This window comes from Rhineura floridana, chromosome 7 (assembly GCF_030035675.1).
Source record: "Rhineura floridana isolate rRhiFlo1 chromosome 7, rRhiFlo1.hap2, whole genome shotgun sequence".
NCBI classification, from domain to species: Eukaryota; Metazoa; Chordata; class Lepidosauria; order Squamata; family Rhineuridae; genus Rhineura; species Rhineura floridana.
The window spans coordinates 152,797,800-152,941,978 of record NC_084486.1 but is presented as its reverse complement, the minus strand read 5'-3'; the positions used below and the strand labels follow the sequence as shown (position 1 = coordinate 152,941,978).

Here is a 144,179-nt window from a genome sequence, read left to right as displayed (position 1 = left end):
TTTGAGAGGATTTTTCCCAATGTATGGGGCAGCTAAAACATATCAGGAACTCGTAGAACTTTCCCAAGCCTTTGAACGTTTTATGAATGATTCGGCCATTTCCTTTTCAGATCTCACAAATGAGCAGGGGCAAATTAGAACTGTAGTTTTGCAGAACCGGTTAGCCTTGGACTTTTTATTAAGCTCCCACGGGGGGGTCTGTTCGTTAATAGGGAGTGAATGTTGTACCCACATTACGGACAGCAAAGCCAATGTCATTAAACACATTAATGATATCGGGAAGATATACCACGAGGTAGAACGCATTGGAAATTTCTCCTTGTTCTCTGGGTTTTCTGATTGGTTTTCGGCATGGCCAGATTGGCACAAAATTATATTCTATGTTATTTTGGTGATTGTCATATTGATCTCTGTCTGTTGCTGTCTGCAATGCATTCCAAATCTGATGCAACTGGCATCAGCCTGCTTGAACAGACTAACGCTGTCATTCTCTCGAAAACCACAACCAACCGTTATGGAAATGGCTTTAAGACCGCTCTGGCAACCCAAGCAAGGTAATACAGCTACCTGAGAGAATAGTTATTCTCTCAGGGCTGAAAGGGGGGACTGTTAGGTTAGGATTTGAAGCCCAGTTGCCTACAGAACTATAATTCTCTTACTTCATTTAAAATAGCTTGGGCATCAGGGGAAACTGAACCAAAGTGGCCTTTACTTGACTTTTGATATAAAATGTCGGTTTATTTCCTGGTGACCTGACCCTTACCTACATTCCAGTGGCTCGCATAATAAAGCCGGTTTAAGCTGGAACCTTCACTATTATGTGCTTCTTGTATCACATCTATGCCTATAGCCTTGCTTATTGTTACAAATGTGCCTTGCATAGAAATGTTAAACACTGTTCCGCTGCCCCACAAACCTTGACTTGTAAAACCCTTTGATATGCAAGTACAGTAATTTCATGTCTGTCTCCAACTTATGGGGCACCCGGTTGCAGCTGGGCCTCCCCCTCTGACCCTCTCTTTGTCTGTTCCTGCAAAGTGCTTATCTCAAGGACATGCGAAATATGCAGACATAGAGTCTGAAAGATAGTCTCAATGTTTCCACTTATGCCCTTCCTCTGTACCCCTTTACCTCCTTGTTCATCTCTTAAGGGTATAATAGCTAGCAATTGCTTCTTCTATGTTTATGACGTTACCCCCGATATTGTAAACTTCGGGGAGAAACTATACATACCCTGAGCTGTCAATAAACGAGGTTCCCATGCTGCCCTGCCTTGGCTCGTGAGTATTGGGTCCCCTTTGCAAAGGAATTGTCTTGTGTTTACTTGATCTCTGATAGTGGGTTCATTTGCACTCAGCTCCGCACTTTTCTCGGGTGTAAGCGAGTTGGGGTTGACAGGACAACTCGCGTGTTGGGTTTGGACCTAACAAATGCTAGCGATAATTAGGAAAGGTATTGAAAATAAAACAGCCGATATCATAATGCCGTCGTATAAATCTATGGTGCGGCCGCATTTGGAATACTGTGTACAGTTCTGGTCGCCTCATCTCAAAAAGGATATTATAGAGTTGGAAAAGGTTCAGAAGAGGGCAACCAGAATGATCAAGGGGATGGAGCGACTCCCTTACGAGGAAAGGTTGCAGCATTTGGGGCTTTTTAGTTTAGAGAAAAGGCGGGTCAGAGGAGACATGATAGAAGTGTATAAAATTATGCATGGCATTGAGAAAGTGGACAGAGAAAAGTTCTTCTCCCTCTCTCATAATACTAGAACTCGTGGACATTCAAAGAAGCTGAATGTTGGAAGATTCAGGACAGACAAAAGGAAGTACTTCTTTACTCAGCGCATAGTTAAACTATGGAATTTGCTCCCACAAGATGCAGTAATGGCCACCAGCTTGGATGGCTTTAAAAGAAGATTAGACAAATTCATGGAGGACAGGGCTATCAATGGCTACTAGCCATGATGGCTGTGCTCTGCCACCCTAGTCAGAGGCAGCATGCTTCTGAAAACCAGTTGCCGGAAGCCTCAGGAGGGGAGAGTGTTCTTGCACTCGGGTCCTGCTTGCGGGCTTCCCCCAGACACCTGGTTGGCCACTGTGAGAACAGGATGCTGGACTAGATGGGCCACTGGCCTGATCCAGCAGGCTCTTCTTATGTTCTTATGACTCCTAGAGCCATGTTCTGGGTTCTGGTTGCCCAGTTCCACTATGAAATCACCTGCTGAATTGCTGTTCTGGTCTCTGGGTCTTGGTCACCCGCTGTACCTGAAATCACCTTGTGGAAGATAACTAAGTACTCCCCCTCTCATGAAGTATTCTTGAGAAAAAGTTATCAGGAGATGCCCGAAGGTAAATTTTTTAAGGGAACTGTCTCAAGGAAATGAGGGTGATAAAAGAAAAGCTGACTCGGTGATAAGGAACTTCCTGCTTAATCCAGTCAAGCTGATCCTGGAATGTGAAGGACCCCCCAAACGTCTTGCTTAACTTGATTACTTTTGTGTATAAGTATAAGCCGCCTTGTAATGTCATCATCGCACTCTTTGCCTACTGATCCTGTGGTGGGATGAGTAAGTGTGATCCTGCTGCAGCAGACAATAAACGTGCAAGTATTGCTTTCTTTTAACAACTGAGTCTCTGTACCTTTTTTCCACCTGGGAGAACTCTATTTCTTAGGCAGACTGGAATGTGCTATGTGAGGAAATATTTCCTTTTGTTTGTCCTAAGTCTTATAATAAGTTTACTGGAAAGTTGCTCTGCAAGGTGTCAAAGCCAAAATGTTTCTCTGTCCAGCTCCCCTCAGATCCTCTTAAATGGAGGTATGGGTGGGAATTTGCAAACTTCTGTAGGTCAGGCAGGAGCTCTTGCCATGAATGTGTTGCTCCTCCTCATGTCGTAGGTGTTATTCGGCAACTTGGACACAAGGATCCCAAGTTTCCCACTGGCCTCAAATGTGGCATTCAGAATGAAGGGGCCTGAGAGGGGATTGCAGTCTGTGAATCTGGTTCCTTTTATCAGCAGACAGAACTCTGGTATTTCCTTGTTAGCTCCACTCTGAAAAGGCCCATTAGGGTTACCACTCAGCCATTCAATTCAAAATTACCAGAGTATATGAGAAGTAGTTCAGAAAACCCCACTCTCTGCGTTGAGTGTTTGTAGGCAGTAATTTAGTTCTGCCTAGGGGTACACAGATAATCAAGAGCAGACTCAAGCTGCTGTTATAATACAGATAGTTTTAATGGAATTCTCCATTGCCACCCACCCCTTGGTTTTTTACCATTTAACAGCTGCAGCAAAGCTACTTGCCATTATTGCATCTTCAATTAAAAACACACAGCAGAGGGATTTCATGCAAAACATTTACCTAGAAGGAAAAAGTTCTAAGCAGCTGAGGACAGGCACAGTCAATCAACTCAGGACTGCCAAGTTTGGATCATACAGAAAGCGGGATTGGACCAAGATGAAGGAGGTGTGGAAATTGGAGGGATACCATACTCTTAGCAGAAACCAGTAATGATTTGAAACGAATGCTGATGAAAGTTCAAGAGGAAAGCACAAAAGCAGGACTACAGCTGAACGTCAAGAAGACTAAAGTAATGACAACAGAAGATTTATGTAACTTTAAAGTTGACAACGAGAACATTGAACTTGTCAAGGATTATCATTAATCCAAGCACAGTCATTACCCAAAATGGAGACAATAGTCAAGAAATCAGAAGAAGGCTAGGCCTGGGGAGGGCAGCTATGAGATAACTAGAAAAGGTCCTCAAATGCAAAGATGTATCACTGAACACCAAAGTCAGGATCATTCAGACCATGGTATTCCCAATCTCTTATGTATGGATGTGAAAGTTGGACAGTGAAAAAAGTGGATAAGAGAAAAATCAACTCATTTGAAATGTGGTGTTGGAGGAGAGCTTTGCGCATACCATGGACTGCGAAAAAGACCAATAATTGGGTGTTAGAACAAATTAAACCAGAACTGTCACTAGAAGCTAAAATGATGAAACTGAGGTTATCATACTTTGGACACATCATGAGAAGACATGATTCATTAGAAAAGACAATAATGCTGGGGAAAACAGAAGGGAGTAGAAAAAAAGGAAGGTGAAACAAGAGATGGATTGATTCCATAAAGGAAGCCATAGACCTGAACTTACAAGATCTGAACAGGGTGGTTCACGACAGATGCTCTTGGTGGTCACTGATTCATAGGGTTGCCATAAGTCATAATCGACTTGAAAGCACATAAACAAAAGCCAAGTTTGGAAGAGGAAGAGTAGAAGGAGACTTCAAAGGAGAAAACATCAGATGTTTTTGTTTGGGAGGGGTCATGTTGCTAGCCCATAAGGACAGCCCATAAGGGTGTTGTTGGTTTTCTTTGGGGGGGGGGTTCCTCCCCATAAAATGGCAAGGAGAACATCACCTCCCTCCCCCTTGACCTCCCCTGCCTGCCAGACTCCTGTTAGCTCTTCCTGTTCTGTCATTCTCTGAGAGCTGGCTCATTTGTATATCCTCTGGACCAGCTGAGACAGCTCCCTCTGCTCAGCTCTGCACAGCTAAATATCCACCCAGGCGGTGAATGATAGAATGGCAACAAATTGCCACCAGGGGATCTCCCAACCACTGCTGTCAAGGAATGTGAGATATTTTATACTTATTTATATAAGACTCAGCAGTAAACACTATTAGATGCTTATCTTTTGATGCTCTTAACTGTTTAACCTGAATTAATGAACTGCCTCTAACCAATGAATTGGCAGTCACCCTGAAGCAGGAGTAGTTACCCTGTGACAGAGCTCACCATTGAAAGAACAAAGATCCATATTATTTATTATTATTATTTATTGCACTTGTATACCACCCCATAGCCAAAGCTTATTTGTTTAACTAGATTTATATTCCGCTTGACTGGAAAAAACCTAAGCAGTTTACAAAATATGACCTATACAACAAATGTGATGAGAAAGAAAAACAAAATTAAGCATAGTGGGCAAATAGAACAATGCTGAAATCCAGCTCAACCAGTTATATACTTACATTTAAAATGCCATAATACAAGTTTCAGTTTTTATCAAAACCTATTACCCATAACAAATAAGCCACAGAGATAAAAATAACTGAAACAAGCAAGGGTTCTCCATTAACATGTTTTAAATTTGACTTTTTAAAAATTGTTTTTTTCTGGGCTAATATTAAGAATGTAGCAATACTCTTCAGAATCTTGATATCCTTTTTCTCTATTAGTTATGCCAAGAAACAATTAAACAGATGAAACAGATATGTGTTGCTGGAAAATAAGACAGATAGCTGGAAAGGTTTCTAGGGGAGGAGGAGGAAGAGAAGGGAAACAGGACACAGCAGCATCTTGAAAGACAGCCAAGATCCCCAGTGCAGAAACCTCTTATCAATATGCTCCAAGCATGCCTTCACCTCACAAAATCTTCTGATCCCTTCTCCCACCAGATAAGCAGAGATGAAGATGTTTAACTAAAATAAAGTTGGGAACGCATTTGCAAATCTTGCCAGATCCTTCTTTGGGTTGAAGATTATTTGGATAAGGGGGGACAGGAAGAGGGGTGTCTCCCTGTGAAAGGGGCTGTGGACTTTTTATAACTATCTTGCTCTTCTCCAAGGCCAAGGATGATTTGAGGCAAAGTTGAGGGAGGTAGGGGAGAAGAGCAAAAATTTTAGAATAGAGAAGGGAAAGGACTTCAAAACCAACACATAATTCACCTACAGAATTTGCTGCCACAAGACATGGCAATGGCCACTGGCCAGAAGATTTTACAAAGGGGATTAGATAAAAATTTGTTGGCAAGCAAAAGCTCTATGCATGCTGATTAGCCATGATGGCCAAATGTAGCCACCATATCCAGAGGCAGTATATCTCCAGTTACCTGTTGAGGGGGGCAGCAGAAGAGGGCATGATTGCTTTTTCATACCCTGCCAGAAGGTATCCCCAAAGTATCTGGCCAGCTAATGTTGGTCAGCTGGGCTCTTCAATTTTCAAACATGTCCTAGAAGGGCCTTGAGAGGCTGAGGAGAGGACTCACATCTGCTGGAGCAGATCCCCTTCCTTTCCACCACCAGCATGGGGGGCGCCTCTTTTCCAGTGACTCCAGAAGGCGTAAAATCAGGCATAACTGAAGCATAGGTTTGCTACTCTTCCATGTTGCCCTTTCCTTGGAGAGTAGGGAAGATAACTTTAGGGGGTGCAAAGGGCAGGACTGCCATTGGCTGAGGCATGCAAACACAAGAAGAGGGAGTTGGTAGTCCCTGAAACCATGGATGTGATCTACAGCAAAAACAATGGTTTGACTGTGGATACCAGCAGGATGGCACCACATTCACAAAAAGAAGTGTTGTGGCCATGATGGGGAATTTAGGGGTCCACTGGACTGAGGGTCCTGAAGAAATTGAGGACACAGGCTTGCAGCAAAAAGGTAGGCCTTTATTTAGTAAGGAAACGTACATGAGATCAGTTTCCCATTATGTTCAATGCACTGATGTCTACATTTTTATACCCTCCAAGACAAAGAAATTAGCATCTTCCAATCCAAAAGTTACACATAAGTATTACCTAGACATTATGCTGCTTATATTAAAATCTAGCCAACCAGATAATAGCCAGAAATTCTACCACCAGCCCATCACTTCTATGACCTAATACATTCCAAAGCTGACCCTTCCTGACCCTTTGGAGACACCGAGGCTGCTGTACCAGGGTCTTGCTCCCTTTATCTTATCTCCTGGACCTTGCTGCCCCAACATACTGAACATTCCAAGAAGGGACCCCCAAAAACAGCATGAAGCACAGAGAGAGATTTTTAGCTTTGGTTTACCTATTAAGATATTAGAACCTCATTATTCCTAAAGAACATATTGTTTATTTGTTTATTATAAGAATTCCATATCAGCCAAAGAGGGAACCATCTAGTGTTTAGCTAGAGATGTAGTTTAAATGGCTTTTAATGGCTGGTGCCTGCTAGCTATGACATCCCACCTATTTGGGGGGGGGGGGAGAAAACTTGGGAGTTGGAACATAGCCAGTGGAGACAAAGTCTGGGGTTTATAGCAGATTGAGTATGCTGACTGTTTTTTTGGGAGGAACTGGTATTGCCTTAAAACCCACCTGTACTCTGTCTTCATGACTACCAGCTTCAACTTATTTCTGAGCAAATATGTCACCAGTGATCACTCCTGACTAACCCTGTATTTCTCTTGAAACTCCCATCATCCTTTGGGAGTGAGGAGCATATTCTTGTCCCAATGTGTTCACATTAGTTATTTATTATTATTTATTTATTTTATTTATTTGTTAGATTTTTATACCGCCCCACTAGCATAGCTCTCTGGGCGATGTACAGCAAAAAATACAAATATACACAATAAAAACCCATAATATAATACAACAAGGACACATATAAAAGAATGAAAAATCTAAAATCAGTTATAGCAAGTTTTAAAAACTAAATTAAAATTAAAGTTAGATTAAAATGCCTTAGAAAAGAGGAAAGTTTTAACCTGGCGCCGGAAAGATAACAATGTCGGTGCCAGGCACACCTCATCGGGAAGACTATTTCACAGTTCGGGGGCCACCACTGAGAAGGCCCTAGTTCTTGTTACCACCCTCCGAGCTTCCCTCTGAGTCAGAACTCGGAGGAGGGCCTTCGATGTAGAACGCATTGTACGGGCAGGTTCATATCGGGAGAGGCGTTCCAGCAGGTATTGTGGTCCCGCGCCATATAAGGCTTTATAAGTTAAAACCAACACTTTGAATCTTGCACCAGCAGCTAGGGGTATCCAAAAATCCCAGTGAAATTGCTGAAGTTTGTGTATCCATTGCATGTCTAGAAAGGAAATCAATCCAGCAAATACACATAATCATTCACGTGCTTCCCCCCAGTCTGCAAACAATGCATAATTTATGGTTTCCCCCAACCCATTTAGATTGCATTTCCTTTGCACTGAAATGAAGGATGTAGAAATAATTACAACATTATGTCAAATGTGTAACTTATGCACATAAGAAAATAATGCTCAATAACAAACACAGCAAGACGAACAATGTAAGTTTTGGGTGGAAACCAAACTGCAGCAGAATGGAAGCAGCACCAGTTCAAGAGAGGTCAGAATGGAAATCTCTGCTTTCTGCTGCTATGTAAGTGGAAGCCATTCTCTCTGCAGCTATTCTATCTGTACTAGAGTTATCATTGTAATGAAAGAGAGGCCAAGGGTTTACCAATGCACAGAGACAAAGCTCCCAGTTTGGAACCTCCGATATGTGGGGATGAATGGGCTCAATGACCCTCTTTACTTCACATGTTCAAGGAGTGAGCCTTGATCCAAACAGACCCAGGCACCTTCAATAAAACCAGACCATAGAGCTGCCACTCACACCCTCAAACTACCCAAGAGGTGCGTAGGTTAACAATGTCTTGCAGCTTAATGAAGACCTTCCTGGAGAGCTATGTACCCAACTTCACACCAGCAGATCCTGAGGGTTAATTCTCTTCCCGCATCCCCTGTGAACTTAACATAAGAACATAAGAAGAGCCTGCTGGATCAGGCCAGTGGCCCATCTAGTCCCGCATCCTGTTCTCACAGTGGCCAATCAGGTGCCTGGGGGAAGCCCGCAAGCAGGACCCGAGTGCAAGAACACTCTCCCCTCCTGAGGCTTCCGGCAACTGGTTTTCAGAAGCATGCTGCCTCTGACTAGGGTGGCAGAGCACAGCCATCATGGCTAGTAGCCATTGATAGCCCTGTCCTCCATGAATTTGTCTAATCTTCTTTTAAAGCCATCCAAGCTGGTGGCCATTACTGCATCTTGTGGGAGCAAATTCCATAGTTTAACTATGCGCTGAGTAAAGAAGTACTTCCTTTTGTCTGTCCTGAATCTTCCAACATTCAGCTTCTTTGAATGTCCACGAGTTCTAGTATTATGAGAGAGGGAGAAGAACTTTTCTCTATCCACTTTCTCAATGCCATGCATAATTTTATACACTTCTATCATGTCTCCTCTGACCCGCCTTTTCTCTAAACTAAAAAGCCCCAAATGCTGCAACCTTTCCTCGTAAGGGAGTCGCTCCATCCCCTTGATCATTCTGGTTGCCCTCTTCTGAACCTTTTCCAACTCTATAATATCCTTTCTGAGATGAGGCGACCAGAACTGTACACAGTATTCCAAATGCGGTCGCACCATAGATTTATACAACGGCATTATGATATCGGCTGTTTTATTTTCAATACCTTTCCTAATTATTGCTAGCATGGAATTTGCCTTTTTCACAGCTGCCGCACACTGGGTCGACATTTTCATCGTGCTGTCCACCACAACCCCGAGGTCTCTCTCCTGGTCGGTCACCGCCAGTTCAGACCCCATGAGCGTATATGTGAAATTCAGATTTTTTGCTCCAATATGCATAATTTTACACTTGTTTATATTGAATTGCATTTGCCATTTTTCCGCCCATTCACTCAGTTTGGAGAGGTCTTTTTGGAGCTCTTCGCAATCCCTTTTTGTTTTAACAACCCTGAACAATTTAGTGTCGTCAGCAAACTTGGCCACTTCACTGCTCACTCCTAATTCTAGGTCATTAATGAACAAGTTGAAAAGTACAGGTCCCAATACCGATCCTTGAGGGACTCCACTTTCTACAGCCCTCCACTGGGAGAACTGTCCGTTTATTCCTACTCTCTGCTTTCTGCTTCTTAACCAATTCCTTATCCACAAGAGGACCTCTCCTCTTATTCCATGACTGCTAAGCTTCCTCAGAAGCCTTTGGTGAGGTACCTTGTCAAACGCTTTTTGAAAGTCTAAGTACACTATGTCCACTGGATCACCTCTATCTATATGCTTGTTGACACTCTCAAAGAATTCTAATAGGTTACTGAGACAGGCCTTTCCCTTGCAGAAGCCATGCTGGCTCTGCTTCAGCAAGGCTTGTTCTTCTATGTGCTTAGTTAATCTAGCTTTAATAATACTTTCTACCAGTTTTCCAGGGACAGAAGTTAAGCTAACTGGCCTGTAATTTCCGGGATCCCCTCTGGATCCCTTTTTGAAGATTGGCGTTACATTTGCCACTTTCCAGTCCTCAGGCACGGAGGAGGACCTGAGGGACAAGTTACATATTTTAGTTAGCAGATCAGCAATTTCACCTTTGAGTTCTTTGAGAACTCTCGGGTGGATGCCATCCGGGCCCGGTGATTTGTCAGTTTTTATATTGTCCATTAAGCTTAGAACTTCCTCTCTTGTTACCACTATTTGTCTTAGTTCCTCAGAATCCCTTCCTGCAAATGTTAGTTCACGTTCAGGGATCTGCCCTATATCTTCCACTGTGAAGACAGATGCAAAGAATTCATTTAGCTTCTCTGCAATCTCCTTATCGTTCTTTAGTACACCTTTGACTCCCTTATCATCCAAGGGTCCAATTGTCTCCCTAGATGGTCTCCTGCTTTGAATGTATTTATAGAATTTTTTGTTGTTGGTTTTTATGTTCTTAGCAATGTGCTCCTCAAATTCTTTTTTAGCATCCCTTATTGTCTTCTTGCATTTCTTTTGCCAGAGTTTGTGTTCTTTTTTATTTTCTTCATTTGGACAAGACTTCCATTTTCTGAAGGAAGACTTTTTGCCTCTAACAGCTTCCTTGACTTTGCTCGTTAACCATGCAGGTATCTTCTTGGCCCTGGCGGTACCTTTTCTGATCTGCGGTATGCACTCCAGTTGAGCTTCTAATATAGTGTTTTTAAACAACTTCCAAGCATTTTCGAGTGATGTGACCCTCTGGACTTTGTTTTTCAGCTTTCTTTTTACCAATCCCCTCATTTTTGTGAAGTTTCCTCTTTTGAAGTCAAATGTGACCGTGTTGGATTTTCTTGGCAATTGGCCAGTTACATGTATGTTTAATTTAATAGCACTGTGGTCACTGCTCCCAATCGGTTCAACAACACTTACATCTCGCACCAGGTCCCGGTCTCCACTGAGGATTAAGTCCAGGGTTGCCGTCCCTCTGGTCGGTTCCATGACCAACTGATCTAGGGAATAGTCATTTAGAATATCTAGAAACTTTGCTTCTTTGTCATGACTGGAACTCATACGCAGCCAGTCTATGTCCGGGTAGTTGAAGTCACCCATTACTACCACATTTCCTAGTGTGGATGCTTCCTCAATTTCATATCTCATCTCAAGGTCTCCCTGAGCATTTTGATCAGGGGGACGATAGATCATTCCCAGTATTAAGTCCCTCCTGGGGCATGGTATCACCACCCACAACGATTCTGTGGAGGAGTCTGCCTCTTTTGGGGTTTCGAGCTTGCTGGATTCAATGCCTTCTTTCACGTATAGAGCGACTCCGCCACCAATACGTCCTTCCCTGTCCTTCCAATATAGTTTATATCCAGGGATAACCGTATCCCACTGGTTTTCTCCATTCCACCAGGTCTCCGTTATGCTCACTATATCAATGCTCTTCTCTAAGACCAAGCACTCCAGTTCTCCCATCTTGGTTCGGAGGCTCCTAGCATTAGCGTACAGGCACTTGTAAGCAGTGTCTCTCTTCAAGTGTCTTTGGCACTTGTGGTTAGGCCCGTGGTAATTTTGCTCTTCTGAATTTATATCCTGTGCCCCTGCTCTCATAATGCCTACTTCTAGGCCTACCCCTTTTAAAATTTCGTCATTTCTTTGGTTTTCATCATTTCTTTGGTTTTGGGAGGTTTGATCCCAGGGGGGAGGTTTATTCCGAACCGGACCTTCCTCAGCTCCTGTCGGGTTTCCCCCCTCAGTCAGTTTAAAAGCTGCTCTGCCACCTTTTTAATTTTAAGTGCCAGCAGTCTGGTTCCATTCTGGTTCAAGTGGAGCCCGTCCCTTTTGTAGAGGCCCGGCTTGTCCCAAAATGTTCCCCAGTGCCTAACAAATCCGAACCCTTCCACCCGACACCATCGTCTCATCCACGCATTGAGACTGCGAAGCTGGGCCTGTCTGGCTGGTCCTGCGCGTGGAACTGGTAGCATTTCAGAGAAAGCCACCTTGGAGATCCTGGCTTTCAGCATCCTACCTAGCAACCTAAATTTTGCTTCCAGGACCTCACGGCTGCATTTCCCCATGTCGTTGGTGCCAACGTGCACCACGACCACTGACTCCTTCCCAGCACTGTCTACCAAACTATCTAAACGACGGGCGATATCCGCAACCTTCGCACCAGGCAGGCAAAACACCTTGCAGTCTACACGCCCATCACACACCCCACTGTCTATGTTCCTAATGATCGAATCACCCACTACAAGGATCCCTCCACCCCCTGGAGATATATTCTCGGCACGAGAGGATAGCTGCTCATCCCCCAAGGAATGGGTCCCTTCTAAGGGATCGTTTCCCTCTTCCTCAGCTGGATGCTCTCCTAGGTCTAGCACCTCTCGAGCCAGCAGTAAGTACAGCATTTGTAATGCTAGAATGAATTGCTTTCTAAACAGGTTTTTTCAATAATCCTCTGCAGAACTGGTTCTGAAATGGAATATTCAAGTGTACTGACCAAGGCCAAGAGCAGTCCCTAGTTCTTCTGATGCTTTCTGAATTGCGTGGATAGGGGTCATCAATACTGCTAAGAGCCTTAGTCAGTCAATATACTGGCTGGGAGATCATTTTGCTTCTTCAGAAAGAGCCTCCCAGCTGCCTACAGGACCCGGGCTTCTCAGGTTTTCTGATGCACCACCAAAATCAAAGACCAGATTCTGGGAAGTAGTACAGAGGTTCACAGAATTTAAGTCTCCTTTGTAAGGACATAATGGATGTCTTCTGTTCATGACTCAGGGTCAGCCTGATCAACACATTTTGGGCAGGGAAGAGGTTTGCACAGGCCCAGGGAACTTTTGCAGTTTCTTCCAATGCATGGTAGAATAGAGTGTCTGCATCAGTCATCACAAGAGATGCATGCTCCAGATCTCTCTGCTATTTCGCTGAGGTCAGAAATATGCAATAAATCAATTGTTTGTGTTAGGATGGTGGTAAGGTATTTGGCTGGCAGCCTTGAATCACAAAGGGGAATCGTTGAGGGCATTGTGTGTGTGTGTGTGTGGGTGTCCCTTCTTCTAAAGGAATAGATTTTCCTTCCCACCCACAGTGTGTATACTGCAGTTACTGCTTATTTGGTGAAGGATTATCCCCCAGCCAATCCCTTCCCTTACATGGATGGGGATAGAATATTGCATTAAAGCAGAGCTGAAACTGTGGACCTTTTAAATTTACTGAACAAGTCCTAGGGCACCTAGGATAGCCTGTGGTTTCCTTTTTATCCTGCATTTTCTCCAGGGACCCCAAGGAAGCGTACATGGTCTCCCTTCCCACTTTTAGCATTACAAGCACCCTAAGGAATGATCTTCTTGATGAGGTGCACCTGGTGCCAACACTGCTATCTTTTCAGCGCCAGGTCAAGACTTTCCTCTTCTCCCAGGCTTTTTATAGCATGTCTTTTAAATTGCTTTTCATTTTTTTTAAAAAATGTGCTTTTAAATTGTTTTTGTGTTTTAAAAATTGTATATTTGTTTTTAATGTTTTTAATTGCTGTAAACCACCCAGAGAGCTTCGGCTACTGGGCGGTATATAAATGTAATAAATATATAAGAGGTAGGTAAGGCTCTGTGACTGGCCCCAGATCAGCTCTGAAGCTCTCTGGGTGAGTATTTGAATCTGGGCCTGTCTCAGAATCTAACACTAAACACCAGCACGGTTTTCATACAGTGGGTCACTCCCCTGTTATCAATTGCTCATTTTGAGAAATATTTGGATGAGATAGAAATTTGCTACTTAGTGATTATCTTTGTGCCAGCTGCCTGTGTTTTCTGGTACTTTATGAGAAATGGCCATCCCCAAAAGAAGCAAAACCCTTTAAAAAAGCCAGTTGTGCTCAGCTCTGCACCATTGCTGCCAGTCATGAGTCTCTACAGGCTAAATCTCTCGATGCAGGAGGAGAGCAGGAAGTGCTTATCCAGACTCTTGCTTGCTGTGTTTCAACTGCAGCTAATTAAAAAGAACCATCATATCTATATTGAGACTAAGCATTCCAAAGTTTTAAAGGGTATTGTTACAATCCTTTTAAAAGACCAATATGGAAAGGGCCACACTGAGCCACCTGTCAGGGATCCTAGAGCTTTCTGCCACCTGAACATAAGGCTTAGTGAGGTTAGACAACATGTACCCCCCGCAAAAAAATCCATTGTTATGTGCCTTCAGGTCAATCATGACTTATGGCGACCCTATGAATCAGTGACCTCCAAGAGCATCTATCATGAACCACCCTTCAGATCTTGCAAGTTCAGGTCTGTGGCTTCCTTTATGGAATCAATCCATCTCTTGTTTGGCCTTCCTCTTTTTCTACTCCCTTCTGTTTTTCCTAGCATTAATGTATTTTCTAATGAATCATGTCTTCTCATTATGTGTCCAAAGTATGATAACCTTGGCTAGGCTCCTAGTAGGGTCACCCAAGGCAGAATGGTCAAAGCTGAGACACCAGATTAAGATGCATCCAGACTCAGAGGAAGGCAATGGTAAACCACCTCTGAATATCTTAGCATGAAAACCCTCTGAAAAGAGTATCCAAAATGCAACACGAGATAGTGCTGGAAGATGAGACCCCCATAAGTTGCCTTACAAAAAGCTTAGGTAAGGCAATTTAGCTTCTAGTCAACACTATCTTCTGCTTTGTTAAAACTGCCTTACCAAACACTACTGTGCTCCCTTTATTTCTAGAAATGGGTAGAAGAAGCTGCCAGATGTTGTTTTCAACATGCACAGAACAGCCATTGCACTGTTGTTGCTTTTACCCCACAGCCCCAGGTGAAGCCTCAATTCTGTATTGCAACTAGTAGAAAATGATCAAGTTAAGTTTACACATCCCCACCCACTCTGAAGATGGCTACAAACTGCAACCTTGTAGGCTCCAACACCACACCCTTCCCTCCTCTTCCCTTGTATTTTCTGTTTTGCTTAAAATCTAGCCTGGAGAAATTACTGTTCACACACATCTATACCCTAGGATTTAGAAATGAAAGTTTGCAAGGAAGTTAGTTAATTAGTCTCTGGAACATTCCAAATCTTGCCCTCTGTTTTGTGAGACTGTAGTTGCCCCTAACAAAAAGCATTGCCCTCCAGAGTGGCTTGGAGAGCAAATCTAAGGAACATCTCTAGAGGAAAGTAGCAGAAGGAGAGAATTTGAGCTGAGATATCTAGCAGTAGCAACCTTCCTCAAGAACTCCTCCCCAGTAATTCTAAGTCTCCCTACTACAGGTTACCATTTCCTCCATTCACCTTTGAAGTCAAACCCTAAAGTAACAGTCTTCTAGCACTTATTGATGACTTCCAAACTGAACTACTATCATTTCATCCTTTCCTGTTATCAGTACAGTTGCTCTAGCCAGCCCAGCCCAGCCCACTTTGAAATCTCTCCTCCTCCTTTGCCAAGCTCTTTAAAACCTTACACTTGCAAACCCCGCCTGCTTTCCTTCCTTCTGACCAATTGCACAAAGAAATTCATTATGCTCCCCAATGCATTCCTGCTGTGGATAATTGGCTAGCAATTTAGACAGAGGGACTCTTCTGGTGAGTCATCTGCAGATGTTTAACCTATTCCCTCTCTTTCCCTCTCCCTCGCTCACAGAGATCCCTTGCTGGCATCCTCAAAGGTGTGATGGCTGTTACAAGAATGTAAGAAGAGCCTGGCTGCTGGATCAGGCCAAAGGGGTCAGATCTGGTCCAGCATCCTATGCTCACAGTGACCAGCCAGATATGCCACTGGGAAGCCAGAAAGCACAACCTGAGTGCAACAGCAACTCTGCTCACTTGGTATTCCCAGCAGCTGTTATTCAGAGACATGCTGCCTTTGACAGTGGAGGCAGAACATAGCCACCATAATGTTGTCAGAATAGCCAAAGGACACCTATAAATAGGGGCACTTCCATAGTTCAGTTATAATTAGGGTTTCCAGGTTCCTGGCCTGAGACTGATCCTGTATCTTTCGGAGAAGAGAAAGTCAGCCAAGTACAGGCTGGGCCTGGCAACCAAGAGGTCTTCTGTATCTTTAAAAGTTGTGCAGGGGGTAGGGAGAATTCCACCTTGTGGTTTTTCTCATTACAGGGTTGCAAGAACACCTGCACTTGGCTGACTTTTCTCCTAAAGAGTCAGGATCAGTCTCAGGCCAGGAAGCTGGCAACCCTAGTTTTAATGTAACTCTCATAATTTAAGCACATCTTAATTCTTATATCATAAGAAAAGAAGCCTTGCAGCTGAATCAGACCAAAAGCTCATCTAATCCAACATTCTGTCCCCATAATAGCCTACAACCTTTCTGTTGTTTAGCCTATTAAACAGTAGCAAGATTCCCTGCCGTTTTGATAAAAGGAGACTGAAGAGTCCCTGTAAAGTCCTTGTAAAGGCTCTGGGTACCTGTTTGGAGAAAGGCTGGAGTAGACAATACCTTTCCCCCCCTGTCACGTCCTTTAGACTGTAAGCCTGTGGGCAGGGAGTGTCTTGTTTGTTGTTTTCATTAATATTCGTAAGCTGCCCTGGGAGCCTTTTTGGCTGAAGAGTGGGGTACAAATGGCTTTAAATAAATAAATAAATAAAGTCACAGAGATTATTTCCTTTGTGCTGTGGCTTTCAGGGATTTAATTGCAAAGTGGTTCTTTCTTTGCCCTAGAAGTCTGTAGTCCCCTTTGGTCTTTGTGAGGCTGCAATCCTTATCGTGCTTTCCTGAGAGTAACTCCCACTGAGTTCAATGAACCTTACTTCCAAGTAAATGTGCATAGGCCAGAGGTTCCCAGACTTTCCCCTCCATGGACCACTTGAAAATTGCTTAGGGTCTTGCATGGTGGTCATTCCAAAGGCTTTACAGAAAAGGTAAGGGGTGAGGAGGTAGAATCATAGAGTTATAGAGTTGGAAGGGGCCTATAAGACTATCAAGTCCAACCCCCCGCTCAATGCAGGAATCCAAATTAAAGTATTCCCGAAAGGTGGAGCTCCCTGTCTATGGAATGCTCTCTCCAGGGAGGCCCACCCGGCACCAACTTTGTCATTATTTTGGCACCAGGCAAATACTTCGATTTCCTGGGCCTTTGATTATGTTTTAATATGTTTATGTTTTTTTATTACTGCATAAGCGTTGCAAATTGTTTTGGATCTTTTTGATGTGAGAAGCAATGCATAAATTGCTTGGGAGGTAGTCCTGCAGGCCAGCCCCCCCTTAGCTGGTGCCTTCTACAGCTGAACTGGCTGGGGCGGATGGAAGCTATAGTCCAAAACATCCAGAGGTTGGGGAAGGCTGTTCTAGACAAAGGGGCCAGAAACTAGACGGGGAAAAAACTAGTTTGGTGGAAGGAATCCCCTTTTTGAGAATTTAATCAAGTCTGTCTGTTTAGGATTTTGATAGGATAGGGTGCTCGTTGGAGTAAATTGTTTAAGGCTGAAACAATTGACACCAACTTTTGTGAAGTTTGTGGGATGGGGGAAACAGTTGATTGTGTATTATGGGATTCTCTGGGATGAAAGGGAACCTTTTCTTCCCAAGCTTAATGGCTTGGGCATGAGACATTTGTCTCTGGGGGCTACCTTTCTGGACAAAAATCTTTGGGGTCCAGGGCTGGCAATTTCATGGAAGTTTTTGCAAGATACTAAACATTATGAATGACTGTAACTGAGCAGTAAAAACATCATAGTCAGTAGGTGGCAGTGATAGGGCCTCTCCTATGACCTCACAAAGCCATAACAATCCAGGCAACAGAATTTCAACAGGTGTAGCTTATCATTCAAGCTGAAATCCAACCATTAAAAGGGCAGGGACCCTGTCTTCTTTTCCTACCTGGCCACCCTGTTTATGCCCCATTTCCCCCCACTCAGCAACTGAAACCCGCTGCCAGCTTGATTGATAGTTTCCTCTCTTAAGGCCCTGTCAATTAAATATGTTGGCGGGGGAAGGGATCAGTGCCTGGCAGTTGTAGCAGCCAAGTTTGGACGGCTGCGCCTTTGCCCTGTTGTAGTGGGTACCAGTTTTCTGTAAAACTGTTGTATTCACAATGACTTGGGCTTTTGGACAGCAACATTTAGGGCTGGAGAGGGGAGATACGGGGTGCTCTTGTAATATTATTTAAATATATGCACATGTCTAGCTGTGGTGTTGTGGTGCTTGAGGAGAGCTTTGTGCATTCCATGGACCGCAAAAAAGACAAATAATTGGGTGTTAGAACAAATTAAACCTGAACTGTCACTAGAAGCTAAAATGATGAAACTGAGGTTATCATACTTTGGACACATAATGAGAAGACATGATTCACTAGAAAAGACCGATAATGCTGGGGAAAACAGAAGAGAGTAGAAGAAGAGGAAGGCCAAACAAGAGATGGGTTGATTCCATCAAGGAAGCCACAGACCTGAACTTACAAGATCTGAACAGGGTGGTTAATATCAGATGCTCTTGGAGGTCGCTGATTCATAGGGTCGCCATAAGTCGCAGTCGACTGGAAAGCACATAACAACAAACATGGCTAGCTATGGGGCATCAGGATCACAACGAAGGCAGGCTCCTGCCTCTCCACTGGCTTCACGTGGCATATGGGGCACAGTGTAAGGCAGCGAGGGGAACCTCAGGCCTGGGGTGAAATGTGCCCCCCTGGCCTCTCTGTCTGGCTCTTGGGACTCTCCCCAGGCCATGCCCCTCTGCAGCCCCCTCAACTGCTTTGGACAGCATTGGAGTGTGTCCTTGATCTGGGAATGGATGATGACTTTTGCTGGCCTGGATGGAGAGAGGTGTGGGATACACATGTAGAAACCTTTGACTTTTGTGTGGCTGGAATATAACCCATCATACTTTGGACACATAATGAGAAGACCTGATTCACTAGAAAAGACAATGAAAACAGAAGGGAGTAGAAAAAGAGGAAGGCCAAACAAGAGATGGATTGATTCCATAAAGGAAGCCACAGACATGAACTTACAAGATCTGAACAGGGTGGTTCATGACAGATGCTCTTGGAGGTCGCTGATTCATAGGGTTGCCATAAGTCCTAGTCGACTTGAAGGCACATAACAACAACAAATGCAGAAGTCAGAGTCATAACAGTTGCTCCACACGCTTTTCCCTCTAGTTATTCCTCTGAATTTCGCGATGCAGTTCTCCAGCCAAGTAATGTATATAAAAATGAATATACTAAATGTAAACTGTGCATAAAAATGAGTGTGTTAGTGAAAATAACATATAAAGTTGCATTATATGGGGAGAAATTCCTTGCAAAACTATGCATATTAGTCAAAACGGCCTACAAAAATATGTTTGTTAGGAGAAATTTGCACTAAAATGCTGGAGAATTTTCATGAAGAGTTTTTTTAATGCAAATTCCTGCAGAAATGTGGAGAACTGAATTTAGAATTGGGAAAAGGAGAAACTTGGAGAACCAAAACTGACAGATTTGTCTGTGTCTACCCACCTTCCCCCGCTGCTTCAGCACACACACACACACCCGGCATGTAGACCCTGAAGGGATGTTCATGAGGACATGTGGTCCATGGGCTGAAAAAAGGTTCTCCACCTGATCTAAGGTCTTGGTTACTTTTGAGAATCCCCCCTTCCTGTGTCCCATCATGATGAATGTGAGCTGGAGTGGCTTGGAGTTGCCAGCTGACCAACTCTGACTTGCACATGAGTCTTTTTCATGCAGAAGCTGCAATTGTTGCACCTCACAGCTTGTCCTACATTGAGAAGGTTTGTGGTGGCAATGTCTACTTCCTTTTATCACCTTCTGAGCACCTTCATCTTCAGCCACATCCCAAATTCCTTTATTTATTTAGTGAAATTTGTGTATCACATCTTTGTATAAAACCACGAGCTAGAGGGAGCCCCAGCTGACAAAGCGTCAAGGCGAGTTAAGCAGCAGAGCGAGTTCGGGAGCAGGGCGAGGAGGCCAGGGCCCCCCACTCTGCCCGTCTGTTCCCTAACCTCAACTAAACCGCAGTCTCCAACCCATTGACGTAATAAACCTTAAACAAAACTATGCAGGTAAGAAGCCAGCAGGGGTGTGGGGGCTTTCCAGTGTTTTGCACTGCCTGCAGCATGTACGACTATCTGCCTGTTGGACAGAAGTCGTGGGTGTGCTCTCGGTGCAATGAGCTCCTGGCTCTCCGGGAACAACTTCATTTCCTTGAGGCCAAGGTGGCGGACCTGGAAAAGCTGAGAGAGGCAGAGAGGTGTGTGGAGGAGGCCTTCAGGGATGTTATAGCTGTGTCCCACTCCAACGATGATAGCTCTCCTGCTATCATGGACAACGATGGTCTCGGGGAAGGAGAGCATCCAGCTGAGGAAGAGGGAAACGATCCCTTAGAAGGGACCCATTCCTTGGAGGATGAGCAGCTATCCTCTCGTGCTGAGGATATATCTCCAGGGGGTGGAGGGATCCTTGTAGTGGGTGATTCGATCATTAGGAACATAGACAGTGGGGTGTGTGATGGGCGTGTAGACCGCAAGGTGTTTTGCCTGCCTGGTGCGAAGGTTGCGGATATCGCCCGTCGTTTGGATAGTTTGGTAGACAGTGCTGGGAAGGAGTCAGTGGTCGTGGTGCACGTTGGCACCAACGACATGGGGAAATGCAGCTGTGAGGTCCTGGAAGCAAAATTTAGGTTGCTAGGTAGGATGCTGAAAGCCAGGACCTCCAAGGTGGCTTTCTCTGAAATGCTACCGGTTTCACGCACAGGACCAGCCAGACAGGCCCAGCTTTGCAGTCTCAATGCGTGGATGAGACGATGGTGTTGGGTGGAAGGGTTTGGATTTGTTAGGCACTGGGGAACATTTTGGGACAAGCTTGGCCTGTAAAAAGGGACGGGCTCCACTTGAACCAGAATGGAACCAGACTGCTGGCACTTAAAATTAAAAAGGTGGCAGAGCAGCTTTTAAACTGACTGAGGGGGGAAACCCGACAGGAGCTGAGGAAGGTCCGGTTCAGAATAAACCTCCCCCCTGGGATAAAGACCAAAGAAATGATGAAATTTTAAAAGGGGTAGGCCTAGAAGTAGGCATTATGAGAGCAGGGGCACAGGATATCAATTCAGAAGAGCAAAATTACCACAGGCCAAACCACAAGTGCCAAAGACACTTGAAGAGAGACACTGCTTACAAGTGTCTGTACGCTAATGCTAGGAGCCTCCGAACCAAGATGGGAGAACTGGAGTGCTTGGTCTTAGAGGAGAGCATTGATATAGTGAGCATAACGGAGACCTGGTGGAATGGAGAAAACCAGTGGGATACGGTTATCCCTGGATATAAACTATATCGGAAGGACAGGGAAGGACGTATTGGTGGCGGAGTCGCTCTATACGTGAAAGAAGGCATTGAATCCAGCAAGCTCGAAACCCCAAAAGAGGCAGACTCCTCCACAGAATCGTTGTGGGTGGTGATACCATGCCCCAGGAGGGACTTAATACTGGGAATGATCTATCGTCCCCCTGATCAAAATGCTCAGGGGGACCTTGAGATGAGATATGAAATTGAGGAAGCATCCAAACTAGGAAATGTGGTAGTAATGGGTGACTTCAACTACCCAGACATAGACTGGCCGCATATGTGTTCCAGTCATGACAAAGAAGCAAAATTTCTAGATATTCTAAATGACTATTCCCTAGACCAGTTGGTCATGGAACTGACCAGAGGGACAGCAACCCTGGACTTAGTCCTCAGTGGGGACCGGGACCTGGTGCGAGATGTAAGTGTTGTCGAACCGATTGGGAGCAGTGACCATAGTGCTATTAAATTAAACATACATGTAAATGGCCAATTGCCAAGAAAATCCAACATGGACACATTTGACTTCAAAAGAGGAAATTTCACAAAAATTAGGGGATTGGTAAAAAGATAGCTGAAAAACAAAGTCCAGAGGGTCACATCACTCGAAAATGCTTGGAAGTTGTTTAAAAACACTATATTATGCGCTCTATGTTGGGCTGCCCTTGAAGACAGTTCGGAAACTACAGTTAGTTCAGAATGCAGTGGCCAGATTGTTGACGCGGACCAGAAGGTCCGCTCATATTACACCCGTTCTGGCTCATCTGCACTGGCTTCCTATTTGTTTCCGGGCTAAATTCAAAGTGCTGGTTTTGACCTATAAAGCCTTACACGGCATGGGACCGCAATACCTGGTGGAGCACCTCTCCCAATATGAAACTACCCATATACTGCGCTCAACATCTAAGGCCCTCCTCCGAGTACCATCCCATCGAGAAGCTTGGGGGATGGTGACTAGAAATAGGGCCTTTTCGGTTGTGGCTCCCGAACTATGGAATGGTCCCCCTGATGAGGTGCGCCTGGCGCCGACGCTGCTATCTTTTCGGCACCAGGTGAAAACCATTTTATACTCCCAGGCATTTTAATGCATATTATTATATGTATTGTTGTATTTTGATACTGTTTGATTATTTTTGTTTACCTTTGTTGGTTTGATTCTATTGTATTATTGTATTTATATATTCCTGATTGCTTTATTTTATGTACACCGCCCAGAGAGCCCTTGGGCTTAGGGCGGTATATAAATTAAATTAAATAAATAAATAAAATTAGAAGCTCAACTGGAGTGCATACCGCAGATCAGAAAAGGTACCGCCAGGGCCAAGAAGATACCTGCATGGTTAACAAGGAAAGTCAAGGAAGCTGTTAGAGGCAAAAAGTCTTCCTTCAGAAAATGGAAGTCTTGTCCGAATGAAGAAAATAAAAAAGAACATAAACTCTGGCAAAAGAAATGCAAGAAGACAATAAGGGATGCTAAAAAAGAATTTGAGGAGCACATTGCTAAGAACATAAAAACCAACAACAAAAAATTCTATAAATACATTCAAAGCAGGAGACTATCTAGGGAGGCGATTGGACCCTTGGATGATAAGGGAGTCAAAGGTGTACTAAAGAACGATAAGGAGATTGCAGAGAAGCTAAATGAATTCTTTGCATCTGTCTTCACAGTGGAAGATATAGGGCAGATCCCTGAACCTGAACTAACATTTGCAGGAAGGGATTCTGAGGAACTGAGACAAATAGTGGTAACAAGAGAGGAAGTTCTAGGCTTAATGGACAATATAAAAACTGACAAATCACCGGGCCCGGATGGCATCCACCCGAGAGTTCTCAAAGAACTCAAATGTGAAATGGCTGATCTGCTAACTAAAATATGTAACTTGTCCCTCAGGTCCTCCTCCGTGTCTGAGGACTGGAAAGTGGCAAATGTAACGCCAGTATTCAAAAAGGGATCCAGAGGGGGATCCCGGAAATTACAGGCCAGTTAGCTTAACTTCTGTCCCTGGAAAACTGGTAGAAAGTATTATTAAAGCTAGATTAACTAAGCACATAGAAGAACAAGCCTTGCTGAAGCAGAGCCAGCATGGCTTCTGCAAGGGAAAGTCCTGTCTCAGTAACCTACTAGAATTCTTTGAGAGTGTCAACAAGCATATAGATAGAGGTGATCCAGTGGACATAGTAGATTTTCAAAAAGCGTTTGACAAGGTACCTCACAAAGACTTCTGAGGAAGCTTAGCAGTCATGGAATAAGAGGAGAGGTCCTCTTGTGGATAAGGAATTGGTTAAGAAGCAGAAAGCAGAGAGTAGGAATAAATGGACAGTTCTCCCAGTGGAGGGCTGTAGAAAGTGGAGTCTCTCAAGGATCGGTATTGGGACCTGTACTTTTCAACTTGTTCATTAATGACCTAGAATTAGGAGTGAGCAGTGAAGTGGCCAAGTTTGCTGACGACACTAAATTGTTCAGGGTGGTTAAAACAAAAAGGGATTGCGAAGAGCTCCAAAAAGACCTCTCCAAACTGAGTGAATGGGCGGAAAAATGGCAAATGCAATTCAATATAAACAAGTGTAAAATTATGCGTATTGGAGCAAAAAATCTGAATTTCACATATATGCTCATGGGGTCTGAACTGGCGGTGACCGACCAGGAGAGAGACCTCGGGGTTGTAGTGGACAGCACGATGAAAATGTCGACCCAGTGTGCGGCAGCTGTGAAAAAGGCAAATTCCATGCTAGGGATAATTGGGAAAGGTATTGAAAATAAAACAGCCAATATCATAATGCCGTTGTATAAATCTGTGGTAAGGCCGCATTTGGAATACTGTGTACAGTTCTGGTCACCTCATCTCAAAAAGGATATTATAGAGTTGGAAAAAGTTCAGAAGAGGGCAACCAGAATGATCAAGGGGATGGAGCGACTCCCTTAGGAGGAAAGGTTGCAGCATTTGGGGCTTTTTAGTTTAGAGAAAAGGCGGGTCAGAGGAGACATGATAGAAGTGTATAAAATTATGCATGGCATTGAGAAAGTGCATAGAGAAAAGTTCTTCTCCCTCTCTCATAATACTAGAACTCGTGGACATTCAAAGAAGCTGAAAGTTGGAAGATTCAGGACAGACAAAAGGAAGTACTTCTTTACTCAGCGCATAGTTAAACTATGGAATTTGCTCCCACAAGATGCAGTAATGGCCACCAGCTTGGATGGCTTTAAAAGAAGATTAGACAAATTCATGGAGGACAGGGCTATCAATGGCTACTAGCCATGATGGCTGTGCTCTGCCACCCTAGTCAGAGGCAGCATGCTTCTGAAAACCAGTTGCCGGAAGCCTCAGGAGGGGAGAGTGTTCTTGCACACAGGTCCTGCTTGCGGGCTTCCCCCAGGGACCTGGTTGGCCACTGTGAGAACAGGATGCTGGACTAGATGGGCCACCGGCCTGATTCAGAAGGCTGTTCTTATGTTCTTAACACACAAGGCAGCTTATAAAGAAACCATTTATGGTCATATGTTCCATAAAACAAAGAGTGTAATACCACAATAGCAAAATAATCAAACCAGTCACAAAAATGAAATTCACCAGACCACTCTAAACCAGACAGTAGTCTCTTCCAACTATTAAAGAAGCAGGCCTCTTCTTCTAGCAATGACTAGAAGTTTTTCTTTCTTAAACTGGAAGTGATCTTACACTGTTCTTTAATAATCTTAAAATTACTGAGTGGAGGTTTTGGCAATGTGCAAAGATCCATGTCAATTTAAATGACTTCCTAATCTACTTACTGGTTAAAAGGTAGATGACTCTGAGCAACCAAAAAACCTTTAATTGATACAGACCCAAGAGAGGTGACCTTTCTGGCCTTTCTTAAATCTTCCTGTTCGTGGTCATTCAGATTCATATACCCAGTTGATCACTGCACTCTGCTGGTGAGGGCCTCCTGCAGATACCATCTTATCCGGAGATCTGTTCCATACAACATAGGAAACAGACATTTTAGCGTGGTGGATTATTTAAATTTGTGCTCCAGGGATAAACCCTGTTGAAATGAAGCAGCAAAGTTGGCTCAAGATGCATCAAGAGAAAAGGTTTTATAGAAAGCAGCATCACCTCTCCTGGTGGTGGGAATCCTTGATAAATGCAGAAAAAAGGAACACAAACTGCTAGCAACACAATTTATTTATTGATTTGATTTGATTTGATTTTTATACCGCCCAAAGCCAGAGGCTCTCTGGGCGGTGCACAGCATAGAGTAAATACAATACAATAAATACAATAAAATAACGATAGGACACTAAAAACATACATTTTAAGCATTTAACAGCCTGGTATATATTAACAGCAATAAAATATATTAAAATGCCTGGGAAAATAAAAAGGTTTTAACCTGGCGCTGAAAGGATAGAAGTGTAGGCGCCAGGCGCACCTCGTCGGGAAAACTATTACATAATTTGGGGGCCACCACTGAAAAGGCCCTAGATCTCGTTACAACCCTCCGAGCCTCTCTGTGAGTAGGAACTCAGAGGAGGGCCTTTGATGTTGAACGTAGTGAACAGGTAGGTTCATATCGGGAGAGGCGTTCCGCTAGGTATTGTGGTCCCGCACCGTGTAAGGCTTTATAAGTCAAAACTAGCACTTTGAATAGTATTATGAGGGGGGAGGGGAGAGAGAGAAGCTGCAGGAACTGGATACAGGAAAACATCTAGAGAAACATGATAAATCTCACACCATCCAACACCTCATCATGATCATGGTAGCTCTGCAAATTCAGCTGTCCTGAGCAACTTGTGACTCATGTAGGGGTGAAAAGAAGTGTTTAGTTTCAGTTCTCATGTGTCCAGTTTTAAATTCAGTTCTGCAGCAATTAGCAATGTTTCAGGGGGAAAATCCTCATGAAAATTATTCAGCATTTTAGTGCAAATTTCTCCTTCTAAACACAATTTTGTATGCAGCTTTGACTCACGTACACATTTTGCAAGCAATTTCCCCTAATATAATGCATTTTGGTAAACATCCGTTGGAGAACGGCGTTGCAAAAACTGGATAAGTGTGAATTTCAGACAATGGCCGTGTTTCAGTTCTCAGATTGGTTTGGAAAGTGAGAATTTGACAGATCTGGCTTTAAATGTGAACAAAGTCAAATTTCTCCCCCATTCCTAGACCCACAGATGGGGTCATTGGGTGTAGAATCCCAGTCTTTGGGGCTGTGTCCAAGCAGCAGTAGCTGCTCACTGCAAATTGATGCTCAGTGTAATTTGCTCTGAACCTGCTGATCCACATTGCAACACACATCAGTCCTGCACTTGCCTCCTATAATCTGGGCTAAACCTGAAAGCAAGGTGAAATGTACTCCCTGACCTTCCTCGGGGTATTGCTTCTTTTCTCAGACTTGTGACAAAGGGGTCATCCACCCATGTTTCCATGGGTAGTAGAAAGTACCTACACAAACCTGCTTAACATGAGAGAAGCTGTTACGATGTGTAAAACTGCAGGTTCTGCATGTGTGGAAAGAAGTTACAACCCCATTATAGAAGGTACTTAACCTCTGCCTGTGCAGGTCCTATGAGGTTTATGTGGAATAACATTTGCCAATAGTTAAAGTAAACTTTCTTATATATATCTGGAACTTGGGTTGTGGGACAAATTCAGTTTTGTTCAGATTTTAGTGGAAACCTACCTATTGTTCTAAAATGATATGGAAACCAAAACACAGCTATCCTTTGAAAATTGCATTTCTCCAAAGTTTGTGATGCAGGTCTTCAACCAAATAATGTGTAAATGAGGGGAAAGTGTGCATAATAATGCATATATTAGTGAAAATAACATATAAAATGCATTACATTAGGAGAAATTGCAAAAATGTGTGAGTATTAGAAGGAATGTGAACTAAAATGTTGACAAATTTTCATGATTTTTTCCCCCAATTTGCAAACTGATCCAGAAATTTGGAGAAATTAACTTAAGGCTGGAAAAATGAGAAACTGAGAGGAACCAAAACTGATGTATTTGTCCAAACCTAGTTGGAAATATAATTATATGACCCAAGACAGCAATAATCCACAAAGAGCTCAATACATAAGTAATTGGTTTAACGCATAAACAATGCAACAGACCCTCTGAGTCCAAAAAAGGAGACCAGATCATTCCTGAGTGCAAATGGTCTTGTCATCCTCTCCAGACTTCGATTTAATTGAGCAAGGTTCTGGGTACCTCCAGGAAGATCTTCTCTCTGTAGCAGCACCTAGACTTTGGAATGCCTTGTCTCTTGCGGTCTTTAAATGCCGGACACAGGGCTGGCACAAGACATTGTGCTCTCAAGGTGTGTGGATTGACTACCCTGCCTCTGCTGCCTGACCTTCTGCCGTGGTAGCATCAGTGGACTTAATGCCACATTCTGAGGTCGCCAATGAAATTTAAAGTTACTTGAAGCAATAATTGCCACTGCCGTATCCAAACAGTGGTGGCACAGACATTTCATCCACAGTGCTTTGTTCTAAGGAATGGCCCCTTCCTCCTCCTCCTCCTCATTGTATTTGTATGCCGCCTTTCCACAAAAAATGTGCTCAAGGTGGCCTACAACAAGGTGAACAAATACATCTCAAAAACATTTGCTAATAACAAAAAATAATAAAACAGTAACAGAACAAATATAACAGGAAGCAAAAACAACTTTTCAGTGTTATGATCATGATGAAACCATCTTTAAAAACAAACAAAGAAGTAGCCATTACCTCCCCCCCTCAGCCCCTAAGGAAAACCATCTACTGTATCTCCTACAGAACTTCATTATTCTGAGCGAAGGGTTGTTTGGGGGGCACTGCTCAGCAGCAGCAGCACAGTCTCATTACAAGCAGAGGTGTGGACCCCTCCCCTTCAACACAGGTGTAGGCTTCCAAAGTCACTTTGGGGTAAAAGGGGCAGGGCAGGTGTCCTCCCAGGCTGGCAGAGCTTCTGCAGAGGACTCCTTACCAGGCCACAGAGTGAGATGTGGGGCAGGGACTCCAGAGAATGCCTACATTACTGCTGCTTTGCTGGCTGGAGTGAATAGGCTAATTGGCCAGCAGTCACTTGGTTGAGTGGCCACTTGCAGCCACGGTGGTCCCCAATGGCAGTTTATGTCACAAGAGGCTTTTCCTCCTGCCAGTTCCATCCACCTCTTGCTGACTTTTGGGTCTGCACAGCCTTAAGCTACACTCAGCTGTAAATTAAGTTCATTACAGTGGCAATGCCAAGCAAGAGTGGGATGCTACAGATGAATATTTCTGCATCAGCAGTTTTGACCCATCTCATCTGTCAGAAAGCAATTGCTCAAACAGGATTTGCAATCACATCATTCCAGCTCATTTCAGCAGCTTTAGCTCTTTCCCAAAGAGGGCTGGCATTCACTCAACATCTGGGAGCCAATTCTCAATGGAGAGCCTCTGGCAGTGAGCGGCTTTGCTTTCTTCCACTGGGCCGCCTGGATCAAGCCAACTCAAAGGCTGGTGAGGGGCCAACATGTGCTGGTCAGCCAGCAAAACCTGCATTCTGATGCTCAAGGCTTTTAATTTTCCATCATGGGGAAAAAAAAGATTTCAGAGGGAAAAGCCTTCAGAAAACAAACAAGGGATGGTACGAGAGCTAAGCGTGGTTAGATCTGTTGATTTCGGTTGCTTCCCTAAAATCCCATTCCCCACATTTCTGCTGCTGCTGCTGCTGCTGCTATTATTATTATTATTATTATTAAAAAGTTATGAAAATTCACCAACATTTTAGTGTAAATTTAACTTAATGTACATATTTGCAGTTTTGACAAATATACATATTTATGCAAAACGTTTTCCCTAGAAGTGTTCCACTCTTTTACAATAGTTGCAATCCTATCTCCAGGTTGTTATCAGAGAATAGCATTGGGTGATTGCCTTTTGGCCCCCTGGCAGTTGTGCTGTGGGGTGCCGCAGGGTACCATCTCGTCTCCCATGCTGTTCAACATCTATATGAAGCCCTTGTGAGTGATCATCGGGAGATTTGGGGTGAGATGTCAGCACTAGGCTGATGATACCCAGCCCTATTTCTCTGTAACATCTGGATCAGAAGAAGCTGTGCAAGCCCTAGACCGCTGTCTGGACTTGGTGGTGAGCTGGATGAGGGCCAATAAACTGAGTCTGAATCCCAGCAACACGGAGACACTGTGGTTGGTAGTTCCTGAGTTCAGATAATTGGTCAGTTGCCTGCTTTGGATGGGGTCGTACACCCTCTGAAAGAGCAGGTCTGTAGTCTGGGGGTGCTCCTGGATCCATCTTTGTCGCTAGAGGCCTAGGCGACCTCAGTGGCTAGGAGTTCCTTTTATCAGCTTTGGCTGGTAAGACAGCTCCAGCCATTTCTGGACTGGGATAGCCTGACCACTGTTGTCCAAGCAGTGGCAACCTCCAGGCTGGATTACTGTAATGCGTTCTATGTGGGGCTGCCCTTGAGGTTGGTCCGGAAGCTGCAGCTGGTACAAAATGTGGCGGTGAGACTGCTCATTGGGGCAGGGTATCGCCAACATGTCACCCCGCTGCTGAAAGAATTGCACTGGCTGCCCATTTGCTACCGGGCCAAGTTCAAGGTTCTAGTATTGGTGTACAAAGCCCTTTATAGCTTGGGACCAGGATACCTGAAATACCGTCTTATCCCTTATATACCCAGTTGATCACTTTGCAAGTGAGGGCCTCTTGCAGATACATTCTTATCAGGAAGTCCATTCTGCACAACATAGGAAGCAGACCTTTAGTGTAGTGGCACCTTCCCTTTGGAATTCCCTCCCCTTAAATATTTGACAGGTGCCATCTCTGTTACCTTTTCAACATCTACTGAAGACCTTCCTCTTTCAACAAGCCTTTAAGTAGAGACCTTATCCCAGTCTGTGTCGGAATTGCTTTGTTTTTAAAGCTTTTTTTAAAAAAGATTTTTTAAAGATGTTTTGTTCTAATACGGTCTTAAATATGGTCTTATGATGTTTTACAGTGTTTTTAGTGTTTGATTTGTTGCCCTGGACTCTTACTGGTCTTTGAGAATGTCAACAAGCATATTGATAGAGATGATCTTGTTGACATAGTGTACAATATTTGGATTTTCAAAAAGCTTTTGAAACGGTACCTCACCAAAGAGTAAGGTTAGCAGTCATGGAATAAGAGGAGAGGTAAACTGGTGGATCAGGAACTGGCTCGGAAAGAGAAAGCAGTGAGGTGGAATAAATGGAGAGTTTTCCCAGTGGAGGGCTGTAGAAAGTGGAGTCCCCCAAGGAACGTTATTGGGACCTGTGTTCATAAACGCTGTAGAATTAGGGGTGAGCAGTGAGGTGACCAAGTTTGCTGATGACACTAAATTGTTCAGGGTTGTCAAAACAAAAAGGGATTGCAAAGAGCTCAAAAAAGACCTCTTCAAATTGAGTGAATGGGAGTAAAATAGCAAGTGAAATTCAGTGTAAAAACGTGTAATTTTATCCATATAAAGGAAAAAATTGGAGCAAAAAATCTGAATTTCACGTATACACTCATGGGATCTGAACTGGCAGTGACTGACCAGGACTGAGACCTTGGAGACGTAGTGGATACCTCACTGAAGATGCTGACCCAGTGTGCAGCACCTATGAAAAAGGCATATTCTGTGCTAGGGATCATTAGGAAAGGTATTGAAAATGAATCTGTCAATATCATAAATTATAATGCTGTTATATAAATCTATTGTGTGGCCACATTTGGAATACTATGCACAGTTCGGGTCGCCTCACCTCAAAAACAATATTGTAGATTTGAAAAAGGTTCAGAAAAGTGTAACCAAAATGATCAGGGATTTCCCTATGAGGAAAGGTTGCAGCATTTGGGACTTTTTAGTTTAGCAAAAAGACAAGTAAGAGGAGACATGATAGAAGTGTATAAAATTATGCATGGCATTGAGAAAGTGGATAGAGAAAAGTTCTTCTCCCTCTCTTGTAACACTAAAACTCGTGGACATTCAAAGAAGCTGAATGTTGGAAGATTCAGGACAGACAAAAGGAAGTCCTTCTTCACACAGCACATGGCTTAACTATGAAATTCACTCCCAAAGGAGACAGCAAGTTGGGTGGCTTTAAAAGAGGATTTGATAAATTCATGGAGGATAATGCTATCAGTGGCTACTATCCATGTAGCCTCCATAGGCTGAAGCAGGATGCTTCCAAATACCAGTTGTTGGAAACCGCACGAGGGGAGAGTGCTCTTTGCACTCGGGTCCTGCTTGCGGGTTTCCCACAGGCATCTGGTTGGCCACTGTGAGAACAGGGTGCTGGACTAGATGGGCCACTGGCCTGATCCAGCAGGCTCTTCTTATGATTGGAGAGCTGCAATGCAAAATAAGGAAAGGGTGAATTTTGAAAGATAAATGTGGTTTGGTATTGCTTTGAGAAGTGTGAATTATTTTCTTGCTTGAACAGAAACAAAATTGAATTTCTCCCCCTCTCTAACCAAGCCCAGCTCAGAATTTAACCCAGGGACTTGCAATGCCCAGGTCTCAACTGGCAGTGAGCCCTCTCAGCCCTGAACTTCCTCTCCCAAGTGCTCAAAATCCAAGCACAAAAAGAAAGCTTCGTGACCTCTTTACCACCACCACCTCCAGTGATCCCAGCTACCAATCCAAGTGCCAGCACTGTTAGCCCTGGAGTTGAATGTGGCAGAAGCTCAACTACAGCAGGATCCCTGCTGGAGGAGCACTCTTGACCCTGGGTACAATCACACTGAGACTCTGGCTTTAAGAAAGTAATAAACTGCCATTTCTTAAATGCATATTTGATAGGAAATATCCCTAGTTCTGGCTAACAAAGATGGAGATGCAACAAGGCATGCTTATTTGTGCATCTCACTATGTTGAGAGGTCCAAAAGGTCTCCAAGGGAGGAGTGAAAGAGAGAGAGGAAGTAGGGTCAGCAACCCTAGGAGTAGCAGTCTAGCACTGGAAGGAAGATCAACACAGGTTGGAAGGGAAAGGACAGTCTAGGGAGCATGGAAGCTCCTCTTTCTGCCTCCTCTTTCCCATGTCAGCTTTCAATGCAAGCTGAGTCACACCCCAACACTTCCAACAAACATGTGCTGCATTAGGGTTGCCAGGTTCAGGGCCTGAGACTGATCCTGTATCTTTAGGAGAAAGTCAGCCAAGTGCAGGTGTTCTTGCAACCCTGTAATGGGAAAAACCACAAGGTGGAATTCTCCCTTCCCCTTGCACAACTTTTAAAGATACAGAAGACCTCGGTTGCCAGGCCCGGCCTCCAAGGGGTCTAACCATAACCCTAACCCTTACTAGGAGCCAACATGGATTTATGAAGAACAAATCCTGCCAAACTAATCTCATCTCATTTTTTGATTGGGTAACCTCCCTTGTAGACTGTGGGAATGCTGTGGACATAATATATTTCGACTTCAGCAAAGCTTTTGACAAAGTGCCCCATGATATTCTGATTAGCAAGCTAGCTAAATGTGGGCTGGATGGGACAACTATTAGATGGATCCAGAGTTGGCTCCAGAATCGTGCTCAAAGAGTGCTTATCAATGGTTCCCTCTCAGACTGGGTGGAAGTAACGAGTGGAGTACCAGAGGGCTTGGTCCTGGGCCCAGTGATCTTTAACATTTTTATTAACAACTTGGATGAGGAGGTACAAAGCATGCTTATCAGATTTGCAGATGATACAAAATTGGGGGGCACAGCTAATACCGTGGAAGATTTTTCCCTTTCCTGAGCACTTCCCACCCGCTTCGCCATTGTCCAGCAGCATCAGAAGTGTTGGGCGTAGCTGATTCTGGGAAGGTAATCCATTTAAGGGCTGCAGCAGTTGCTGGTGCTCTTAACCAAAGTACAACTCCCAGAATCCACTGCACAGCCTCATGCTCTTAGCTCCAAGTCATACATGGAATGATTAAGGTGAGCATGGTAATGCCTTTTATTATTTGTTCAGGGACTTGCGTTGTGGATGAAACAAGTGAGCGCACTTCTAGAGATGTGCAAATCTGTCAGTTTCAATTCTCAGTTTCTTGTTTTCCTTGTTTTCTATATTTCAACATCAGTTTGCTACTTTTAAAAAAGATCTCATGAAAATTAATCAGCATTATAGGACAAATTCTTCCTCATATACACATTTTTGCAAAGCATTTTTCCCCATTGTAATACATTTTTTGCTTGTTACTTTCACTAACGTATGGATTTTTATGCACATTTTACCCTAGTATTATTCCTGGACTGAGCAGGGGGTTGGACTCGATGGCCTTACAGACCCCTTCCAACTCTACCATTCTGTGATTCTAGTATATGTATTTTTTTACACATTACATGGGTGGAAAACTGCATTTCGAAATTCAAAGAAGTGCAGATTTGAAGGGATGACTGTGTTTCAGTTCACACACTGTTTCAGGAAAGGCAAATTAGGTGGGTTTGCCTTTAAATGTGAACTGAATGGAATTCCTCCCTTATCCATAGTGTGTGGATCCTCCTATGCAAAGGTGACACTGACAAGATACAGTCAAAGTGCCATCATTCTGTTCCAGTCATCAGAGTCCTCCCATAAGGCTAATCAAACAATAGCACCAGAGGGTGGGGTAGCTAATCTGTCTTCCTATAGATCAGTATGAAGGGCCATTGACCCATGGGAAAAGGCAACTGAGGACCACAGCCAATGGTAGGATTCCCAGGGCCGAGGCTGGAGAGCATCCAGATTGCTGGGCGCTGCTGAGGGCTGCATATAATTAGGCCAAGGGCTGCCTCTTCTTTTGTTTAAACCATTTGGAAATGCAAAGAAATACGGATTCGCCACACATTTAAAAAATCGAGACAGTCATTTTTGGCAAGCAGTTTTGCTTCATCGGATAAAATATTTGCTGTTCACTAACTTTTGAACTATTTTTTGCCAGGTTGAGCAGTTTCTTCCACAAGAGAGACTGTGTTCAACCTGGCAAAAATAGACCAAATGATGAAGGGAAGGATTTGCAGCCTAAGACAGGTATAGAGGTGGCAGAGGAGCAACTAGGCACTCCCCATGAATTCGGGTCTTCAAGGCCTGACAAACTGCATCCTAGGAGACTAAAGGAACATGCAAATATTATCTCTGAGCTCTGCCTATAATTCTGACCGAGCTGGTGAAGTACCATGACACTGGAGAAAAGCAAACGTTGTCCCTGCCTTCCAAAAGTGTGTGTGAGAGAGAGGGGGGGAGAGGGAGGGGGAGGGAGGGGAGGGGAGGGGAGGGGGAGGGGTCCAGGCAGCTTTCTGCCAGGCAGTTTGTTGCCAATGCCTGGGAAGGTTCTAGAATGCATTCCAACATACCGACCTCTTGCAAGACATCAGGGCAGTGTGCAACAACATAAAAGCATTTCAAAGCAATACCAAACAATCATTAAAATGGCTAGCTACTCATTAAGAAGTTGCTGTGTGAGCATTTTGAAAAAAACAAAAAGCCGGATGGGTTTCTCAAGCACAAGTCACGCCAGACTAACCTTACCAGCTTTTCTGATAGACCTACTAGCTCGGGGAAGGAGTCGTAGCTGACTGGGAGAGCGCCTGCCTTGCATGCAGAAGGAACCAGGTTCAGTCCCCAATGGGATCTCCTGGTAGGGTTGGGAGAGACTCCGTGCCTGAAAGCCTGGAGAGCCGCTGCTGCCAGTCAGTGTAGACAATACTGAGCTAGATGGACTGAGCTAGTCTGGCTCAGAGTAAGGCAGTTTCCTATGTTTCTCATCTATGATGCACACCTGGCTTGAGAGAGAGCAGCACCTATGAAAAGGATCTAGGGCAGCAGGGGGGCACTTAGGCCCAAGGGTCCAATAGGAACATACGATTCTAGACTGCGTCAACAGAAGGATCCAGAGCATGAGATATATGGTATCACTCTGTTCTGTTTGGGGCAGAAAACCAAGAGTTCTTAGAACTCAGGAACAACCAGGGGCGTCCCTACCGGGGTGCGGAGGGTGCGGCCTGCATCCGGGTGTCACCATGAGGGGGGTGACACCCAGAGCCACCCTGCCCCGCGCTGTTGCCTGGCAAGGCTGCGCCGACTCCTCCTCGGAGGCGGGCGGGCGGGCGGACAAGAGCAGGAGTGGGAGCAGCGTCGGCGGGGCGAGGGAGGCGCGCTAGCGTTCCCAGGCCTTCTGCGGCTGGGTGCCACTCTGGCGCGCGTCCTCCCAGGGGCATAGACAGGGTGGCTGACATCGAGTGCGCGCGCGCAGGTGTGCACACACAAGCCCAGCCACCTCATCCATGCCCCTGGGAGGGCATGCACCGGAGGTCCCCACCCCTCGCACTCCCGCTAGTGACGCCACTGGGAACAACAGCAGCAAAGAGATGTACAGGAGGTGAAAGAACAGCAGGAAGTTGAAGCAGAAGAGGAGACTGTTGTGGAGAGCAACAACAAAGTGGAGGAAACTCCGTGGAGAAGGGTGACAGGAGCAGAAGAGCTGGAAGACACCCATCACCAGTGGAACTATGGAACTGTTTCCAGGCACTACAGGATGACACTAGAGGACCGTCTGCAGGGGAAGAATTACAGGAGACCCTGTGAGACAGCGAGTGAGAAGCTGAAGCTCAGTCAAGCAAAAGAAATGAAGCCATGGCCCATGACAAGAAGAAGAGAAGAGTAGTAGTGGTGGGAGACTCCCTACTGGGATTGAAACCCAAGTATGCCGAGAAGACCCACGGACTTGCCAGGTATGCTGCCTCCTGGAGGATGGATTAGAGATGTGCCAGAAGGGCTGTTGGCAGGCTGGCTACAAGCCTATCAACCTGAGAGACACTCCACCCCAACATGGCCTATGGGATTTTAAAAATGGCTTCAGTTTGGTTCATTTTACAAAGATGCTGCTTGAGACCTGATGGAAAAAGTAGCCAAAAGAGTTAAGAGAGGATGATCCCAGTCATATGCACAAGACATGACCTTTGGCAATCCAATCAATGCAATTCCAAAAGTAATTGTACATGTTTGGCCCTCGGGAGAGGAGCCCATTGTTCAGATCTTATCAAGCTAGCTAAAAGGTGAATGCCACCAGCTGTCTTCACAAAAGAAACGCCCATCACCCTGACCATATGACTTATAATAGGTATGGAAATTAAGGAAGGACACCTGCCTGATCCAATCAATTCTGTAGTTTCCTTTGAGGCTTTTGTCCAGAAAGGAATAAAAACTGGACTGCTAGAGCTATGTCCGGGGGTCCTGGGTTCTGGTTGCCCAGTTCCACTATGAAATCACCTGCTGAATCACTGTTCTGGTCTCTGGGTCTTGGTCACCCATCCTGCTGAATATCACTGTACCTGAAATCACCTGCTGAATCACTTACCAGCCAGAAACCAGAGATCTAAGAACATAAGAACATAAGAAGAGCCTGCTGGATCAGGCCAGTGGCCCATCTAGTCCAGCATCCTGTTCTCACAGTGGCCAACCAGGTGCCTGGGGGAAGCCCGCAAGCAGGACCCGAGTGCAAGAACACTCTCCCCTCCTGAGGCTTCCAGCAACTGGTTTTCAGAAGCATGCTGCCTCTGACTAGGGTGGCAGAGCACAGCCATCACGGCTAGTAGCCATTGATAGCCCTGTCCTCCATGAATTTGTCTAATCTTCTTTTCAAGCCATCCAAGCTGCTGGCCATTACTGCAGATCTGACTCTCCCCTGCTCTTCCTTCATTATTTCTGGATCCTGGCCTGCTGAAACAGAGGTCCCTGCTTGCTGAAGCTGCTTCCAAAGCTCTTTTCAGGGCTCCACTACTTTTCCTGCTTTGCTCTGGACCTTTGCTAACCAAATCAGAGATCCAAGAAGCCATTTCAGGACCCCTGCCTGCTGCATCTGCTGTTTCCCTGTGTGACCCAGGATTCTCAACGTGCTCCAGTTCTACTTCCAGATTGCCCATCAGGGCTGGAGAAGGTCTATCTCGCTCTCTATCCTGTCTTCTGGAGGTCCTTTCCCCACCAATTGTAGCCTCCATGTCTGCTCCCTCTGTCTATCTATGGCTGGGTGTGTGGGTGACTGTTTCAAAAGCGATGCTCTGGTCCTCCCTGCCTGGCTGTGCATGACTGAGGCCTAGTCTGCAAAGTGAGCCCAGAGAGAGAGCAGGCGCGTGTGCCTTCCTCAGTTGTGCTGAACTCAACTCTCACTCATCCCCTCTCATGCCTGGTGTGCTTGCTCCTTCGTGTGTGTGTGTGTTTTGAGGGTGTATGTGAGTTTAATTATACAGCCACAAGAGTTTTTCCGGCTGATAGCACTGGTGCTCCTGTCGAGGCCATGGTTGATCTGTGGAATACGGAGATGACCCGGGCCATCAACATGATCGCTCCCGCGCGCCCCCTTCAGTGCCGAACTCATACAGCACTGTGGTATACCCCGGAGCTGAGAGTGATGAAGCAAGAGAGAAGGAGGCTAGAGTGCAGATGGAGGCGAACTCCTGACGGATGTAGTCATGCTTTGGTAAGTGCTTCCACTAAGGTGTATGTAAAAGCGGTTAGGGCAGCAAAAAAGTTTTATTTTGCTGCCACCATTAGATCATCTCTTTGCCGCCCAGCGGAGCTGTTTAGGGTGGTACGAGGGCTTCTACATTCTGGCTCTCATGATACTAAGGAAACATCGGAAGCCCGCTGCAACAAACTTGCGGAGCACTTCCAGGATAAGATTGCATGCATCCGTCGGGACTTAGACTCTGATGTTATGACAGATGAATCCATTGAAGTGTCCAGAGCCCGGTCTTGTCCTTTATTATTGGATGAATTTCAGTTGGTGCAGCTCGAGGAAGTGGACAAGGTGCTTGGAATGGTGCGGGCGACCACGTCTGCTCTGGACCCTTGCCCATCTTGGCTAGTGAAGACTAGCAGGGCTGTAACCGCCGGCTGGGCCAGGGAGGTAATAAATGCCTCCTTGAGAGAGGGAGTAGTCCCTGGTAGTCTCAAGGAGGCAATAAAAAGACCTCTTTTAAAGAAACCTTCTCTGGACCCAGATGTTTTGAACAACTACAGACCGGTGGCGAATGTCCCTTTTTTGGGCAAGGTTCTGGAGCGGGTGGTTGCCGGCCAGCTCCAGGCGCTCTTGGATGAAACCGATTATCTGGATCCGTTTCAATCCGGTTTTAGGTCCAGTTTTGGCACTGAAACAGCCTTGGTCGCCCTGTATGATGACCTTTGTCGGGAGAGGGACAGGGGGAGTGTGACTCTGTTGATTCTCCTTGATCTCTCAGCGGCGTTTGATACCATCGACCATGGTATCCTTCTGGGGAGGCTCGCGGAGTTGGGAGTTGGGGGCACTGCTTGGCAGTGGCTCTGCTCCTACTTAGCGGATCGTCGCCAGAAGGTAGTGCTTGGGGAACATTGCTCGACACCCTGGACTCTCCATTGTGGAGTCCCTCAGGGGTCGGTTTTGTCCCCCATGCTTTTCAACATCTACATGCAGCCTCTGGGTGCGGTCATCAGGAGTTTTGGAGTGCGTTGCCATCAGTACGCTGATGACACGCAGCTCTACTTCTCCTTTTCACCTTCCACAGGTGAGACTGTTGATGTGCTGAACCGTTGCCTGACCGCGATAATGGACTGGATGAGAGCTAATAAACTGAAACTCAATCCAGACAAGACTGAGACACTGTTGGTGAGCTCTTTCCCTGCTCAGATGGTGGATGCTTATCCTGTTCTAGATGGGGTTACACTCCGCTTGAAGAAACAGGTTCGTAGTTTGGGGGTCCTTTTTGACCCTTCCTTGTTGCTCGAGGCTCAAGTGGCCTCGGTGGCATGGAATGCGTTTTACCACCTGCGCTTAGTAGCCCAACTACGCCCCTATCTGGACAGTGATGATCTCGCCTCGGTTGTTCACGCTCTGGTAACTTCTAGACTGGATTACTGCAACGCGCTCTACGTAGGGCTGCCCTTGAAGACTGTTCGGAAACTTCAGCTAGTGCAAAATGCGGCAGCCAGGCTGTTGACGAGGACCAATCGGTCTGCGCATATAACACCTGTCCTGGCTCACTTGCACTGGCTACCTATTTGTTTCCGAGCTAGATTCAAAGTGCTGGTGTTGACCTATAAAGCCTTACACGGTGTGGGACCGCAATACCTTGTGGAACGCCTCTCCCGCTATGAACCTACCCGTTCACTTCGTTCAGTATCTAAGGCCCTCCTCCGGGTACCAACTCACCAGGATGCCCGGAGGACTGTTACTAGATCTAGGGCCTTTTCTGTGGTGGCCCCCGAATTATGGAACAGCTTGCCGGAGGAAATACGCCTGGCGCCTACGGTTCTTTCTTTTAGGCGCCAGGTTAAGACCTGGCTATACTCCCAGGCATTTTAATGTTTAATGCTTTATGTTTAATGTTTTTAGTTTAATGTGTTCCTTTGTTACTGATTTTATTCTATATTGTATTTTAATCTCATTTTGTACACCGCCCAGAGAGCTATTAGCTATGGGCGGTCTAGAAATGAAAATAAATAAATAAAATAAAATAAATATACTATAGCCAGCATGGATTTTTCACATTCCACAATGTTACACTGAAAATACCCCCCATGCCATTCTGATGCTTCCCATAAGCCCATGTCAAAACAAAACCTTACAAAACTTATCGTTCTGAACTCAGAAACGCTTGCTTAACAACCCCCTAAATTTTCATGGTGATACACAAAACAGTCAGAGAGAATAGAGAGTTGAAACTCTAAAAAGAGAGAGAAAAACCCCACAGCTCTTTTTTGACTTCTTGCTGTCATTCTCATAATCTGTTGAATTTCATTAAAAATCAGCCATATTCATAGAGTACCTGTAATCCTGTTACTGACCTTGCCCCATACTCTGACCTTCATCTTCTGCTGTTTAATTTTTTTTTAAATGGCTGATTTTAATTAATTTAATAAATTTTGCATTGAACTGAATGATAATGTCAGGCATGCTCAGTGAGAACCAACTGTCAGTGTTCTAAAAGCCAGTCTCACAGCTGCTTGGCTCGGCTAATCGGGGGCCACACCCACAGTAGACTTTGATTTCATGTGAGATAGTCATGGCTTCCCCCAAAGAATCCTGGGAAGTGTAGTTTGTGAAGGGTGCTGGGAGGAGACTCCTATTCCACTGACAGAGGTCCAGTGGCCAGACTGGTTTAACAGTCAGTCACTCTGATTGAATGTCTGTGAGAGGAGCAGGGCATCTCCTAGCAACTCTCAGCACCCTTCACTAACTACACTTCCCAGGATTCTTTGAGAGAAGCCATGACTGTCCAAAGTGAAATAAAGGTCTGGTGTGGATGTGGCCAGGGACAGCTTTGGTTTAAATTTGGGTGGGAGGCATGTGTCTGCTGTAGAATAAAAAGGTGGGGGAAACCGTGAAAAGCAATGATACTGTCCACAATGTTTTCCTTTTGGAAAGGAAAGGGGCTTCCCCTCTGCCCCCCCACTCAATCTCTTCCCCTCCCCCTCCTCCTACTCTCCCTGCCCTTCCCTGGGTCATTGTTGGACTACTACCTGGGAGACCAGGGTTGGAATCCCCACACAGCCATGAAGCTGACAGGGTGACCTTGGGCCAATCACTGCCTCTCAGCCTCAGAGGAAGGCAATGGTAAACCACCTCTGAATACTGTTTACCCTGCAAACCCTAGTCATAGGGTCGCTATAAATCGGGATCGACTTGAAGGCAGTCCATTTCCATTTTCAAGCATGATTGCACAGAAATAAATCCCACTGAACTCAAAAAGTATACAAATGATCAAACCCACCCTCCCTTCTCCTCCCTCCTATTCCCTCCCTCTTGCCCCTTCCCTCCCCCTTCCTTTGCCCCTCCCTCCCCATCCCCAACCCCTTCCAACTCCCTCCTCCCCCTCCCCTTCCTCCTCCCCCTCCCCTTCCTCCTCCCCATGGTAAGTTTTACCTATCTTAAGCATGATTGCATGGGAGTAAATACCATTTAACACTATACGCATGCAAATGATCAAACCTGCCGTCCCCTCCCCCTTCCTTTGCCCCCTCCAATCCACTCCTTCCCCCTCCCCCTCCTCCCCCTCCATGGTCAGTTTTACTTATCCTAACCATGATTGCATAGGAGTAAATCCCATTGAACTCAATAAGCATGCAAATGATGACCTGCCTTTCCCCTCCTTCCCCTCTCCTCTCCCTTCCTCCTCCCCTCCCCTCTTCCTCCTTCGTCCTCCCTCCTGCCCTGCCCACTCCAGCCCTCCCCCTCCCCCCCCAGTCTGTTTTACCCAGAGCTTGGAAAAGTTACTTTTTTGAACTACAACTCCCATCAGCCCAATCCAGTGGCCATGCTGGCTGGGGCTGATGGGAGTTGTAGTTTAAAAAAGTAACTTTTCCAAGCTCTGGTTTTACCTATCCTAAGCAGGATTGCACGGGAGTAAATCCCACTGAACTCAGTAAGCATGCAAATGATCAAACCTGTCCTTCTCCTCCCCTCCCCCTCCTGCCTGCTTCCATCCCCCTTTTCCCCTCTGCCCTTCCTCCCCTCCCTTCTCCTCCCCTCCCCATCCCCTGTGGTCAGTTTCACCTATCCTAAGCAAGAATCCAGGAGGTAAGAAATGGGATCCTGTGCAAGTTTGCTGAGAATGGATTGATCATTTGCATGCTTACTGAGTTCAGTGGGATTTACACCCCTGCAATCATCTCTCCTCCACTAGAGTTTTTTTAAAGCAGAGGCTAGGTGGTCACCAATCAAGGATGCTGTGTCGTGGTGGGTTTCCTGTATATGGAAGGGGCTGGACTAGATGTAGTCCCTTTGAGGTCCCAACTCTATGATTCCATGAACAAAGGCGCTTTACATAACCTTTTAAGCACCTCTTCCGCCTCTGTTATGCATGTGTGACTCTTAATCCAGGACAGAAAGTGGAAGACAGATCTTTTGAAATTGAATGTCTTTGCTAGAGTGGGTTACTCAATATGAGGGATGGGGGGTCGCTGCCTAGTTCCAATCTGCTTGTATTCCAATAGTCCGTCATTCCATCCCGATCTGCCTTTTTTTGTTCCTGGTTGCTTTGGCAGTTGCTGATTTGATCCACTGTGGGGGGTTTTGCTTGAAAAAAATTCCATTATTTTAACGTAAATGCCTATGTAAATGATGACAGTGTTCCACGTGGTTTTTTTTTTCCTTTTTATCACACCTATGGACTGTTACAAATGCATCAACTTAGATGAAATTACAAAGATAATTATCTAAGATCAGGGGGGAATTTGGGGGGGAAATCTGTACCAATTACAGCTGCAGCCCGTTGCCGGTCCGAGAAGAGAGTGGACTGTCAAATTCAGTTGGAATCCAGTACAAAGTCCAATTTAGCAGATATTATCCTCCATCCCTACTCAATAATGAGGTGGGGAACCTGTGGGGGCCCCTCCAGATTTCTCTGGATTCCAACTCTGATGAGCCCCAGCCAGCAGGGCCAATGGCCAGGGACAAGCGGGGATGAGCATCCCTTGGGTTGGTGGAATGCCCCAAGCAATAGCAAAGAGCACAAGTTCCTGCACAATAACTTTTTAGTAGCTTGTGCCATCTTTTATTGTGCCCTTTGTTTCAATGGGGCTTGCCCAAGAGAACATCCACATCGATGGTGCACTGCTAGGACACACTTTGGCATCAGACAGAGAGCTCTGTGTAACTTAGCAGTCTGCAGATTCCTTTCAAGGCAGTGGTAAATGCATCCTTGGAAGAGGGTGCAATGCCATCAGCCCTCAAGGAGGCAATAATAAATCCCATCTTGAAAAAGTCCTCCTTGGATCCTCAAGACCCAAACAACTTCCGCCCAGTCTCTAACTTACCATTCTTGGGCAAGGTGATTGAACGAGTGGTGGCTAAACAGTTGCAAACACACTTGGATGAAGCAAATTATTTGGATCCATTCCAATCGGGCTTCAGGACTGGACATGGAACTGAAACAGCCTTGGTCGACTTGGTGGATGATATGAGGAGGGCGTTGGATAGGGGAGAACATACCTTCCTTGTCCTCCTGGATCTCTCAGCGGCTTTCGATACAGTTGACCACGGTATCCTTTTAGATCGCCTGGAGGGATTAGGAATAGGGGGCACCATTTTGCGGTGGCTTTGTTCCTATCTCTCTGACAGGCACCAACGGGTGGCATTGGGGGATGAGGTTTCAGACCCTTGGCCTCTCAATTGTGGAGTGCCACAGGGTTCTATCCTCTCCCCCATGCTATTCAACATCTATGTAAAGCCACTGGGGGCCATCATCAGGAGATTTGGGCTGCAGTGTCAACAATATGCGGATGACACTCAGCTCTATCTCTCATTTAAGTCCTCACCAAGGTTGGCTGTGGATACCATGTCCAAGTGCCTGGAATCTGTTAGTGAATGGATGGGAAGGAATAGGCTGAAGCTTAACCCTGACAAGACCGAGGTGTTGCTCATGGGAGACAAGAGTAAGTTGGGAGATATAGACCTGGTGATTAATGGAGTAAAATTGCCCCTGAAAGACCAGTTCCGTAGCCTCGGGGTCATTCTCGACTCCCAACTGTCCATGGAGGCTCAGGTTTTGGCAGTGGGTCAGGCAGCTTGGTATCAACTTCATCTGATACGGAAGCTGCGACCCTACCTTCCTGTTCATCTGCTCCCACGAGTAGTACATGCCCTTGTCTCCTCTCGCTTAGACTACTGTAATGCACTCTACGTGGGGCTGCCCTTGAAAATGATCCAGAAACTACAGCTGATACAAAATGCGGCGGCACGTTTAATTAGTAACTGCCGTCGCCCTGATCACATCACGCCAGTGTTAGTAGATTTACACTGGTTACCAGTTGTTTACCGGGCCCAATTCAAGGTGCTGGTGTTGACCTTTAAAGCCCTATACGATTTCGGCCCAGTTTATCTGAAGGAGCGCCTCCAGCATCACCAATTATGCCGCCTGACGAGATCAGCCATACAAGACCTCCTCTCGGTCCCACCAGTTAAAACAGCTAGGCTGGTGCGGACCAGAGAGAGGGCTTTTTCGATTGTGGCCCCCACCCTCTGGAACTCCCTTCCTTTAGACCTCCGCCATGCCCCCTCCTTGATACGCTTTCGCCGAGCCTTAAAGACCTGGGTATTCAGGCAGGCCTATGGGAAATCTGGGGTATGTTAGTTTTTAATTACCTGAAAGAGGTGTTTAGTTTTTTAAATATTAGTATGTTTGTATTGGTTTTATACTGGATTTTATTGTACATGTAAGTCGCCTAGAGTGGCCGTTAATTCGGCCAGATAGGTGACTCACAAATAAAATTTTATTATTATTATTATTATTATTATTATTATTATTATTATTTCCCAGCTGACATTGGTCCAATCAGTTCCCTCCTGATTTTGGCATCTGTTAATGATGAATGTGCCCACACATCGCCTTTCATTCTAAAAAAGCCCCCTTCTGCCGGTGGAAGTGCTTGGGTTGCAGCTGTCATTTTTATAACCGTGACAGTGAATAGACTTTAATTATTTAGTGTTCCATATAAAAAGCTAATGCCTCTTAATTGTTTCAGCTGAACATTTTTAAAGGAACCTTTAGCATTCTCAGATGGAAGCTTTCTCCCAGCCAGACAACTCTGAATTAACACCAGGCTATAAATGCCAGAGTTCTCGCTCTCGCTCTCTCGCTCGCTCTCTCGCTCTCGCTCTCGCTCTCCAGGCATTCTGATCTATAATATTCCTTCAAAGAAGTTTTCACCTCTGCATTTTCTGAGCAGTTGTGGTGAGCAGCTCTGAACTTGACGGAACTCCAGCCAATGGTAGCAGATGAAAGTGCAGTTTAAATATTTCATTTTTAATCTGTGAAGTTATATTTCTCCCCTAAAGCAGCTTTCCCTGATATCTCCTGATGTTTTTGGAATGCAGTATCTACCCACCTTCCTCCAGCATATTCCATTCCATGGGAGTTGCAGTCTAAAACATCTGGGGCAAGGGCGGGTTGGGAAAGGCTGTCCTAAAGCAAAACTTTCATTGTGAAATTTTCCTGTTTGCATATCTGCCAGTGTCTGAAAACCAAAGGTGAAATTCAGACCCTCTTCTGACCTGGATGTGTCCATCCCCTGTCCTCCCAGGTGCCTGGCCCATCATGTACAAAACAAACCCATGAAGAGGAAGATATCATTTATGGATCTGTCAAGAACAAATCCTGCCAGACTAATCTTACCTCATTTTTTGATCGGGTAACCTCCCTGGTAGACTGTGGGAATGCTACCAGCTTGGATGGCTTTAAAAGAAGATTAGACAAATTCATGGAGGACAGGGCTGTCGATGGCTGCTAGCCATGATGGCTGTGCTGTGCCACCCTAGTCAGAGGCAGCATGCTTCTGAAAACCAGTTGCCAGAAGCCTCAGGAGGGGAGAGTGTTCTTGCACTCGGGTCCTGCTTGCGGGCTTCCCCCAGGCACCTGGTTGGCCACTGTGAGAGCAGGATGCTGGACTAGATGGGCCACTGGCCTGATCCAGCAGGCTCTTCTTATGTTCTTATGTTCTTAATGCTGTGGACATAATATATCTCGACTTCAGTAAAGCTTTTGACAAAGTGCTCCATGATATTCTGATTAGCAAGCTAGCTAAATGTGGGCTGGATGAAACAACTATCAGGTGGTCCATAGTTGGCTCCAGAATCATACTCAAAGAGTGCTTATCAATGGTTCCTTCTCAAAATGGGGGGAGGTAATGAGTGAGGTAACGCAGGGCTCGCTGCTGGGCCCAGTGCTCTTTAACATTTTTATTAATGACTTGGATGAGGAGGCACAGGGAATGCTTATCATGTTTGCAGGTGATACAAAATTGGGAGGGATAGCTAATACCCTGGAGGGCAGGTGGTGTGATGCTTGGAGGCAAATAACAGAGGATAGCTCGTTTGTGAGTTTCCCAAATTCACCTGCTGTCTATGGTTGGATGCTGAACAGTAGATGAGGTGGGCCTTTTGTCTCATCCAGCAGGAATCTTCTTATATTCTCTAACCCTGCTAAAACATTTATTATTATTGTTGTTGTTGTTTATTATGGGTCCCAAGCTATGGTCTGAAGGCACATGAGGCCATCTCCCGGCTGAAGCTAAGCAGGGTCAGGTCTGGTCAGTGCCTGGATGGGAGACCGTCTGGGAACCATAAGTAAGCTGCCTTGGGCTTCTATCATGGAAGAAAAGGTGGGGTATAAATGAGATAAATTGTTTATTATTATTATTATGCTGGAGAAGACAGGGATATGTATGCTGATGTAGCTAAAAGTGTCTCGTCTCTCCGCACCTTCCTTGATGCATATCCACAACTGAACAGATTTTTAATGTTTAATGTATTTGTATGTTTTATTTTGTACGCTGCCCAGAGTGGCTGGATAACCAGCCAGATGGGCGACTAATAAATTTATTATTATTATTATTATTATTATTATTATTATTATTATTATTATTATTATTATTATTGGAGGGGCTTCTAATCCCACCTAGTTCTGCGTGTGTGTACTTTTCAAGTATTTATTCCACCTGAAATCAGCAACAAGCCTGTTGCCTCCCTAGCATGATTTTCTCAAGAGGCTTATGTAACTCATTAATAATAAAAAGGGGGGGAGGGAGGTGCCCAGAAAATAACCAGGCCCATATATCAGAAGGTTGGAACGAGGAACCCATTGCCTAGTGCAGAGACTTCCTCCAGCTGCACTTAATGAGAAATGAAATGTGTACCTTGAGTTATAGGATGGATCTGTCCTCCCCTCCGAGCAAAGAGCCTGGAACCACCTCGCCAAGATTTACTGCAGCCCTGTTTTAATTACGTGTCCATTCACAATCAACAGAGATGCGATTAAAAGCATGGTAGTAGGTACAACATAAATACTCGCATTGCCTGGCATTCTCTTCCACTTCTCTGTCTAGGCACTGGGTCCAATCCATCTAGTTTGGTTAAAGGGAAGGCGTCACAATATTTTATACGCAGAGGGCAGGGCCTGTCAGAAAATGCTCTTGTTGGAGTCACTGCTAATCTACTTTTTTCTGTCCTGCCGGTAAAAAAAACAGGCATGTTTTCAGTGTGGGTTAGTCTGAACTGGGGAACAGGCTGCTGTGGAAGAGGTTGTCTGTTGCCTGGCACCTGAAACATCACCAGTGTTGTGTAGTTGGTAGTGTTGGACTAGGAACTGGGAGACCAGGGTTCAAGTCCCCACTCAGCCATGAATCTCACTGGTTGACATTTGTCCAGTGACTGGGTGGTATTCCATGTCTCTCCTACTCAGAGTCGACTCATTGAAGTTAATGGACATGGCTAATTTAGGTTCATTCATTTTAATGGGTCTACTCTGAATAAGAGTGGAATACAACGGAGTGTCTCTCAGCCTAACCTACCTGACAGGGTTATTGCGAGAATACAATGGGAAGGGGAGAACCATGTGTACTATCTTGGGCTCCTTGAGGGGGAAAGGTGGGGTATAAATGTCATAATAAGATGAAAATAAGGCACGCACAACATCATCCGTAGAGCAGAATCGCAACTGTTTGTTGTTGCTAATCTGAAGGATGAATATGTATATACATCATCAGGGGTGGGGGTGTTCTCCTGCACAAGACAGGTTGCAGTGAATGGGACCTGTATCTAATACATTTATTTTCTTCTTTTTTTGGAAAAAAATGTATATCGCAAATATAACAAAAAGAAAAAACACAAAGTAACATCCTCTGCTCATATTAGCAATCAGTGTGACCCATCAATCCTGACTTCAGCATATATATTAATATAAGCAGTCCGTATGTCCACATAGAGATCCAAATGAGAAGATTATAAGATATGCTTTCAAATATAGAAAGGGCAGTGAGATTTTCTGACTGTTGAGTAATGGATGGTGGGTATTTATTCTTCCAGTTTTGAAGTATAAGGGCATCTGCACGGTGGCTTAATGTGTGTTTGGTGCTACTCACATCTCCTTTTAATTTGCATGGTTCACATGATGTTACTGGCAAACAGAAGCTATCACACTGTTTCCCCCCGTAAATCCGTACTAACCCAATCCTTTGATAATACAAAAAGAGAAGGGAAAAAAGTCTTCACTTTCTATCTCTAGGGCTTGCAGACATTGTGCTCCGATGCTTTTAGCTGGATGTGTCAGTCGTTTCCCTCTCCATGCCAACTCCCTGCTCCTCCCTTCATTCATTTTATTTCCTACAGGCTGACAAGCAACTTCCTGCTGCTCTCCCCCATTCTGGTAGCCTTTTTTATGTTGCTGCAAACAGTGCCTTATTTTTCTTTTCCCCCTAACTTACGCGCAAAAGCACAACAAAGATTTGTATTTCAGCTGTATTGTAACAGTGAAAATACAAATAATCACACTTCTGGGTTGTTGTTTTTAAATGAAACTTACTGGTAGAACAAACTGAGCATGCTTAATTGCGAGTAACCAGAGGGAGTGGAAATGGTAAATTAGAGGGTGTGGTCGTTAGGAAACTGTGTGATTGATTCATCCCCTCAGTGTGAATAGAAAACACCGTGTTCGCAGCTGGCATCAAGCCCTTACTGTGGATGGTGCAAATAGAAAACGGAGGTAAAAACAGCATTTTTAGTACGAAGTAATTCTCCCATGTGGATAAGCCCTAAGTCTCTTTGCAACCATAAAGGCTCACAGAATCCACTTTTGAGGTCCATCTGTTAATCCCCGCACCAGAGGAATATAATATAAAAGTGTGTGAACATCTACAAATAACAAGGATTCTTCTAAAATAAAGTTAATACAAGCAATATTTTTTGTCCAGAAAGACACAATAGGACATGCCCATATTGTGTGTCTTAGAGGGCACTTCTAGATTACCGGTTTATTGAGTGTCCATCCTGATTTGTTTGCAGGGGCTTAAATGGTGTTTTGTCAAAGCAAGAGTTACCCAAACAGTTTCTAGTTCATTTCCCCATCACTTTCCTTGTTGCAAAAAGTCTGATCTTTTGGGGAAGTGGGTTTGTTGCACAATACTCCCCAATTAGGGAAACAGCTGCAGCACTGGGGAACTGGAGAAGACCTGCCCTGGGAGTGAGCATCTGGGTGTTTGCTTGCTCACTCCTCTGGACTGCTGTCTCTTGAGATAGCTGAGGTCCCTGATAAGTGCTGCAAGGACTGGGACCCCCTGCCTGACCTTGAATCCAGAGAGATGCTGCAGTCAATCTGGCAACCTCTTGCATCAGCTCCTGGCTGGGTCAGGGGGCATAACAGCCCGGCTGCCCTTGGGTGTCGGGTGTGCCACCAGTAGAGTCACCACTAAAAGGGTGACCCCAAGATCCCCTTAGGGAGTCCCAAGAGTGAGGGTGCTACCCCCTTCTCTATATTTTTTTTTAAATAATCTAGATGCTATTGGTAGTCAGGAGGCCATACAGCACATGTGTAGTTCCTGCACAAGGTGAGAGCCTTGCAGTGCATTGAATGATAGGAGAAAGTTACCAGATGCCTTCAGAGAGAGTCTGTAACTGGCAGAAGGCTGGCACCCTGTGTGAAAGATATTGGGTGTGTCTCACTGTTCCCAATTCTCTCAGAGGCCTACTGGGATAACTGGTTCAGGCAGGTTTTCTTGGTGAGCTCTTCTGTCCATATCAAGTGTTTAGGAGGAGTATTAGTAAGGAGGAACATGGGTGATGCCACCACATTCTCACTGATCATGGGTATAGGGAGATATAGCCATGGGGATGTGGTGAACTACCATAGAAGATGAAGACACAGCTATCTATGCCTTGTTCCTCACTCCCATTCTTCCTCATTGCTCATCTGCTGTGTCCACTGGCCCATATATGCTGCTGTGTAACACCAGATTGGTACACAATAAGACCACACTCATCCATGATTTGATCATGGATGAGTGTACCAATTTGGTGTGCATTACCGAGACCTGGGTGAGTGAGCTGGGGGGAGCTGAAATGAACCAGCTTTGCCCACCTCGATACTTGGTGCAACACCAGTACAGGCTGCAGGGACAAGGAGGAGGGGTTACTGTGGTCTACAGAACTTCCAAACCTCCATCTCTGTCACCTGGAAACCACTCTGTCTTGGAGCTGGCTGTGAGGGCCTACATCTGGTGTTGGGTCAAGGAGTTGCTGCTCATGTACCATTCACCGGGCTGCCCAGCAGCTTCTGTGACTGAGGTTGCAGAGGCCATCTCGGCTGTGGTATTGGAGGAGCCCAGAATGATAGTCCTGGATGATTTCAATGTCCATGCTGAGGCTGCCTCTAGTGATCCAGCTCGGGACTTCATGGCCTCTATGATGACCATGGGGATGTCTCAAGTTGTCACCCACCCAACGCATAGGGCAGGGCACACCCTCAACTTGGTTTTTGCTCGAGATGGAGGAAGGGGTGGTCTGGAGATTGGGGGGGTGGATGTCACCAAATTATAGTCAGACCATTTCCTGGTGAAGTTTAGACTAAGATTAGGATGGTCCACCCCTGGAGTCTAATAGAATCCTCTGGATTCCTGAATGCCCTTGGAGAGTTCCCAGTAGATAGTGCAGATAACCCTATTGAAGCCCTTGTCATGCTGTGGAACAGCGAGGCGTGTTGGGCTCTTGACACAGTTGCCCCCAAGCACCCTCTCCAGCATTGTGGAGCCTGGTTTGCACCTTGGTACACCAGTGAGTTAAGGGCAATGAAACAGGCTGGACGACGGCTAGAGCGCAAGTGGTGAAATATGTGCTGTGAGGCTGATCGGGCACGAGTAAAACAACATAACCATGCCTACTGTGTGGTGGGGAGGGTGGTGAAGAAGGCCCACTTCTCTGTCTCCATCTCATCCTCAAGTAGCCGTCCAGTGGAGCTTTTTCATATTGTCAGGGGTCTGTTGACATCAACTCCAGGAAATGGAGTTTTAGACCCTTCAGGGGCCCACTGTGAATTGTTTGTAAGGCACTTTGAGGGTAAAGTTGCTTGCCTCCTTAGCAATCTTGATGCCCCATCCACATCTACTGTAGTCCCCAGCGATATATCAAGTGCAACGTTTGCTGCAACTTCTTGGAATCAGTTTCAGTTGATGTGGTGTGATGATGTCGACAAGGTGCTTGTGATGATGTGGCCAGCAATGTGTCCTCTTGACCTTTGCCCTTCTTGGCTTATTAAAGCTTGCTGCGGGGGTTTGACCGAGTGCATCCAGGGTGTGGTCAATGCATCATTGCAGGAGGGAGTGGTTCTAGCCACCCTGAAAGAGGTGGTGATTCAGCTGCCCCTGAAAAAGCCCACCATGGACCCATTGGTTTGTGACAACAACTACCCGGTCACAAATACCCCCTACTTAAGGGAAGTGATTGAGAGGGTTGTAGTGCAGCAATTGGGATAAACCAGATTATCCCAATACTCTGGGCTAAACCAGATTATCTTGACCTATTCCAGTTTGGGGTCAGGCCTGGTTATGGGACTGAATCGGCTTTGGTCGCCCTGATGGATGACCTTTATCGGGAGAAGGACAGGGGGAGTGTGACCCTGTTGTTCTTACTTGATCTCTCAGTGACTTTTGATACCATTAACCATGGTATCCTTCTGAGCCGACTTGGTGAGATGGATATTGGAGGCACTGTTTTACAGTGGTTCTGATCCTATCTCCAAGGTCATTTTCAGAGAATAGCATTGGGTGACTGTCTTTTGGCCCCCTGGCAGTTGTGCGGTGGGGTGCCTCAGGGTACCATCTTGTCCCCCATGCTGTTTAACATCTATATGAAGCCCTTGGGAGTGGTCATCAGGAGATTTGGGGCAAGGTGTCAGCAGTACGCTGATGATACCCAGCTCTATTTCTCTGTAACATCTGAATCAGGAGAGGCAGTGCAAGCCCTGTATTGCTGCCTTGACTTGGTGGTGGGCTGGATGAGGGCCAATAAACTGAGTCTGAATCCTAGCAAGGTGGATGTGCTGTGGGTTGGTGGTTCCCGAGTTTGGATAATTGGTCTGCTTTGGATGGGGTCATACTCCCTCTGAAAGAGCAAGTATGTAGTCTGGTGGTTCTCCTGGACCTATCTTTGTCACAAGAGGCCCAGGTGACCTCAGTGGCTAGGAGTGCCTTTTACCGCACTAATAGGGCCCCTATTAGTGTAGTGACGGGTAATGGGAGGTATGGCGCTGTGAGTAGGACATGCCAGTTAAGGGGAACTCGCCCCAGACAACTGGTGGCTGTGACGTGTTCCGGTCCTCCTCACACCCACAGGATTGCTGGTAGTTCTATCAGCCAACCCTCGGATCTCCAGTTGCTGCTTTTTAATGCCAGATCGGTAAATAATAAAACCTCCCTCATCCATGACCTAATTGTGGATGAGGTGGCCAATCTGGCATGTATTACCGAGACCTGTGTGAGCGATCTGGGAGGTATTAATCTCTCCCAGTTGTGCCCACCTGGGTATTCAGTTCAGCATCTGGGTAGATCCGAGGGTCGGGGAGGGGGAATCGCTGTGGTCTATAGAAGTTCCATCCCTCTTGTTAAGCACCCTATCCAGATGGCTAATGGTCTAGAGTGTCTGCACATAACGTTGGGTCAGCGAGACAGACTGGGAATTCTGTTGGTGTACCGTCCACCCTGCTGCCCAACAGCCTCCCTAACTGAGCTGACAGAGGTGGTCTCGGATCTATTGTTGCGTTCCCCCAACTTTTGGTATTGGGGGATCTCAACATTCATGCTGAGGCCGCTTTATCTGGAGCAGCTCAGGACTTCATGACCTCCATGACAGCCATGGGGCTGTCTCAATTTGTTACTGGCCCTACGCATGTGTTGGGGCACACTCTGGACTTGATTTTTGCCACTGGATTAGGGGATGGTGATCTGAGAGTGAGGGATTTTTCATCTATTCCTTTGTCATGGTCAGATCACCGCCTATTAAGGTTTAGGCTCACACTGTTTTCTCCCCTCTGCAAGGGTGGAGGACCAATTAAGATGGTCCGTCCCCGGAGACTAATGAATCCTGAGGGTTTTCTGATGGCTCTAGGGAATTTTCCGGCTGATAGAATTGACGGTCCTGTCGAAACCCTGGCCATGCTGTGGAATACGGAAATGGCCCGGGCAGTTGACACGATCGCCACGGTGCGCCCTCTCCGTTGCAGAGCTCAATTGGCTCCCTGGTTTACTCCGGAGCTAAGAGTGATGAAGCAAGAAAGGAGACGGCTTGAGTGCAAATGGAGACGAACTCCCGACGGCTGTGGTCTTGCACTTGTGAGGGTCTCTACCAAACTCTATGTGAAGGCAGTGAGAGCAGCAAAGAAGCAATACTTTGCTGTCTCTATTCAGTCATCCCTTAACCGCCCAGCGGAACTTTATAAAGTTGTCCGGGGACTTTTACACTCTGGTCCCCAGGACGCAATAACACCATCAATTGCCCGCTGTAATGAGTTTGCGCGACACTTTCGTGATAAGATCATGAACATCCGCCGGGACCTTGACTCCATTATTGTAGCAGTTGATCCTAATGAGGTGTCCAGAGCACAGTCTTGTCCTGTTTTATTGGATGAGTTTCAGTTGGTACAGCTCGAGGATGTGGACAAGGTGCTTGGACAGGTGCGGGCGACCACTTCTGCTCTGGATCCTTGCCCCTCATGGCTAATAAAAGCTAGCAGGAATGGAAGAGCTGGCTGGGCCAAGGAGGTGATTAATGCCTCTTTACGAGAGGGAGTGGTCCCACCCTGCCTGAAACAGGCGGTGGTGAGACCGCTCCTAAAAAAATCCTCCTTGGACCCTGATAATTTGGACAACTATAGGCCAGTAGCAAATGTCCCATTCCTGGGCAAGGTTCTAGAGCGTGTGGTCGCTCGCCAACTCCAGGCTCTCTTGGATGAAACTGATTATCTAGACCCATTTCAATCGGGCTTTCGGACGGGGTTTGGTACAGAAACGGCCTTGGTCGCCCTGTATGATGACCTCTGTCGGGAGAAAGACAGAGGGAGTGTAACTCTGTTGGTTCTCCTTGATCTCTCAGCGGCGTTTGATACCATCGACCATGGTATCCTTCTGGAGCGACTTACGGATTTTGGAGTGGGAGGCACTGCTTGGCGGTGGCTCTGCTCCTATCTCGGGAATCGTCTCCAGAAGGTGATGCTGGGGGAACATTACTCGAGTCCCTGGGTACTCCAATATGGGGTCCCGCAGGGTTCAGTTCTGTCCCCCATGCTTTTTAATATCTATATGAAGCCGCTGGGTGAGGTCATCAGGAGTTTTGGAGTGCATTTCCAGCAATATGCTGATGATACGCAGCTCTACTACTCCTTTTCATCTTCGTCAGGTGAGGCTGTTGATGTACTAGACCGCTGCCTGGCCGCAATAATGGGCTGGATGAGAGCTAATAAACTGAAACTCAATCCTAACAAGACTGAGATGCTGTTGGTGGGAGGACCCTCTGCCCAGATGGTTGACGTTCGACCTGTCCTAGATGGGGTTACACTCCCCCTAAAGGAACAGGTACGTAGTTTGGGGGTCTTATTAGATCTGCTCCTGTCACTTGAGGCTGAGGTAGCCTCGGTGGCACGGAATGCATTCTACCAGCTTCGGCTGGTAGCCCAACTACGACCCTATCTGAGCAAGGAGCATCTTGCCTCAGTTATCCATGCTATGGTAACCTCTAGATTGGACTACTGTAATGCACTCTACGTGGGGCTACCTATGAAGACGGTTCGGAAACTTCAGCTAGTGCAAAATGCTGCGGCCAGAGTTCTCACTGGGACAAAGAAATTTGACCATATAACACCTGTCCTGGCGCAGCTGCACTGGCTACCGATATGTTTCCGGGCCAGATTCAAAGTGTTGGTTCTTACCTATAAAGCCCTAAACGGCATCGGACCGCAATACCTGATGGAGCGCCTCTCTCGCTATGTACCTACCCGTTCACTACGCTCGACGTCGAAGGCCCTTCTCCGGGTCCCAACCCATAAAGAGGCCCGGAGATCAACAACTAGATCTAGGGCCTTCTCGGTGGTGGCCCCCGAACTATGGAATACCCTCCCAGACGAGTTACGCCTGGCGCCTTCTCTGTTATCTTTTCGGCGCCAGGTAAAAACTTACCTTTTCGCCCAGGCTTTTTAAATTTTGTAAATTTTTAAATATTTTAAATTTAACATTCTAAACTTAATATGATCTTAATTTATAAATCTCAATGGCAATTTTATTAATGTTTTATAATTGTACTATATATATATATATTTTCCACACTTGCTCATATTTTAATTGTGATTTTATTTGTTGTACACCGCCCTGAGAGCTTTCTGCTATAGGGCGGTCTAGAAATGTAATTAAATAAATAAAATAAATAAATAAATACCGACTTTGGCAGGTAAGACAGCTGTGGCCATTTCTGAACTGGGATAGCCTGACAACTGTTGTCCACGCACTGGTAACCTCCAGGCTGGATGACTGTAATATTCTCTATGTGGGGCTGCCCTTGAGGTTGGTCCAGAGGTTTCAGCTGGTGCAAAATGCAGTGGTGAGACTGCTCACTGGGGCAGGGTATCGCCAACATGTCACCCCGCTGCTGAAAGAACTGCACTGGCTGCCCATTTGCTACCAGGCCAAGTTCAAGGTTCGGTTTACAAATCCCTATACAGCTTGGGACCAGGATATCTGAAAGACTGTCTTACTCCTTATATATCCAGTTGATCACTGCGCTCTGCAAGTGAGGGCCTCCTGCAGATGCCATCTTATCAGGAGGTCCGTTCTGCACAACATAGGAAGCGGACCTTTAGTGTAGTGGCACCAACCCTTTGGAATTCCCTCCACTTAAATATTAGACAGGCGCCATCTCTGTTACCTTTTCGATGCCTACTGAAGACCTTCCTCTTTCAACAAGCCTTGCAAGTAGAGACCTTCTCCCACTCCGCATCTGTGTTGGAATTGCTTTTAAAGGTGTTTTTAAACCTTTTTTTAAACAAAACAAAACAAAACACCAATATGTTTTTAACCTTTTTTAAAAAGATGTCTTGAAAGCTTTTTTTTTTTTAAATGTTTTTAAAAATGTTTGTTTTAATGTATTTTAAAGTTGTTTTTATGATGTTTTGATGTGTTTTTAGTGGTTTGTTTGCCACCCTGGGCTCCTGCTGGGAGGAGGGCGGGGTATAAATCAAATGATAAATTAAATAAATAATAAAATATTCTGGGGAATCTGGCAGCCTCTCACTGATAGCTGTCATTTCTTGTTCTCCACCCCCCTGAAGATCCCTATGAAAGGCACTGTGTGAAGGAGACAAAAATGAGAATGTTGAATATTTTGTGGATATTCAACCCTCGTTGATTTTCTCCATTATTTTAGCTCCCTCCAGCTAACTTCATAATGAGTCCAGTTTTTTCCTGAGCTTTTCCTGAGGTGTTTTGGAATCAAGAGGCTGGGCCTGGCAACCAAGAGGTCTTCTATATCTTTAAAAGTTGTGCAGGGGGAAGGGAGAATGCCACCTTTTGGTTTTTCCCATTACAGTGCTGCAAGAACACCTACACTTGGCTGACTTTCTCTTCTCCTAAAGATACAGGATCAGTCTCAGGCCCTGAACCTGGCAACCCTAGCACGTGCACACACGCACACACACCCCGTTTTTGAAATTTGCTACCACAACCAGTGCAGTTGTCCACAGTTGACACCAAAGGGCCACTCATGATGAGAAACCTCAACTTGCACCATCAAGCTGATGCTAAATTTTCTAACTGCTCATAGCTCAGTGGCAGAGCACCCACTGTGCCTGACATCTGACAGTAGGGTTGGGAGTGTCTCCTGCCTGAAACCCTGGACAGCCATGGCCTGTCAGGTTAGACACCACGGCACTAGAGATGGACAAATGGTCTGACTCAGTATAAAGTAGCTTCCCAGTTTCCTGCAGTGAATGATCATTGCTGGTTCCTTTGCACAAGTTGCCCCTGTGTTAATCTTCTGGTCATCTCCCTGCCTGCCCTGATTTCCCTTTATGTCACCAGCAGTTGCTTTAATCAATATTCCTCTAACCGCACTCAGTGAGTCCCTTTCTATAAACAAATCCTGAGCTCACACCCAGATGAGCTGACATTCAGCAAAGGAAATGACCTTTCTACTCTAAATAATTTAAGTGATCTGTTTTCCTCATCAACCACAGAACGTCTCGACAACCAAGCCCCGATGAGGCAGAACTCAGCCAGGCCCCCACCGTGCTGTATTGCCAGGACTACAAAAAGAAGAATTGCCTTGAGGGAAAAGAGCAGGAAGGTCCACCTGTCCGGCATCCTATGCCCTGCACTGGCCAACCACATCCCTCCCAGGAAGCCCTCAAGCGGGGTGTGAAGGTAATGGTGCTCCCGTGCTCTTCGCCCCCCGCAGTTGGTACTCAAAGGTATACTGCCTCTATAGATGGAGGTTACATTTAGCTGTCATGGCAAAGGGTTAGTAATTGGTCTGTCTTCAGTGTGGACTTCAACACTTAAAGAAACAGAAACTTAAATAGATTCACAGAGAATAAACATGGTCCTTCTGCTAGCCCTTAGGAAACGTGCTCTGAAAATTCCAGCGGCTGTCCGAAGATCCATATTGCTTGCAAAAAGTCCAGCACATGCTCACCTGGGAGTTTTTTTAAAAAAATGCTATTATAGTTGCATTGATGGGAGAGAGGTCCACCCCACCCAGTATCACCTGTAGCATTGCAAGGGATTCTGGGGCATCTCTCTCTCTCTCTGATTGTATAATGCAGCTTCTTTTCAAGAACCACAAAATGTGCTGGAGTGGCCATGCTATGCCTTGTGCACCATTGGCTGCCCTTGGACTGACATTGTTTCCACCAAGAGTTTGAGCAGCAGTAATGAAAGCAGGATTCCTAATGGATTGGCATGTGTTGGGTTGGTGGGTGGGGATTTTATCCGCATGCACCACATGGGCTGTCAAATGACATCTGATCTGTTACTGTTAGCCAGAGAGAGCACTGTTGCTGTCTAAACTAATAAGGAGATTTTTTACTGTGTCACTTCTGAAGCGGAAAGAACTGTCAAATGAGGCGCTTGAAAAATAGCCCCGCCACAGAGTCCTTTAGTTTGTCATTGTAAATAAAAGTGTTGCACAGACCATACTATTAAGTCCCCTCCCCAACCTTTCCTCTGCCCCCACCATGGATGTTTGACAGCCAGGCGTGCAAGCAATTTCCCAGCTAATTGAACGAACCAGTCTTGGAACACATACAGTCCAAGCTTGGCTTTTTCAGCACCAGGAAGTTCTGGCACGGCAGGGAATTTCTGAAATAGCTCTGAAAAGATTGACTCCTGGTAGGACAGCCTGCACCAGAGCTGCCCTGACATTAAATTAGCCATGGCACAGTTGGTGGCAAAGTGAAAGCAATGGAGCTGTCTGGAGAGGAAATGTGCACATCTTAAATTGCAGAGGCTTCTCAGCTGAAGATTGAGAAAGGCCACCCATTATCGTTTGTTTAATAATCTCTGTAGACCTTAATGGGTAAAACTGATCACCCCTGTAACGAAACCTCTTGTTGGAAACTGTTATTAAATGTGTTACGGGTCTGAAGGAGTTTTTTGTTGTTGGGATTTGGAGTGGGAGGAGGGAGGTTGTGTTGTGGGAGTGAGCTGGGTGGAAAAGGATGGATTGCATATTAGTTAGAGGGGGGCAGGACAAGTAGGGAACAGAGGGACTGTACATCAGTATACTATTTAACATCTTGTATTTCAATGAAGCTACTTTGTTCATTTAAATTCCTGAGTGTCTGCCCAGTCACGTGTGCTACCATAGCAGGGTCCGATTCAGTTCCTGTTGTGCTAACAGGGCACACCAGTGTTCACCTTTTGGGTAGGAAGCATGTGGTGCAGAGAGGGCATCTCTGGCCCAGGCTAAGGCAAGCATCCCACTGGGTGAGGATTTCCTGAACCAAGCGTGGGGTGTCAGGAGGGCTGGTTCGCGACAGCCCCCTTCATCAGCCCATCTTTCATCCTCCTTTCCAGCCCTTATTTTACCTCTCGGTAAAATCAGCGTCAGAGCCTGCTTTTTCCCTTATGACCAAGGATGGGTGAATCTGTCAAATTCAGTTTCTCTGTTTTGTTTCCAGTCTTTAATTCAGTTCTCTGCATTTCCACATCAGTTTGCATTTTTTTAAGTCTTCATGAAAATTAATCAGCATTTTAGTGCACATTTTTCCTAATGTATACATTTTTGTGTTTCCAAGCAATTTTACTTAATGTAATTTATTTATTATACGGTCGTGATCATGGCTGTATGCTATAGCCAGTATGGAGTTTTCACATTCCTCCATGTTAAGTTGAAAATACCTTGTGCACACACACACACACCCGCCATTCTGCGGCTTCCCATAACCACATTTCAAAACAAAATCTTACGGAAAGTATAGTCCTGAACTCAAAAACACTTAACAACCCTTTAAGTTTTCATGCCGATACACACAAAACCCCCCCAGAGAGAACCCAAAGATTAAAGTGAAAAATGGGAGTAAAACATCCAGAAGCCTGGTGGGCTTTTTAAAGAGAGGTGCATGGGATGCCTTTGAGCAGTGACCCCCCCCATCACTCTCTCCTACCCTTGGGCTTTCCTGAGGAAAAGGCTGGGTGCTCTTTGAAGTCACAAGGGGCACCTGCAGAGAATGGCAACAAATGGTCTCTCTTGCCTGCCTTTCTTGCTGTCAGGCAGAAAACCTAGTACATGTGAGGGTACTTGTTTGACTCTATGTAAATGTAAATTACTGCCTTCCAGTCGATCCTGACTTATGGCGATCCTACGAATAGGGATTTCGTGGTAAGCAGTATTCAGAGGGGGTTTCCCATTGCCTCCCTCTGAGGCTAGTCCTCCCCAGCTGCTTGGGCCTGCTCAGCTTGCTACAGCTGCACAAGCCAGCCCCTTCCTTGCCCAGAATGGCCAGCTGGGGGGCAACTGGGCTCCTTGGGTCTATGCCGCTTGCCCATGGCTGCACAGGTGGCAGGGCACATAACCCCTGAGCCACTCCCTGTGGGGTGATCTTTAGCTGGCCTTGACACCCAGGAGACACGAGCGGAGATTTGAACTCACAGACTCTGGACTCCCAGCCAGGCTCTCCTCCCCACTGGGCTATACCAGCTGTATAGTCAAGAGTTTTCAAGTGCCTTGGCCACACAGCTATCTGATCCTTGGCCTTCTAACTCAGGAACTGGGGAGGTGGTATGAATCACAGCACAATTTCTCAGACAATCCTTCCCACCTCTGGAGCTTTAAAGGTCAAAGGAAAGCTAGCCGTTATCATGCTTGCCAGAGAATTCTCATCACACCATTTGAAAACGTTTTAACAACCATCTAAAAACACCTGGACTCTTAATTGTTCTTTTGTTGGTTGGTTGTTCTGTATGTATTATTTTTAACTCATTTTTATTTTTGTAAGCCAGCTTGAAATTATTGATAAAAGATGAGATATAAATGTTTTAAATAAATGTGGAGAATTTGTGGGAATAATGGCAACTTCACTCCATAAATGCTGCATAAGAGGAAGAGTTTTCAAGCGGCTGTGGAAAGGTGTACAAAGTGGAAGACAAATGGTCTCCTTTTAGGAGGAAGATCCACTGAGAGGGCAGCGTTTGGGGTCAAGGGGTGCCCCTGTCGTGGGTCTTACTGTGTGACTTGAGGCAAAGCATTTACTTGTTATCTTTTAAAAGTGAAAATAATCAAGACTTACTTCAGGGAGTTGTTACAAGGACAAATTAAGAATGAAAAGCACTCTGTCCAAACATATGAATGGAGGCTGAATCCTGAGAAGACGGAGATGTTACATTCTGCATGGGTTTGCTGCTTTGGGTACTCCTGGATCCAACATTGTCACTGGAAGCTGAGATGGCCTCAGTGGCTAGGAGAACCTTTTTCCAGCTTCGTCTGATTCACCAGCTTCAGCCCTCTTTGGACAGTACTCCATGTTCTGGTAACTTCCAGAGTAGATTATTGCAGTGCAGTCTACTTGGGGCTGCCCTTGAAGATGACTTGGAAACTTCAGTTGGTCCAAAACGCAGCAGCCGGATTACTGGCAGGGGTTGCCTTGAGAACGCATATAACCCCTGTTTTAACACAGCTGCATTGGTTGTCAGTTCATTTCTGGGCCAAGTTCAAGGTGCTCATGTTAGTTTGAAAGACCTAAACGACTTAAGCCACAAATATCTGAAAGACTGCCTCCTTCCCTACAGACCTTCTCAGGTGTTCAGATCAGCAGAGAGGGGCACTTTTGGTAGTTCTGCCACCCTCAGAAGCTCACGGGGTAGTAGCCAGGGAGAGGGCCTTCTCTGTGGCAGCCCCTAAGTTGTGGAACTCCATCCCCACAGAACTACATCTGGCAACTTCACTGGACAGTTTTAGGTGAATGCTGAAGATGCACCTCTTTACCCTGGCCTTTGACACCTGAGAAATAATTTTTAGGACCCATCCTATTTTGTGACTTTAGATTTATTTTTATAGCAATTTATATACTGCTTGATTGCAAAAAAACAACTATGCGGTTGTTTTTAATCATTACCATGCCATATTTTTAAATTGTTGTAACCCACCCTGGGACCTCTGGATGAAGGGATATTATTATTGTTATTGTTGTTGTTGTTATAGTAATAGTAATAGTAGTAATAAATGATTAACCTCTGAGCATGTACAAAATTCTCTTCACCACTGAATAATGACATCTTAGACTCTGGGGCAGGAATTTCATGGGGGGTCACATTACACAAGCCCCAACACCTTTCATTGTAGGCAGTGACTACAGCATGTTTTACACCCCTCCAGAGCGCACAGATTCCCAGTGGTTAATATCCAAGCCTTTGAGCTAACCTTAGACCTGCTTTCTCCTCCCTGTCTTCTATCATGTGACAGGCAAAGGGAACCATGCCTTCCATTCTGATTTCTTCCACTTCCCATATGCACAAAATGCATCTCCTCCTGCATAGCAATCCCCCTGGGCTAATTACATCCTGGGTTCACAGCAGCCCCCTTTGGCTGGCCTGATGGAGGATTTCTCAAAGTGACTTGCAGCAGAATTCTGAGCAGGAGGCAAAAGCAAGCTTGTCTCTCAACTCAGTTTTCCAAACTAGTGATGGGTGTCAAAGAATCCTTCTTGATCAGACCTCAGAACTTACTCTTTACTCTCCAACAGCTTGGGAGGCAGAGGGAACAGCCTGATGTCTCTCCTTGAGGGCTTCTCTGGAGGGAAGGAAGCATCAGTCCTAGTCAGAGGGACTAGGCAGAAGAACGATAGCTCAGTGGTAGGCATCTGCTTAGGGGCCACAGTTCAGTGGCAGAGCAGCTGCTTTGCATGCAGAAGTTCCCAGGTTCGATCCCCAGCATCTCCAAATAGAGCTGGGAAAGATTGCTTGAAACCCTGGACAGCTGCTGCCAGTCTGAGTTGGATGGACCAAGGCAGCTTCCTGTTCTGGTCCTAAGGGCTAAGACAGAAGATGGATACAATGCAACACAGATGAATTTTGTTCATTAATTCCTTAAAGCGGAGCTGACACAACAATGACACAAGATGCATTTTGGGTGACGTGGGAGATGGAAGAAACAAATCTATCAGAAAGTTATCCTGCCCTAGACCCACCAGAAAGGAGCTTGGAGCTTGGCCAGTCAATGGGTGGGAGCTTGGAAGGAAGGTCTGCCGGCAGAGCTTCCATCACAATCTCTCATGCATTGCCCTCTGTACAGCAAGTTAGAAGAACAGAATAGCAAGGCCACACAGCAAGATGCTTCCCTCTAAATGTCCATCAGGGTCAGGGGTTTTCATTGTTATTTATCGATATTGCTAATGGAGAAGGGGAGGGTTTTTTTGTCAGTTTCATTGTTTCTTGTCAATTGCATGCTGGAGAGCACCAGGGTGCAATTGACATGAAACTATATATGGAGTGAGTGAAAGGCAAAGTAGGCATTCACCCCTCCTTTTTTCTGTCAGTTTCATTTCCTGCTGACATATTTATTGTAACCCGCCCCTTTCTTTTGAGAAGGTATGAAATATAGTTTTTATATCTGAGTGGGAGACAGGGTGTGTGGGGGATAAAATGGGATACAGGTGTGGAGAGGGATTGAAGAGTTCTCTCAGCAAAGATAAGAGAATGGGATGTTAGAAAGAATGTTGAGAGGAATTCTAACGGAGCGCATTGTTAAATAATGTGGAAACAGAGTGCATTGCTGGTTTCAAGAAGCGAGGAAAGGAACTTAGCTGGGGGGAAAGGGGGGGAAAGGAAGGCTATAGCAAACTCCAGTGCCAGAGGACAGAGTGACTTGGAAATGGATGGTTAAGCTGCCGGAAACAAAATGGAATTCATGGAGAGTTTAGTGGGCAAAGAAAGGGGAGTATCCGAAAGTGACAATTGATCTGCCCAACAAAAAACATTGGAGTAAAGCTCCTACATGGAGGAACGCAGCAAAGTGGAGATGTTTTTTCCTTCACTTTTCACATTATTAGCAGATTGGTTAATATGGATTTAAAGGAGAAAACAGCATCATAGCGTTGGCTTGCCTGCAATGTCATGTGAACCATGTGAATTAAACAGGGATGCAAGTAGCACCAATCTCACAGTAAGTCACCGTGCAAACGAGCCCCACACTAAAGGCCCGATTCCTACTTTGCACAGAACAGCTCTCTGGCAATCCTTCTCCCTCTCCATGTGACCCAAGAGGGGATACTGAGTGTGTGTGTGTGTGTCATGGTGGCAGCCGCCACCCTAAGCTCCTTGTGACCACCCACTCTTCCTTCATGCAGGCTCTGTGGAGGGGAGCCGACGGACATGTGTGGAGAAGAGGAGGGCCAAAGCATTCACTGTCTGGCTGGGTCAGGTGAACAGGGCACTGATTTCCAGGGGGCTCTCACAAAGGTGGGAGGCAGAGAAGAACCTTCACCTGTTAATTCTGCACTCCAACCTGAGTTAGAGACTGCTTTTCTACTAATAGTAATTAACCATTTTAGAGTGCCTTTAACCGACAACCCACTTCCCAACCTTATTTATTTATACCCCACCTTTCTTTCCATGATTGAAACCCAAGGCTGCTTCCATACGGTTCCCAGGCAGTCTCCCATCCAGGCACTGACCAGACCTGACCCTGCTTAGCTTCAGCAGGGAGCTGGCCTTATGTGCCTTCAGACCATAGCCTGGGACCATAGGCTATTCCCCACTTGTGGGCTTCCCAGAGGCATCCAACTGGTCACTTTTGGGATGGGCCTTTCGTCTGATCCTGCAGGGCACTCTCTCATATTCCTTTACCTTGCCCCCAGAACAAAGGTAGGCTCCTGATTTTCCCATTTTAAAGTTGAGGCAGTAACTGAAGCAGAGAGGAAGGGACTTGTCTCAGGCCACCATGTGAGCCTTGAATTCTGGCCCACTCACCAGACAGAGCTCTTTCTTTCCCACTGTCTTTTACTCTTTCAACAATTTCTGTTGTCCAGGATACCAAAAAGGGCTCCTGAGTGAAGCATACTGGATGAGGCCAAAGGCACATCGTTAACATCCTGTTTGCAACAATGGCCAGCCAGAGACTCTGGAAAACCCACAAGTCTCTTATGTTGAGAGCCATCCTCTGGTGCTTGCTCCCGGCATTTTCTAAATCGGGTTGCCAATGGTCGGCAAGCTTCATTCAGCCGGTCTGTGGCATGTCTGAGAAGAATATTTATCATCTGGATTCTGTGGGATCTGAATTGTAATACAATAAAATGCAATATATAAGAAATCAAAGAAGCAATGAAATGCTATTAAGATTGGATTCCTGCATTCAGCAGGGGGTTGGATTTGACGGCCTTATAGGCCCCTTCCAACTCCACTATTCTATGGTTCTGTGATCATACACAGCTCATTGCAATTGCAGCAACAGGCAGAAAAATTAGTAAGTGGGTCCACCAAGACCCTCCTCAGTGACTCACAATGGCAGAGCATGGAGCAGAGCTGCTCCTTCTGCAAATCTCCACCTTGGCTGAGAGGCCTTCAAGCCGCCATAGGAATTGGCTCTGTGAGTGTGTGTGTGAGTGAGTGAGCGAGAGCAAGAGAGAGAGGGAAGGCCAGGGACAACTCTGTGGCATCTTCATCCCGAGGATGGAATAATTTGTCTCCTGTAGAAAATTCTACCATGAAGCAATGAATCATCAGAAATAAATCTGAGATATTTCAAGGAGCAAGGACAAACTGCTGTTGATTGACAGCCTCAAGCGCTGTGTGTCTTCTGGTAGGGGGAGGGGAGGGGAGGTGCCCTCAGGACATGATGCCATTGCCTATGAGGTTTTCAATCCATTTTCCCCTGTTCATTTTATTACATGCACATAATCATTAGGGAGAAGCTGGAACTCTTCCACACAGTCTGGGTTTAGTATCAATGCGGGGGCAGGGAATTTGTCCCATTCGCTGCAGTCCCTCCTTATTCACTTCTCCTAAAACAATATAGGAACAGAAATGCAGATATCCTTTAAAACTCACGCACATCCAAATTTTGCGATGCGGTCCTCCAACCAAAAAGGTGTACAAAAATGCATATTTTAGGGGAAAGTGTGCATATAAATGCATATATTCCTGAACATAACAAACCAAAATCTATTATCTTAGGGGAAATTATATGGAGAAATGCACACTAAAATACCGACAGCCTTTCACAAGAAAAAATGCAGAGAACTGAATTTAAGGTTGGAGAAATGAGGAATGGAGAGAAACCAAAATGGTCAGATTCACCCATTGCAAAGGGTTCAGTCTTGTCATCAGCAAGGGTCTCACAGCCTTCCGTTAGAAGCACCAAATTCCAGAGCTTGTGTACCCCCTAACCACAACGGAGGGACGTTCAGGGTGGCTTACTTCAGAAAAGAGAGCCCTGAGCTTCATAAAGATTTCTTTATTTGCACATTTTGAGCAAGTAATAGTGGCATAGCAATGTAAGTTCATTCCCCTGAAAACTTACTAGCCCTCAATTCTGTTCTCCTTTTCTTTCAGTCAGGGGTGATTAACCTGCAGTCCTCCAGACACTGATGGACTCCAGTTCCCATTGGTTCCAACCAGCATGGCCAATATTCAAGGGTCATATGAGTTTTAGTCCAACAGCTTCTGGAGGGCCACAGGTTAGCTCTCCTGCCTTAAACCCTCAAACCCTTCCTTCTAGAGCTGTGAACTGTTGTTGGACTCTGCACAGTCTCCATCATTATTGTGGGCAGATAAATTAGGGACATCATTTCTCCAAGGAGAGGAGAAATTCTCCAACAGTTTCTCTCTGGGATGGGCTCACTGGTTGCAATGGTGGCCACACAGCTCCTCTCTCTCCCCTCCCCACTAAGGTCTTTGGGGTCTTTGTTTGCTGCGGCTACAACTGTAGCCAGCCTGGCTACCATTTTATATCCTCCGCAATGTGCTGGACCTAGCATCATTCCTTCTCTCTCTCTGTGTGTGTGTGTGTGTGTGTGTTTCAGTTTAGTTTATTGCGGTCAAGGACCCAAATAAAATACAATCCGGTTGGTTAAGCAGGGATACATTATACAATATACATACATAAACAAAAATAACAGGCGCATTACATTGAAGTGCGTATTAATTGGGCCGCGTATATGAACGTGGCCACCTGAATGGTAATTCGTTTATTTGTACCAGAGAAAATAAAAGCAACCATATCATCAGGAGTTTTGTGTGTGTGTGAGTGCGTGCACATAATAGAGTATAACATTCAGAGAAAATTCTGCAAAATAGTCTTTTGGGGGAGGGGTTAGAAAAAGAAAAATCTCAGAAAATTTCTCAAAAAAAATGTATTCTGTGAAAATTTGGCTCAGCTCTACTTCTTGTCCTTCCCTCAGGTTTCTTTCTGACTGCAGTACTTGCTGATTCTTTCAGCAGCCCTTCATCTAGTTCCCTGCCTCATTAATTTCCAACCTCATGGGTCCTACCACCAACTGAGCTTCCCAATCTCCCTAACTCCCCCCCCGTTGGTCCTCCTGGCCCACACTGCTCCCTTTTGCCCGCTGACAGAGCTGGAGTGCTATGAAGATTCCATGGCTGACAACCTCTTTAAGTAGATGGAATGTTTATGACCATTCCATAGCATTACATCATTGCAGCTAGAGGCTCTGTCAGTGCTGTTGAGACTACCATGACTTCCACACAGCTCCTCAATCTGTTAAAAGTACAGATCAGATTCTGAACTACCATGACTTCCACACAGCTCCTCAATCTGTTAAAAGTACAGATCAGATTCTGAATTTACTCTTAAGTGGTTGTCCTGACTCTCTGCTTAGAGCTCCCAGAGAAGGCAAGAGTGAGAGGATGCATACTGATGTGTAGATATAATAATTATTGGAAGCACTAAATAGATACCAGCACCAACTCCTCCCGCAACTTCTGTGATACTCCTTGTCCAAGCTTGGCATTTCGTAGAAGCCAGTAATCATCCAAGGTGCTATTCAGCCCCCTGGCAACCTGTTGTCTTGCTAAAGCCCTCAAACATCTGACAGCTGCTGGTTCCAACAGCCGTTGCTACTCTTTGCATTCCTCTTTTGTGGAAAGTGACTAGATTAGGTTCCAATCCACATTTAATGAGCCGGTCAGCAGAGGCTAAGAAAATAATGACATAAATAACACATGCATGTAGAGAACTGGGAAGATCAGTTAAAGTGCAGGTTCAAGAACTGTTGGAATGAATGTTGGAGCTGATTTACCTGTTACCCTCTTAATAAAAGAAAGGCTGGAATCAACTCTCCCTCTGCCTACATTCTCTCCTCTAGAAGCAGGAACATTCAATATAGGTGGCATTGGAGTTAGAACAGGAGTTGACTGGGATCTGGATGATACCTGCAGCCAGGCTGAGCCAGTGCACGGCCCTAATGGCCCTCAATTTGGATGGCTTTAGAAGGGGGTTGGGCAAATCCCTCGAGGTTAAGGCTGTCAACAGCTACTAGCCACAATGTTTATGTTCTGCCTCCACTGTTGGAAGCGCTATGTCTCTGAATACTAGTTGCTGGAAATCACAAGTGGGGAGAGTGCTCTTGCACTCAGGTCCTGCTTGTAGGCTTCCCAAAAGGGCATTTGTGCGTTCTTTTCTTCTCTTCCATCTTTTATTTTACCGCTAGATCTTGAAACAAGAGTGCTGAGATGGGTGGGCAGATAGGTGTGTGTGCGTGAGCACATTTTACAAAGACAATAGATCTCGTGTATCAGTTCCTGGCCTAACCCTGTGCCATCTGAGAATTTTCAACAGAAAGTGCTGCCACTCATCTAAGCTTAATAAATGGGCTTGCAGAACTGATTATATGATACTGGTTTGCTGTTTTTCTTCTCTGTTATAATATCTTGATTATCCTTGGCTCCACTTGCTTTACAATTTTTATATTATGACTAACAATTTAATTAAAAAGATTGAAAAAGTTAACAAATGGTTATATCCAGCATTCATCAAAGGCCAACAGCTACCCAAACCTTCCTAAGCTGGTAAAAAGCATTCCTGGCCTGAGGCACCACCTGGACAGTCAGATAGGAAACTCCATTCAGCAGAGCAGACTTCCCAACCCACACCACTTCTGCATTATATGGATCAATGCAGCTTTCACATCACATTTATTTCTAATTTGCACCAACTCAAGAGCAGCAAACAGAGAGTCTATACAGTAGATGGAAATGTAAGATGCTTCCATTGCCTCCTAGTGGCAGCCTGCATTTTTTGGGTTTTTTAATTTATTTTGATGAGTCTTTTTGAGAATTCCATGCTGAGTGGCATCTCCACTTGCATGTTTCAATGACTTTGATCCAGCAGGGTCTTTGGCTTTGACCAGTCCCTGCCTCAGAGGCCCACCAGCTTCACTACGCCCCTAGGGCTTAACTGGGGCCAGAATCCATTTTAAATGGTAGAACATATATCTCTGAAATAATGGTTGGCAGCTTTTTAATAGCAAAGCTCAGTCCAGACAAGATGGATGTGCTCCTGGTCAGGAGAAAGGCCGAGTAGGGGACAGAGGTTCAGGTGGCTGTGGACGGAGCTGCATTTCCCTGGAGGATTCAGGTTTGCAGTTTGGGTAGACTACTGGATTCCAGCCTAGATGTGGATGCCCAGCCACGGGCAGTGGCCAGGAATGCTATTGTACAGCAGGATATGCTGCATCTTTTGAAATTCAGACCCTTGTGCAGCTGATTCACAGGAATGCAGATCGCAGGAAGGAGTCATACCTGTTTTGCATGCAGAAAGGCCCAAGTTCCATCTGGGTGGCTCTACTCCAAAGGATCCGACATAACAGGGCTGAGATGCCAATCTCTCGAAAGCTGCTGCAGGTCAGTTTAAAATAAATTACACAGCTAGTCTATATATATATATAAACGTAATTGTGATTAACCAAACAGAGGTTTTTAATATATTAACAAAACGTTTCAGCTTCCGCCTTCATCAGCTGCCAACATACAAATGCTGTTACCAAGGTGGCAGTTATAGAGCTTTGAGGATGGAATGCTCAGAGGGGCTTCATTGGCAGAAGCTAAGTAGTGGTGGTACTGTCCTCCAGGTTCAGGCCATGTGGGGCCAATGTGTCCAGAGAGTAAATCCAAAATTCTCCCTTTTGGTCAATGCTGCTGGATCTGCTGGCATCTCTATCGCTGTTATGGAAAAGTCCAACAGGCTGTGACCCTCGATGTTAAAATGCTTTGCAACTGGTTGCTCCACTTTTTTTGTTAAGATTGCCGACTTGTGGTTCCTGAAGCGTGTGCGTAGGTCAGTTGTGGTCTTTCCTACTTATTGGATATGACATCCTGGTCTTTTGCACTCGATGATGTAAACTATATTGCAGGACCTGCAGGTGATGTTCTGTTTGATGTAATATGTCCTGCCTGTCCTAGTGCTTGTAAAAGTGGCTGTCCCCCTGAGGTACACACAGGTGATACAGCATTTGGAGTGACAAGGATGAGACCCTGGATTGGTGACAGGTGGCTTAAGCACAACTCTCACCAACAGTCTGCACAAATTAGGAGGTTGGTGAAATACTATAACAGGAGGCCTGCTGATGGCTCTGGTAAGATGTTCAGAGTTTGCCAGCAATGGGTAGCTCTCCTTGATTGCTCGGTGATAGTTAGGAGATGCTGGATGGAAATCTACCACAAATGGAATCCGTTGCTCACTGCTTTTTGACACCTCAGTATGATGGAGGAGGTTTTCTCTGGACAGAATGGAGGCTCGGTGGATGTTGCAATTCATAATATGCGGAGAATATCCTCTTCGAAGAAGATATCAGATACTTCTTTACTCAGCGCATAGTTAAACTATGGAATTTGCTCCCACAAGATGCAGTAATGGCCACCAGCTTGGATGGCTTTAAGAGAAGATTAGACAAATTCATGGAGGACAGGGCTATCAATGGCTACTAGCCATGATGGCTGTGCTCTGCCACCCTAGTCAGAGGCAGCATGCTTCTGAAAACCAGTTGCCGGAAGCCTCAGGAGGGGAGAGTGTTCTTGCACTCGGGTCCTGCTTGCGGGCTTCCCCCAGGCCCCTGGTTGGCCACTGTGAGAACAGGATGCTGGACTAGATGGGCCACTGGCCTGATCCAGCAGGCTCTTCTTATGTTCTTATCATACAGAACAAAATTACAACGTACCATTTGTCATTCTTCCCCCCCCCCATTATGGTTGTATTATTTTGTTTGAAATTGTTTTGTAATTGTCTGCTTTTGTTGCAAGCTATTTCAGTTATTGTGTTCTTGCTTCCTTTTTGTAAGTCGCTTTGAGTTCTGTTGTTGAAAAAAAGCGACTAATAAATGCTAATTATAAATAAATAATAAATAATAGTGTAATATGGGAGATTGGTCAGGGGTCCAATTAATTTTGCAAGGCACTGCAGATGTTAAAATAGCATGGAGGACAAGATGGAACCCTGAGAACAACCCCCATAGTGCCAAACAGTGGCCTCCCAAAACTACTTTCTGGAAACGGCCCGGGAGGTAGGAGTGGAACCACTGAAGCATAGTACCTCCAACACCCACCTCCCTGACACACTCCAAAAGAATACTGTGATCAACAGTATCGAAAGCCACCAAGAGATCAAGGAGAACAAGTGGGGGCTCTCTACCCGCTTCCCTTTCCCGTTGTCACCCGAGTGCAACAGCACACCACCCCCAACCCTGCAGGCAGTACCAAGCCTTCATGGCTAGCAGTCATTCACAGTATTGGCAGATGGACATCTCTGAAGTAGTTGGTGCTTCTGCTGTAATGCATAGTTGGGCACATCCTACAGCACAATGTCAGTGCACAGAGGGCAACAAGCAAGGGATAACATGCCAAGTACGGGGCCCCTCTGTTTAATGAACAAATGCTCTGGAATGTGCTTTAACTCTCAAGTGGCTCAATCAAAGATGCATTCCAGGGGAGCTTTGCAAGACAAACACTTGAAACAGTCCCCTGCAGGAAACAGTGTCTCTCTGCCTGCCTCTCTTTCAGTGGCGCTTTGCCAAGATCTGAAAGATGCTCATGTTGTCATAGGAGTTTCTGAAGAAACACCAACAAAAAAATCCACAAGTTCAAGCCCCTGTGAGATGCTGCAATTTTTAAGTGATCACCTTATTTTATTTTACCAAGTGCATAATATTACTAAGTGCGGTACAATTTTTAGCAACACAGCAGTATTTCAGATTCTCCATGTGCAAGCCATGTCAGAAGCAACTTTTAGGGCAACAGTGGGGCTCCATTGAAGAGGGAGCTTTAGAAAGGAGATCCATTTGGTTGCATGACATTTGTCAACATTTCTCGCCCCCCCTTTAAATGTCCTCCAAGAGTAGTAATGCACAGCTGCAGATGGGCATGTTTAGAAGTTACGAAGTCACAACAAAATACACCAACACTTTGCAAATAAATGCCAATTCTTTTAATGTTGTTCCAACATTGCCATCTCGAGGAAAAGAAACAGAGAATCCTGTCCCATCATTACAGAGCTCTTTCTAGTCTCTCATAATATATAGTCAAACGTAAAGTCTACACTAGCCTTCATCAAGCTGTTTGCCTTCCAGATGTTTAGGACTACAATTCCCATCACTCCCAGCTGGCACAGTTGGCTGATGGGAGCAGTAGTCCAAAACATCTGGAAGAACACCAGCTTGGTGAAGGCTGGTCTATTTTGCTACTTCTAATAGATTGTAAGAACACAGGTCAGTCATTGGTACAACAGCAAAGCACAAAAGCAAAGGCCAGGATAGTCTGGAGGCCCTGCCAAGCTGACTCCTGCGTAGACAGCAACTGGTGAGGCTAGCAGGAGAAGCAACAAGAGGAAAACACACATACCCCATGGATGTGAGGGGGAAGAAATGAAGAGATCTGTGGTACTTGGTTGAACTGGAAAAGTTTCATTCAGACAGCTCTGGAAGCCCACTGAAATGTGCATCAGAGGTACACAGGCAAGTGCAGAGGCATATGGACAATAGTTTATTGGGCTACTTTGCTGCAGGCACATCCTGGTTTGTTTCAATACGCACATGGGCTTTGGACTGTGCAAAAATCTCAAAAAGTCATTGTGCTGGAGAGTAAAGCACCCCAGTGCTGGGGGAGGGGACAGACCGGACTCTGTACCCAAAGTAACAATCCCCTGGCAACTTCAGCGTAAGCTCACTGTGGCCGATGCAGTACCACAACCACAATTGTGCAAACAGGTTCTACAATTACTTGAGACCAACAAAGGCAGTGGGCATGATCCAGAGAAGAAATCTACACCAAACCATTTACTCTCCAGCAACACACAGCCCTCACGCCAACCTGTCTGCCAGGTAGCAAACTGGTTTCAAACCTCTGATTGGGAGCTTCGGAAAAAAATGTGTGAAAAGGCAAAACGGCTTGATGAACATCCAGATGTCTTGTATGTGCACATCTCTGGGGTATAGTTGTTGTGTGGTCTCAGTCTTGGCATTTATGAAGTATCTAGATTTTAACACTGATTCCAATAAGGATGAAAAGCTCCAGCTGCACAGTATGTCGTAAAGTAAAACAGCCACTGTGAGGGCATCGGTAGGGCACTTTACTGTCTTGTTAAAAATATGTTGGAAAGATCCAAACTTTTAACATGTGCTTCAAAGACTTATGGCCCCCAAACATTCCACCTTTGAACATTATTGTAAAACAACCTGCCTCCTCATTCCAAGAATGTATTCCCTACTCCCAATTTCCCAAATTATTCTTTTTGACCCCCTCCATCCCAGGAAAAAAAAATCTGGTTTGACTTCTCAAATCCTGCTTTAAAAACTAAAGAAACAATAAATTTACAATTCCATTAGGAAAGAGAAAGACTGGGGGGGGTGTTTCGAGTTTCCTTTACATTCAGAGTGGCATTGGCAAAACAGAGAATTCCCAACACCCAGTTGGAAATAGCATTAGCCACGGGAGGTAGGGCAGGCTGAGCAATAAAGCCAAGCCAAGCCAGATTATTGCATAGATGGATTGTGTTCCAAGTGTGCAATTTACATTTACAAGGGAAACACAGCCGCACCCACAATAGGTTGCTTCCACACTAACTGTTTTCTTCAGAATGGACATGATTTGTTCACTCAGTTTTCAGGCAATTGAGTAACTGCAACTGCAACTGCAACCAATAAAATAAAAACGAATGAACTCCTTGCTCTCACTGTAAAGAGGAAACCAGTAATAACAAGCGCAGCCAACCTGCAGGAAATAGGAACTAATTTGTTAAGGTCCAACTCAGGAATGCTTATGGCCACGAGTGAACAAAACAAAACCAATGAAAAAGCCAGGAACAGGGCAGCAGCTTTAAAAAGAAAGGGGGTAAGAGGAAGCCACTAATGAAAAAGGGACAGTTGCAGGAAGAGGTGGGACCTTCACAGAATAAGGCTCACTTTTCAGTAAATAGCATCTTCAGCTCTTCCTGGGAGGCTGTGCTTTGCCAGATTTTTATTTTCTGAAGAGGGGGAAGTGGCGCTCTATCAAGTGCATTGTGGAGCTGCCATTTTGATTCCTCTTCCAGTTGACTGGGGGGAAATTGCAGGGGTCCTAGTGTGGAAGCAACCTTAGGGCAAGCTGAAAGCTCTTGGAAAGGGAGGGGAAGGTCACTCTTTGGAAGCTTTCGCTCTTGCAAGCCAAATCCCCACATGCTACACTGAACCACTCAGCCCTGAAGACAACAGCCAGTTGTTCCTCTGAGGGGGCAGCCGAGGGCACGTTCTACAGGCCACAAATACAGGTGCAGGCACCCAGGTGGAATTCACTGCCAGGGGACTGTAGGAGAAGCTGGCAAGCAGGCAGCTACCCTCCACTTAAAACTGGGGGCAACAACGCTGCTTGCTACCTGTGGGGATTCATGTGCCAGTCAGAAGTCAGCCTGCTGTGGCTTTTTGCTGGGGGAGACATGGAACTTTTGTGTTTGCAAAATTTGCAGGGTGAGATTGTCCCCAGCCAGGAGGCTCTGCACAGGAGCTCCAACTGTCCTGATGGTGCAGAGGTTCAGGGGCTGAGCATTGAGGCAATGCCTCCCACTGCGCTCCACATAATCCTAAGAAAAATGGGGATCAATCACCCCAGGTCAGGAGACATCACCCAAAAAGGAAAGGATTCCCTTAACCCCCAACTATAGCTCCACAACTACGTCCCTGTGTGAAGCAAAGTGACAAAGTTCCCTGAGGGATGGATGTGGGGTACAGTCCAAATTAAGTGCTCCAAAGCCTTCACGGGAAACAGCACCTACTGTATTTGCAAGCTGTGGTGTGGAAGCTCAAGTCAGTGATTACATTGACATCCCCTCCCCCCCCAAAAAACCCACAGTGGAGGGATGCACATTGACTGCCAAGATATCCCATGGGCCATGGGAGAACACAGCAAGAGAACTTGCTCAGCTGAAAGTGTGCAGTTCAGCTGGAAAAAATAGTGCATCCCCTTCATCCAGTCCACATGATGGTTAATACCTCCTCCCACAAAAAAGTGGTACTTGGAGGAACAAGAGATAAGCTCAGAAGGGCTTGTGAAGGTCCTGCTATAGGTGGCGCAGACTAGAATCCCACAGGTTGGAAGTGCATAGGATCCCCTATCCACAGCTCTGTGCAGAGAACAACTTAAAGAGGGCACCCTGTGTGGGTTGCAAGTCACCTTTCACAGGATGGTCAGACAGAAGAGGAGCATCAAATAATGGACCACACAAAGCTGGCAGGTGCCGCTGCTTAGCCTGGGGCCTTATCACTGAGGACCTTAGGAAGACGGCCCAAAGAGCCCCAGTCAACGGCTCTTTCTTCAAAAAAGCAGCCGGTCCCTTCCACTCCCAGTACTTTCTCGCACCATCACTCTGGCAAGGGTTGAGCTCTGGCTGCCTCTCTCTCTCTCTCTGTCCCACCTCTGAGAAGTAGAACCACCGCCATACAGAGAGAAAAGGCTCTCCACTTTCCAGCCATTTCCCCCCAGGAGTGGTTAGGGCCATAAAATCACTTTGCACTGAGACATGTTCTGCAGCAGTCCTGGCAACGCACTGGCAGAGAGGTGCTATGAGGATGCCACGTTCAGTTTCTGAGCAACACACTATGAGGGGTGTTGACAAGCTGAGGAGGAGAAAGATATAGGGAAGGTGCCATTCTCAGAATGCTAAAAGCTCAAGAACTGAATAACTCAGTGCCATTAATCAAGAAACAAAAGGATGGGGAATTGTTGACCATTTTCAGTCATTTAAGCGCAAGTCTGATAACTGACAACCACTTTATAAAAACTAGACAAGATTAAGGGGGGAGATTAGAGGAGAGACATCAGTGTGGTGCCTGTGGGTGTAATGACATCCTCGAGGTCTTTCCCTGGTGCCTGCCAGGTCTCTGACCACAACCACCCTATTCCCAGGACCCTTGGCATGATGTAGAGCTAAAGGAAGTTGGAAAAGTGACACTCTTTCCTATGTCCTCTTTCAGCTCTATGTCCTTTTCAAGGATCAGATGATTAATGCCTCCAACTTTTATCCAGATTGCTTGGAAAACCTGTGTGTGCGTGTACTTTCTTTTTTGGTTCCTCTGTGGGAGGAAGCTGACTCACAGAGGGGGTTATCAGTGACCAGAGGGGATGGTACCCACGGCATTCACTCAAAAATCCAAATGTGCCTACAGGCCTAAAAAGGAGGGTGATCCCTGGATTAGACATAAAAGTCCTAAGCATACATAGTTTTGGCAGAAGAGCAAGTTGCTTAGAAAAGCTTTGGCAACCTTTACTAGGAGGTTGATGAAGCATGAGATTTGGCGCTTCAGGAATAGCAGTGCAGGATATTGAGACAGTGCACCCATAGCACAAAGGTAACCAAGATACCTTGGCATGAACCCTTGGTATGGGTCTACAGGGGAGTTGGGCAGCCGCTGGGCTTGCAGACCAAGCATTATGTTAGGCTTCTGCCCATACAAGGGGATACTTTTTCTCAGAGGTTTTACAAACACCCTTCCCTGCAAGGAACATGCACCTTCTCATGAAGTAAAGAGTGGAAATCTGTTGTTTCCATACAAGTTAGTCAATATATGGGAACCATTGGAGAAGTTTATCATTAAAGAGGGACTACAGGAAAACCACACAGATGGACTGAGAAGAGCTGAGCCAGCATCTTGAGGTACTTCCATTCCCAGCTGTGACAATTTTGGCATGGAAGGCAAGATCCAAGTCCCCGCCCCCTTTTTAAATAAAAAGAAATAGTTGCAAGTGCTAGATCAATCAATCCACTTCCCATCTTTACAGAGAAGGGCCAGTGCAATGCAGCACACACAAATGATCTATTCGTAGTGAAGAGCTGCATGTTTCTGTCTCTATTGCTAAGCCAAGGAAAATGAAAATGCACCTTCCCCAATGCAGTCAACATTTTTCTCAGAGGAAGCAGGACATCACTGATCAGATGCCTTTCAAGGCCAGGAGGCCTTAGGCCTTTTGCAGCAAGCAGACCTCAGCCAGGACTGGGACCACGTTGGGTGATTCTTGGCTTAAGGCACAGTGGCTTTTTTTCGCTAGTCTCCCCACTTGCTTCTTCCTCAAAGAGCACCAGAACACTGTGCTTTGATCCAGAGGGACAGTGATATAGTCCCTCCCAAAACAGGACCATCCACCTGCTTCCATTTTCCTGACGTTCTGAAGTCTTGTGGGGCAAATAAAGTGCAGGCAGACCAGAACCAGGAGGGGTCAAATGACACCTTTTTATTGAACAAACTGTGTCTGTGGGGTGACTAGCTTTCAAGTTGCATGTAAGTTATTTAAACATGAAAGCTGCAGTGCTTGGATGCTCAGTGGTGCCCGTATGGGCCTTTTCCAGATATTTTATAATCTCTGGACTCTGAATCTAGCCGTCAAATCTCGATGGAACCCCCCATTACATACAACTTTTTTGAGAGGTTTTTTATAAAATGGTTTACTTTTATAAATTTATTTATTGGAGTCATTTTTTTCCTACTCATATTTTCTGCCCTGTCGCAGAGGCACACAAAGTCTTACATAATTGGAGGCCCCACCGAGATTTGCACTCGCATTGCTCGATTCAAATCCAGAGTGCTAACCCTGTGAGATTATACAAAATGTCACAAAATATTCTACACCAGTCAGAACAGACAGTACTGGAATGGATGGACCAATGGTCTGAGTCAATGTAAAGGCAGCTTCGTATGCTGACAGATGATGGCAGGCAGGGGGAGAAGAGTTATTGGACTCACAGGGTGGCCTACACTTTTGCCTTAGGAAACATCCTTGAGAAAGGGTTGTAGAGAGTAACTGGGCAATCCCTATCCCCTGGCATTAGTCAGAAGTGCTTTATTGGGAATGGGAAGCAGAATATTCTGGGTGCCAGTTTAATTTCTGGCAAAAGCCTACCATTTCCTCCTTGACAGATTCTGGGAGTAATTTCCAGAGAGGTGATTCTCAAAGATCAATGTCCCCAGCAGATCTGCCCTTCTGCTCCTCAGTTTACAGGCTGTGGCAAGCACAGGGTGGATTCAGCTGACCAATATTTCCTCCATCACCACCCCAACCTCCGTGGGTGGGAGTCACACAGAAATGGTTTCACAGAAGGGGCTCATAACGGAACAAAAATAAGCACTGGCTGTTCAGCCCTTTGGATAAACCAGTTTTGCTTGCTAGGGAGAACTGGTTGGGAATAATTCACTGGGAAGGTCTCCTGTGCAATCCACACTGAAATGACCACAAGCTATGCAAGAGCACCCCATTTCAATGGGGCATGTGCAGGAAATCATCCCACCCTTTCTCAGCACCTACTCATGAAGTATCTAGGACAGCCTTTCCCAACTAGTGGGCCACCAGATGTAGTTGGACCACAATTCCCATCTTTCCTGACCATTGGCAATGCTGGCTGAGGCTGATGGGAGTTGTGGTCCAACAACATCTGGTGGCCCACTAGTCGGGAAAAGCTGGTCTAGGAGATGCCTTAGACACAAATGTGCTTACAGTCCAGGGCATGACTGCACCCCTAACAAGGAAGAGGCTTTGCCCCCAAACCTAGTCCCCAGAATTTCCTGACATTTGGGGACACCAGCAAGTAATCTGGGGACAAAGAACAGGAGGAAGAGTTTCCAGGTCCAAAATCCTGCCCCCTGGTGGGCAGTTTCTCCCTGCCTTGATCCTGATGCCTGATCAGGAAAAAAAAAAATTCATGATTTAAGTGCGTCTCCATTTCCTTTCCCCTTCCTGAGCGTAGAGAGACTTGTGGCCTGCTCACCAGTGCAAGGGAAGTGGAGGAGCGGCCCCACCAGAGAGAATTTCTTAGACAGATGCTGCACGAGCGCAACTGACAAGACAGAGCAGCGGAGAAAGAGACCCCAGCTGGGTATAGACAGGCAAGCTTTTGGCACCTAAAACCACATTGTTATTATCTAATAATAAAATACAGGTTTGATGAGATACATCAATATGGTAGAAGGTGGGAAATGGCACCTTCATGAGTAAAAACAAACAAACTGTTGACTATTCTATGTCATATAAAAATAAACCATATATAAAAAAAATCAAACCACCGAACATGGCACTGGAGGAGATTGAAAAAACAGAAAGAAAAGTACTTTTGTGCATATTTTGTTGGAATAGAGAGTTAACACTTCTCAACGGCAGACCCAAAGAAAAAGTAAAGATTAGAAGGGCAGGAGGGCAAGGCAGTGAAATCGAGGCAAGTTTGAAAATATATGGGGAGCGAGGAAATTAGGGCAGTACGAGGCTTTTCTATGGTGCAGCAGACAGCATGCACCAAACCAGCGGTTCCTGAACTGTGGTCCGTGAGCTTCCGGCATGTTCACTTTAAATACTGATATTTATTTTGTAATTGTGTTTTTAATGGCTTCTTTTACTTCTCGTATTGTATTTTATTATATTACAATTTGAACTTTCCAATAAAACACAGTCTGAGAAATAAAAGAATAAAGATGCAATTCAACATCATACAGCACCTAGCACAGAGCATGACAATGGCTACGTCACCTTGATAATTTTGGTTGCCCTTTTCCAAGCCCTACAACGTCATTTTTGAGGTGTGGTGACAAAGATAATGTCAATGGCATAAAGCCAAAACTTAACTATGGAAGAGAAGACATTTCGGGGGGGGGGATAAAGCTGTCCTCAAGCAAGATTTAACTGCCCTGCCCAAGAGATCAAGACTCAACGAGAAACACCCAACAGACTGAACAGGAGGCACTGATTGTGGGCACTGTGATGCTTGGGAAGGATGCCATCCCAGAAGGTCCTTAGAGGCTAGCAGGAACTCAGAAGATCTCCAGGAAGAACACCAGAAAAGTTTGCTACAGAAGAGTCACTATCAGCGAAAATGTTCAGCTCTTTCTACTGCTTATAGTGGTAGCCTGCAAAAAAAGAGAAACATTAGGTTAGCAAATTAGCAAGGCTAAACTGGTCCCTTCCGTCTGTTCTCCCTGTTTCGAAGACCACATACTTCCCACAGCTGTCTGCTCGAAACAGAACAGCATGGGGGGGTTGTCACACACACCCCTCTTATGTGCTGCAGCACCCTACATAACTGGGGCAATACAACGGCGAGCCCTTCTATCACGTACACAAGGGTCAGCTGCTTCTGTAGACCCACCATGAGGCCACACAGATGGGCTGCAGCACAAAGCCCAGGTCCTTTTCCTGTGTTCAGCTGAGTCTGAGCCACCTTTACGGCCCTCAGCCCCAGTGTTCTTGAGGGCTGACATTTCTTATTCTCACTCTTTTGCAGAAGGACTCCTGCGCCTGTTAAAAAAAACCCCGTGTGATCAGCAGAGACAAAACAGCTGCAGCTTTCTTGTTTGAAAAGCTGCCGTCTGTGCATGCAGAAAGCCCAAGGCTGTCACTGGTGTCTCCAGACAGGCTGCTGCCAGTCAGTGTAGACAACACTGAGCTAGATGGGCCCAGGGAGAGATGAACTGCTGGTCTCACAGTGGCCCTTAACTCTAGCTCCTTCATGAAGTAGTGTCTGGGTTTCCATTTCAGGATATCTGGGCTCTCTGCCTCCCTTCAGTGTCCCTGCTTCTCTCTCGCCTATTACCTTCCTCTTCCTCAGACTTTGTCACTTTCCGCATCTCTTTGCTGTCCAGCATACCAACCCTAACTCCATCTCCCTAGCACCACTTTTTAGTGATGCTAACCACATTCCTCTTGACTCTAGCCACATTCCAGGTTGACCCGTCCCCATCAGGAGTCATGGAATGTTCACAAACATTCCTTGGCATCTCTCCACAGCTCAGCCATTGGCTGAGCTTGCAGGGACAGCAGACTCCCCCCAAAAAGTTTTTTACACAGAGCCCTCAGGACTGAAAACAAGCAACATTATTCCATTTTGTTGTTATGTCCCTTCCAGTCGATCATGACTTATAGCGACCCTATGAATCAGCCACCTCCAAGAGCATCTGTCGTGAACCACCCTGTTCAGATCTTGTAAGTTCAGGTCTGTGGCTTCCTTTATGGAATCAATCCATCTCTTGTTTGGCCTTCCTCTTTTTCTACTCCCTGCTGTTTTTCCCAGCATTATGGTCTTTTCTAGTGGATCATGTCTTCTCATTATGTGTCCAAAGTATGATAACCTCAGTTTCATCATTTTAGCTTCTAGTGATGGTTCTGGTTTAATTTGTTCTATTATTCCATTTAGTTCCTCATATACTGAGCATTTTATCTATCAATGGAGACACTACCTCTCACCTTTCTGAGAAGGCTCTGGTTTGGACAATTGATGTGCTGAGTTTTGCTGGCTCGTAAGATTACAGAGATGATCCAAGTCTTCTGAGGGTGGAGGAGGAGGCCTGGGAAAGAGAGGAGGAATCCATTGGCAATGTCCCTTCTCCTCTGAAAATAACTGTCATTGACACTGCAAAGCCTCTCCAAAGGGCTGGGAGACCCTCCTGGGCATTCCAAGATGAGGGGGTTGATGGGGACAGGAGGGGACACAACAAAGTTTTCTTTTGTGAACTTCCTTAAAGTAACTTACTATGGGATCCCAGGCAATGGTTAGATTTTTCACAACACTGGCCTCCTTTTGTTAAATGTGAAACCCCTGCTTTAAGGTCTCGCACAGCTAGAGAAAGTCTTATCACCACCAAGTGCTTATCAGAGGCAACCTCCTCTTTACACAAGAAGCAGCAGGCAAGGAGGAAGACCACACACCCGCCAACTCACACTTCCCCCTTGATGCGAGTGGATCAGAAGAAACCATTTTCAGGTATTGTAACTAGTGGGAAGTGAAGTCTTGGCAAATACTTCAAACTCTCAAGTTTGCTTGCCAACTTTCCATTTAGTTCTTCAAACTCCAGTGCACGGGAAGATGCCCAATTCTGACTGGAATTACTTTCCCCTTCCTAGCCCGTCTAGGTGAAAACAGGACTGAGCTTCAATCCGTTTAGGTAGCTGTGGAAAAATCAACCTCTGCCAGCCTCAGTTCCCACAACTGTAAAAATAGGATCTACCATGCAGAGTTGTTATGAGATAAGCACTTTGGATCCACAACTGAATTTTCACATGAAGCCAACAGCATGTTAGGGGGTGTACAGGACACAGTATTCTGCTCGGGAGGGCTGGCAATCTAGATTAACATTTTATAAAGAAAAATAATCTGAGAGAGTGCTAGGCCTACTTTTCACTGAGATGGTCAACCTGCGTCTGGGCTCTATAGCAGGGTGAAAGCTCAACTGATTCAACTTTGCTCTACACCAAATGATTCTCTGCACATAGAAAGTTAAATGTCAGGGAGAAGGCCAGAGCTCTTTCTGTGTGCAGGGATTATTTGTTTATTTTGTTTGTAAAGAGAAGCCTATTAAGACAAACACAAGGCATAAGCCTGGCCCTGCACACCACCACCACGCGCCTCTTGCAACCCAGTCCATTTCACCAGAGGAAGCTTCCCCCTCCTGGGCCGTGAGAGGCTGAACCCCTGGATCTGTGGGGCCCCTTACACGCCTTACCGCGTTGGTTTGTCACTCCTGGATCTGTGACCTTCATGACCTTCCCTTGACCTCGGGGGCACCAATTCATGTGTGTCATGCTGGACAGAGAAGAAAAGGGGAGACACAGCTTAGCCTGGGGCATCATAATGCAGGGATGGCAGTTATTTTATTTTTATTTATTTATTTATTGTATTTATATACCACCCCATAGCCGAAGCTCTCTGGGAGGTTTATAGTAACTAAAAACCTTAAAAACAAATATACAAATTTAAAACACATCTTTTAAAAACAATTTACAACACAATTTAAAAATTTAAAACAATTTAAAAACACATGCTAAAATGCCTGGGAGAAGAGGAAACTTCTCTTATAGCCCAAAACTTCTGGAAGGCACCAAGCCAGGGAAGAGTGGGTGGCAGAATGCCACTTTTCTGGAAGGGGATAATCAAAGAGTTCTGCAGGTTCTGTTTTGATGCTGGCACATGCCAGTCACGTGCAACTGGAAGCAAAGTTAGATTTTTAAATTTCATTTTGTATCTCCTTAACACAACAGATGTGTGCCCGGATCAGCTCAAATGTTTTTTCCCCTCAACTCAAAACACACACACAAGGGTAATCTTCTTAAAAATAGCCTATAGCCACAAGCGGTTGCATAGGTATAAAACATGCAATGGGTTGCAAACCTCACGTCCAGCTAGAGGCAAGAACTGTCACCTTCAGCACAGAAAACGAATCCCTTGTTGTTTTTAGATGACTTCTAAAAACTGTATGATCTAGAGAGGCCCTTCAAATCAGAGGATTTTGGCCAACAAGCTCCGCTTCTGTATTTGTTTCTTATTGTAATACTGTGTTTTCAGTCTGTATACTGCTTCGTGATACTTTATATGAAAGTGCAATTTATAAACATTTAAAATAAATACATACAGAAGCAATATGGAGAGAAAGCAGAATTCCTTTGCTGGAAGTATAAATGCCCCAGCAGTTTAAAGAAGGTGGGAAGAGGCACAGGGAAAGATGTCACACCCATGCAGTCGCCTTCTACGTGCCCACATGCTAGATCTTCAGACATTCTGTTGCAGGCAATTTTGTTGCAGGCAAAGAAGAGGCATGGTCAGACTTCATGGACATATTTCAGCTGACCAAAAACCATCAAAGAGGGTGCAAAGCAGGCCAGGCAAGGCCCAGGTCCCCGAGCCTGAGCTCCTGCAGCCGCCCCCTGACATAAACCAGCAGCAGCAGCCCGGGGAGCATCCGCTGAGCGAGCCCCAGGCCATGGAGAGGAAGACAACATTGAGACAGCCAACAGCTTCGCTGTAGCAAACGCCTGTCGCCCTCCTGCCTCTCGGGAGCGGCCCCCCCTGCTAACAACACCTCCTCTTTCTCGGTGGTGCCGATCATGATAATGTTATTTGTTATTTAATTTAATTTTTGTAAATTGTATTGCTTTTATTGCATTTTTATTGTATTTTTATACCTGTGTTTATTTTTCTTGCAAGGTGCCTTGAGGACCTTTGGCCGAAAGGCAGGGTATAAATAAAACTTAATAACAAAAATAATAATAAGTAGCCTCTATGTTTGGGGCCCCCATGCAAGGTCAGAGGCAGAGAGGATCGGAATCCGAGTTGTTCCAACTTCATCCCTACGCAGCTGCCTGGCAAAGGGGAGATCCAGCTACTCAGTCAACTCAAGTCAGAGCCCACCTTCCAGTCGTGCTCCTGCATTTTCTTTTCCAAAGAAGACTTCTCTCGCTCTTTCGCTTTTTTGTATGCTTTCTTCTCCTCTGCCAGCAACAGGCGAGCTATTTCCTAACAGAAAACACACACGCTATCAGGCACTACTGCAGTTTCTAGAAAAATCAGAGCCAACTCCTTCAGCCACAAACACAGCCTGCTACCCCTGGGGTTAAGTCACAGTGGTGGCCGCCAACTTGGATGGCTTTAAAAGAGGATCAGACAAATTCATGGAGGAAAAGGCTATCAGTGGCTACTAGCCATCATGGCTATGCTTCGCCTCCATAGTCGGAGGCAACATGCTTCCAAATACCAGTTGCTGGAAACCTCAGGAGGGGAGAGTTGCTCTTGCACTCAGGTCCTGCTTGTGGGCTTCCCATGGGGGCATCTGGATAGCCACTGTGACAACAGGATGCTGAACTGGATAGGCCACTGGCCTGATCCAGCAGGCTCTTCTTATGTCCTTAATGTGGTGCCCTCCAGATGTTGTTGGACTCCAACTTCCATCAGCTCCACTCAACATTGCCAATTGTTCAAGGATGATAGGAGCTGGAGTCCAACATCATCCGGAGGGGGCCATGTTGGCCACCCCTTCTCTATGGGCTTCCCTGGACTGGCTAGCTGCAAGCAATACAATTGTGCCTAGAAGATATGACCTGCTGAGGGGATCTCTGTTGACACTCAAAGTTCCAAGAAAACAGGGCCAAACTGAGACTGGGAGTGGCTGGATGAGGGGTCCCAGCACCTTCAGGGCCAGAGCCCCACTGCCTTCTCCCCATCTCAGTCTTTCTGAGCTACTGAAATCCCCCCTCTGGATTACTCCATCTGCACACCAAATACAGGAGCAGGAGGAAGCCAGCATGATGCCCTACAACTCCCATCATCCTCAGCTAGCCAGCATGGGCAATGGTCAAGGATGACGGGAGCTGTACTCCCAACAGTGACTGGAGGGCACCAAGTGGGCTACCCCTGACGTAGAGAAACCTTCTTGACGTTCCATTATTCAGAAGACTTGGCCAAAGTTCAAGTCTTTGCACTATGAGACCTGTCCAGCTGGGGTAGTGTTTAATAGTCAGGGCTGGACTTTTAATTTGGAAAAAGGTTTTCTTTCACCCAACTCTTACTTTGATGCTTTCTGCAGCATGTCCCCCTGCTCTAACTCACCAGGAGCCCCAAAGGAAGGGCAGCCTAAAAGTTCATAGAGACACATACATTGACACGCTTCCACATTTTTTTCTCCACAACTGCAAAGGTTAGAAGCTTTTTTTCTTTGTTTTTAACTTGCTCTATAGGATTATACACAGGTGCGATGTAACTGTACATGCCATAATTTGGAGAATGGTGACATTCATCATCCTATGATTGCTGACCTTTACTGGAACAGTATCGACATCTGTCCATTTTCTGATATGGTCTTTGCTGTACAGTGCAAATGCAGCCTGGTGCATTGCTAGGGCTTTGCACTCTTTCCCTCCCTGCCCCTTGCCCCACTATTTTGCCCTCCAGGCACCTTCCTCTACATCTTCAGCCAGTAAATGCCACTGCGGGGCTATCCTGGATGGATCTGTCAGCCCTCTTGAGTCTGCAGAAAAGCGCACTGGCTGCACTGCATACCAAATGGCATCTTGGGGGGCAGTGAAGCAACGTGTGGCCTTGTAAAGATCTCCAGCAATGCTGTACCTCACAGTTCATGCATGGTAACTGCTTTGGGGGTGGGGATGTTTAGGTTTGTAGGTTTGGCCCTGACTGAGACAGGCAGCTGCATAATCCTTCCAGCTGGGGGGAAAGCATGCGAAGGGAGTGGCAGTTGCCAAACTCCATCTGCAAAGATATCTGCAAGGCTGAGCTAGGGCAAGAAGAGAGTTGAGGAAGTCAGTGGGACAGAATCCAGAGGTGGAGCTCATCTATTAAGATGCAGTGGTGGTTCCATGTCGGAGGGGCAGTGGAATCCGCTCCTGGGTTCAGCACCTTGAAAGTTCAGACTAAAAGCCAGAGTGGATTCCACTGCCCCACTGACATCGGAGCAACCAGCCGCCACTACTAAGATGCAAAAGTCTTTGAAAGCTGATTCCTTCCTTAGCGCCAAAGCCAAACGCTTCCTGCTTGCTTCCTTACATACAAACACGTAAAATGCTCACCTCATCCTGGGCGACCTGGGCGGCCCTCTTATCCACCTGGCTGGCCTGAAAAGAAGGAAGGAAAAACAACAGAGCTGTAAAATGGGGGGGGGGGAGCCAGAGGGATGAAGCAGGTGACATCTTCTGCTGGGGGCAGTGAGTGGGGTCACTCTTCTCTTCACCTTCCCAGGCAAAATGGCCACCCTCATTTTCACACTGAGATAGCTCCCCTCCCTCCGTGCCACTGGCACTTGCCTTTCCCCTCCCCGCCAAATCTAGCCTGCACAGCCACAAGAACGTTTCTGCGTCTCCTCTGGAGTTGCAGAGACCAGGACATTTAGAAAGTGATTCTGTTTTGGATCACACCATGGGCTGGTGGGTAAAAGTCTCTCTTCTCATTCGCGGTGAAGGTTGCCAACTTTCAACAGCAGTCACACACTTCCAGCCCACTTCCACAGGAGGCTCACACAGAAGGCAAAATCCACCAAAATCATCTGAATGTTACTCGGTTACCTTTCATTACATTTGCGTAAAGCAGGGAGATCCTCCTCCTCCTCTAGCCGAACACAAGTCCCACTTGACAAGGAACACTTGGGAGCAGGTTTTAAGGCTTTAAGGATTATTCCTTTGCACCCACATCTTTACCTGCCTCACACCTGACATTATATGAGGGGTGAGGCCAATGGGCATGGCCCAGGAAAGAGCCAGGCTGAGCCTAATTCAGCCAGGGGATTGGAGGTTCCCCACCGTCAGCATGAAGTAGCGAAGTCCAACCTATACTACCAGTTTATTTAAACTGCAGTAGTGTGTCTATTTTACTCTAACTCATTAGGATACATTTCTTCTTTTCCCTCCTTCAGTTTCTCTTTATTTCTTAATTTCACTCAAAAAGTTTCATCACTGCATTTTGATCAAGTTTGATAATAAGAGATTGGTTTCCATTTGCATTTCACTTTATGGGTTGTAACATTTGAAAAAAGGCTTACATAGTTGTTGTTGCTTTAAGTTGTAATTTTATGGCGTATGGAGATAACCACAGAGCTGGTGATGTTTCTACCTGGAAATTAATCTACCAACTTAGTAGTTAAAATTGTACAGAAACCTGTAATCTACGTAAGCCATTCTTTCCTTTAAATGCTTTGTGTGGGTTTGTCTAAGGCAGGGATGGGGGCCAGCTGAGGCCCTGTAACCTGCCAACTATTAGTATACTGTAACCAGTTTACTTGTGAGACCGCCTCACCCCACAGGTGCCCAATCAAGCACTTTGATCTGTGGAACTGGCACTCGTTCCGCACATGTAAGAGATTGTTCTTATAGTGTGGCAGCCCCTACTGTTTGGAACTCCCTGCCCATTGACACCAGGCAGGCACCTTTGCTGTATTCCTTTCGACACTTGCTTAAAACCTTTTTTGTTCAGGCAAGCCTATCTGGACACGTAGATGTTGGTCTCTTTTAATTCTGTTTAGTTAGTAGCTGTTTTAAGTATGTTTTTATAATTACTTGTTTTTAACAGTTATTAATAGTTCTAATGTTTTTTTGGAAACTGCTCAGAGGTCTTTAAATTGAAGAAGTGTATAAATTTTATTAAATCAATCAATAAACAAACTCTCAGCAGCCAGCATAGCCAACAGTCAGGGTCAATGCGAGTTGTAGTCCAACAACTCTTGGAGGGCCACAGGTTTCCCTTACAGGTCTAAGGGCACATTTATTTATTTATTATTTCATTTATATCTCGCCCTTCCTCCCAGCAGGAGCCCAGGGCGACACATCTGCTGTCCAGAGGCGTGGGAATTAACAGAGGGCTCCCCACATACCGACGCATGGCCCACGTCTCGAAAGAGCACCACCTCTTGCATCTCTTTAGCTCGGCCTTCTACCAATCCTGGTGCCCTCCAGGTGTTTTGAATTATAATCTGATCAGCCCCAGCCGGCACATCTGTGGCATCTGAAGGGCACCAAGTTGTGGAAACCTGTTTTAGATATTGAAGATGAAAGACAAAGACCATAAATGGGCTTGTTGAAGTTCAAAGAATTAAGGGGCTATTTCTGGCCTCCCAAAATCTAATGTACAAGGAGCCAGAGAGAGAGAACAATCCAAAATTTATGGTTAGCCAGCCAGATGGGCGACTAAGAAATCCAATAAATAAATACATAAATAAAACCCAACAGGACCACTGTACGTTTTGGTTCCCTAAAATACTTGCTCTAAACCCTGCCAAGTCTAGGTGAGTTTTCTCTGCCTTTTCCAGTGTGCCTGCTCCTGACTGTCCTGTGTTTCAGTTGATAAATATCTTCCTGGTTAGAAGCAAACCAATTCCAGCATATCCGTCCCCTTGAATATTAGGCAGGTGCCGTCTTGGTTGTCCTTTCAGCGCCTGCTGGCAACTTTCCTCTTCCAGAAAGCTTTCAACAAGCTCCACTTTTAAGCAGAGACCTTTATCCTAGTCTGCATCTGTACGGAAATTGTTTTAAAGATTTTTTTTAAAAGGTTTTTGTATTGTTTTATTGCTTCTTATTTCTCCTTAAGGTCGCTAAGGCTGCAATCTAATGCACACTTACCTGGGAGTAAATTCCATTGAACCCAATGGAGCTTACTTCTGAATAGACAGCCTAAGAGACTTATACTTTGAACCTGGAAGGATAAATATCCATCATCTTATTATGCTATGGTCTTCACTGCCCTGGCTACATTTGAACCTATTTCCAACAGGCATCAATTTCGTGTGGATACCTATTTGGACACCTGAAGGGTTTATATTAAGTTAAAAATATAAGTTAAGATTATTATTGTATCTGTATGGTGAACTGATGGTTTTTAAAATTATATTACGTCTTTTTCTTTATACTATTACTAAGCAATCCTTTTATTTTTTCCTCTTTTCTTTATTTGTTAAATTTGCAAAGAAAAAAGAAAAAAGGAATCTTTGGAGATTTTTTTAAAGATGTTTTAAAGATGTTGTGGCACCAACACTTTGGAATTTCCTCCCCTTAAATATCAGACAGGCGCCATTTTTGGTGCCTACTGAAGACCTCCTTTTTTCAAAAAGCCTTGTAAGTAGAGACCTCATCCAAGTCTGCGTCTGTGCTGCAATTGCTTTTTAATATGTCTTTAAAGCTTTTTTTTTAAAAAAAGAAAAAAGATGTTTTTAAAGATGTCTTGTTTTAACATCTGTTTTTAAGATGTTTTAGAGTGTTTTTGTTTGCTGCCCTGGGCTCCTACTGAGAGAAAGGGCGGGATACAAATTTAATAAATAAGTAAGTAAATGTTTTTAAATATTTTTTAAAAATACTTTTATTGTTTTATCACTTCTTGCTGCCCTGGGCTCCATTGGGAGGAATGGCAGGATATAAATTTAATAAATAATAATAACCACCGCTGCCACCAATTTCCAAAATGCCTAGTTATAGGGAATTGTCCCAGTGCTAGAAGCTGCGTGCTGATGTCTGTCCCAGGCCAGCTATTTGGGATGACATCTTCGAGTGCTGGTACCAGTCCTGGGGGATTTGCTGAAACATTTCTGGTGTCCAGCAACGCTCAATGCTACTAGAAGCTGTTTAGAACTCCGAAATCAGAGTCACCCCTTCCTCTCCGAACACACTATTTGGGGGAAAAACTCGAATCCGACTCACTTACCAAGAGCTCCTCCTCTTGCAACTTCCGAGCAATCTCAGCATCGTAAAACTCTTGGTCCTGAGCAGCTACTGGGCGGGATTTGTGGTAAACAGCTTCTTTCACCCCCCGTGATTTCATTCCTAAAAGACAGGAAGCCACATTTCTCATTCCCAGAACATAAAAATGTGGAAGCTAAAGTCAGAACTACCCACACAAATAAAACGTTCTACACCAAGGTAGAATCATCAGTTGAGTTGGAAGGGGCCTATAAGGCCGTCAAGTCCAACCCCTTGTAATGCAAAATTACCCCACCCCCCCGTAATGCAAAATATGCAGATTGCATGGATCTGCCAATACTTTGCATACCCTTTCCTGGCTTTTGGTGCTTTGGGGTTGTGATAAGAAGGTGTGCAAGGCGCTTAAGCCAAACATCTGGAACATTCGATACTGTCTCTCACAGAGCCAGAGCACTGCTCCATCTTGGTCAGTGCCGGCTATGCCAGGAGTTCCCAAACGGTGGTCCACCAGCTTCATTCAGGTGGTCCATGGCATGTCCGCGTTAAATACACTTATTAATTTTAATTATATTTCTATCGCTTCCTTTATTTCTTATATTTTATAGTATTACAATTTGCATTCTGTAGAATTCAAATGGTATCACTATGAAATGCAGCATGAGAAATAAAAGCAGCAATGAAAATACAATTGAAAAGTCACGCAACCTCTGGCACAGCACATCACAATTGCCACAACAAGCAGAAAACCAATTAAATGGGCCAGCAAGACCATCAGTAATTTTCAAGTGGCCCGTGGGGAAAAAAGGTTGGAAACCACTTACCTACTCCAACTAATCACGTCTCACCAACACTGCAGGCAAAGGTCCTGCCCAGCTTTGCTGCCTGACATCTTTTTAACTGGAAATTCCAAGGACAAACCTACTGTGACTTTCTCCATGCAGTGCAGTTGCCCTTCCATCAACCTATGTCCTGCCCCCATGGCTGCCAGAAGTTCTGACCAGCCCCTATATGAGTTCAGAGGTTTCCATCGGGCACTGTGCACACAAATTGCAAGTTTCACTTCATATTGATACAGAGTGTCAAGGACTGTTTTGCATTTTGCAAAGTGCATGCAACTAGGTTGTTAACGCCTTCCACCCTCTCATAAGCAGTGCAAATAACAGCTTTTAAAATCCAGGGTCAGCCAAGCTGCACAAACAGAGAATTGCTGGGGGCGAAAATACTTGCAAGGGTGAAGCAGCCATTTGAGAAGGGACCCCCGCAGGAATCTTTTGCAAGTCAGGGGAGAGCTCTGCAACTTTAGGGAGCCAAGACTCTGGCTCTACTTCTTGGCTGTCCTCAGCCCTTGTTCCTTTCTCAGTTTCTACCACTACAAGGTTCAGTTAAACCCCCAAAGCAAAGGCCTGAAGTCCAGTTGCTTTCCTAAATAAGTCCGGCAGGAATAGTTCCTACGGTCTTTGCCTTTTGCTCCATTTTGGACTCATTGAAAGAGTGCTGATTGCAAAATGGCTCACAGAGCTGGGAGATGCCCCCCCCAAGCCCTCTGCAAAAAAGAGCACCAGGTTATTGACCACTAGCCTCTGTCAGGGTTATCTTCTCGCCTGCGCGTCCTGGCAACAAAGGGTGATCCATATGGCAGGACCCCAACATCTCAAAGCAAAGAGGTAGTGGGATGTGGTCAACTAAGTCCTACTCAGGGTAGACCCACTGAAATTAACAAGCCTCTCTTAGCCGTGTCCGTTAACTTCAGTGGGTCTACCCTGAGCAGGGCTAGCTTTAGATACCACCTCATGTTTCCCCCGACTGCCCTCGTGTTGCACAGCCTCAAAGAAAAAAAGAATCCATCCAGAAATACTGCTACTGTTTAGCGTTTGTAAGCATTTTGGGTTTTGCAAGATGACTTACAGGCCCATTTAAGTATTATACTAACAAGTAAGGCGCACACATGAGTGGTGAGAATTGGACGAGCGTTCTAGTTCCACCCGCTCCAGTTCTGCAAGGCTGCAGTGGGGAGTTTCCTTTATCTGGGGAAAGGCCGTAAGTCAGTGGGAGAACACCTGCCTTGCATGCAGAAGGTCCCAGGTTCAACCCTGGGCAGCATCTCCTGGCAGGGCTGGGAGAGAGTCGAGCAAGCTGCTGCAACCCTCTTGTTCCCAGGGCTCCAGGAGCCCCCTCCCCCTCCCCTTGGGCCTCTGATCAGCCTAGTCCTGCATCTAGCTCTTGATGCATGCAACCTGAGAGGAGCAGGTGAGCGTGGACTGCTAAGGACCCCTGGGGGGCACGCCTCAAGCTGCATGCTGCAGGTTCTGGGGAGACAGACGAACGGCCCAGCAGCAGTTCAATCATCGCCTTGCCTCTGCTAAATTACGTACTCCTGGAAAGGAACTTTGCAAGTCCGCTCAGCACCGAGGAGAAGGAAGCAGAGAAATGGAACTTCCCTGTTCCTCCTACACAGACTTGGCACGGGCTATGCCACGCAGGGGAGGCAGCTATGATTAGCGACCACAGGAAGAGGATATGAGAATCTCCAGATAGATATACTGTTGCTATTTTTAGCCCAACCATCATTGCAAACAAGACAAAATTGAAGGGGGGAGGAGGAAAAAATAACATTGAAAATAACAGCGCATGTGTGTCTAAGATTTGTGTAGATCAGCCCCTCCACTTGCAATGTAGGAGTGACAATAACACCAGTCTACCGCGCAGGGTCGTTGCTGAAGGGAGTACTGCGAGGCTATGACATTCAGAAAAGCATCATGTAAGTCAGCCTTCCCCAATCTGCTACTCTCAATATGCTTTGGGCCACAACTCCTTTCAGCCCCAAACATATGGAGGCCACCAGTTTGGGGAAAGCTGGAAGTAGGGCTAAGCATCGTCACTGCCACTAAGCCTATTATGGGGATTATTTTTTTACAAAACGACCAGTCACACTTAGGACTAGTTTGCACAACCAAGGTGCCATGTCAGAGATGAGAGGGTCTGATTTGTGAATCAGAAGGGGACAGAGTCTGGAAAAGCTCAGAACACCCTCCTCTCAAGGCAAGCAAAAGAAATGCATCACCCTGCCTGGATCCTGAGGGAACGAGGAAGGGCTGTGTGAGGCTGTCTGGCCCTTACTCATACTTGGGGATTCCTAAAATGCAGAGTTAGTTTATGGTCCTCACTGCCACAAGACATAGCAATGGCCACCAGCTTAGACACCTTTCAGCAAAGAACAGACAAATTCTGAGGAGGAGAGGTTGGTCAGTGGCTATTAGTCATGATTTTATTTATTTATTTATTATGCGATTTGTTAGTCGCCCATCTGGCTGGTAGACCAGCCACTCTGGGCGACGTACACGTTAAAACAGTATATAAAACAGTTAAAAATTTTAAACAGTAAAACTAGCCCATTCCAAAAGCCTGCCTAAAAAACCAGGTCTTCAGGGTCCGGCGGAAGCTCATTATAGACGGGGCATGGCGTAGATCAGTTGGGAGAGAATTCACAGGGTGGGGGCCACAATTGAGAAGGCCCTCTCTCGAGTCCTCACCAGTCTAGCTGTTTTGACCGGTGGGATCCAGAGAAGGTCTTCTGAGGTTGATCTTGTTGAGCGGCATCCCTGTCAATGCTGGAGGCGCTCCTTCAGGTAAGCTGGGCCACAACTGTATAGGGTTTTAAAGGTTAAAACCAACACCTTGAATTGGGCTCAGTACACAACCGGTAACCAATGCAACTCCTTCAACACAGGAGTGATGTGATCTCTACGGCGGCCGCCTGTAATCAGACGCGCCGCTGCATTTTGTACCAGCTGTAACTTCCGGACCGTTTTCAAGGGTAACCCCACATAGAGCGCATTACAGTAGTCTAGGCGAGTGGTGATCAGGGCATGTACCACCGGTGGGAGTAGATGATTGGGAAGGTAGGGGCGTAGCCTCCGTATCAGATGGAGTTGATAGAGCTGCCCGGCTCACAGCTGAAACTTGAGCCTCCATGGACAGCTGGGAGTCAAGAACGACCCCCAGGCTACGAACCTGGTCTTTCAGGGGCAGTCGTACCCCGTTGAGCACCAGGTCTATATCTCCCAGCCTTCCCTTGTCTCCCACAAACAGCACCTCGGTTTTGTCAGGATTCAGCTTCAGCTTATTCCTTCCCATCCAGCCACTCACCGACTCCAGACATCTGGACAGGGTTTCCACAGCCAACCTTGGTGAAGATTTAAATGAGAGATAGAGCTGCGTGTCATCCGCATACTGATCACACTGCAGCCCAAATCTCCTGATGATTGCTCCCAGCGGCTTTATATAGATGTTAAAAAGCACTGGAGAAAGGATAGATCCCTGTGGTACCCCACAAATGAGGGGCCAGGGATCTGAAACCTCCTCCTCCAGTGCTACTCTTTGGTACCTCCCAGAGAGGAAGGAACGGAACCACTGCAATACAGTGCCCCCAATACCTAACCTCTGCAGGCGGTCCAAGAGGATACCGTGGTCAACGGTATCAAAAGCTGCTGAGAGATCGAGAAGGACAAGGAAGGTGCATTCGCCTCTATCCCACGCCCTTCTCATATCATCTACCAAGGCGACCAAGGCTGTTTCTGTCCCATGTCCCGGTCTGAAGCCCGACTGAAATGGATCTAGATAATCCGTTTCTTCCAAGTGTGCTTGCAACTGTTTAGCCACCACCCGTTCAACTGCCTTGCCTAAGAATGGCACATTTGAGACTGGGCGGAAGTTGTTCAGATCTTGGGGGTTCAAGGTGGGCTTTTTTAAGATTGGTTTTATTATCGCCTCCTTGAGTACTGATGGCATTACTCCCTCTTCAAGCGATGCATTTCCCATCAGCTTGATTCTTTCTCCCAGTCTATCTTTGCAGCTCATGATGAGCCACGAAGGGCAAGGATCAAGTAGGCAGGTGGTCGGCTTTAACGTTGAAAGCACCTTGTCCACTTCCTCAGAGGGAAGAAGCTGAAACCGATCCCACGCCACCGAAGCAACACTGGTCACCTCTGGCTCACTCCCTGTATTCACAGTGTACGGAATATCGCTTTTAATACGATCGATTTTATCCGCAAAGTGTTTAGCAAACTCGTCACAGGAGACCTTATCATGTTCCCGCAGTACCGGAGCAACTGGACCGACCAGGCTCCGGACCACTTGGAACAGTCTCCTGGGACAGCACTCTGCAGATGCAATAGAGGCAGCATAAAAATCCTTCTTTGCTGCCCTTATTGCCACATGATAGGCTGCAGCAGCGGCTCTAACCAGTGTTCGATCGTCCTCAGAGCAAGATTTTCGCCACCGGTGCTCTAGCCGTCTAACCTCCCGCCTCAGACTTCGCAACCGTGGGGTAAACCACGGTGCCGTCTGAGTTCTGTTCAGGGGGAGAGGGCGTTTTGGAGCCACTCGGTTCAGCGCCCCGGTGATCGCGGTATTCCAGCCCTCCACCAGGGCCTCAGCCGAGTGGCTGTTTGCTTGCTCCAAAGTATCCCCAAGCGCATTCAAGAAACCATCTGGGTCCATCAGACGCCTGGGGCGGACCATCTTAATGGGCCCTTCAACCCCGTAGAGGGTTTGCGGCAGTGAAAGGTCTATCCTCACCAGATAGTGATCTGACCATGACAAGGGGGTGATGGAAGTATCCCCAATGATGGCTATATCAAGGGCTGGAAACCTGATCCACCCAGCAGGCCAGGGGCAAGTGTCTCACCTACCCCTCATGGGCCAAATTTGATTGGGGGGGCTACCTCACCTGTCAGTCACCTTACATCACAATGATGTCAGGGGATGATTGCCGGGGCTTCAAAGCACCGTGCAGGGCTTGTGAAGACAAGTAGGGCTGAAGCTACCGCCGAACAACTGATGGGCAGGGACTTCGAGCGTGCTTTCTGCAAGGATTGGCTGTGTGACAAGAGTTCCTCATGGGACCTTCGTAGCACAGCAGACTCAGCGCCATCTGTACCTCAGATGATATCGGCAGGAGGGCGAGGTTCAAGGAAAACCACCTCGTGGGCCAACTGGGACCTGGGCTGGGCCACCCCGAGCTATATGAAGGAGCATCCCTGTCCAGAGGCAGGGAGTCATTAAACAACAGCTGCTGCTAAGGTCCAAACAATATTGCTGCCACGTCCTACTTCTTGGAGGCCCCTCTCCAATCACTCACAAAACAGGGTGCTGGACAAGATGGGTCTTCTTATGGGATGCACTGGGAACCTAATGCCCTATGGGTTATACGGGACCTAAAATGTTCTTAGGCCTTCCTCTGTCAACCTGCTTCCCTCTCCAGGAGCAGCTGAGCTTCCACCCTAAAATCCCATCTTCATCGCCAATCATGGTAAGGAACCATGTCATCAAGGATCCATCCCAGACAATATGCCCTCCAAGAGGAAACCCCCAGGATCCCTTGCAATGCAGCACAGGATCCCAGGCTAACAGCTATGGGAGGACACAGTGGCTGCTCCAAGATCTCACTTGGATAACTGTCTCTCGTGTGTTATTTTGCTGTGGGGTGTAGCAGACTCTTGGAATCACAGTATTTCTTTTCAAGATTGTAAGTTAGTTTGGGCAGAGAAATGTGTGCTTTTGCCATTCGAAAACTGCCTGTATGTGCTTGGGTACAATATAAGTGATAAACAGCAACAGAGGAGTGCATAAAATAGCACCAAGCTACCTGGCACTAATGCTGAAAAACAGCCAGAAGTGGAGTAATTTTCAAGATAGAACGGCAGATTAAAATGTCATTGCACAACCAGGAAAGCACACAGCATGAATATGATTTTCCTAAGCATACCATTCAACGTTCGTTTGCAATCTGTTAGCATTTGGGATCCAAGAAATTTGGCATTTGGCATCAAAGCCAGGAGATTTCTTTTTCTCTGTAGGTAAAATAAGGCAGGCTGCAGCTTCCACTCTAGTTTGACACAACTGCCTTTTCTTCAAGATAAGATTGCCCCAATTTCAGCTTGGAGGGAAGCTGAACCAGGGAAGCCAAATAACAGCAGCGTCCAAAAACCCCTCAAAATGTCAAAACAATGAAAGGCTCTCAGTTGAGATTTGACAGTTTTCCAGCACATGTGAAATATGCACAACAATACTTCAATACTTACTGGGCCAAAATGAGACACTGATATTTTGTTAAAAACAACAACAGGGAGGGGGAGGGGGAGAGAGAAAGAGAACCACTCTCCAAATTTGCATTTTTAACAAATTCCTTCCAGAAGCCACATTCTTGTTTAGATAAAGCTGGGATTCTCTTTCTACCTCTAAGCGCCTCTAAACAGGAATAATTTTTCATAATTGAAGAGGAACTTTTACAGAAGACCTAGAATGAGCACGAATGCCTTCACCAGAATCAGGTGCACAATTCCCCCACCACCTACACCTCGTTACCTGGATTCTTACGGCGTCCTGTGCGCGGTTCCCAGTCCTCCCCATGATGCAAAGAGGGAGAGGCCCTCGCCCCGTCACCCACTCCTTCATACTCGCTTTCTCCATCCCTCCTGAGGCCTCGCTGGGAGGGTGCTTCTGTGTCACAGAGTCTGGGATCACAGGAAGGGGGCCTTGGTGACTGCTGGTCCTCACGGGGTGGCAGCCTCCGGCGATCTGGGCATGGCGAACAGCTGTGGCCGTATCGCCGGTCAAATCGCCTTTCCTCTGCATCAGCATTTAGGTGGGGTGGCCTCAGTGGCTTTTCTAAGCCAGGCGACTGCCTTTCCCGATGCTTACGGCGTCTGTTGCCACCATCTAAATGCGCTCCTTCGTCTTCCCGGTCCACGAAAAGAGGGGGCGGACTTTGGGGCCTCTCTCGACTTCGCGGCTGCCCTTTTCTCTGCTTTCTGCTGCTTCCGCCAGGATGTTCGGCCTCCCCATCCAGGACAAGCGAAGAGGGCCTCCAAGGTCTCTCATGGCTGGCCGGCTTCCTTTCCCTGTATTCCCAGCTCCTGTCGTTGCCTCTGTCCAGAGGTTCGTTATCCTCCATGTCCAAAGAAGGCTTTGGCGGTGGCGTCTCCTGGCCGCCCAGTTTCCTGGCCCGCCTCTCCCTCTCCTGCCTCTGGCCATCTCTGCCCTTCCTCACCTCAGAGGAGCTCCCCAAAACCTCCAAGTCAAGCCCCTCAGAGACAAGAGGGGGAGCCCGTTGATGGTCCCTTGGGTGCCGTGGCTCCCTACCGCCGCTCTTGGCTCGGTGAGGCCTAGCATGCTCAGAAGCCTGCTCCCCGGGGCTACCGCACGAGTGGTCTGGGCAACGGATGGATGAGACAAACAATGAAGATGGGTTAGTCACACACATAAATGGAAGGCCCATGCTCACGTAATGGCATGCTACTGGGGTGGGGTGGGGAGAGGGGAGAAAGGGGCAGCAACAAGAAAAGGCCAGGAGGAAGGTTAGATGTTGGACAGGGAAAGCATGCAAATGAAGTCAAAAGACAGTTGCTGCTGGTGGCTCCATGTCAGTGGGGCAGTGGAAACTGCTCCGAGTTTTAGCCTGAGCTTTCACAGAGCTTTCCAAGGTGCTTCAGGGCCACTGACATGGAGCCACAAGCCACCACTGTCTAAAGGAAAGGTGGGCATCTGAGGGCCGTGCACTTGCAAGCAAAAGCTCATGCATCATGTGAAGACTGGAAGCTCCCTTGCGCAGAGTCAGATCTTCAGTCCACCAAGCCCAATACTGTCTACTCTGACTGGCAGCAGCTTCCCAGGGTCTCAAGCAGAGAGGATCTTCCCTGCCACCTGCTCCTTTTAGCTGGAGATGTCAGGGATTGAAACTGGGGCTCCACTGCTGCGCTATGGACCCTTCCCATGGGCCAAGACAAATACCAAAAGCAAGGCTCTGGACCTTTAGACTGACATTCACTAGGGGTGGCAGAATTAGAGGGCTGCCCAATGCGTTGGAAGTAGCGCATGAAATCCAGACTCTCCTGTTATTTCTGGCATGGCTGGATCTCCATGTAAGCTCAGAACGCACCCCTACCCCCTTCAATGCTGCAGGGGCTGCCAAGATACGCAAGGAAGCAAGTGCAATTGAAATTAGTGGGATTTAACATGATCATCATCTGACTTCTCCAAATTCTGCAACCACCATCTACATGTTTTTCAAGCTGTCCTGTGCAATCAAAAAGGCCCAGTCCACTGAAGTCAACAGGGTTCCATTTTAGTGGGACTGCAGTGAACCCATTCTTGATGTACGCTGGACGCTGGAGATGGAGAAGCTATTGCCCTCTAGATGTTGCTGGGCTCCAAGGCAGAATTGCTGATGGTCAGAGGATGGTGGGAGTTGGTGGTCCAGCAACATCTGGAGGGCCACAGGTTGCCCACCCCTGCTGTGCATGCAGTCATTGCACTTGTGTCTCCCATTCATTTAAAATTAGGCTTATGGAGGGGAGCTCCCCATTAGATTCCAGTCAGCATTTGTGCATATGAGATGCAAGTCGAGCACAAGAAAAGTGGCTCTCAGCCCTTCTCTGCAACATTTAAAATACCAAAACATATTTTTATTAGAAGATCAACAATATCACACTTGAGTTCTTTGAGAACTCTCAGGTGGACACCATCTGGACCTGATGATTTGTCAGCTTTTATTCTGTCTATTAAGTCTAGAACTTAAATCTCTAGTCACTACTGTCTGCCTCAGTTCCTCAGACTCCCTTCCAGCAAACGTTTGTTCAGGCACAGGGATCTGCCCAATATCCTCTGCTGTGAAGACAGATGTAAAGAATTCATTTTGCTTCTCTGCAGTCTCCTTATCCTGCTTTAGCACACCTTTGACTCCCTTGTCACCCAAGGGTTCGACTGCCTCCCTAGATGATGTCCTGCTTTGCAAGTATTTAAAGAATTTTTTGCTGCTGGTGTTTATGTTTTTAGCAGTGTGTTCCTCAAATTCTTTTTTAGCATCTCTAATTGTCTTCCTGCATTTCTTTTGCAAGAGTTTGCATTCCTTTTCATTCTCCTCAATTGGACAAGACCTCCATTTTTTGAAGGAAGCCTTCTTGCCTCTAATAGCATCTTTGACTCTGCTCATTAACTATGCTGGCATCCTCTTTAAGGAGTGACTTCATCTGCTCCACTCGCCCCCTTCCACATGCAACAAAAGGAGACAGAAACGTTCCGCCCCCACAACAAATTACTATTCTATCAATGCATAGCGCATCGATGCACATCACCAAGCTGAAAACACAATGTCATGGTGAACCAAAAAGGGGGGGGGGTGTTGCTACAAGATTCCCCATAAGATGACAAAGCTGTGTTAGGAAATTATCTTTTTGGGGAGATGGAGGAAAAGCAGAATGTGCTTGGGTAGCTTAGATACCCCTGTTCTTAGCTCTTAGGTTGTCCTGACTCCTAGAAGCAACATCTTCCGACATATCACAGGAAGACTGCTTCAGGTCCAGGCAATCATACAGTTGGCTACTGATACAGTCAAATAGGAACTCCCGCATGCGCCTACTTTAAGACTGCATGGGGAGAGGGACCACAGTTCAGTGGTTGAGCACATGCTCACTTCAGAAAGTCACAGCCTCAGCCTCCAGCAACTCCAGTTAAAGGGATCTCCGCCTCTGCCCTGGACAAGCCAAGCCAAAAGGTGACAATATTGAGCTAAGCAGGCCAATATTATATATTGAGTCAACCCTAGCCTAACCCAGCATTGTTAGTTCACAGGGGCTTGCTTGTGCAGGAGAAATACTCGGTCCTTTTTGTTAATAAGCAGCACTGCTTTTAAGAAAAATCAGAAGCTGGGCAGTCACCCTTCATCCTCGGCTTGGAGAGGAAAACTTACCACAAACCAAAACATCAACAGGAAGCAGGGAGGGAACTCAACAAGTACCTGCTACTTTCCCAACACACATAGCAAGCTGAAGGAAGAGAGAGAGCCATGTGTCTGTGCACAGATGTGAGGGCAGGTACAAGCCAGAGAAACCACCGCCAGCAACCGCAAAGCAAATCACTGATTTGACAGTCATTGAAATCTTCAGGGTTGTGGCTCATTTGATCACAAAAGCATTTCAGAGAAGTGAAGATTCAGGAAGTTTCCACAACTCTCATTCTGAAGCAACAATCTTGCCAAAGATGACATTTGATGGGTGATCAAAAAAGCAGTTCAGCAAGCATCCTATGCAGCATCTGCCAGGCTTGCATTGCATCCCGCTCCTGTGCATCCATCCTCCTCGAATGAGAATTCATTTCTGGTCACACCAGCACCATCCGTAACCTCTAGTGCTTCCCCAGACCAAAGAGAGCCAATGCCCACCATGACCAAACAGTAGAGTCAGCATCAAAGACTGCTTCCCATCACAGTTGCACCCACCACAACAGCAAGGTCATGAACATGGCCCACCTCCCACCTCCAGAGCATCAGCCTCAACTGACAACCTGATACACACCCGAGCTGTGCTGTTAAATGTGAAACTCAGTTCAGAAAGTGGGAATGCTCCAATAGGGCTGAAACCCAGCAGGGCGAATGCCAGATCTACATGCCCACCAAGTTTAATAGGGAGTTCAGAGCTGCTGAAAACAACTCCGACCCCAACACTCTGGCGCCCAAGCGCTCTTGTGATCATGAGCACAATATTAAGCCTCCTGGATTGACAGCCCAGGGCCGTCCATCTATGATGCGTGAGGCGAGGGGAGCAAAACCACGCAACTGCACCATTTTCTAGTTGCTTCCGCTTACGTCTGCTTTCTGGATAGCAACCCTCTTCGTAAGCACCGTGCCGCAAAGGCTCTGGGGGAGGTTTCTTCCGCCTCTTTTCCTCCTGAAGCTCTTTCTGCTGCAGAATTCGAGCGATGTCCTAAAGGAAGGGAGGAAATCACAAAGAACGAAGGAGTCATTCACCAAGCTTCCCAAGAGCGCCCCAACATCCCCTCCCATTTTTATGTGCTGGTTCCTAGGTGGCAGCACAACAGCCTGGAGGCTTTCCTAGTATCATTGCACTGCCCCCTCCCTGCAACCGGAAAAGCTGCATCTTGTTCTTTGGGACATGTTCCTGACAAGCTTGCTTTTGACATGCATGGCTGCAAGTCAAAATCAAACTGTTTAAAAAAGAAAACATTTGGCACAAGATAAAGCCCCTTCCTCGCCGCCCAGAACATTCAGGCTTACCTCATCGTCCTCTTCCTGCCGCCGCCGCTGTTCAGCTTCAATGACCAGCTTGACTTGAATTTCCTGAGCTATCTCACAGTCCTGCCACTCTCTGAAAGATACAAAGGTGAGGGGGGGGGGGCGGGAGAGAGGAAAAGGTTAGCAGGGGATATGTGGGAAGGAGATAGATATGCCTTTGGGGCCATATTACAAAGGTGGCCTTTAAAAGAGGACTCTGGCAACACCTTTCCAAAGAAGCCAGGTAGGCAGTTAGTCTTTCCCAACCATCGTCAGAGATCCTTTTTTCAAGTGGAGATGCCTGAGGAAGGGTCTTTAATTAATATGGCCTGAGGTCTGACACCAATTAAAGTCACTGGGGTGAAAGGAACATCCAAAGCCCTGGAGGGTCTAAATGGCATCACAACAGGGTGGAAAACTCTCATTTACCAGCTACTTTATGCTGACACAACAGTTAAGATAAGGAGGTGCTAATGTCTCTCCAGTATTTGGGATTTTTTTAGTTTATATTCCCCAGAAGATTCTGAATTGAAGGAGACAGTGTGGAGAGGTTATCTGGGGTCTTTGAGACCCCATGGGGATTAACAGCGGGGTCATTACAAACCTTTCTGATAACATCTGTGTACAGTTATACCCAGTAGCATAGTGGCAAATTCACAAATGCAGGGTCCCTTCACAATAGTCACAGCCATGCCCCCATTTAAGATTACAGAATAATCTGGCCAAGCTTGAATACTGCTTTCTGCTTCCCTAGAACTGTCCCCATTTGACTGTCCTTTCCCACTGCCAGAAAGGTGATGTAGGTGGGATGTTATCATCGGGATTCACTGTCTCTTCTGCAGTTACAGAATTCTCACTCTCCACAACTTGGCTTTAGGAACTAATAGGAACTCCTTTCATACTGACTCCTCCAATCAGCAGGAAACAACAAGGAAAAAAGTTAAAAGACTCTTCCAAGCGGCTAACACACTCCCTTTCATGCTGATTGGCTCACAGGGCACTGGAGACATAGGGATGCTGCTGGGACATGGCTGCCCAAAATGCAAGTGGTTTAAGACCCCCTGAGACCCTGTACGACTACACACCTGGTTATACCTCTGCACTATACACAATAATACAACTTTTTCCTTTTTCTTGTTCACACAAGATTGGAATCCTTGCCAAATGCATCTCAAGGGTTTCCTTTTAAAACCTAAAATTAAACTGGGATCCACAGTGTAGCCTCTAAATATTTCATGCACACACACCTGTATCTGATTACTAATTAATCCCACAAGCACACACATGTGGGGACGTTAGGATTACACATGCAATATTTCTCAAATGGATCCAGAAGCAGGATCTGAGGTTTCTGACCTGGTACCCAAACCCTGCTCTTGAAAAGCTACATAGGCAATCAGTTCTCCTGAAGCTGGGTGTTCCATAAGAAGCTGCCTAATGCAGAGTCAGACTGCTGGTCCACCCAGCTCAGTATTGTCTACACTGACTGCAAGCAACTCTCCAGGGCTTCAGGGAAGAAATCTCTCCCAAGCCCTACCTGGAGATGCTGCCAGGGACTGAACTCGTGGATGCTCTACCACGCAGCCAGGGCCCTTCCCGCCTGCGGAATTGCTCCTCTGCTGCCATCTGGACAACATTCACTGCCAGCCTCTCCTCTGCTTTGTGCTCATCCCACCCCCACCTCCACAGGAGTGAGCCCCATGAGTGCTGCTCCTTGCCTTCTTGATGTTACGCAAGGGCTATGCAACAGTAGCATATACACTGAAAAAATGAAATGGACTGCCTTCACGTTGATCCCAACTTATGGCTGCCCTACGAACAGGGTGTTCATGGTAAGCGGTATTCAGAGGGGGTTTACCATTGCCTCCCTCTGAGGCTGAGAGGCAGTGACTGGCCCAAGGTCACCCAGGGAGCTGCATGGCTGTGTGGGGATTCCAACCCTGGTCTCCCAGGTCCTAGTCCAACACTCTAACCACTACACCACACTGGCTCTCAGCATATACTTTACTTTCAGGATATTTTAAAAGCAACACCCTCAACCGTCTAAACAGCAAAATGTAAAGCCAGAAGAGATTCACAGGAGAAGCGAAATGGTCTGTGCCAGGAGGTTCCCGAACGGCGGTCTGTGGACCACCACCACGGTCCGCCAGCTTCACTCAGGAGTTCCGTGACACGTCCACATTAAACGTTCATATTGATTTTTAATTTGTATTTTTATTGTTCCTTTTATTTCTTAAATGACATTTTATTGAATTACAATTTGAATTCTATGGAACGCAAATTGTAATACAATAAAAATGCAATGTAAGAAATAAAAGCAGCAATAGAAACGTAATTAAAACTCATACAGCCTCTAGCACAGGGCATGACAATTGCTGCAACAGGCAGAAAAATCCTTAAATGGCCCACGAAGACCCTCAGCAATTTTCAAGTACTCCATGACAGAAAAAATTGGGGGAACCATTGGCCCATGTAGCTCAGCCTTCCCCAACCTGGTGCCCTCCAGATGTTTTCGACGACAACTCCCATCAGCCCCCAGCTAGCTTGAGCGGGGACTACTTGATTCTTGAGAGGCAGTGCGTAGAGACAGACTGACCACTGACAGTCTGCACACTCACATGTCTTTGTGTCGCTCCTGGATGCGGGTTCGCGCCTTGCGGTCTTCCTCCTCTTGCAGCTGCTTGGCCATCTGCAAGTCATATTGCACCAAACGGTTGCGCTGGACATTTGTTGCTAAGTGGTGCTCAACTGCAAGGGGAGACGTACAATTAGGCGGAGGGTCTGGAAGGATTAAAATGCCCTCTTGGCTGAACACCAAGAGGGATCCATCTAGGAAGGAAGGAAGGAAGGAAGGGAGGGAGGAAGGGAGGGAGGGAGGGAGGGAGGGAGGGAGGAAGGAAAGGCCACTATCTAAGTTCTTGGGCTGCCATTTTTGTTTAAAAGCATTTTCAAATATGGTTATTATTACATTTATATCATACTTTTTCCTCCAAGGAGCTCTCCCATAAGGTTGCATCACGTAAGTTCTATTGAGAGTAGACCCACTGACATTAATGAACCTAAGTGGGTCAGGCCCATTAATTTCAATAGGTCTACTCCAAGTATGGCGAATCTGGGACACAATCCATGACATCTGAAAGTACAAGAACACACATATAACCGCAGCCAAGGAATCTGCTGTTCACCTGGAGGGTTGAGTGTGAACTGCCTGCAAGCCAGCACTGGAGGGGCAAACTGTACCTGCCCCACTTTCAGAGTTCTGGGCAGCTCAACATTGGTGTCGTTGTGCTTCCATGTGTTAGTATAACACTTATGACATTTGCTATGCAGGCCCAGACTTCCCTCTTCTAGTGTCACAGGAGAGCTGTGCATAGTACCAGGTTCAGAGTTCGGTTTCCTGAGCATTTTAGCTTTCTTTAAAAAAAACAACCAGCCAATTTCTAGCTGGTCTTGATGTAAAGCTGGTTGTGTTCATCTCTTTGAAGCCTCTGGCCAGCCCTTGCCAACTCGATGTCCTCCAGATGCCACCGTATCATTTGCAACAAAGCTGGGGCAGATGGAAGTTGTAGCCCCCCCAAAACCCTGGAAGAGGACCCTGTTGGGAAAGGTTGATTTAGGCACACTGCTAAGATCCTTTTATCCTACCAAGCATTCAGTACTGTTTGATGATATTTCCCCACGCACAAGCATATCTTAATCTACTCTTATTGAACGATAACATTTTAAGGAATTATTTCAACACAAAATTAAGAAAAACTGTGCAAATTTGCACAAAGCCTATCAACTGCAGACTCCCACTTGGTTTGCCTGGTGAGACTTACTTTCCTGTTCTTGCAGGCTGTGAGCCAATGTGTGATCCTCCAGGACAGCAAAATCTCGGCATACTGTAAGGGAAAAGAAGAGACAGAAAAAGAGGAGTGCGTTAGGAGGAGGGAGTGAAAACTATCTGACCGAGGCCAGGAGTATCACTCCAGAGCCCACAACATCTTCCACCAACCCAAAAACGGAGAACCTCCACCACTTCCTTACAATGCAGAAATCTCCACTTCCCACAAACCTTTCAAGGAAGTCCCAAAGCAGAACATGCAGAACAACCTCGAGGGGTGGAAGGCAAAAGCCGATTGTTTTATTATGTCAACACATTGGACAAACGCGTACCAAGTTCCACTTCATGCACATTTTGAATAAAGTTCAGCTCTTTCAGAAAAACAAAATCCAGCAGTGGCTAAAAGGGATAGACAAGATTTGCCACCTGTGGCTCCTTCTAGGGGGAAGGGTAGGATATACATCTAATAAACAAATAAATGAATCAATAAGGATCACCAGGATTTCGATACTGAATTATAAAATGCTGCCCCTTGAAACAAATCATTGAAGTGAAGGTTAGACTTCTGCACAGTCTCTCCTCTACCCCCTCAGAATGATGCAACACTGAACATTTTGTACATCTCTTCCAATTCTGCTGGATTTATTTTGGGCTGAGCATTTGAGCTTTGGCATGGGTGTGGCTGGGTTTGTGTTCAGGGGTGCTTCTTAATTCTTCTCTCTCTAAGAACGGTGCTGCAGAGAGCGAAGTGAGGATGTGAGCAGTGGGAACTGACAGGAGGAGCCTTCAATGCTGTTTCAAGGCACTGTGTGGCGAATCAGGCAGTCAGCGGCTACGAGTCACAATGGCAACATTTGACCTCCAGCAGCAGTCTGGGGATCACCAGAGGGAGTTGGCTGCTGTCACGCTCATGTTTGGCTTGTAGCCTTCTCATCTGGGCATCTGGACGGCCACTCAAAACAGGATGCTGGACTAGGAAGGCCTTTGGCTTGATCCAGCTACAAGGCTCTTATATTCACTAGTAAAATGGCCTTCACCAACCTAGTGCCTTCCAGGTGCTCTGGACTGAAGCTCCCATCAGCCCCGGCCAGCATGGCCAGTGGCCAAGGGTGATGGGAGCTACAGCCTAAACCACCTGGAGGGTGCAGGGATGGGAAAGGCTGAGCTACTACAACTAGGGGTGTAGTCATCCAGGGTCTCAGACCCCTTACTTTTTTGGGAGACAGGCCCCAGCAGGATCCCTATGTCTCCAGCATCCTAGGAGCCAATAAGCATGAAAGGGGAGTGTGCTGGCCACTGAAGAGAGTCTTTTGACATACTTCCTTGTCTTTTCCTGCTTATTGGAGCCAATCAGAATGAAAGGAGATGAGTCAACCACTGAGAAGACTCTTCTCAATAGCTAACACACTCCCCTTTCATGCCAATTAGCTCTTACGGACCTCTGTTGTTCTGCGAGAAAGCGTTAATGAGCATAGAGAAGCAGAAAGCAGTATTTAAACTTGGCCATATTATTCTATAATCTTAGAAGGTTGCATAATTTTAGTAGAGGTGTGGCTGTTACTATCATGAAGGAACCCTGCACTTCTGAATTTGCCTGACTACAACTTTCTAAGAAGCCCACACGATAGGCTACCACTTTCCTAGCTTAGAAAGAGTTGAAAAAACAACACAGACACAAAACTAGTCTCCTGCCCTCAGAACAGTACTATGTTTTGCTCAATGTGGCGGTCACACACGGCAGCCATCGGCCCACTGCAGTGACTCCTCCACATCTCAATTCATCAGCCTTTAGCCTCCCCAAAGCCAGGATATTATTTGCAACTGGAAGCTACCATGGACCAAGAAGCAGCTCAAATGTGACACCTTCCAGGATTCTGTGGAGGCCGATGTACCTGGAGACTATTGGGTATGCAAGAAAATGATAACAAACCTGAGTCCGGTCCAGCCTGGAGTTGGGGTTAAACCCCATCTCCTCCTGAGCACACTAGGCAAGATTCTCTCCTAGCCCTACCTAGAGCGGCCGGGGATTGATCTTGGGACCTTCTGCATGCAAACCAGATGCTCCGCCACTGAGCGAAGGCATTTCCTCATCGAATCAGCCACTCACTCAGTTGCCTGCGGCAAAGGGAGAATCTCCTCCAGGAATCAAGTGGAGAAGAGCGATGAAAGTGGAAGGGCAAAATGGTTAAACCCACAATTGGTCGTCTAAAGGAGAAACAATCATAATCAAACGACTCCGCTGCTGGGGAAGGAACAAGAAAGCTGAAGGCTGAGGCCTCTTCCTGGCCCCATCGAAGCATCAGCTGCCCAGAGATTTGCAAAGCAAAGATTTTGAAGCTGAGCAAAGGATGGGGCCAGAAAGAGCCTTGTCTTTGCTCAAGGAAGCATCAAGGCCAAATTCTTGCTGCCCAAAGGAGCATATTTGACCACAGACACAGCTTTGCTGGGTACAGCTGGCTCATTTGGGTCTGTGCTGGGACAGCTCTGCTTTGGCTCCTGTCGAGCTACTGACAGGACGTCAGATTCCTGGCATCTGGCAAAAGTCCATTTTGGTGCAATAACAGAAGCTGCAGCTCACTTTGACCTCACAGTTGCTGCCTGCGGAGGAGCCTAGCAAAGGTAGCTACAAGAGTGAATGAAACAAAGATGCTAGTCCATAGGGTGGGTGGGTGCATCAGATACATCCCTCTACCCCCTCAACAGTGTGATCCTTATCCACACCTCTGACACTCCTCATCTGAAGCAACTACCACCCAACCATACACACAATCACTAAAATGGGCTACATGAACAGCTAAAGGTGAGATACGACACAAGGTTGGCATACTTTGTACCCTGGCCTTTGACACCAGAGGCGTACATCTTTAAGACCCACCCTATTTTGTGGTTTTTTTGTTGTTATGTGCCTTCAAGTCGATTACAACTTATGGCGACCCTATGAATCAGTGACCTCCAAGGGCATCTGTCATGAACCACCCTGTTCAGATCTTGTAAGTTCAGGTCTGTGGCTTCCTTTATGGAATCAATCCATCTCTTGTTTGGCCTTCCTCTTTTTCTACTCCCTTCTGTTTTTCCCAGCATTATTGTCTTTTCTAGTGGATCAGGTCTTATGATGTGTCCAAAGTACCTCAGTTTCATCATTTTAGCTTCTAGTGACAGTTCTGGTTTAATTTGTTCTAACACCCAATTATTTGTCTTTTTCACAGTCCATGGTATCTGCAAAGATCTCCTCCAACACCACATTTCAAATGAGTGGATTTTTCTGTTATCCGCCTTTTTCACTGTCCAACTTTCACATTCATACATAGTGATCGGGAATACCATGGTCTGAATGATCCTGACTTTGGTGTTCAGTGATACATCTTTGCGTTTGAGGACCTTTTCTACTTTTCTCATAGCTGCCCTCCCCAGTCCTAGCCTTCTTCTGATCTCTTGACTATTGTCTCCATTTTGGTTAATGACTGTGCCGAGGTATTGATAATCCTTGACAAGTTCAATGTCCTCATTGTCAACTGCCAACTGCTGTATTTTAAAATTGTTGTAACCTGCTCCTGGGACCTTTGTGAAGAGCAGGTAATTAATAATAGTAATAATAATAATAATAATAATAATGAACTATTTAATTTTGAAACATTTATATGCTGCCTTTCTGAATAAAAATTCCTCCAAGCGAGCTTACATATTGAACAATAGGACTACATCAGCTGTAACAGAATGAAATAGCACACACACCCTGGTCAAAAACCCCAAACAATTCAAATAAAGTCTATAATAAAACAACAATTTTTTATTATAGAGTTCATAAAAAGATCAGCAGAACCCCACAGTTGAATGAAGTTGCCTTATCTAAAAAAAACCTGAAACAGAAAGGTTTTCACAGGTTTAAGGAAAGACTGGAGTGTGGCAGACCTCTTGATGTCAACAAGTAAGGCGTTACAGAGGTGTGGGGCCAACACAGAAAAAGGCCTGTCTCACTGACTTGGGTGGTAGGCAAACAAGGCAGGCCTCTGTCACAACTCTTAAGAAAGCAGGCCAGCCAACACAACCACTGCCTCAGACAAATCACCTCATGGTCTCCAAGACTAACCAATGTGCCAGGTTCAGGTAGCACAGAGGTATTCTGGGCAAGCACTCCAGAATAATCTATTGTTTCTGGAGCCTGTCCCATGTGCTTGGCATTATATAACCCAATAAAGTCATAGCAAACTCATTCTCCAAGCACCAAAAATGGGCACAAAGGCATTATCTATGCAGGCAAAAGGTATCAGGGAAACCCAAAGGTTTGCAGAAGTACAGGTTTATTTTAGGGAAAGCAACCCCTAAACAGCTCAACAAGGACAGAGCACACTCAGAGGGATGGAATGGAAAAGCAGGAGGCAGGAGGAATGGAATGGAGTATCCTGGAAAAGGGTTTGTCTGGGTGGTACAATCCACACCACAACACTTTGTTGCAGATTCCGCTTGTAAGTAAAAAATCGTAACAATCCCTGCCCGCAGCCTGACAAGCTCATGAAGATGAATGGAGAGAGGAAGGGAACAGAACTCCAGTTATGGAATTCCCTCCCTGTAGAGACTCGCCAAAGTCCACCCCTAAGCATCTTCCGGAAGCACAATAAAAACCTGCCTGAGCTGGGTTTAAATCCAGGAGAGACGATAATTACGATTTTTGTTTGACTTACTTTGTTCTGTTTTAATGGGATGACAAAATGAGATAATATATGATCTTTTGTTATCTGCTCTAGGTCTTGCAGGTAAGTCAAGACAAAATAGTTCACTCTCTTGCTTATTATTATTATTATTATTATTATTATTAACAATAACAACTTTTGAACTGATCTGCACTTCAAAATTCTGCCAAGCACTTTGAAAGACCGTCTTATCCCTTATACGCCCAGTCGACCACTGTGCTCTGCAGGTGAGGGCCTCCTACAGATACCATCTTATCAAGAGGTCCGTTCCGCACAACATAGGAAATGGACCTTTAGTGTGGCGGCACCTACCTTGTGGAATTCCCTCCCCTTGAATATTAGGCAGGCGCCATCTCTGCTATCTTTTCGGTGCCTTTTGAAGACTTTCCTCTTTCACCAAGCTTTTTAAGTTGAGACCTATCCCAGTCTGCGTCTGTGTTGGAATTGCTTTTAATATGTTTTTTCTTTAAAATCTTTTTTTCTCTAAACAATGTGTTTTTTAACCCTTTTTATTTAAGATTCTTTTAAAACTTTTTTAAAGAACGTTTGTAAAGTTGTTTTGTTTTAATGTATTTTAAGGTCTGTTTTTATGATGTTTCAAAGTGTTTTACTGCTTTTGTTTGCCGCCCTGGGCTCCTGCTGGGAGGAAGGGCGGGATATAGATCAAATAATAAATAAATAAAATAAAAGTAGGCTTTTAAAAAATCCCCTGAATATGTATGACACAGCAGTTAAAGTATGCAAAAGGGCAGCTAATCCTCCTGGGATAGTCTAATTGAGAGGGTTTCAAAAGTAGCAAAACAGCAGAAGATCTGTCTCCTACACTTAATGGGGGGGGGGGAGAGAAAGAGAAGTGGCTGGTTATTGTTTACTCTAAAAACTCCTCAAGTGGCGACTGTTGGCAAAAATAATGATATCAGGGGTGCTTTGGAGGGATCCTGTGGCGCCCAGCCTCTCTTCCTGACCACTACCCCCTACACAGAATACCCGCTCCCCTTTTCTTCCTGATCCACACAAAGCCATCACTTCGCTGTGCAACTTATCTGAAAATACTGGGGAGCTGAGCAATGTGTCCCTAAGACGCGACAGGCTTTCCATGGGCAGTTTTGCAGAAGGACAGCAGCAGATTCAGTGCATTCATGCAACTTCAGACAGAAGGATGGTTCTTACTTTTTTTGTTCCTCTATTTTTTTTCTAAAAAAAATTAAATTTAAATTTAAAAAAACACCACATGCACAGGAGGCCAAAAGAAAGAACAGCTTGAAGAAGGCGCCACACCGAAGACAGCACACACAAGGAAGTCACCCACATTTTGGCAATTCTAGATCTGGTGACTGCACAGGCCGCTTCGGCAGTTAACATAAGAACATAAGAAGAGCCTGCTGGATCAGGCCAGTGGCCCATCTAGTCCAGCATCCTGTTCTCACAGTGGCCAACCAGGTGCCTGGGGGAAGCCCGCATGCAGGACCCGAGTGCAAGAACACTCTCCCCTCCTGAGGCTTCCGGCAACTGGTTTTCAGAAGCATGCTGCCTCTGACTGGGGTGGCAGAGCACAGCCATCACGGCTAGTAGCCATTGTTAGCCCTGTCCTCCATGAATTTGTCTAATCTTCTTTTAAAGCCATCCAAGCTGGTGGCCATTACTGCATCTTGTGGGAGCAAATTCCATAGTTTAACTATGCGCTGAGTAAAGAAGTACTTCCTTTTGTCTGTCCTGAATCTTCCAACATTCAGCTTCTTTGAATGTCCATGAGTTCTAGTATTATGAGAGAGGGAGAAGAACTTTTCTCTGTCCACTTTCTCAATGCCATGCATAATTTTATACACTTCTATCATGTCTCCTCTGACCCGCCTTTTCTCTAAACTAAAAAGCCCCAAATGCTGCAACCTTTCCTCGTAAGGGAGTCGCTCCATCCCCTTGATCATTCTGGTTGCCCTCTTCTAAACCTTTTCCAACTCTATAATATCCTTTTTGAGATGAGTTGCTGGCTACAGGCGTGTGCGTGCTTTAAGACTTGCATCCCAGGATGTTTGCAGCTGTCCCTTAAGAATTAAAAGCACCAAGACAGGATTTTGGAAATTCTGAGGCAAAAAGCTGCATGCATTCCATGTAGTGTTATGACTGGGGGGGGGGGAGGGAAACATACTCCAATTGTGGGCCAGGAAAGATTTAAAATGGCACCCCTCTAATCCTATGAGGGAGAGGAACTGCATCCTTTCCTCTCCATAAATCTCTCCCAGTGGAGGGGGGCTTTCTTTGCCAGAGAGGTCTCCTTATCTCTGGGCAGAGCAATCACGGGGTGTTCCCAAAATGCAATCCAGGAATATCTGGTTTGCTTGTTTTTCAGCAAGAGCTCACTGTGGGCTGGAGACCAGGAATCCCTTCCTCCAACCAGGGAAGGAGGGAGCGATTGTGGGCACTATTCTATTGACTCATTTTACTGCTCATGCCAAGGGACTTCACCTCCCTCTCCTTTCACACGCCTCGGATCCTCCCCAAATCTGCTCTGCAGGGTTGGGGAAGCCCATAGAACAGATTTAAGGGGAGCACAGGAGAGGGTGAAGGAAGTTCCATTGCACTCACGGTAAGCCTTGTGCTGATGGCACCCTGACTTAGCGCTATGTTGGATACAACCATACGGGTGTAAATATGTTTATCTATAAATTCCAAAGTCAAGTGCCAATTGGGAGAGAATTTCACAAAACTGCACAAATGTCTACTTTAGGATGAAAGCTAATAAAAGTAGTTTGCCAGTGGAAACTATGGCCCAGCAAGAGACCTTGGGAGAGCCCCAAATTAAGCACACCAAAAACAAACAAGGCAGACAAATGTATTAATTAATAAACAAAACCCATCAGATTCAATGGCCCAGAGTGACCAGGGGCTGTCAGGCAGGGGAAGAAGCTGCGGGAGGTAACCAGTGGGGTACCGCAGGGCTCAGTCCTGGGCCCGGTGTTCTTCAACATTTTCATTAATGACTTGGATGAGGAAGTGCAGGGAATGCTTATCAAATTTGCAGATGATACAAAATTGGGAAGGATAGTTAAGACTTTGGAAGACAGAAACAAAATTCAAAGGGAATCTTGATAGGCTAGAGCATTGGGCTGTAAACCACAAAATAAATTTAACAAGGATAAGTGCAAAGATCTACACCTAGGAAAAAGAAACCATAACATGGAGAATACTTGGCTCAGCAATACTACATTCAAGAAGGATCTTGGAGTTGTTGTTGATCATAAGCTGAATATGAGCCAACAGTTCAATGTGGCTGCAAACAAGGCAAATGCTATTTTAGGCTGCATTAACAGAAGTATACTTTCCAAATCAAATGAAGTATTGGTTTGCTCTATTTGGCACTGGTTAGGCCTCATCTTGAGTACTGCGTCCACTTCTAGACATCACACTTTAAGAAGGATGCAGACAAACTGGAACAGGTTCAGCAGAGGGCAATAAGGATGAGCAGGGGACTGGCAAGCAAGCCCTGTATGGAGACTGAAAGAACTGGGCATGTTTAGCCTGGAAAAGACAAGACTGAGGGGAGATATGATAGCACTCTTCAAGTACTTGAAAAGTTGCCACACAGAGGAGAGTCAGGATCTCTTCTCGATCATCCCAGAGTGCAGGACATGGAATGATGGACTCAAGTTTCAGGAAGACAGATTTCGACTGATCAGGAAAAACTTCCCAACTGTTAGAGCAATATGACAATGGAACCAATGACCCAGGGAGGTGGTGGGCTCTCCAATACTGGAGGCATTCAAGAGGCAGGTGGGAAAGCCACCTGTCAGGTATGCTTTAATTGAGATTCCTGCACTGAGCAGAGAGTTGGACTCAACGGCCATAGGCCCTTCCAACTCTATGATTCTGTGATTCTAAACAGCCACAGCTCTCCTTCCTGCCTGAGTGCCACCACTGCCCCACAGTATCACTGCGAGTGGTAGTTTGCAAGGCACAGGTTTCCTCCCTCAGCTTGTTAGCTGTTGGGCTCCCAGAGAAATCCTGGGGGGGGGGCTTGCAAGGTGCTTTCCTCCGAACAGAGTACAATAAAATCATAAAACTGTTAAGTGTAATTCACACAATTTATCCAGAGATCCAAGACAGACTGCAGCAGAAATACTTATACAGTTCAGAGTCCTTTTGAGAGACTTAGAAGTTCAAATTGTTGCCAAAGCGGAAAGGGTTAAGCAGCCCACCAGATGTACCAGATTCATATGGATCAACCCCATCAGATCTTGGTGGGGCTGGGGAGTGCAAGGACACGGCAATTGCCAAGGATGATCTACGGAGAGCTGGACAATAACCCTACCTCTGACTGGCCTGAAACAAAATTTTCCCCTTGGGATTTCAACCAACAGGGATATATATATACATGACGCTATGTTTTAGAGCCAACAGCACAATGCTTTAAACCTAAAGGTAAGACCCAACACCAGAAATTTAGCTTCGAAACACTGAATTGAATCAATATGGTATATAATACACCCTGTAAATTCAAGGTTTGTAGTCTTTTTTCCTAGTGCAGTAGGGATTAATCAGGAACCCAGGATGCTGGCCTTGTGCTGAGCCAGATTACTGGCCCATCTAATTTAGCACCGTCTACACTGACTGACAGTGGCTCTCCAGGGCTTCAGGCAGGGATCTGTCCCAGCTCTTCCTGGACATTCCAGGGATTGAACACAGGACTTTCTACATGCAAAGCAGATGATCTGACTCTGAGCTACATTCTTCACCAGCAATATATCATTGACAGCAGTAGCACGTAGACAACAAGAGAATCACTGCATTCAGAGGCAGGGCCTGAGAACAGGGGAACGGACCCTGCAGGGAGTCTGCACCCTGACGCTTGATGAAGAGTGACGTGGAGGCGTGTTTGGGAGGAGAACTGATAACCTTGACAACAGATCCTTTCTGTCATGGTTAATGGCTGGAACATACTGTATGGGCTGTTACTTTCCCTAATCAGATATTCCTGCTTACCAGCGATGGAGCAAAAACTACTGTGCTCCTTGGCCGCAGCTATCAAGAGCTGGCGTTAACTTTGGAAAGTAGGAACCTTGCTGCTGGACTCTCAGAGAAGCTCCCTTTTACACACCAAGTGTGGTGTTCAAGGAGAGCTTTGGGCATACCATGGACCAGGAAAAGGACAGATAACTGGGTGTCAGAACAAATTAAACCAGAACTGTCACTAGAAGCTAAAATAATGAAACTGAGGTTATCATACTTTGGACACATCATGAGAAGACATGATTCATTAGAAAAGACAATAATGCTGGGAAAAACAGAAGGGAGTGGAAAAAGAGGAAGACCAGACAAGAGATGGATTGATTTCATAAAGGGAACCACAGACCTGAACTTACAAGATTTGAGCAGGGTGGTTCACGACAGATGCTTTTGGAGGTTGCTGATTCATAGGGTCGCCATAAGTCGTAATCGACTTGAAGGCATCTCTCTCTCTCTCTCTCTCTCTCTCTCTCTCTGTGTGTGTGTGTGTGTGTGTGTGTGTGTGTGTGTGTGTGTGTGTGAGTGAGAGAGAGAGAGAGAGACAGAGACAGAGAGAGACAGAGAGAGAGAGACCTGTGGAAATGACACAAACAGAGGCAGGAGGGAGAACTTCAGCCCTTTGTTGCTTTCCCTTCCATTCACTTCTCCCATGTCCTTTCAGGGCTATCCTTTCCTCTCCTCTCCCTCACCACACCACCCCTTACTGCTGCTGCAGCCACTTATTCTCCCCCTCACCAGGGAGTAGCAGTGTAGAAGCATACTCAAGATGGCACCAGTGGAATCCACTCTGGGTTTAGTCTGAACTTTCAAGGAGTCAGCACTGTGGACAGGGCCTTGAAAACTCGGATAAAAACCCGGAGGAGATTCCACTGCCCCATTGACATCAGAACCACCAACCACCACTTCCAGGGTAGGACCTGTGGCCTCCCAGATGTTGCTGGACTCCCAACATCCCTGACTATTGGCCGTGATGGGAATTTGGTACTCCAACACCATCTGGAGGGCTTCAGGCTGCTCCCTCTTACTCTAGCGTGGCAGCAGCAGCAACTATCAAGAACTCAAGGCCCATAGCTCAGTGGTAGAGCATCAACTATGCATCTCATGTGCCCCCAGGTTCAGTTCCCTGATATCTCCAGTGAAAAGGGGCTCAATCAGAGACATGGGAAGAGGCAGCCAGGGAGGGTGAAGCCCTCAGTGCCCCAAAACTAGTAGTATCGCTCTGAAGTTTTACCACCGATACAAAATCATTCCTATCTTGGTAGCTTTCCCCCCCAGCAAATTAAGGGAAACCTACTCTTTATTTCTTTGTCCATTTCTTTTTTCAAGCTACCTTTGCAACTTGCGAACTAAAATATCAGATGTGTGTTGAATTAATTTCCAGATGCACATTTGGAACCCTTCTGGAAGTTGGTGGGCCAAGTGCATTTCTCAAGACGCTCATCTCCCAACCACTTCCCACCCTGTATCTTGCAAAGAAACTAATGGTTTGCCTGTTTAAAAGGCCATGAAGAAAAGAGAGGCACGAATTAGTCACAACAAAGGCAACAGGGAGCAAAAAAAGGAAGACACCACCCCCCAGCCACTCTGCCCAGCACACCATCTGCATGCAGGATGACTCTGGCAGTTAGCAAGGCTGAACAAGGTTGGGCTTTGGGGAAAAAGACAGACAAGACAACTTGGGGTGGGGGGACACACAAGATGTTTAAACAATTCTGAACAGCTTGGAGAGTTAAAATAAAATGTATTCGTTCTTTTCTCACTCACCCACAACTGGGGCTATCCAATTAAAGTGACTGGTTAGAGGTTCCAATTAAATAAAAGGAATTATTTCATCCTGCACTTTGCATAGCTACTCTGGAGAAGGGCAGAAGGGCAATGGTAGAGCAGGTGCTTTGTTTGCAGAAGACCAAAGGTTCAGCCAGGTGGGATGGGAATGACTCCTGCCTGAAACCCCGGAAAGGAAAGCCACAGCCTGTCAGTGTAGAGTCTACAGACCCTGGTACCTGCAAATCCTGCTTTCCTAGGTACCTTATGGAATATTCACAGCCACAGGATGCTGCGACAGCCACAGGTGAAGGGATAGGTCTATTAATGGCACTGGACCATCACAGCTCAAAGGGCGAGGGGGCACCTGAAAGTACCAAGTGCTGGAGACAGACAATGTCATTATAGTCGTCTTCTGAGCATCCCAAAACTATCTGACTGGACAACCCTGAAGACCAAATGCTTGCACTATGTGGACTTCTGGTCTAATTTAGAAAAGCACTGGGTTGTAATCAAGTCCTGCTCAGAGTAGACCAATGGAAACTAAAGAACCTAAATTAGCCCTATTAACTTTGGGAGAGCCAGTGTGGTGTAGTGGTTAAGGTGCTGGACTATGACCTGGGAGACCAGGGTTCGAATCCCCACACAGCCATAAAGCTCACTGGGTGGCCTTGGGCCAGTCACTGCCTCTCAGCCTCATGAAAACCCTCTTCATAGGGTCACCGTAAGTCGGAATCGACTTGGAGGCATTCCATTTACATTTTTATTAACTTTGGAGGGTAGGAGTAGCATTGAATACCACCCCCTGTCCGAGATATTCTTAGCAGCTGTAGAAAAAAATTAATAACCTGGATCCGAGGCTGCTTGGTTAAGGGAATAAGCAGCTTGCTTGTCCAATTGCTTGTCTCCAGTTTGAATATTTACCAAACGAAAAATATGCACACAGGAAATGCCTGTTAATTTCAACTCCAGTTCTCAAAACAAAGCAGAATTTAGAAGCAGGCACTGACATTCCAACACAGCCCTCAGGACAGAACATAGCAGCGTGTGAAACTTCCCTATACCAAAACAGGCCATCAGACTGTCAGTTCTACCCCAAAGACTCTCTACACCAGCCTTCCCCAACCTGGTGCCCTCTAGAGGTGTTGGGCTAGGGGTCCCACCTGTCCCAGGCAGCACAGCCATGCTTGCAGTCCAAAATATTGAGAGGTCTCACCACACTGGAAAAGGCTGGCACAACTTGATCGGCAACCCAGGTGAAACCAAAGACTTTTCTCCATGCAAAGAGTGCGTCCTAACACTGAGAGAAGGCCCTTTCTGCACATCTTTTGTGTATGTGTGTGTCCCATTATCTTTGCTTTTGATGTTCCCAGTTCTAATTGTTCTCTAATAGCTGTGGCTCTCATCTAGCAGCTTTGCCAAAATACGAGAGAGAGAGAGAGAGAGAGAGAGAGAGAGAGAGAGAGAGAGAGAGAGAGAGGTAACAACAATTTGCAAATCGCTGGGTGGGCAGTTTGCTTTCTGCCATGCTTCAGAGCCCCGAGTCCCATCTTCCAAGGCCTACACAAAGACAGCCTTAGTCCTCTAGGGAACCGTCGTCATTCTCGTAGCCAAAGGACAGCTAAGAATGAATAAAACAACAACTGAACTGAAGGAAGCGCCCCCAGCTGCTGCTGCTGCCATCCAGCCTTTCAGACCCATTAAGAATGACTAAAGTGACCTTTACCCAAAGCAGGGAGGGAGGGTTGGTGTTTCACTCCAGAAGACTGGCAAGGATTGGCTGCGGCCGGCGCGTGCAGGTTGCCCTGGTAATGGACACCATTCCACAAGCTTTGGCTTGCTGGCCCTTTGTACGTCAACAGATGTGGTGCTCCGTTTCCGCCAAGCCAAGCCATGCCGCCTGGGCCATGTTGCTTGCCTCTTTGAAGATTTGTGCGGATTTAACGCAGAGTCTCAGTTTAAACTAAAGAAAACACCTGAGCAAACATTTCCTCACCCCTGCACACCACCTAAAAGGGCACAAGACAGTTGTTAATCTAGACAAGAGAATGGCAAGTTTCCAAAAGGGTGTCTCCACCAGTTCAAAAGACGATGGGATTCACGTGAGGCTACATCATTAGAGAAGCAACTACCCAGGCCTGATTCAGGGCTAAGAATTCAGGAATGAGCAAAACCTCCCTGGGATATCTGAGCCATCTCAGAACACCGCTGCACTCCCATAAAATTTCGTGGCTGAGAATGAATCTCCAAACTTTCTTGCTTTAAGCAAAACTCTGGTTATAGCTCCAGCTAAGATTTATCAGCTGCCCTGCATTAAATTGCAAAATGCAGGGCAGCCTTCGTCAACCTGGTGCACTCCAGATATTTTGGATGACAACTCTGGAATTGTAGTCCAAAGCATCTGGGGGCCACCAGGTTGATGAAGGCTGATGTAGAGTTATGCATGCCCTAGATGGAGCCCAGGCTTGAGGTGCAAATTGCAAAACAATGGCTGTCTGGAAGACACAGGAGTCCATTCCCTCTCAGAAGCTGTCCAGAGCACAGGGCAGCAAATCCAGTGGTCTTGTGGTAGACCTGGCTGAATTCTGGATGCTTCTTTCCTGTTGCCACCGTAACTCTGGCTTGATTGGATGCATTTACTGAAGGCCGTCTGAACAGAAAGAGTGCGGCAGCTCTGGAAAAAAATAATAATCTTGAGTGCCTTTTCTTGAGCTGCTCTCAATCTCTCTCTCTCTGTGTCTTTTTGATTTCTGAGGTTTTCAGCCAGGGAAGAGAGTTTTACAAATACAGCACTTCTGCTGCTGGGAGTGGCTGGGTAAATAACTGAGATCTGGAAAAGCTGTTGCAGAGGGAGGGCAAGAGGTGTTTCTAAAGTCCCACGGCGAGAGACAAAGATATGCGGTGGTTATGGGGACCTGATCTCTTCTTCAGAAGGAAAGAAGAGAAGGGCCTTTGTGAATGCTGAAATACAGGGAATTTCGAATCACTCTAGGGGTTTCCCCGGTTGAGACCTTCAATCATAACACAGGTTTGTGGGCTCTGTCCCAAGGATGCTAGATGCAGCAACACGCTGCCCCTGGAAACTCCCGTGCCCCCCCCCCCGGGCGTCACAGAAAGCAATCTTGACAAATGAAGAGAGGCGAGGCAGACCTCCAATCTCACTTGGGTGCCTTAAGATTCAGGACAGGCCCAGCATTATACACCCTTCTATGCCACAGAGCTCCGCTGTGCTGGATAGTGGTCACTGTCGATAAATCTAGATTTCCTAAGGACGCAAGTTCCTGCGGGGTCAGACCAAAGACTCAGCCTCCTGTTTCCCACAGTAGCCAGCAAGAAGCTTTCAGAAAACCCACAAACAAGGCAGGAAGGTGACAGCCCTCCACTGTAGTTTATCCCAAGAGTGGGGAAACTTTGGCCCTCCAGATGTTGCTGAACTACAAATCCCACCATTCCTGGCTGTTGGCCATGTTTGCTGGGGTTGATGGAAGATCAGGTTCCCCAAACCTGATCTATTACTTCCCTAGTAGAAACTGGTGGTATAGTGCCCCCGAATCTGGAGGTTCCATACAGCAGCCATCTTCAACCTTGATTTTGTGTACTTTCATGATGAGCTGTGAGGTCCTAACTCAGTGATACAGCTTATGTTTTGCATGCAGAAATTCTTAAGTGTAACCCATCCTATCTCTCGTTTAGAAAAAGATATCTCCCTCTCTCTATATATGGCCTTTTTATGTGTGAGAGCATTTACCAGCAGAGAGTACCAGCATGCCTCTTTTTGCTCTGTGCAGCTGAAAGTTCCCCCAGTGGTGGGAAATGCTCTCTCCCCCCTTCCCCCAATTCCCATAGCCCAACTCCCCCTCCAAAAGCAACCCTGCTCTTTGCCTTTTCCCATTGCTCCGCAAAAGGGATGACATCTCATAGCATGAAAGGGAACTCCTGGCCTCTTTGTCGCAAGGTTAAGATCAAGGAGCAGTCAAACTCTGCAAATGCTTTGTAGGAGTCTCAGGGGTCCCCCACATCCCATCCCACCCCACCTCCACTTTCTCAGTAGACAACAACAGGCCCTTGCAACAGAAGCACATAAGACAATAGATCAATGCCCTCCCTCCCTTCAGTCTCTCTTGTGAAAAGAAAAGAAAAATCTTATGTTTCACATCACTCTTGAGATGCTGGCAGGGTGTGTGTGTGAGAGAGTAAAATTGCAGCTCAGCAAACAAAATGAAGGTTGCAAACCTGGACATGTGCGCCTGAAAGGAAGCCCCACTGAAAACAATGAGGTTTACTTCTGAGTAGATATCTTATAGAATTGCACTGGAAGGAGGCTACTTACCAGAGATCAAAGCCACCCCGCCCCAGGATAAACACAATGAGACAAACTTCTGAGTAAATATGCACAGAGTTGTGTTGTTAGGAGTGCATTCATTTAAAAATAAGAGCCAACTTTTCAAGAACGGGAAGTCCTTTAAACTTGCCCCTTTCCCTAGATCCTCAACTTTCTACTAATCCACAAGATCTGCTGCTCTCACAAAACACACCCATATTTTTCTTTCATTTTCCCATCTATGTGGTGATGTCACACAGAATGACATGATCCATTTGAGAGAGGGTCGCACTTCTACTCTCATAGGAAAAACCTAAGTGCTGGTAGGGGGTTTGGGGGGGCGGAGGAAGAGACCCAGGAAGAGAGGTTGCCTGAATTCATAATAAAAAGGGCTACTGAAAACTGACAAGCGTTTCAGACCACATCTGACCATGGGGACTGGGTGTCCATCTGACCGTGTAAAGAAAAGAGTTTTACTTCCATTCTAATGACCCCCATGGGCTTCTTGCTTTTTCCTTTTCAAATACTGCATGTACCATATAAGATACAGGAAAGATGGTGTGAATAAGTACTGCAGCATTTATATATGTTTTTTTTAAAAATGTACTCCCACTTTAAACCTATAGATAGCTTTTCAGCACAAAAAAAACCATTTTTTGAAAATTGACTGCCTTCAAGTCGATTCCGACTTATGGCGACCCGACGAATAGGGTTTCCATGGTGAGTGGTATTCAGAGGGGGTTTACCATTGCCTTCCCCTGAGGCTGAGAGGCAGTGACTGGCCCCAGGTCACCCAGGAAGCTTCAGGGCTGTGTGGGGATTTGAACCCTGGTCTCCCAGGTCGCAGTCCAACAGCTTCACCACTACCCCACACTGGCTCCCCAAAAAACATGAAATGTGTAATAAAAACTACTACAAGTAAACAACAAATGAAAAGGAAAAAAATTACAGACCGTTGTGAGGGGCTCAAACATGTCACAGACATTATCTCACTAGTTTACAACAACCCTGTAACATAGGCCAGGAGGACTGTTGCCATATTGAAGACACTGAAGGTGGGGGTGGGAGAGGAGGCTTGGGAGAATGAAATGCCTATTATAGCCACTAAGTGAATTCAGACTGAAGAGCTATTTCAGGTGGAAACTTCCTGAGTCACTGTTTTGGTTCCTGCTCGTAGGCCACACCAACTGTCTAAGAACTAAACAATCTTCAAGCCTCTCCATACATGACAGGAGGCGGCGACAGGGGATGCACAAGTGAATTGTGCTTCCTTTTCTTGTGTTGCGTGCAACATGTCCAAAGGGAAAAGTAAAGCAATACATCTCTGAGAGCAAGCAAGAGAGAAGAGATGCACTTCAGGGATATGCACAAAAAACAGGACATGCAAGGCCACTCACACCTGTTTCCTTTTTCTGCTTTTTATGACATGCAAAGCAGCCCTCGCTCTTGCTTGCTGAAGCGAAATTTGCTGTCTAATAAGGGTTTGGCTTTTTTTAATGTGTGCGTGCGTGCGAGAAACAGACCTTTAATGTAGAATACCACGGAAATCTGCCATTCATTTTGAAAGAGGGGTTGGGAACCTCAGGCCCAGAGGCCAAGTGCGCCCTCCAGGCAATACTGCCTCTTGCTTGCTGGAGAGACAGATGAGTGTGCGGACAGCTAAGATGTAGCCATCTGCGCGCAACTGTTGCTCTGCTCACATTTGCCTCTGGCCTCACCCACCTTCAGATGCGGCCCCTGTATGGCTCCCCACAAGGCAGTGCAGCCCTCAAAGTCTAAAAGCTCCCACACCACTGAATCAAAGCAAGATGGACCAAGAACAAAATGCTCCCAACCAAGCAATGGGGGGGGGGGAGATGGATGTGGACTACATGTGTGATGTCTCAAAAACAGAAGAACTGCAGAAAATACAAAGAAAGCAGCTACCTATATGTTCCAACCTCCTCTTACGGATTATCTAAAAGCTCCCCTGGGCCCTGGTGGTGGTGTTTTTTTTAATGGGAGGTTTGTGTGTTTCTTGCACTCTGGGCAGACAGACACTAATCTCATAAAACAAATTAAGAAAATAAACGGGATGCTTTACAACAACTTGCAAGGATTAGAAAAGCGCCCTGTTACAAATCTAAACAAAATATTAAACAAAAATGTAATTGGGTGTAGATTAATGCTGCTGCCCAGGCCAGGGAATAACATAAAGATCCTCCCCCTGCAAGAAGAGAAAAGTTCTTCTTTTCTGCTGATTTTTTTAAAAACAAATTTAATTAATGTATCACAATACTATTTTTTTTAAAAAAAACCATCTAATTACACTAGAAATTGTATTTGTCAACTAAATTGAACTTGTCAAGGATTATCAATACTTCGGCACGGTCATTAACCAAAATGGAGACAATAGTCAAGAGATCAGAAGAAGGCTAGGACTGGGGAGGGCAGCTATGAGAGAACTAGAAAAGGTCCTCAAATGCAAAGATGTGTCACTGAACACCAAAGTCAGGATCATTCAGACCATGGTATTCCGAATCTCTATGTACGGATGCGAAAGTTGGACAGTGAAAAAAGCAGGTAAGAGAAAAATAAAAAATGTGGTGGAGGAGAGCTTTGCGCATACCATGGACTGTGAAAAAGACAAATAATTGGGTGTTAGAACAAATTAAACCAGAACTATCACTAGAAGCTAAATGATGAAACTGAGGTTATCATACTCTGGACACATCATGAGAAGACATGATTCACTAGAAAAGAAAATGATGCTGGGAAAAAAGAGAAGGGAGTAGAAAAAGAGGAAGGCCAAACCAGAGATGGATTGATTCCATCAAGGAAGCCACAGACCTGAACTTACAAGATCTGAACAGTGTGGCTCACGATAGGTGCTCTTGGAGGTCTCTGATTCATAGGGTCGGCATAAGTCGTAATCAACTTGAAGTCACACAACAACAACAAAATTACACTAGATCTTCCAGCTATTATAATTCTGAACATGTGCACAGTCTACAGGCTCTATGTTTTAAATACTTCTAAAAAGGAGATGAAATATGTCTTGGGTTCAATGGTAGAACACAGGGAGGATATAAATGCAACGAAGTAAGTTTATCTGGTCCAGAGTCTGTGAGTTCAAATCCCCACTCATGTCTCCTGGGTGTAACAGCCAGCTAAAGTTCACCCCCACAGTGAGTGGCTCAGGGGTTACGTGCCCTACCACCTGTGCAGCCGTGGGCAAGCTGCAGAGTCCCAAGGAGCCCAGTTGCCCTCCAGCTGGCAGTTGCGGGCAAGGAAGGGGCTGGCTTGTGCAGCTGTGGCAAGCTGAGCAGGCCCTGGCCAGCTGGGGAGGACTAGCCTCAGAGGGAGGCAATGGTAAACCCCCCTCTGAATACCGCTTACCATGAAAACCTTGTTGATAGGGTAGCCATAAGTTGGGATCAACTTGAAGACAGTCCATTTCCATTTTCATTCAGTGCTACTCCTACTCAGAGTAGTCTCAGGAAAGTTAATGAACATGACTAATTTAGGTCCATTAATTTCAGTTTGTCTACTCTGGGTAGGTCTTAGAGGAATACAGCCCATCATCTCTTCCCCTCGCTTTCATCCCCCATCCCGAAATTCTGCCCTTCCGTTTTGCCTCAGCCCCTATACAATCACACACTTTGGGCCACTCCAGACATTGCAGTTTGAGGGCATATTTTTGAAAAGCACACCATGAGAATGTGACAAGGCTCTTGTGACCACCCAGGCACATTCAGCAAGGAGCTGGCGGCAGCATCGATTCAATGGCAGATCTATCTGTTTGTACGGTCTGAAATGACCTCTTCACTTCTGATGTGTTCGCTACAAATTCAGGTCTCACAACTGTGGCCCAGTAAGCCACAAAAGGATTGAGTCAATTTGCCCTGTCCTAATATGAATTATACCACACACACAGTGGTTAAGGCTTCAATCCTAGACATGTTTGAAATGGACGGCCTTCAAGTCGATCCCGACTTATGGTGACCCTATGAATAGGGTGTTCATGGTAAGCGGTATTCAGAGGTGATTTCACCATTGCCTTCCTCTGCGGCTGAGAGGCAGTGACTGGCCCAAGGTCACCGAGGGAGCTTCAGGGCTGTGTGGGGAATCAAACCCTGGTCTCCCAGGTCATAGTGCAGCACCTTAACCACTACACCACACTGCCTCTCAAAAAGCTATACATATCTGTATAAAAACCTGTTTCGTTAATCACAATTAAATGTAAATTACTGCCTTCAAGTCGATTCCGACTTATGACGGCCCTTGAATAGGGTTTTCATGGTAAGCGGTATTCAGAGGGAGTTTCCCATTGCCTTCCTCTGAGGCTGAGAGGCCGTGACTGGCCCAAGGTCACCAGGCATTGTAACTGGCCTATGTCATGTGATCTTGGGTATATGTACCCTTAGACAAGAGGTTGCCAACCTTTGGGGGCCTGAGGGCACATTTGGATTTTTGAGTGTCATGGACACCACTCCCTCTGGTTGCTTCTCTCATCTCTCCTCTAAATCATCCCCCCCAACTCAGAGAGAGAGAGGAGTGAACACATTGGTTTTCCAAGGGAGCTGGGTAAAAACCGGATTCAGTAGAATTAATCTGGGCCTTGAAAAGCACATAGAGCTGTGAGCGGAAGTGGGGAAGAGGGTCACGTTCTAACTTCCTCTATGTACTTCTCAAGGGAGAAGAAAGGCAATCACCCTCATTTCATGACCAAGTGGGGAATAAGGGGGGGAAGGGTCTCATTGACTTTGTGGGCATCAGTGGAGGACCTCAAGGCACACTTGTACCCACAGGCACCACAGTGGTGACCCTTGCCTTAGATCATGCACCCCAAATGTAACATTTGGAAGTGTGGGGAATCATTTATTTGCTCCTCTTTAATGGTGTGGCTAAAGCATCCCAAGTGGTAAGTAACCCCCTGGACCAGGTGACATGCTCAGCAGAACCCAAGTGATAGTCCTGTAACACTTCGGACTGCAGGTAGGTAGGTGGGGGCTTTTAAAAAAATCTTACCTACATTTATACCCCATTTCCCAGCCTCCAAGAAAGAGGCACCTTACAGTAAAAAAGATAACATACATAGAAAGCCAGAAATAAATAAAGAGAAGAGCTGCAAGGTCTAATTGGTTAGTCTGCTACATTTTTATCAATGAAAAGGGTGTCACAATTCATTACAAAGTGCTTCTGATGCCACATGTACCATTTTAAAAGATGCCTAATCTCCTCCACCACCACCACCTTTTTATCTCTGGAGGGAACAGCTCTTCCCTCCTGCCCAGTCCCACAAAGGAAAGGCGCCTTCTTGATTCTGACTACTGTTGTTTCTAGTATGCAACCTTTTAATATATATATATATATATCAAGTGATTAATCAGGTGAGAGCCCTAATAAAAAGGGACAAAACAGCCGCAGACGGCCAGTTCCAGTAAAGACAGGTTGCAAACACCTTCCTGAAAGAGAAAGATCTCTTGACCAGAGTCCCATGTAGGCGGAAGGGAGGTTTGACTCGGAATGCTCTCTCGCTTTCAAAACACAGTAAAATAAACACAGAAGAATCGCGGCACACAGAAAAGGCGCATGTTGGCGGAGGGGCTAACAGCGTTGAGAAAGCTGCCCCCCTGTCTCCATGGCCGGGCCAGGTCCCACCTCCGGTCTCCAACCGCCCATCCAGGGGGGGCTGGGAGGCACCCCCGGCCTGCCAGTGGGGCCAACGCTGAGCTAGACGGAGCAGCCGCCCGGCTGGGTCCAAGGGCGGTTCCGATGCTCCGGAAGGCACGGAACCACCCCGATGCGCGCGCGCTTCGCGGCCCGTCTCCACGGGGCCTTCCGTCCCTCGCCCCGACGGCAGCGGCAGGTGCAGGCAACCGAGGGAGAGCCTGGTCGTGGCGCCGCGCGGCCCGAGCCTGCGCTGCCCTTGCGGCTCTGCCCGAGGCCCGCGCCCCACGTGCCAGGCACCGCCCGCGGAAGCGCCTTCCGCGACAGTGCGCCCGCGGCAGCCCAGAGCAGGTCCGCCGCACCGGCACTGGCACAGCCCCCCCTGCCTGCGGCCTTCCACGCAATGCAACGGAAGCTGCGCCGCGCGGAGAAAGCCAGCTGCAGGCGGGGAAGGCAGAGGGGCGTCCCTCCTCCTGCCTTTATTCCTACCCGATGGGGGAGATGTCCCCAGCCACCTACCCAAGAGGACAGCAGGACTCACGGGCGGGGGGTGTCTCCACCTCCCCTCCGCGACCCTGGTCCGTCTGCGCACCGAAAGCCAACGTCTCCCCTCGTCCCCCCCGCCCGACACGCGCAAAGGAGGCGGGAGCCCAACGGCACCTCTGCGCTGCAGGCCAGCCACAAACACACCCCGAGCAGCCCTGCGGGGTTGCGCCCGGCCTCCCCCTTCGCACCTACCTTCTTTGACTCCCGGCAGCTTGGACTGGTCGATGCTGATTTCAGCCATGTTGGCCGCCCGGCTAGCTGGCTGGCTCCCTCCGGCTCTCTGCGCACCAGGACGAGGAGGAGGAAAGGGGTGAGCCCCCCGCCCGGCCCCTCCTTTCCCTGCCTCCGAGGAGCTGGGCGGCAAGAGTTGCGAGCGGCGGCTACAATGTGGCAAGCCGACGGCCGCGGCGCCGTCCGAGGAGGGACCCCCCCCCAAGCCGGCCCGGACCCGTCGCGCGAGCCCCTCCGCCCGCAAGGCAAGGGCTCCGCTCCTTCCACCGCCGAGGGGGGCGCGCCCTCACCGCCCCATCTCCTCCGGCCCCTTCGAGGCGGAGTTCCGCGGGCGGAAGATCGCGCAAAGGGGCCTCTTGCTCCTCCGCCCGGGGGGGGGGGACTTTGATCTCCTTCCTCCGCCGCAAAGGTAGAGTGGCTTGGCTGGCAGCTTTCTTCCCCGCCCCCTTTTCCCGGGGAATTCTGGGACGTGTAGTTTTTGGCCTCTCCCAAGGTTGTGGCTTGTGCGCACAGCCTCAGCCGGTTCCGTTCCTGGCCCCGCCGCAAAGGTGCAGGCCGGGCCTGGGAGGGAAGGGGGAGAGGATGCTGCAGGCGAAGCTTTGGCCCCGCTCACCCAGTACTGCTGTCTGGGTGGGGAGACTCTCAGGCAACGTGAGAGAGAGATCTTTCCTGTCCACTGAGAAGCTTTTCACTGGCGATGGCCAGGATCGAACCTGCCGCCTTCAGCTGGCTATGGTTAGCTCAGCTCTGCCACTGGGCGAGGGCTCCTCCTATAGGAAAGTACAAACCTAGGACGGGAGGAAGCTCTTTGTTCTGGTCAGGTATTAGCTACATCTGGGGTGGGAATAGTTTTGCAGCCTGAGGGCCAGATTCCCTCCTGCGCGACCTTCCAGGGGCCACGTGCCCGTGGTGGGCAGAGCAACAGACGCACATTTTGCCTTTATACAGGTAGTTGCCGTGCAAACTCTCGCCTGCGCCCTGCCCACCTGCACTCTCCATCGGGGCAAACGAGAGGCCTTATCGGAGTGGCAGAGCACAATCCAGATAAGCCAGGGATACTCATTGGGGGTACAAAGTGTGGCTGGAGAGGCGTGTGCGGCCTGGGGACAGTCCTGAGGGCTGATATTGGGGCCTAGAGGGCTGCGTTTGGCCCCTGGATGTGAGGTTCCCTACCAGCAGCTTTCCAGGATCTCCAGAGGGGAGTCGCTCCCAGCCCTGTCTGGAGATGCTGCCGGGAATCGAATGTGGGACCTTCTGCACGCACAGCAGGTGCCCTTCCGCTGACCAGGGTCAGACCATTGCTTCCAGCTGTTCCAGTATTGTCTAATTCCACCAGCAGAGACTCTTAGGGCGTCTTCTGGCCCTTCTTTGTTGTTACATGCCTTCAAGTCAATTACGACTTATGGCAACCCTATGAATCAGTGACCTCCAAGAGTGTCTGTTATGAACCACCCTGTTCAGATCTTGTAAGTTCAGGTCTGTGGCTTCCTTTATGGAATCGATCCATCTCTTGTTTGGCCTTCCTCTTTTTCTACTCCCTTCTCTTTTTTCCCAGCATTATTCTCTTTTCTTAGTGAATCATGCCTTCTCATGATGTGTCCAAAGTATGATAACCTCAGTTTCATCATTTTAGCTTCTAGTGACAGTTCTGGTTTAATTAGTTCTAACACCCAATTATTTGTCTTTCTCGCAGTCCATGGTATGCACAAAGCTCTCCTCCAATACTACATTTCAAATGAGTTGATTTTTCTCCTGTCCGCTTTGTTCACTGTCCAACTTTCACATCCATACATAGAGATTGGGAATACCATAGCCTGAATGATCCTGACTTTAGTGTTCAGTGATACATCTTTGCATTTGAGGACCTTTTCTAGTTCTCTGACAGCTGCCCTTCCCAGGCATAGCCTTCTTCTGATGTATTGACTATTGTCTCCATTTGGGTGAATGTGGGACCTTCTGTATGCAAAACAAGTGCTGTGCCACAGGAAGGACACTGTCTTGTGCACTCCTTGCCTCACTGGTTTGGTGTGCAGAACTTGTGACCCATCATCATCAAGCGGAATGGAACCCACCAAATCCTTTATATATTGTGGCCTTCCAGGGGCCAGACAAGGCAGCGGCTGCAACCCCCCTTCAACCTCCTCCCACTCCTGAGGCTTCATCAAATGCAGCAGCAATACCAGGACGTTTGCTGAGCCCTTTAGTGTGTGGCTGGAGGGTTGTGTGTTTGGTTTCATGGCTCAACAAGTTGTGCTGGGAGGAACGGAGCGGAGGCCCTGCCACTGCAGGAGCCAGAGATGAGGCAACCTCTAAAAGTGCACAAAATTATGATCTGCTCATCCCGATGTGCTTCAAACACGCTCTTCTTTGTTGGGTGCTAGTAAAAGGAAGCACCAACACTATATTTTCCTGAAATGCTCTGTTGAAAGATAGACGAAAAGCAGGAAAGGACATTGATTAAGAACATAAGAAGAGTCTGCTGGATCAGGCCAGTGGCCCACTTAGTCTAGCCTCCCAGTGGCCAACCATCTGCCCATTATGGGAAGCCCACAAGCAGGACCTGAGTGCAGCAGCCCCTTCCCCCCCCCCTGCAGTTTCCAGCAACTGGCATTCAGAAGCCTCCTGCCTCAGACTGTGGAGGCAGAGCATCCCCACTATGGCTAGTAGCCGTTGATATCCTCCATGAATTCGTCTAATCTTCTTTTAAAGGCATCCAGGTTGATGGCCACCGCTGCCTCCTCTGGGAGCGAATTCCATAGTTTTAACGCTGCGCTGCATGAAGAAGTCCTTTCTTCTGTCTGTCCTGAATATTCCAACATTCAGCTTCACAGGATGTCAACGAATTCTACTGTTATGAAAGAGGGAGAAAGACTTTTCTCTCTCCACTCTCTCCATGCCATGCATAATTTTATATACTTCTATCATGTCACCCCTGACCCACTTTTTCTCTAAAATAAAAAACGCCCCAAATGCTGCAACCTTTCCTCAAAGGGGAGTTGCTCCATCCCCTTGATCATCTTGGTTGCCCTCTTCTGAACCTTTTCCAACTCTACAATATCCTTTTTGAGGTCAGGCAATCAGAACTGTACACGGTATCCCAAATCTGGCCGCACCACAGATTTATACAACAGCATTATGATATTGGCAGTTTTATTTCCAATACTTTTCCTAATGATCCCCAGCATGAAATTTACCTTTTTCACAGCTGCCGCATACTGGGTCAACATCTTCAATGAGCTGTCCACTACTACCCCAAGGTCTTTTTCCTGGTCAGTCACTGCCAGTTCAGACCCCATGAGTGTATCTGCAAATCTCATTGTTCACAACAAGTTGTTTAGGCCTGGCTCTAATTCCAGGGATCGCAGAAGACGCTAGTATGAAGCTGAGCCAGACCATCCGTCCATCTAGCTCAATCCTGTCTACTCCAGGGGTTCCCAAACTGGTCCATGGACCACCAGTGACTCACGAGCTTCATAAAAGTGGTCCGTGCTGTGTCTGAATGTGTGGCTAAAGACTGGAGATGGCACATCTATTGCATCCAGTTCATCTGTTGCATCCAGTTCATCTATTAAAGATCTATTGCATTCATGAAAATATTAATTTTAATTGTTTTTATTTATTTTTTTATTATGTTACCACTTGAATTCTGTGGAATCCAAATTGCACTACAATAAAATGCAGAGTATAAGAAATGAAAGAAGCAATAAAAATGCAAGTAAAAACTACAGAATCTAGCATCGTGCATTCTTGTTTCTACAGCAGGCTGAAAAAGTATTCAGGGGGTCTGCCAAGACCCTCAGCAATTTCCCAGTGATCTGTGAGGGGGGAAAAGTTTGGGAGCTGGTGGTCTATGCTGACCTCAGGCCTGTGGGGGCCAAATTCACCCCTCCAAGCCTCTTCCCAGAGCCCTGGGACTCTTCGCAGGCCACACCCCTCACAGGTGCGGCTTTGCACTCTCCATGAGTGATTTTGCCAGGCTAGAACTTGGAGAATGCCTCTTCCTTGCGGTGGTGGAGGTTAGAGAAGGGTGTGTGAAGCCACCCCACTATACAAAGGCAATATTTGCATTCTGTGCTCCACCCCCTTTTGCCTCTGGCTCTGCCCACCACTGGCATGGACGTTTGCCCATCTTTCAGCCGGTCACCACTGAAAGCGTGTCTGAACAAGATGTTTCTGAGAATCATATCAGGTCTCTTATTTATTCTGAAAAGCATACAAAGTTACTGGATGTCTCCAACTCTGTCTTCATAATGTCACACGGAAAATACCTCCAAGCTGCTTGTGAATAAAGCACTGAAAAACAGAGCAGATCTCCCTCCAGGAGTCCCCATCCAAGGCTTTGCTATCTTTGTAACCCCATAATAAGCCAAGCCGAGGGCATGATTAGGTGGTTTGCAAAATGACAGGAGAATTATCTTGGTGGTTTCTCAGGCTGAGCTGAGGTGGCTGGGAGGGCAGGCTGGCTGGCCTGCTTTTTGCCACAATTGCACGCCTTATAATACCCACCAGCTTGAACGGAATGGAAAACGTTGTGCTGTTTCACACAACTGACACCTTCCCACCTAGAGACTTCTCCCCGTCCTGGAGCTCTTAAAGAAAAAGCCAGTCGGCCATTGTCCCTGGGCTGGAAACGGCAAAAACAGAGAGGGGGAGAAAGATAGAGTTAAGAAGAGACAGATTTGAGAAGCTGCTTCCTACTGAGTCAGACATTTGGTCTGTAGAGCTCAGTGTTGTGTACACTGACTGGCAGTGGCTGTCCAGGGCTTATTATTTATTTATTACATTTATATCCTGCCCTTCTTTTCATGAAACCCAAGGCGGCTTACATACGGTTCCCAGGCAGTCTCCCATCCAGACACTGACCAGACCTGACGCTGCTTAGCTTCAGCAGGGAGCTGGCCTCATGTGCCTTCAGACCATAGCCTGGGCTTCAGACAATGGTCTCTCCCAGCCAATGGGGATTGAACTTCAGATATTCTGCATGCAAAGCAAGTGCTCCACTGCTGGAGTTGGGGCCCTTTCTTCTGCCTTCTACCTCAGTATTGTCTACATTGACTGGCAGCTGCTCTCTGAGGTCTCAGAAGTCCTTGGAGATGCTGGGGATTGAACCTGGGACTTCTGCACGCAAAGCAGGTGATCTACCACTGAGCTACAACCCTTCCCTAGACATATATTCTCCTCCTCCTCCTCCACCAGAAGCTGACATTATTCCTCAATCTACAGTTCCCAAGCAATGGGATTTTTGGGAGACGGGGAAGGAGAGGGTTTTTCAAGGTTGGGAGGAGACCTATGGCCTTTCTGTGGGTGTCTGTTCATTTGCAAATGTACTAGTTAAGCAGAATGAGGGTGAGGAGGGACAAGCAAGCACTGCTAGCCTTTTCAAGCACCATCCTTCCCCAAGCAGCCTCCTTGCACTTGGAGCCCCACAGCTGTCTGCCAAATCTCAGATTGCTGGGTCCATTCAAACTGACAAGCTGGCTATCCCCGCCCCCGTGTAGCACAAATTCCAGTGGCTGGACCGAGTGACCGGTCAGGGAAAATCTGCTGCTGCAGGGGCATGAGGCTAGTCGGGGCCCACACAATAGCAGGGCAATAATTTCAAGTTTAAGACAACTACTAGTAGTGGCCAGGAAGTAGCTGCCAACCATCGGAAGCCACTGATGTATCTCCTAGCCATGACAGCGTATCGAGGAGGAAAGCTCTAAACTAAAACAAGAACTGGAGGGGGAAAGGCAATCTTCTCATTTCAACAGCCATAGAACAATGAAAGAAGGAAAGTTTGTTTTGGTTAGACAGACAGTCCCTCCATTTCTGTTGTATGTATTATGCAGCTCAGGCCCATATGCATTGGGCTCTGCACAGACGGGTCTCTGCAAACATTTATTTCTGTATACCACCAATCCATCTAAGGTGACTCACCTGTAAAAACAATAAAGCCACACTAACACCAGAGAAGGCTTGGAAGCACAGGTATGCTTTTAACAAGCCTCAAAATATCATCAACACCGGCAAATGTCAGAAATCCAAGGAGAGGTGATTCTATGGGCTACCACAGAGAAGGCCCTGCCTCCCTCCCACCCACCCTCATTGTTTAGTTTTCCATATTTTCCATATTTGTTGACAAAAAGTTTTCAAAATGTGGACAGATTCAGTCTCAGTAACTTGTAACTTCTTAATTTCTCATTTCCTGCATAATATATTTTGTAGTTGCCTGAGTGGAAATGTCCCATTCCCATCCATTTTAATTCACTCATGCCAAGTATTGTAATGTTGATGTGTTCCATTTCTTGCTTGACAATTTCTAACTTTCCCTGGTTCATGCTTCTCACATTCCATGTTCCTACTGTGCGCGTCGTACAACTCCGGACTCTCCTTTCGCATCTGTGTGCATCAGCCTCTGGGCTTCCTTTCGGCTTTGACCCAGCTGCGTCATTAGTCACAGCGCTATGTGACGTCCTTCCCCTGGCACCACCTGTGACTCTTTCACTCGTGGCTACCAGCAGTCAGGATCGTTGTGTTTATTTTTACCTCTCTCTGCTCTAGCACAGATCTCAAAAGATCCCTCTGCTAGGCCACACTACCCAGCACTCTGTGTACTCAATATAGCCTCTAGACTGTGCCTTAGTATCTTCCTGGCTATACGATACCTTGTGTCTGTGTGTATCGGTAATTCCCAACCCCCCTGAAGCCTCTTGCCTATGAAGCTCGCAGTTCTGGGTTGTTCTGTGGTACTGAATGCTGATACAATATCTCCTCCTTTACCGCTGCCACCATTAGATACAATTTCTACTCCAGCCTTGGTTACCCTGCCTTCCCCCCTGGTCTGTACACTCCAGCTAAGGAATCAGGCTTTTAAGTAAACCAAGAAAAAATATTTATTGTTCACACTAGGAATAACAAGATTACTTAAATGTTTTGTTGACAAGCGTATGGTTTCATATATAAGAACATAAGAACATAAGAAGAGCCTGCTGGATCAGGCCAGTGGCCCATCTAGTCCAGCATCCTGTTCTCACAGTGGCCAACCAGGTGCCTAGGGGAAGCCCGCAAGCAGGACCCGAGTGCAAGAACACTCTCCCCTCCTGAGGCTTCCGGCAACTGGTTTTCAGAAGCATGCTGCCTCTGACTAGGGTGGCAGAGCACAGCCATCACGGCTAGTAGCCATTGATAGCCCTGTCCTCCATGAATTTGTCTACTCTTCTTTTAAAGCCATCCAAGCTGGTGGCCATTACTGCATCTTGTGGGAGCAAATTCCATAGTTTAACTATGCGCTGAGTAAAGAAGTACTTCCTTTTGTCTGTCCTGAATCTTCCAACATTCAGCTTGATATGATACTCTTATATTCTTACTTCTTAATATTTGCCTCAGAACTCCTAATCCAATCTCTCTACAACAACCTTCAACATCCACCATCCACCAAACACCACCTCAACCACCCAAATTCAACTGTCATTCTTGCTTTTATACCTTCACCCATTCCAAACACACAGCCAATCATCCTCCAGCATTCTACAGCCCAGGTACTCCCCCTTCTCACTCAATCCACTTACCATATTTCCTATAATAAACTTGCACTTACCATATTTACATTACATTCACCTACAGGAACATCACACGCTACTCGTACTTGTCCTTTGTTCTTCCCCAGTAGCTCATTGAGTCTCTTCTGACCTGGGGGTCTGATCTTCCAGCACTATCTCGTGTTGCATTTTGGATACTCTGTTCATAGGGTTTTCGTGGTAAGAGGTATTCAGAGGTGGTTTCCCATTGCCTTCCTCTGAGTCTGGACGCATCTTAGTTGGGTGTCTCAGCTTTGACCATTCTACCTTGGGTGACCCTGCTAGGAATCTGGCCTCTTGGTCTAGACTCCTGACGGCCTTGCTCTCAGCTTCTTCGACACTCTCAAACCCCCTCACCACGTTAAGGTGTGCATCCTAGAAGTTCTTACTTCCTCTTACCTTCTTCTTACTTCTTACCTTCACCTTTTATAGCTGTTATGTACAATAGAACATTAATAATCACTGGGGATGTTTTGTCAGGTTATTAATTTTTTGTATAAAGGTCAGACAATGCTTATTCCTACTGCTAGTGACTGCCACTTGTTTATTAATCATTTTCAAGCCTCTGCAAATTGCCTCTGTAAATTCTAACACATCTTAATTATAACTTGTTGTCTGTGACGGAAATGGCTTCTGCTACTCAATGTCTTTTATTCCAGTTTTACTCAAACTACATCCATCTTTGCAGTTTTCTGTATGTAATTCTGTACAAATATTAATTTTTATGTGTGTTGTTCATTGCTTATTAAGAATCTAGTGTTTCACATGAACTTGTGAATTGCTTTTTTTTAATTAATTCAGTGAATTAAATGAAACAAAAAACATTCCAGAACTGAAACCTGTCAGAAAGCTACACACTCTAAACTGGAAAACAATTCACCTCTTAATCCCAAAACATTTGGGGCTGAGCTGTAATGACTCCATGGTAAGAGAATTCCATTCTGCACATGGTCAGTGGCTTTCTTATCTTTGTTGTTGTTTCACATATCAGAAGGTTGAGTCCTGGCACGGAAAACGGGCTCTGGCTCAAATTAAGTCTTTCCCATAAAAGGCTGCTTTCACACTGCACTTTATTCTGTTATTCTGACAATTTCTTACCTGGAAATTTGTGCATTATATTTGACCTTTCACACAACATAACAGCTAGTTCTAGAAATCTAGTGGAATATAGTGAAATTTAGCACTGATTTTCATGATAAGAAATACCAAAAACAATCCATTTGCAAGCCTGGGAACCTGGAAGATTGCAGAAGCTTTTTGCTAGCTGCAGCCACTCACATGCCAGGCATCCCAGCATGCAATGTGTTTCTGCTGTTTAGGCACACACCATTTTTTTTTTTGCTTGACAAGAATTGTACCAGGATTCTGATGTAGGCATGGGTAGCAGCATTCCCTTCCTCCTTTTCCCACACACACCTGTGTCCAGACACTAACTAAAGCAGTGAATTATAGGGGAGCTACTGTGCACATGTGTATAATGGGTGAGGGATGAAAACAAGGCACTGTTTGGTGCAGCAATGTGAAAGACAGTTGCACAAAATGCTGGTATATCAGCCAAAAAAGCAATAGTTCCTTAACACAACAGGTACTGCAGTGTGAAAGGAATTTTAGAAATCGGGGCAGAAGTGCTACCATTTTAATATGGTAAACTAATACAATAAGCCCCATGTCTGAATGCAGCTTCTGTCCCAGCAAAGTCCCAGTGAAACCTACTGGACAAGATATTGATGAGAAATGTACGTCCCTCACAAGCAGGGTTAGCTGAATCAGAGCCCATGGTGCATACATAGAAAATTTCAGTTCTCTTTTTGTGTCCCATTTGAAGCAGCCCACATTTATTCTTACACACTTTTGGACCAAGGGAACAACAATTGCATCCACACTAGGGCCCTTCAGTGCTGCCAAGGCACTGCTCTCCCATAATTAAAATGGTGCATTCACAGAGCATTTAATTTAGCACTGTATTCCCCATCAAAATCTGGCAATGTACATCCCAGGGGTCCAGATCAGCCTTTCCCAAGCTGGCATTCACCAGATGTTTTAGACTACATTTCCTATGAGAGTTGTAGTACAAAACATCTGGAGGACACCAAGTTGGGGGAGGATGGGCAACATATGACTTATACCCAAGCCCTGATCAGCTAAGGCCAGCTTTCGCCTGCAACTGTCTCTTGCTTCTTCCCCAGTAAAGCAGCTTCCTGTTCACTTGGGTTGGCTTATGCACATCCTTGTATTGCCCTTAATTAGTCTGTTCATGTTTTCTGGTGGGGCAAACATTAATTCCTGGTTTCCTCTTTGCATCCAGAGCAATTGCTTATTATTATTATTTACGAGTGCAATTTCACAGTGATGCTCATTATAAAATTAATTAAGTGAACAAATACAGTTTGGCTGAGCAAAAAGGGGCCTTCAGTTTAACTGTTCCATTTGGTATTCTGTTTCTGCACTTTGAAGGAGTGGGGTGAAATATTTGGTGCACACAATCAGATCATAATTCTGTGTTTTAGGTTCAAATTTCAGAGTGATACTCGGCATCTATTTATAGTTGGGAAGAGGGAGGAGGGTAGTGAAAAACACAATGCAATGCAGTCTCTCCCATGAAGACAGAGAGGTTGGACTGAAATTTACTATGCACAATCAGGATAACATTCTGCATTTCAAGGATGAGCCCTCCCCTCCACACCATTTCTCAAGTGTGTGTGTGTGTGTGTGTGTGTGTAACACACATACAATGCTTTATCTGACTTGAAGACCCAGTAATAATAAACAATAATAATAATAAATTTAATTTATGTGTCGCCTATCTGGCCGGTGGCCACTCTAAGCGACGTACATACAATAAATATAGCAAAATACAATACAAAAATACAGTATAAAAGTATAAACTATAAAACAAACAATAAATAATAGGAGGCATGTAAACAAAAATATTAAGCTTCCCCAGAAATCCCAAAAGCCTGTTGAAAGAGCCAGGTCTTTAAGGCCTTGAGGAACATATTCAGGGAAGAGATGTGCCGAAGATCTTGTGGGAGGGAGTTCCAGAGGGTGGGGGCCGCCACTGAAAAGGCCCTCTCTCTAGTACCCGCCAATCTTGCTGCTTTGGTCGGCGGGACTGAGAGAAGGCCTTGTGTGGCCGATCTTGTTAGGCGGCATGATTGGTGGTGTTGTAGGCGCTCCTTTAGATAAACTGGGCCGAGACCGTATAGGGATTTAAAGGTTAATACCAACACCTTGAATTGGGCCCGGAAAACAACTGGAAGCCAGTGTAGATCGAACAACACTGGCGTGATGTGGTCCCGGCGACGACTGTTTGTGAGTAGTCGAGCCGCCGCATTTTGTATAAGTTGTAATTTCCGGACCGTTTTCAAGGGTAACCCCACGTAGAGCGCATTACAGTAATCTAATCGAGAGGTGACCAGGGCATGCACTACCAGTGGGAGCTGATGGACAGGAAGGTAGGGTTGCAGCCTACGTACAAGGTGTAGTTGATACCAAGCTGCCCGGCTCACAGCTGAAATCTGAGCCTCCATGGACAGCTTGGAATCAAGTACAACCCCGAGGCTGCGGACCTGGTCCTTTAGGGGCAAACTCACCCCATTGAACTTCAGGTCAACAGTTCCCAACCTTCTCTTGTCCCCCACGAGCAGTACCTCGGTCTTGTCGGGGTTCAGTTTCAGCCTATTTCTTCCCATCCATCCACTCACGGACTCCAGGCACTTGGACAAGGTTTCCACAGCCAGCTCTGGCGAAGATTTAAACGAGAGATAGAGCTGAGTGTCATCCGCATATTGGTGACACTGCAGCCCAAATCTCCTGATGATCGCCCCCAGCGGCTTCATATAAATGTTAAATAGCATGGGAGAGAGGATAGAGCCCTGTGGCACACCATAATTGAGAGGCCAAGGGTCTGAAACCTCCTCCCCCAATGCCACCTGTTGGTACCTATCAGAGAGAAAGGAACGGAACCACCGTAATACGGTGCCTCCTATTCCCAATCCCTCTAGGCGATATAAAAGGATACTGTGGTCGACAGTATCAAAAGCCACTGAGAGATCGAGGAGGACAAGGAAGGTGAATTCTCCCCTATCTAATGCCCTCCTCATATCATCTACCAGAGCGACCAAGGCTGTTTCAGTTCCGTGACCAGTCCTGAAGCCCGATTGGTATGGATCTAAGTAATCCGTTTCATCCAAGTGTGTCGACAACTGATTGGCCACCACTCGCTCAATGACCTTGCCCAAAAATGGTAAATTCGAAATTGGGCGAAAGTTATTAAAAACTTGGGGATCCAAGGAGGGCTTCTTCAGGATGGGCTTTACAATTGCCTCCTTGAGGGCTGATGGCATCACACCCTCTTTCAAGGATGCGTTTACCACCGCCTTGATCCCCTCACCCAACTTCTCTCTGCATCTCATGATGAGCCACGATGGGCAAGGGTCAGTTAGGCAGGTGGTAGGCCTTACAGTCGAGAGCACCTTGTCCACATCCTCAGAAGAGAGAGGCCGAAAATGATCCCAGCATACCGGCGTATGTGAGGTAATGGTCAGGGTGTTAGACTAGGAAGACAAAACCCATTTTCGAATCCTTACTCCACCATCAAGCTTGCTATCTGACTCTGGGCAAGCCACTATCTCTGAGCCTAGTCTACCTCAAAGGGCTGTTGGGCAAGATAAAATATAGTAAATTAGACTGGGAGGCAGGGGGGATTGGATCAGGATAGCAGGAAAAGGATTTGGTTGGCTGTCTGGAACCCTGGTACAGGACCACTGCGACACAATGTTTGGCCAGCCTTGGCCACTGTCTTTAACAAACTGGCAGGCATCATTGATGCTTGCTACTGTGCCTCATCCCAGGCATGGGAGGGGGCTGTTTGTTTCAGAGACTTTGATTTAAAGTGTCATAAAAAAAATGTACTGCCTTCAAGTTGATTCCGACTTACGGCGACCCTATGAATAGGGTTTTCATGAGGCTGAGAGGCAGTGACTGGCCAAGGTCACCCAGTAAGCTTCATGGCTATGTGGGGATTCCAACCCTGGTCTCCCAGAAGGCCAGCTCAGGTTTTCAGCGCCAACAGATCCCATCACAGGGTGTGCCAGATGTAGTCTGCTTTCTCTACAAAGTACCGTCACAACTTCAGCTGGGAAGATGTTCCATCCATCTATTGTGCTGCTGCAATTATCATCTGTGCCTATATTGGTCCTTTTGGCTCAAGACTGAATAGTAAACCCATAATAGTGCAGAGCAGCTGCCCATCCATGGCCAGCAGTGTGAAATGCAGCTGTTGTAAGTCTGTGGGTCAGCAGGCTGTTACTTGCTGAAAGTTGGAATTTGGTAAAATTCAGAAATTTCTCAGTAATGGCCCACTTTAATGCTGCAAATTACAGTGTATGGATGTGGTACATTGGCTTCCAAAACATCTCAGGGTCTGAATTTTGGAGTTGTCCTCTGAGTTTTGCATTCTGAGCTAAGATAAGAATTGTATGTATGTATAACTTTTATTGCTTACCTATAGGCCATCACACAACAGATAACACATGCAGCATTTCAGTACAGAAGTTACAGTTAAAATTAAATTAAAATTCATTCGTTGGATACATACCAACTAAAACCTGAAAGTCACAACAGACTGTTGTGCTTCCCAGCTAAAGGCCCACTGTTAAATGATTAAAACCCTGATAACACTTGCAGATTGTTACCATAGGGCATCCCCCTGACAGTTTATCGCATGATCGGAGATGTATTTCGCACGTAGCTTTCGGGCTGCGAGTGCAAAAAGGGCAACCCTATATGTTACGAAAATGTCTAAATCAGACATAAGATAAGAGATGGTTTGAAGAATCTGGTCTGGACACAAACGGGCCGACAAACAATTCAAGTATTTAGCTCGGGGACAGGAATACAAAGGGCAGAACAGTAGATAATGAGGCAGATCTTCAACCTCCGAGACACCACATATACAAAGACGCTGGGACCAAGGGGTCTGGGTATAACGACCATCCAGCACAGCGTTCGGCATAGTTTGGAAATGAAGCACTGTAAATGCTTGCCTAAGTTTGAGATTTAAAGGCTGGGTCAGGTATGCAGCTCTATGATGGTCACCTTTATAGAGCTTATACCATTTGGAGAATTTAGAAATATTAATGACCTGCTTGTCTAAAATGGCACTGTGCTGATAAATTTCATCTCTAAACTTTAATCTGGTGTTTATGGTAAATGGTACCTGTATCTGGATGTGATATAGATGATAAAGACAATCGACTCTTGAGGCCCAGTATTTAACTTTTGGTTCTTGCTCAAGGCACAATTTGAGTAGTGATTTGGCTGGGGCTACTTTGGAGATGTTCCAATAATTAATCAAAGCATAGTGAACACGAACTCTGACTGAGGGCAAACCGGTCTCTGATTGAAGCAGGGCGGCTGGGGTACCATGAGGTAAAAAGAGTAACCTTTTCAGGAAACTATTTTGAAGAGACTCGAGCCTTTTTAGCTGGTTTTCTTCCCACCCCCAGACTGCTGCACCATATAAGATCTGCAGAAGAACCTTAGTCTAAAAATTTTTTAAGGCAGGGGCAATTAAATTGCCACCTACTGTGCGATAAAATTTAAGTATGGCTCCAATTGTTTTTAATGCAGAAGGTATAGTCATATCCACATGCTTTTTCCATGAAAGATTTTCGGAGAAGTATACTCCCAGGTATTTAAATTGATGGCATTGTTCAATTTGATGTCCTTCAATTCTCCATGTGAAATTAGTGTGCCTTTTGCCAAACACAATCACCTTTGTTGTCTCGTAATTGATTGTCAACTTTTCTTTAGCACAGTAATCGCTAAGTTTCAACAGTAGCCTCCTTAGACCATTGCGAGTGATATATCATATCATCCGCGTATAGTAAAATGGATATTTTCCTAGTTCCAATTGAAGGTGGGAAAAACTGCGGCCCAGATAGATAAGGGACTATGTCATTTATATAGAGGTTAAAGAGTATTGGGGCCAAAAGGCACCCCTGCTTTACCCCTTTATTTATAACAATGGAATCAGTTAGGGAACCAGATATCCCCACTCTTACTCGTGCCGAGGTATTTGTGTGCAGTTCTCTAATCAGGAACAATAGACGTTTGTCAATGTTGGTATTTGCCAACTTAGTCCACATTAAGTTCCTGTCAATGGAGTCAAATGCAGCTGCCAGGTCGACAAAGGCAGCATATAAACGCTTGGTGGGACCTGCCATACACTGTTTGGCTAAAAAAAGGAGGGTCAGGCAGTGATCAATAGTGCCTATTCCTTTCCTAAATCCAGCCTGTTCGGGGTGAATAACCTGGTTAGAGGATTCCCAGTCCTCTACTTTTAACAGAAGATATTTACTATAGAGCTTAGAGCCAATATCCAGGAGGCTAATGGGGCAATAATTATTTGGATCCTGCTTATCACCCTTTTTATAAATAGGGAAGACTATGCTCTGCTTCCAACCCTCGGGGAAGATGCCCGATCTATTGATTTGATTAAACAACTTTGCCAAAATAGGGGCCCACCAGTCAGGAAAGGTTTTATAAATTTCTGGAGGCAGCATATCTTCTCCTGGAGCTTTGCCTGTTCTAAGGGCTGATATGAGGGATTTAATTTGTAATGCAGTAACCGGTGACCATTGAGGCACGCTTGTTTTCTCAATGGGAGGAGGGTTATTAGCAGGGGACATCATGTATAGCTTACTGAAATGGGAATGCCAGGCAATTGAAGGTATTTGTCCAATAATTAAAGGTCTGTGAGTACCCATGCCCTTAGAGACAAGGTTCCAACATTGGCACTCATTCCTCTCCACCACGGCTAGATCTAGTTGTTGCCATTGGAGTCTAGCATATAATTCCTTTTTTTGTTTCAAAAGTAACTTATATGAAGACCTCAAATGGACTAGATAATCATGCGAGTAAGTTACAGTGTCTCTAATGGCCAACCGTGAATAGTTTGTCAGCACTCTCCTGGCTACCCTACACTCCTGATCAAACCATCCGTTTCCTGGTTGTCTAAAAGACAACATTCGTCTTTTCTGGACCAACATTGGTCTTAAATGTTGCACAATGGTCTGATAAACCTGAATGGCATTCGTTTCGGAATTCATAATGTCTTGCCGTAGGGAATGAAGAGTGTTGCTAACAAGTAGTTGCGAAACAGAAGAGTGCAGGTCAATGGACCAGTGAATTCTCTGTTCTGCATCTTGGAACCCCTCCAGATTTAGTAGAGGTTGGGGGGGAGAAGGTATCAAAGCTCTCACGTGTAACAAGAGTGGGAAGTGGTCACTTTCCACTCTGTTATCCACTACAAACCTAAGTCAGGAAACAGGGCCTTAGATACTGACATATAATCTATTATGCTGGCACCCCGATTAGTCAGTTACGTAAAAGAGCCATGTGGCTCATCTATGTCAGTGCCATGCAAACATTCTAGATGATGCAGGACAGACGTTCTGCCATTCTCCTCCCCTGTTTATTAGACTTTTTGTCCTGAACAACCCTCTCAGTCAGTGGAGTTTGAGGACTAGGCCCGTGGAGTATGATGATTGTAGAATCAGAAGGGGCCTATAAGGCCATCAAGTCCAACCTCCTGATCAAT

The 144,179-nt window shown here is 46.2% G+C and overlaps 1 protein-coding gene across 2 annotated transcripts; it reads right to left on the bottom strand.

Moving 5' to 3' along the window:
• Positions 1-71,929: 71,929 nt before the first annotated feature.
• Positions 71,930-128,470, bottom strand: CCDC50 (coiled-coil domain containing 50). Of its 2 annotated transcripts, XM_061637628.1 has the most exons (12): positions 127,977-128,470; positions 105,808-105,870; positions 104,605-104,734; positions 101,990-102,080; positions 101,561-101,678; positions 97,285-98,130; positions 89,924-90,042; positions 86,311-86,355; positions 84,143-84,247; positions 82,461-82,540; positions 81,205-81,305; positions 71,930-79,871 (listed from the first exon to the last, which is right to left on the bottom strand). In XM_061637628.1, the coding sequence occupies exons 1-12, from the start codon at positions 128,023-128,025 to the stop codon at positions 79,852-79,854; spliced, it is 1,767 nt and encodes a 588-aa protein (XP_061493612.1). In that variant the 5' UTR covers positions 128,026-128,470; the 3' UTR covers positions 71,930-79,851. The 2 variants fall into 2 exon arrangements, with proteins under 2 accessions (XP_061493612.1, XP_061493614.1); XM_061637630.1 differs by lacking the exon at positions 97,285-98,130 and having other exon boundaries at positions 127,977-128,465.
• Between the last annotated feature and the right edge of the window lie 15,709 nt (positions 128,471-144,179).

Bases quoted from the DNA above. Each gene is read 5' to 3' on its own strand.
- CCDC50 (XM_061637628.1), bottom strand. From the start codon at position 128,025: ATGGCTGAAATCAGCATCGACCAGTCCAAGCTGCCGGGAGTCAAAGAA. The intron at 101,679-101,989 runs GTAAGCCTGAAT...CCCTTCCTTTAG, and splicing joins GGCAGGAAGAGGACGATGAG to GACATCGCTCGAATTCTGCA. The intron at 79,872-81,204 runs GTGAGAGGTAGT...CTTTTTTTGCAG, and splicing joins ACCAGAGCCTTCTCAGAAAG to GCTACCACTATAAGCAGTAG.